The following is a 144,179-nucleotide window of genomic DNA, read 5'->3' on the forward strand; positions in this document are numbered from 1 at the left end:
CACATTAATATGTTTTGTATTTAGTTTTTTCACTTGAAGTATGTGTATGTCGGGGATGGCTTTGTGGGGTACCGCATTAAGCTGTGGCCTGCAATGTTTGCATCCCCTATGGGTACTGATTCATGTTTTGGCTACTCTACCTCCAATCCAGCTCCCTGCTAATGGACCTGGCAAAGCAGCAGCAGATGGCTCAAGCACTTAGGTCCCTGCATCCTGGAAGGAGCTCTGGATGAAGCTCTTTGCTCTTGATTTTGGCCTGACCCAGTCCTGCCATTGTGATCATTTGGGGTGTGAACCAGTGGATGGAAGATCTCTCTCTTTACTTCTCTCTGTGTGTGTGTGTGTGTGTGTGTCCTCTTTCTCTCTTTCTCTAACTGTGCCTTTCATATAACTAAATAAATCTTTTCTAAAAGGTATGTGTATGAGATTCTTTTTTTTAAATGTACCAATTAGAAACTTGGATTTAAAATTTATTTATTTGAAAGGAAGAGTTACAGAGAGAGAAAGAGGGAGAGACAGAGAGAGGTCTTCCATCTGTTGGTTTATTCCCCAAATGTCTGCAACAGACAGAACTGGGTTGATCTGACCAGGAGCCTGGAGTTCCTTCCAGGTCTCCCATGTGGATTGGGGAAATAAAGGAAGGTGTGAAGAGCTTAAAAAAAAGATTTAATGCATATGTAATTTGGTTTTAATATGCACTTTTAATTTTAATCCACTTCCATATGTTTTTCATTGAAAAACAGTATACATTTTTACACAGAGTACAATAGGTTGTGATATATGTATTCCCTGTAGAATAATTAAAATAGGTTAATTAACATGGTCATTATCTCACATACTTATTCTTTGTATGTGATGAGAACATTGAAACCTGTTACATTAGTTTTGATATATACAATGAATTATTAATAGCAATAGTTATCACAGTGTCAAATAGATCATTAGAAATTTTTCCTTCTACCAGACTAACTGAACTTTTGTGCGTTTTAGCTAACTTCTCACCTTTACTCATCCAATCCAATCCCTATCCCAGCTTCGAGTGAACTTCTCTCTACTTCTATGACTTCAAACTTCAGATTTTTTGATGTAAATTACATTATGCAGTTTCTGTTTTTTATTTATGTTTTATTTCACATAACAATATCTTCCAAGTTTTGGTCTGTTTTCATTGAAACCTCAGTAATCACTCATATAAGTATTAAATTAGAGAGCATATAGGTATGGGGAGTATGAAGAATGGTAGTCATATATTTTATTTGTGAAAATTCAGGAAACTTTCCTTAAAGGAAGTTGGATGGTAAGTGGATCTTGAAGGAATAAGAATATGAGAGGAGAGGTCTGAGAAAGCATCTCCTATAAAGAGAAGGAGCTGACCAGAGGAAGAGGAGTTGTGGATGAAGGCGGAGATGGGCCCAGGCAATCTGTCTTCTTCAGACAGGAATGAGGCAGAGCTGGTATGGAGGAGGCACAGAAGCAAATCCATTGACAACTGGGGTGATGTTGATGTCCTTTGGATCAACCAGAGGTTTTAGCCTAAAGTTCTGTAAAATGGTGGTGAGGAATAGAAACAGCTCCATGCGGGCCAGGCCCTCTCCCACACAAATACGTTTTCCTGAAAGTAACAGAGGACAGATACTCCTTGAATAATAGGTTCCTTTTGGTACAAAAAGAATTATGTCATTACTATGTGATGGATAATTGAATGGATAGATGACTGGTAAATATGGAATATAGTTATGAAATATGAAATATGGTTAATTTTATAGATGGACAAAATGATGGAAATGCTTTATATCCATCTAGTATCTTCATTTACGAAGGCCTCTTAATTCACCTAAAATTATAGAACATTAGATCTGTGCTGAGCATTTCATTAACCGTTCACATATTATAACTTGTTTTTTCAATCTTTTTTCTAGAAATCCACCTTGAATGCTTAGGTTCCTTGGTCCCTGCCTGGTGTTCCATGCCATCATCTTTCCTTCTATTCATATCATCCATTTAGTCTGTTGCCTAGCCACACCCACTCTTCATCAGTCTCCAACACACCATGCTGTTTCAACTTTTATCTCATGCTATACCTTCTGTCTAGAAGTAATATAATTTCTGACCTGTCTTCACATGAATACTTGAGAACATCCACTTCTAGTTTTTCTGAGCCAGACATTTCCCATTGCACTCCATGACTCCCGCAAACAGTAGATTCTAACTCTTTCTGGTTTTAGTCACAAAATTAAGCATAGATCACATGCATCATTTTTCTCTCTTTTTCTAGCCTGAAACAATGTGAGTTATTGAATGAGGAATTATGTGTAGTTGAGGATGTTTCAAGAGGCAGAATTCAACCTTTCCTCTACCTCTCTTAATTTTGAAAACTCAAAGTTGTATCCAAAATGAGGATGTACCATGGTCAGGGAACATGCATGAGCCCTGAGGGTGGTATTTGTGGTCATGCACACAAAGCAGTTCTACCCAGCCCCTGAATTAGGCATCATCAACGTTTACTGACCCCATGAAGATAATTTGTCTTCTGTATTAGTGAATTAATTTCTATACCTGTTGAGAAAGGCATGAAATAGTCACTCTTCTTAAAGTTGCCACTCTTGTCCAGGAAGTGGCCAGGATCAAAGCTCTCTGGGTTGGGGAATTCTTTGTCATCGTGTAGCACTGATGTCAGTGATGTTAATATGGTCGTGCCCTGGAATTAATGGGCACAGATAAATTAAGATATAATGAAGTCACGGAGCTGGAAGAAATATTGGAGGTTATTTCGTGTAATTTCTCTGATCCTTGGTTGAGGAAATTCTCACCAAATAAAAGCAATGACATTTCCAGCTAGACATACAAAGTAATAAAATGCATGAGTTTAAGGGAGGTGGCAATGATTTTGCTAAGGTGACCTACAATTAAATGTGAAGTTCTCAGTACTGCAATACTTGGATCTCAACACTCTGTTCTCCTTGTCACCACATGGGCAACGAACACTGATGTCTATCCCCACCTGCTGCTCTTTGTAATCCCTTCAGTTTCCCACATCTTTAAGGAATTCTGGTTTAAAAAAAGACTCCGTTGGCTCCTGAATTGTCCAGAGTGTCTTTTCAAAAAGGTTTTTAGACCAGCAGTCTGATTTCATTAGAAGTTTCCATTTCTAGATGATAAAATACACAGCTAAGAAATGAAATAAAATTGAGCAGTTATTACTGATATGAGTTTTTCCTCTTAACTAATAATGACAGAGCTCTTTCTTTTTTACAGATGGAAATAGCCAAAAATATTCAGAAGAAATGATTAAGAGTAAGGGACAAGGTAATCAGTTGTATCCTTGTTCCTTGTTTGGACAACATATTGCAAGAAAAAGGAATATAAAGTAAGTAGTAGAAATGGAAAATTTAAGTATAGGGTATTTTTGCAACAATATTATTATTTCAATAATAATTTTTTTTGACAGGCAGAGTTAGTGAGAGAGAGAGAGACAGAGAAAGGTCTTTCTTCTGTTGGTTCACCCCCCCCCCCCCAAATGGCTGCTACGGCCAGCACGCTGCGCCCATCCGAAACCAGGAGCCAGGTGCCTCCTCCTGGTCTCCCATGTGGGTGCAGGGCCCAAGCACTTGGGCCATCCTGCACTGGCAGCCCCGGGCCACAGCAGAGAGCTGGACTGGAAGAGGAGCAACCAGGACAGAACCGGTGCCCCAACCGGGACTAGAACCTGGGGTACCAGCGCCGTAGGCGGAGGATTAGCCTAGTTAGCCGTGGCACTGGCCTCAATGATAATTCTTTGAATATGAAGAGATACGAGTTTTTATTACTATATAAAAGAAAGTTCTTATTTTTAGGATATATATATATTTGAGTATTGAAGTGCTAAATGTGAAAAGTAGAAAGATATCTAGGTATAAAAGTAAGCATGTACATACTTATATATATTGGTATTGAAAATGCTATTTAGTTTAAAAATTTTAAAGATATGATGCTGAGTGACTGTTTCATTCCTTGAGTTTATCATATATATGGGCTATATTTTCTTTTAGATTATTTCCATGGATTATTTAAAAATTTAATATGTGAAAATTTATCTGAAGATACAAAGACATATTTTCAACAGATCATCTTGGAATATTTGATACTGACAAGAAAAGAAATTCTGCAAGATCAATACTTCACACATAAATAAAAATTAACTTGAAGTTGATCAGTGATCTAAATACATGAGTTAAAGGTATAAAATTTCTAAAACAAAATGCAGGGGTAAACCTTTGGCTCCCTGTGGTGTAAAATAGTTTTAGATAGGACACAAAAGCACAAATTATTCTTCCCTAATTTATTTTATTAGGCATCTCAAAATATCCTTGGAGTTGTAGTTTTAATTTCTTCTAATTTCTCCACTTTAGGTAAAAAATATGAACATTTACCTTCTTAGAGTTATAAATACTTGACCCCGTAAGTGAAAATTCAGGAACCTAATATTTCCATTTTCAGAATTTTTTTTACATTTTCAAAAGATATTTTAAGGTAATTGCTAGAATTTATGATACACTCATCATATTGTAGGGTAATATTATCTAAACAAACACATTGATATTTTTAGAGAAATTATGAATATTTACTAAAATTTGGATAAATAAGAACATAAATGGTTCACTTCATTCAAAGTCAAGTTTTAGCTGGCCAAAGAGATCTTGCTAACTTATATTTTATTCTTTGGAAGATTTTTGGTGAAAAGGGTTTTCTAACCCTGTTAAGAAAAAGACTGTATATTTGTGCTGCACAATAGAGTAGCCATGCTCCATATATTGTTATTTATACTTAATATTAGTTTATTAAATTAATGAAAATAAATAAAATTTAAAAAGCATTCATTCAATTGTCCCGATAATATAAGAGATACTTCACATGCACCCGTGGCTCATAATTTCTTTATAGGACAACACAGATGTACAACATTTGCATTGCTGTAGAAATTTCTATTGGAAGAATCTCAGGTATGTCAGCTGATGGTTACATTTAATAGTGCAGTGTGATCATGTCTAATCCTGACAGAAAGTAGGAAATAAAGCATTACTGTTACGAGCTTGGAAGGGTATAAGAACTCTTTTTTGAAGATGATAAAAATCATCAGAAACCACATTTTTTCAATCATAATTTATTCTTAACCAAAGTTTATTAGCCATTACAAAGACACAACCAAGTGTTCACCAAAGAAGAGTGGAAATATAGGAAGGTAATAAAAATAGACTAAAAATGAAGAGTGTATCTCACTTCATTTATGAGGCCAGCATTACCTTGATATCAGATATCTGAGATGGAAATTTCAAGGAAGAAAAATTGGAGAATGACCTTTCACAAATATAAATACAAATGTCCTTTACAAACAATAAGAGGATAAGATAAAGCTGATGGTATATATTACTTATTATGAACATATTTAGTGGAGAAAGGGAGGCCAAATATACCACTGAAAAAGAAGCGTAGAATCCATTTAATGAAATTGGTCACAAAATATCATGCAAAGATGGGAGAAAGGAATCTCCATTCATTTGAGAAGAAATACAACATCTAGATCTGGTGCTGTGACACAGCAGGTAAAGCCACTGCCTACAGTGTGAGCATCTATATCGGCATCAGTTTGAGTCCTTGCTGCTCCACTTCCAATCCAACTCCTTGCTAATGCACCTGGGAAAGCAGTGAGAGATGGCCCAAATCTTTGGGTCCCTGCAGCCACCTAGGGGACCCACAGGAAACTCCTGTTCTTGGCTTTGGTCTGGTCCAACCCCGGGAGTTGTGGACATTTAGGGAAGTGAAGCAGTGGATGGAAGGTCTATTCTCTCTCTCTCTCTCTCTCACTCTCTCTCTCCCTCTGTAACTCTGCCTTTCAAATAAATAAAATATTAAAAAAACACATCTACCAAAATGGAGATCTTCCATCATGCTCACTAGACTGTTATTAAACCACCAGTACTAGAGATCAAAAACAGAACATGGATGCCCACCACTACCGCTTTGCTCAATGCTCTCATGAAATTCCCTCCAGGGCACAAATAAAGTAAACATAAATTAATGTCATGAGAATTAGAAAATAAAAAATAAAGCAAGTAGGATAAGGTACATTAGAAATTCCAAATGAATCTACACATAAAATTTTAGCAACAACTAGTAAATTTAGCAAACTTGCAAGACAAAAGGCAATAAAATTATAATAATATTTTCATAGAACAAAAACAGAAATGGAAAAAACTTTATTATTTATGTTACAATCAAGATATTAGGTATCAGGAGAAACCTTTTGAAATGTGTGTGTACCATTGCACTGGAAACAAATTATTACCAGAATAATAAAGAAAGTTCAAATTGTTGGAAAAATATATAATATCCACATGTTGAAATACTGAACATGTTAGGATCTCTCTTTTTTTTCTAAATTTACCTATAGATTTAATGTTACTCCCCTAGAACTCTAGGAGAGTGCTTGGAAATTAACAATTGACATTAGGATGTATTTGAAAATGTACAGAACTAACAGTAGTCAGAGTAATCATGAAAAGTCGAACAAATTTGGAAGACTCACATTGCAATATATGAAGATCTATTATGTAGCACTATAGTTTGAAGCTATGTAGTTTAGAAATAGTATTAAGTCCATCAATCTGCCAAACATATGAGAATAGGTATTCAAACAGTACTGAGAACTTCAGAATTTCAAAAGCCCAGAGGTACGGTGTGGGAGAAACGTTCTTACCTTGGGGATGAGGTAGTTCCTGAATTTAACATCACGTGTCACAGCACGGGGCAAACTGGTGGGGACCAGGTCAATGAATCTCTGGATCTCATGTATCACAGCATCCGTGTAGGGCATGCGGCTCCTGTCCTGCATGCAGGGGCTCCGGTGTCTGCCAATCACATGCTCAATCTCCTCCTGGACCCTAGCTGATAAGACATAAGAAAGAACTCATGGGAAAGAGAAAACTGACACAGTTGTCACAGAACTTCAGGGTTACAAGAGGTATAGGGTTATACCATGGGCCTTTTACATGCTCTGAGTATAACTAGACAAATGTAAAAATTCCATGAAATGGAGTTATGCAAGTGCATTTGTATATAATGATATTTTAGCAAATATATCAACTTATTTAGTAAAAATTATGATACATTTTAAAACATGAACATAACATTTATCTCATTATTAACTCAAGAAATTACTGTCATTACAGAAAAATTAGGAATGAATATTGATTTTTAAAATATTTATTTATTTGAAAGGCAGAGTTACTGAGGAGGATATATATATATATATATATATAGAGAGAGAGAGAGAGAGAGAGAGAGAGATTCCAGCCACTGGTTTACTCCCCAAATGGCTGCAACAGCTGGAGTTGGGATGATCCAAAGCTAGGAGCCAGGAGCTTCTTCTGGGTCTTCTACATCGGTGCAGGGGTTTAAGGAATTTGGCCATCTTCCACTGCTTTCTCAAGTGTACCAGCTGGGAGCTGGACTGGAAGTGGAGGGAGCAGCCAGAACTCGAACAAGTACCCATATGGGATGCTGGCCCCACAGGTAGCACCTTTACTTGCTACACCACTCGCTACCCAGAAATGAATATTAACTTGTTATCAAATAATATGGAATGTTTTTAAAGTTAAATTTTATGGTAAATTTCTATAGATGCCCATCAATTTACAATGGGGTTATGCCATAATCAACCTATCATAAATTGAAAATATCATTAAGGTGCCAATGCATTAAATACTCCTAACTTCTAAAATATTATAGCTTATCCTGGGCTCCAGAACACTTACAAAGCATAACATTGATCAAAATCATCTAATGCAAACCAAGTTTATAGTAGAGAGTTGGATAGCCCATGCCATTTATTGAATATGGTACATTAGGGAATCAGTTGTTATCTCTCATGAATGTGGGACTGACTGGAAACTCTAGCTTACTGCCATTATCCAGTTTCACAAAACAATATCACGCTGCATATTTTTGATTCCAGAAGAGATCAAAAATCAAAATTTGAAATATGATTCCTATTTTAGTGGATATCAGTTCCATACCACATTAAAGTAAAAAAAAAGTACAAGTCAAATGATCACTGGTTGAGGACTCTGTGTGTGTGTGTGTGTTTGCACCTGGGTGTAAGTGCAAGACACTCTCTTCAAAGTTCTTCTCCCTAAATGCAACATCTTTGATTCATTGTCACAGAGTTTTCTGAAATGTATTTCATATTTCTAAATAATGATTCTACTTTTGTTTGTACTTTTTGATCTATTCAAGTTCAGGTCACATCCCATGACCTTTAAACATGAGAGAAGAGGATTGATATCTCCACTTTCACCTAAAATCAAATACACACAGAAGTGGATACACACACAAGTGCTTCCCCTGACTACAGCATCACCTATGTATTTTAATCACAATTTTAACTGTATGCATTTATATTTTAAAGCTATTATAAATAACAATGCTACTCAATGAGAAAATAACTATGATTGTGTTAAAATTTTGGTATGTATTTTAACCTACTTTGAGCAATTTATGTCAATATACTAGTTACATACTTAAATTCTTGCCAAATGCTCAGCAGGATGTTTCAATCTCCTTGTAATACAGGAGAATTTGAGCCCACACTGAGGGCAGAACAGATTCTCTGTGTGGTCCTGGGAAAGAGCAGGTGAATGTTATACCCACAGGAGCCAGAGATCGGAAGCTGACTACCTTCAATTCCACTCAGCTGTGCGGAATTACTAACCAATCATGAAGCAAGACCCCTACCTTACACCTTACACAAAAATCCACTCAACATGGATTAAAGACCTAAATCTACGACCTGACACCATCAAGTTACTAGAGAACATTGGAGAAACCCTTCAAGATATTGGCACAGGCAAAGAATTTCTGGAAAAGACCCGGGAGGCACAGGCAGTCAAAGCCAAAATCAACTATTGGGATTGCATCAAATTGAGAAGTTTCTGTACTGCAAAAGAAACAGTCAGGAGAGTGAAGAGACAACCGACAGAATGGGAAAAAATATTTGCAAACTATGCAACAGATAAAGGGTTAATAACCAGAATCTACAAAGAGATCAAGAAACTCCACAACAACAAAACCAACAACCCAATTAAGAGATGGGCCAAGGACCTCAATAGACATTTTTCAAAAGAGGAAGTCCAAATGGCCAACAGGCACATGAAAAAATGTTCAAGGTCATTAGCAATCAGGGAAATGCAAATCAAAACCACATGAGGTTTCACCTCACCCCGGTTAGAATGGCTCACATGCAGACATCTACCAACAACAGATGCTGGCGAGGATGTGGGGAAAAAGGGACACTAACCCACTGTTGGTGGGAATGCAAACTGGTCAAGCCACTATGGAAGTCAGTCTGGAGATTCCTCAGAAACCTAAATATAACCCTACCGTTCGACCCAGCCATCCCACTCCTTGGAATTTACCCAAAGGAATTTAAATTGGCAAACAAAAAAGAGGTCTGCACCTTAATGTTTATTGCAGCTCAATTCACAATAGCTAAGACCTGGAACCAACCTAAATGCCCGTCAACGATAGACTGGATAAAGAAATTATGGGATATGTACTCTTTAGAATACTATACCGCAGTAAGAAACAATGAAATCCAGTCATTTGCAACAAAATGGAGGAATCTGGAACACATCATGCTGAGTGAAATAAGCCAGTCCCAAAGGGACAAATACCATATGTTCGCCCTGATTGGTGACGACTGACTGAACACCAAGAGGGAGACCTGTTGGAGTGAGGTGGACACTATGGGAAACGGTGGCTTGATCAGCATAGCCCTGACTGTTAATGAACAACTTAATACATTATCCCTCTTAGTAGTTTTTTTATCTGTTCTACTTAATATGACTGGTTTAGTTCTGTAATTGATGCACAGTTATTCTTAAGTGTTGAATATTAACTGAAATGTGATCCCTGTTGAACATGGGAGTGGGAATGGGAGAGGGAAGAGATGTATAATTTGGGACATGCTCAGGCTGACTTGCCCCAAGTGGTGGAGTTGGAAGCATACCAGGGGATTCCAATTCAATCCCATCGAGGTGGCATGTACCAATGCCATCTCACTGTTCCAGGTGATCAATTTCAGTTCACAGTTGGTCATGCTGGAGGGACTGGGAGTCAAAGGGAGCACATAGACAAGTCTAGTACCTGCTAATACTAACCGATAGAATAAATAAAGGGGAGAGTGATCCAACATGGGAAGCGAGATACTCAGCAGACTCATAGAATGGCAGATGTCCTAAATAGCACTCTGGCCTCAGAATCAGCCCTAAAGGCATTCAGAGCTGGCTGAAAAGCTCATGAGAGTATTTCAGGCATGGAAAGCCAAGACACTCTGGCAAAAGATCTCTGTGAGTGAGATCCCAGTGGAAAGAACAGGTCTTCAAAGAAGGAGGTACCTTTCTCTGAAGGGAGGAGAGAACCTCCACTTTGACTATGACCTTGTCTAAACAAGATAAGAGTCGCAGAACTCAGAGGGCTTCCATAGCCTTGGAAACTCATGACTGGAGCATAGGGAGATTACTGATGCCATAAACAGGAGTGTCAATTGGTAAAGTCAACAACAGGAGTCACTGTGCACTTACTCCTCATGTAGGATCTCTATCCTTAATGTGCTGTACATTGAGATTTAATGCTATAACGAGTACTCAAACAATATATTTCACTTTGTGTTTCTATGGGGGTGCAAACTGTTGAAATCCTTACTTAATGCATACTAAACTGATCCTCTGTAAAAAAAAAAAAAAGAAATTATCAATTCCCAACTTGACTCTCACTGGGATTAAACATGACAATAGGTCTGCTCTGATTTCATCATCATTAAAAAAAATCATCTATTATTTTTCACTTTATGTTTCTGTGTGGGAGCAAACTGTTGAAATCCATACTTAATGTATACTAAGCTGATCTTCTGTATATTAAGATAATCGAAAATGAATCTTGATGTGAATGGAAGGGGAGAGGGAGTGGGAAAGGGGAGGGTTGTGGGTGGGAAGGACGGTATGGGGGGGAAGCCATTGTAATCCATAAGTTGTACTTTGGAAATTTATATTCATTAAATAAAAGTTTAAAAAAAATCTTTGGGAAATGGCAGGGCAAAGTTACTACTTATCAATAGTCACATTGAATGTTAATGGCCTCAAGTGTCCAGTTAAAGGACACAGACTGACTGAATGGATTAAGGAATAATACCCACCTATTTGCTGCCTACAAGAAACACATCTTTCCAATAAAGATCCATACAGAATGAAACTGAAAAGCTGGAAAAAGATATACCATGCCAACAGAAATGAAAAAAGAGCGGGTGTAGCCATCTTAATATCAGACCACATAAACTTTAACACAAAAACTGTTAAGAGAGACAAAGAGGGGCACTATATAATGATTAAGGGATCAATTCAACAGGAAGATATAACGATTATCAATGTATATGCACCTAATTACAGGGCACCGGTTTATTTAAAAGATTTGTTAAGGGACTTAAAGGGAGACTTAGACCCCAATACAATAGTACTGGGGGACTTCAATACTCCACTCTCAGAAAGAGACAGATCAACAGGACAGAAATCAACAAGGAGACCATAGATTTAAATGACACTATAGACCAAATGGATCTAACAGATATCTACAGAACTTTTCATCCTACATCTAAAGACTTTACATTCCTCTCAGCAGTACATGGAACCTTCTCCAGGATTGACCACGTACTAGGTCATAAAGCAAGTCTCAACAAATTCAAAAGAATCAGAATCATACGATGCAGCTTCTCAGAGCATAGGGGAATGAAGTTGGAAATTAGCAACTCAGGAATCCCTAGAGCATATGCAAACACAAGGAAATTGAACAACATGCTACTGAATGAACATTGGTTCATAGAAGAAATCAAAAGAGAAGTAAAAAACTTTCTGGAAGTAAATGAGGATAACAGCATAACATACCAAAACTTATGGGATGCAGCAAAAGCAGTAAGAGGAAAGTTTTTCACAATAGGTGCCTACATCAAGAAATTGGAAAGGCACCAAATAAATGAGCTTTCAATTCATCTCAAGGATTAGAAAAACTGTAGAAAACCAGACCCAAATCTAGTAGGAGAAGAGAAATAATTAAAATCAGAGAAGAAATCAACAGGATTGAATAAAAAAAAACATTACAAAAAATCAGCCAAATGAGGAGCTGGTTTTTTGAAAAAATAAACAAAATTGACACTCCATTGTCCCAACTAACTAAAAAAAGAAGAAAAAGATCCAAATCAATAAAATCAGAGATGAAAAAGGAAACGTAACAACAGACGCCACAGAAATAAAAAGAATCATCAGAAATTACTACAAGGACTTGTATGCCAGCAAACAGGAAATCTATCAGAAATGGATAGATTCCTGGACACATGCAACCTACCTAAATTGAACCAGGAAGACATAGAACACCTAAACAGACCCATAACTGAGACAAAATTGATACAGTAATAAAGGCCCTCCCACCAAAGAAAAGCCCAGGACCAGATGGATTCACTGCTGAATTCTACCAGACATTTAAAGAAGAACTAACTCCAATTCTTCTCAAACTATTCAGAACAATCAAAGAAGAGGGAATCCTCCCAAATTCTTTCTATGAAGCCAGCATCACCTTAATTCCTAAGCCTGAGAAAGACGCAGTATTGAAAGAAAATTACAGACCAATATCCCTGATGAACATAGACGCAAAAATCCTCAATAAAATTCTGGCCAATAGAATGCAACAACACATCAGAAAGATAATCCACCCAGACCAAGCGGGATTTATCCCTGGTATGCAGGGATGGTTCAATGTTTGCAAAACAATCAATGTGATACACCACATTAACAGACTGCAGAAGAAAAACCATATAATTATCTCAATAGATGCAGAGAAAGTATTTCATAAAATACAACACCCGTTCATGATGAAAACTCTAAGCAAACTGGGTATGGAAGGAACATTCCTCAATACAATCAAAGCAATTTAATATAAGAGTGGGAATAACAGAGGGAAGAGATGTGCAATTCGGGACATGCTCAAGCTGACTGACCTCAAATGGTAGAGTTAGAAAAATACCAGGGGATTCCAATTCATTCCCATCAAGGTGGCATGTACCAATGCCATCTCATGAGTACAAGTGATCAATTTCTGTTCACAATTGATCATAATGAAAGGACTAAGAGTCAAAGGGATCACACAAACAAGACTAGTGTCTGCAAATACTAGCTGATAGAATCAAAAAGGGAGAGAACGATCCAACAGGGGAAGTGAGATACACAGCAGACCCATGGAATGGCAGATATCCTAAACAGCACTCTGGCCTCAGAATCAGCCCTTAAGGTATGCGGATCCGGCTGAAAAGCCCATGAGAGTATTTCAGGCATGGAAAGCCAAGACACTCTGGGGGAAAAAAAAACAAACCTAAATGAAAGATCTCTGCGAGTGAGATCCCAGTGGAAACAACAGGTCTTCAAAGAAGGAGGTACCTTATTCTGAAGGGAGGAGTGAACTTCCACTTTGCCTATGACCTTGTCTAAATATGATTAGAGTCGGTGAACTCAGGGGGCTTCCATAGCCTTGGCAGCTCATGACAAGAGCCTAGGGTGATTACTGATGCCATAAACAAGTGTGTCAATTTGTTAAGTCAACAACAGGAGTCACTGTGCACTTACTCCTCATGTAGGATCTTTGTCCTTAGTGTGCTATACATTGAGATTAAATGCTATAACTAGTACTCAAACAGTATTTTTCAGTTTGTGTTTCTGTGTGGGAGCAAAGTGTTGGAATCTTTACTAAATGTATGCTAAACTGATCTTCTGTATATAAAGAGAATCGAAAACGAATCTTGATGTGAATGGAAGGGAAGAGGGAGTGGTAAAGGGGAGGGTTGCGGGTTGGAGGGACGTTATGGGGGGGAAGCCATTGTAATCCATATTCTGTACTTTGGAAATTTATATTCATTAAATAAAAGTAAAAAAAAAAAGAAAAACCCAAAGCCAGCATCCTATTGATTGGGGGTAAAGTTGGAATCATTTCCACTGAGATCTGGTACCAGACAGGGAGGCCCACTCTCACCACTGCTATTCAATATAGTACTGGAAGTTTTACCCAGAGCCACTAGACAAAAAATTAAGGGATACAAATTGGAAAGGAAGAAATCAAACTATCTCTCTTTGCAGATGATATGATTCTTTATTTAGGGTATCCAAAGAAATCTATGAAGAAACTATTGGAACTCACAGAAAAGTTTTTGCAAAGTAGTAGGCTATAAAATCAATGCACAAAAATCAACAGCCTTTGTATACACAGGCAATGCCACGGCTGAGAAAGAACTGCTAAGATCAATCCCATTCACAATAGCTACAAAAACAATCAAATACCTTGGAATAAACTTAACCAAGGATGTCAAAGATCTCTACGATGAAAATTACAAAACCTTAAAGAAAGAAATAGAAGAGGATACCAAAAATTGGAAAAATCTTCCATGCTCATGGATTGGAAGAATCAACATCATCAAAATGTCCATTCTCCCAAAAGCAATTTATAGATTCAATGCAATACCAATCAAAATACCAAAGACATTCCTCTCAGATCTGGAAAAAATGATGCTGAAATTCATGTGGAGACACAGGAGACCTTGAATAGCTTAATCAATCTTGTACAACAAAAACAAAGCAGGAAGCATCAAATACCAGATTTCAGGACATACTACAGGGCAGTTGTAATCAAAACAGCATGGTACTGGTACAGAAACAGATGGATAGACCAATGGAACAGAATTGAAACACCAGAAATCAATCCAAACATCTACAGCTGACTAATATTTCATCAAGGATCAAAACCAATCCCAGGAGTAAGGACAGTCTATTCAATAAATGGTGCTCGGAAAATTGGATTTCTATGTGTAGAAGCATGAAGCAAGACCCCTACCTTACACCTTACACAAAAATCCACTCAACAGGGACTAAAGACTTAAATCTATAACCCAACAACATCAAATTATTAGAGAACATTGGAGAAACCCTTCAAGATATAGGTACTGAAAAGACTTCTTGGAAAAGACCCCAGAAGCACGGGCAGTCAAACCCAAAATTAACATTTGGGATTGCATCAAATTGAGAAGTTTCTGTACTGCAAAAGAAACAGTCAGGAAAGTGAAGAGTCAACTGACAGAATGGGAAAAATATTTGCAAACTATGGAACAGATAAAACAGTATCTACAAAGAGATCAAGAAATTCCACAACATCAAAACAAACAACCCACTTAAGAGATGGGCCAAGGACCTCAATAGACATTTTTCAAAAGAGGAAGTCCAAATGGCCAACAGACACATGAAAAAATGTTCAAGATCACTAGCAATCAGGGAAATGCAAATGAAAACCACAATGAGGTTTCATCTCACCCAGTTAGAATGGCTTCCATACAGAAATCTACCAACAACAGATGCTGGAGAGGATGTGGGAAAAAAGGGACACTAACTCACTGTTTATGGGAATGCAAACTGGTCAAGCCACTATGGAAGTCAGTCTGGAGATTCCTCAGAAACCTGAATATAACCCTACCTTACAACACAGCCATCCCACTCCTTGGAATTTACCCAAACGAAATGAAATTGGCAAGCAAAAAAGCTGTCTGCACCTTAATGTTTATTGCAGCTCAATTCGTAATAGCTAAGATCTGGAATCTACCCAAATGCCCATCAACAGTAGACTGGATAAAGAAATTATGGGACACGTACTCTATAGAATACTATACAGCAGTTAAAAACAAGGAAATCTGGTCATTTGCAACAAAAAGGAGGAATCTGGAAAACATCATGCTGAGTGAATTAAGCCAGTCCCAAAGGGACAATATCATATGTTCTCCCTGATCGGTGACAACTAACCAAGCACAAAAAAGGAAACCTGTTGAAGTGAAAGGGACACTATGTGAAACAGTGACTTGATCAGCCGTTGTCCTGACTGTTGATTTATAATTTAATACTTTATCCCTTTTAGTATTTTTTTTTGGTGTTCTACTTAATACCATTGGTTGAACTCTGTAATTAAGACACAATTATTCGTAGGTGTTTAAAATTAACTGAAAAATGATCCCTGTTAAATATAAGAGTGTGAATAAGAGAGGGAGAAGATGTACAATTTGGGACATGCTCAGTCGGACTTGCCTCAAATGGTGGAGTTAGAAATGTGCCAGGGTATTCTAATACAATCCCATCAAGGTTGCATGTATCAATGCCGTCTCTCTAGTCCAGGTGATCAATTTCTGTTCACAATTGATCACACTGATAGGTCTAAGAGTCAAAGGGATCACACAAACAAGACTAGTGTCTGCTAATACTAACTGATAGAATCAAAAAGGGAGAGATCCATTCAACATGGGAAGCGGGATACACAGCAGACTCATAGAATGGCAGATGTCCTAAACAGCACTCTGGCCTCAGAATCAGCCCTTAAGGCATTCGGATCTGGCCGAAAAGCCTATGAGAGTATTTTAGGCATTGAAAGCCAAGACACTCTGGAAAAAAAAAAAAAAAAAGAAGACCTAAGTGAAAGATCTCTGCGAGTGAGATCCCAGCGGAAAGAACGGGTCATCAAAGAAGGAGGTACCTTTCTCTGAAGGGAGGAGAGAACTTCCACTTTGACTATGACCCTGTTGGGATAAGATCGAAGTTTGCGAACTCAAGAGGCTTCCATAGCCTTGGCAACTCATGACTAGAGTCAGGGATATTACTGACGCCATAAACAAGAGTGTCAAATTGTTAAGTCAACAATAGGTGTCACTGTGTACTTACTCCTCATGTGGGATCTCTGTCCTTAATGTGTTGTCCAATGTGAATGAATGCTACAACTAGTACTGAAACAGTATTCTACACTTTGTGTTTCTGTGTGGGTGCAAACTGATGAAATCTTTACTTAATATATACTAAATCGATCTTCTGTATAAACAGATAATTGAAAATGAATCATGATGCGAATGGAAGGGGAGAGGGAGCGGGAGATGGAGGGGTGTGGGTGAGAAGGAAGTCATGAGGGGGAGAAAGCCATTGTAATCCATAAAATTTACTTTGGACATTTATATAAATAAAAGTTTAAAAAAAGTAAAAAAACAAAGAAAAATTGCTATTTTTGAAAATACTCATTCAATTATAATAGACTATAGAAATAATGATGTAGTTTTAAGCACATCTTCTGCCCAGATAGAAACATGTTTTTGATGATTCTACCTTTTAGAAGACTTCTCAGATTGTAGAAAATTTTCCTGGCCATTTCACTAAATTTCTAGAGTTTATACTTATACTTCGTTATGGAAAGAATCTTTTTATAATCATCCAGGAGGAGGAGACTTCAATATCACAATCAGGAATGAATTCTGCAAGAATATACCTATTATTTCAAGTGGTTTCTTCCCAAGTAAATGAACATGTAACTGTAAACCAGTTCATGCTGGCTATTTCTGCCATCAGTCTTCTCCCGATGCAACACAGAAACCTAAGCATTACCATTTTACTGCTTCTCACATTGCTCTTCATCTCTTACTGTTATCAACCCCTGTTGTGCAATGATGTCCCATTTTATTACTTTATTCAATTTGGGCCCAGGCAGCTATTGGCACTTGTTTTAGTTACTAAAGTTTCTCTAACAGAAATAAGATGGAGAATGCTAGAAGTGTCTTGACAAATCTGTATTCTGAAATTCACCCTGCTTATCATCTGTGGTCCTACCTGTGACCTCTGGGTACTTCAGCAGGAGCAGGAGTCCATATCTGAGAGTGGTGCTTGTGGTCTCTGTCCCAGCAGCAAATAGATCACCTACAGTGTATTTCAGGTTTTCAAGGGTAAATTCAGACTGCTGGTTGTGCTTTTCCTAGGGATGATTTGATGAAATTATTTCAAAAATTAGTTTCTAAAATATTGATTCCAATACATTTAAAATAATTCAGAGCATGAAATCATGAGGACAATTCCATTAACAAGAGCATACAAAAGAACCAAGTATCTAACAATGAATTTGACTACAGAGTGTTGCCTGGCAGTTAAGATGCTTGTTATGAATCCAACTTCCCAAATTTGAGTCCTGGATACTGTTCCTCATTCCAGCTTTCCAGTAATGCAAACCCTGGGAGGAAGTAGCAATAACTCAAGTAATTATTTTCCTACTACCCATATGGGAGTTTTGGGTAGCATAGCCAAATTGCAGCTTCAGCCTCTATCTGGACTCACTAGTCACAGGAATATGAAGAGTACTAACCAGGAGATGGGTTCTATCTGTGTCAATCCACTTGGATCTATCTATGTGTCTATCTATGTATCTGTCTATGTCTAACATCTATCTGTCATCTACATCTCTCTCTTTTGCAAATAAATAAAATCGTTTAAAATATTTTATTACAAAATTAATAGACTTTTACAATGAACTACAAAATATTGTTGGAAGAAAATAGAAAAAAATCTAAGTAAATGAAAACATATCTCACATTCTTGGATCTGAAGGCTTAATATCATTAAGATAGTGATATTCCCCACAAAGATATATTCAGTGACTAATTGTACTCCCTCTAAATTTCAATGATATTTTTGAAGAAATGGAAAGAGCAATCCTTACATTCATTTGGAACCATGAGAATCAAATTCATGATCTACAATTTCAAAACTTAATACAAAATTATGACAATCAAACAGTGATGACCAATTGCTTTTCTTTTAAAAAGATTTATTAATTTATATCTTTGAGTGGTAGAACTACAGACCTAGGGAAAGACAAAAACACACACACATGTACATACACACACACACAGAGCACACACGTGTAAATACACACGCACAGGGTTTTTCATCTACTGGTTAAACCCCTCCCCCCACCAAATGGCTGCAACAGTCATCTCTGAGCTAGGCACAACCAGGAGCCAGGAACTCAGTTCACGTCTCCCACATAGTAGAAGGGGCCCAAGTACTTTGGCCATCATCTGCAGCCTACCTAGAAATGTTAGCAAGGTGGAATGGGAACAGGGTAGCCAGAACTCAATCCAGCACTCTCATATGGGATGCTGGCCGAGAAAGTCATAGCTTAACCTACCTTGCCGAAACACATTTCCTGTACCCTTTCCTCCTCATTCTCCCACACATCAAGTACAAATAATCATTTCCAAATTAATTTCACGGCTCAATATTTTGTACTTTGCAATTTGCTTAAAGTTGTTTCCTTTCAGTGACGTGTGCCTTCTGTCTCCCTCAGGTAGTTTGTTAATAACTAAAGATCAGGACTGAAGTCTTCTAGTCCTTTAACAACTGAATTTTGATTCTAGGATATTTGGTACAGATGCATACCCAGAAGAAGTACTTACAGTACTTGTTAAGCATTTCTTGCCTTAACATATACACCTGCCAAGTAAATTAACAAATGAACCACAAAATACACACACTGCCACATAATTGAGATGTTGACATTTCACCTGTTCCATTTTGATCAGGAAACAGTCAATAAAGTTTCGAGGATTGTTCATATCCAGGGATTGTTGGTGTTCTTTTACTTTCTCTGAAATAAAATTTTGGATACAGGTCATATCTTCCATAAATGTTTTATGACTCCCTGGGAAATAATCAATGAGAACTGGAAAATTATTGCAGACCTAAAAAACAAAACAAAACAAAACAAAAAAATCCTTTACCAAAGAAAATCATTTAATAAAGACATGCAGATCACATTCTAGTCCAGGATGGAAATGTTAGCTTTAAAAGTAAAAATAACAGGATGTCCACCTTGAGATGGAAACTTTTACTGTACACTTACAGTCAGTTTTTACTCTTAGAGAAAATTTGTGGGAGAAAACTTTGACCAAAGGTTTAAATTTGTTGCCTATGTCCTATGCTTATATGTCAATTTTAGTAATAAAATAGATTTATATTAAGTCTCTTTTTTGTGAATCAATTCTTCCCCACAATCTGGAAATACAGGGTGGCATGAATGACCACGATTCATACTTTGTAGATAATGCTGAGGAAGTTTGTGTGCCTGGTCTTGAGCACAATGTTCATCTGTGCTATTTCTTACCTGCGGCCTCAGATGCAGAATCACTGCTTTAGAATAGGGAAAATTTTGAAAATGCCATGAATTCCATTCAGTTGAACATTTTATGGATAAAGTGACTGCGCACAAGAGGAGTTCAGCCACTTCCCCAAGATACTATGAGGATCTTTTAGAAAGAATGCAGGACAGACCAATCAGCATAGGAAAAATTGCATTTCTTTGTGATCCATATTCTATAAAGTCCAATCATTTTGTCTTTTCTCTCTCTCTCTCTTTTTTTGACAGCCAGAGTTAATGAGAGAGAGAGAGAGAGAGAGAGAGACAGAGAGAAAGGTTTTCCTTTTTCCATTGGTTCACTCCCAAAGTGGCTGCTACAGCCAGCATGCTGTGGTGCTGCGCTGATCCGAAGCCAGGAGCCAGGTGCTTCCTCCTGGTCTCCCATGCGGGTGCAGGGTCCAAGGACCTGGGCCATCCTCCACTGCACTCCTGGGCCACAGCAGAGAGCTGGACTGGAGGAGGAGCAACCAGGAAAGGATCTGGCACCCCGACCGGGACTAGAATCTGGGGTGCTGGCGCCACAGGCGGAGGATTAGCCTATTGAGCCGTGGCGCCGGCCAATCATTTTGTCTTTTAACACAGTGACCTTGTCAGCTGGTATCAAACATCCCAGACATGTTCATAGTCTCCTGGCAGCCTCTGTGACTCTAAGTATTCCCATTCCTTGATATTCTAACTTAGGGTATTTTTGCTAAGTACGCTGAAGAGGTCTTAGGAGGCAACGGAGGGAGCATTCCTGGTGACTGATGGCATCCCCCACAAGTGCCTGGACATCCTTGAGTGCTATGCCTGTGCTTTTGTCCAGTCAGCAAATCACTTCATGCAAATAGCGCTTTGGAGCTTAGTGGGAACCCCACTGTTCAGGGAGCCAGTGGGCTTGATTGTCAGCTCCATATTTGTCCATTGGTTTCCTGGTGTAAAATAATGGGTTCAGTCATATTCCCCAGATGCCCACTGATGTCATTGAGCTGTGCACAGGACTGTGGAATCCAGAGAGTCCCTTCACAGCATGGTCTATTAGCATGACCATAAATAAATAAATAAATAAATAGCATAAATGTTTTACAGTGAAGAAAGGGATTTGTATCTCACCTGTATCCATGGGGAGCTCAGAATATTGATGCCTTCATTCAACAGTTTCAAAAAAGTAAGGAAATCCTGATCTGTGTATTCAAAACGGTTCTGGAAAATAATGGAGCAGATCACGTTGCAGGGGGCAGCACCCAGGATAAAGGTGGGATCACAGGGTGAGGCTAAAAATTAGGAAAATTAAAAAAATACTGTTTAAAATATGCATAAGAACTCTTGTTTTTGAGATAGCTGATACATTTTCAATTAATCTTCTCCTAGGCATTGCCTTAAGCAGTGAAAGTCAGCATTTATAAAATTAACATATCACTTTTAGCTTGAAACTGAAATGACCAACACATTTCATGTAGGCCTTTATTTTCATATTATCAAGTCTAATAGTGGTTTTCCTTATATCCATACAATCACACAACCTGTATTAAATTCACTTAGGCCAAGATGTACCATATTTTGGTGGTAAATGGAAAACATTTAAGAAGACAATTTTTAGGGGCTGGTATTTTGGTGCAGTGGATTAAGCCACTGCTTGTAGTGCCGGCTTCCCTTATTGGAGTGTCAGTTCAAGTCAACTTTGAGTCCAGCTGGGAAGACAGCCCATGTGCTTTAGTCCCTGCCACCAATGTAGGATACCAGGATGGAGTTCCTGACTCTAGCAGATCGAAAATCTGTCTCTCCCTTTTACTCTGTCACTGGCATTCTTTCTTTCTTTGAAAGGCAAAGTGACACAGAGAGTGAGTCAGATGAAAAGAAATCTCCCATCCCCTGGATCACTCTTCACATGGCTGCAGCAGTCAGGACTGGGCATGTTGAAGCTGGGAGCCAGGAAATGCATCTGGCCTTCCCATATCGGTGGCAATGGCTCAAGTAATTGGACCATAATTTGCTATTTTCCCAGGTACTTTAGCAGGGAGTTGGATTGGAAGCAGAGCAGCCAGGACTCAAGCTGTCACACCAATGTGGAAAGTCAGCATTGCAAGCAGTGGATTAAGTTGAAATCATGGTAAATTTTACAACTTAATATTTTTGTAATTGGAAGTTTTTGCTGTAGCAAATATATCCTCAAAATTATGACTGAAGACATTAAACAGTGGGCAATATAAAATAATTCTAATGATAGATCTTATATGTTGTGATTCCAGTGAAATTATAATGAATGGGAATTCATGAAGCAATTAAAGCACACGTTAGCATCATTACTGGTGCGAGCTATAGGCACCAGTTTTAGAAGAAACCCTCAGGCAGGTGAGTGAGGCTGACTGTACAAGTGTAGCCATGGGAACTGAAAGTGAAAGCGTATGTCACTTGGTTCAGCTTCACAAGAATATAAGGGGTTATTTCACTGTGAACATTGGCAAGGTTTCCATAGTGAAATGATGTTGATTAGTTAGCCATAATTATATTATGGGATATATGCTGCTTTTTAACTCTTTAAGGAAATGAAGACAGTATGCAGATTCCTCAGAAATCTGAAAACAGATCTACCATATGACTCAGCCACCCTACTCCTAGTAATTTATCCAAAGGAAATGAAATTAACAAATAAAAGAATTACTTTTACACCAATGTTCATTGTAACACAATTCAAAATAGCTAAGATATAGAATCAACACAGATGTTCATCAGCAGATGACCAGATAAAGAAAATGTGGTATATATGCATAATGGAATGCTACTCTGCCATAAAAGGAATGAAATCCTGCTTTTTGCAACAAAATGGCTGCATCTTGAAACCATTGTGCTTAGTGAAATAAGCCAGTCCCCAAAAGACAAATCTCATCATTTTTCTGACATGGTAGTTAATAGAGAATAAAAAAAGAATGAAATTGACATCTAATGATTTGATTATTGCTTTTGGCCCTTGTCTGTACTCCTGTGGAACAGTGGTCTTTCTTCATTTTACTTATTGAACATTATGGTTAGTGGTGCATTAAGCTTGTGATTATAATCAGTTGAAATTATGTTACTGCAAAAATTAAAGGAAAAGAAAAGAAAGGAAGGACGGGATTGAGAAAGGGAGGGAAGCGACTATGGTTATCTTCTTAGAATTGTGCCTATGAAATACATGAAATCTGTACTCTTTATATTAATAAAAATTTTTAAAAAGAAAAAAGAAAATGAAACAAAATCTTCTATCTATTTGCTGTAATGAATTTAAGGCAAAGAAAAAACCTGAACAGAATAGGACATAAAGGGCTTTACCACCTACACAATGGGTCCAATCATGCTATACACACACACACACACACACACACACACAGACACATGCTTCAAACTGTCCCATCTCCATATGGGGGCTGACAGCCAAGACCTAGAATGAGAGGTCTGGATACCCCTGAAAATTTCCAAGGGCAGCATAGAGAAGGAGCAGTGAGAGTCAGCGATGTGGGGTAAGGGTCACCCACCGTTGGTTTTTCTCAGCTCCTCCACCAGGCAGCGGGCCTCCTCTTGAACTCGGTCCTCAATGCTCCTCTTCCCCATCCCAAAATTACGCAGGGTCATGAGTGAGAAGCGCCGCATTTCTTTCCATCTGTTTCCACTGCTTAAAAAGATCCCTCCTAGTAGGAGAGCAGAGATTAAGAGAAGGATACCAGGCAAGGAGGAGGGAGATTACACTCAGCAAACACATGCATGGGCTAAGCTCTTCTGAGGAGGTCTTCAAGTCTGCTTTCCATCCTCTGCTCCACATTACCACTGCATAACACACACACACAAACATGCACACACAGAAAGGTACACTTACCAAGATCTTTATTCATTCTTTCAGCCACTGGGAAGCTGCCTCTTCCAGCAAACTCCTCTCCAAGATCAATTAACGCCTCCTTCACTGCTTCATACCCGTGCAACACCACAGTGGGTTTTGTACCAATATACAGAGTGAACACAGGACCATAGACTTTTGAGAACTGGAAAGAGATGCAAAATTTACTCAAATAAGTCTTTTTGTCAGTCTACATATTACGTGTTTGTCACACTTGCATTTTAAATATAGTTATTCTGTCAGGCAACTTTTCAAATATTTCTGTATTTTAATCATAAATGTGATGGCGAATATTATAGCTGCTACTGGTGGATGACCTATAATGTGCCATAAAATAGTGCTGACATTTTGTAAAAACATTATATTTAATCCACTCCACTGCACATTCAGCAGATTCATAAACTCTGTTTTATAAATAATAAAACTTGATTTCAAAGATTGCAAACTCAAGTGCACTGTATTCAAGTTTGTGTTGCAGATTCAAATTTAAACCTCTGTTTTGTCACCTTCTGATGGCCGAGTAGTTTACCCATCCCCAAGGCTACCACATACTGAGCAACATCCAAGATTGCCTCAGCATCACCAGCACAGCTTGACCTAAGTGCTTTCTGATCTAGTAGCCGGGTGAAAAATACCAGCAAGATGTACATTCTATAAGTGACCCCAGATGATTACAACTTTCACCCAACTTTGAGACCACAGAGATTATCAACACAGAGAGCTAGAACAACAGAGGCAGTGCCAAGACTTGCAACATCTCATGGAAGAACAATGTCTCCCACCCTGTGCATTTGTAGGGGGCAGACAGCAACTGTGTGCAAAATCCAAAAGGATTCTGTAACCATCAGGGAGCTCTGAATGGTTAATTATTTTATGCACTTATACTGTCCGCTGGTCCTAAGACCTCAGCTTTTTTTTTTTTAAACAGCTTTATTGAGCTATGATTGACAAATATATATATATATATATATTACAAAATTTGGTGTTTTGATATATGTTTACATTTAAGAATACATTGCACCAGCAAGCTAATTAGCATATACATCCCCTCACACAGCTAAATATTTTGAGGAGCCAGTGCTGTGGCATAGTAGGCTAAACCTTCACTTGAGACACCAGCATCCCAGATGCGCACAGTTCCTGTTCCACCTACTGCTCTTCTGATCCAGCTCTTTGCTAATGGTTGGGAAAGCAGTGGAAGATGGCCCAAATCTTGAGCCCTTGCACCCACGTGGGAGACCTGGAAGAAGCTCCTGGCTCCTGGCTTTTGATTGGTCCAGCTCTGACCATTGCAACCATTTGTGGGGTGAACCAGTGGATGGAAGACCTCTCTTTCTATCTCTCCCTTTCTGTGTTTGTAACTCTGCCTCTCAAATAAATAAATACATCTTAAAAAAAGAAGAGTTGAGATGTAGTCTCTTAGTGAATTTCAGGTACACAGTACACTATCATATACTGCAGTCAAGATGATGCACATTTGATCTGCAATATGTTTTCACCTTATAACTGAGGGTCTATAGTCTTCTTTGCCCATGTCACAACCCGAGGCAACCTCTTTCTACACTCTGTTACTGTCAGTGTGTGTGTGTGTGTTTTAAGATTTCACTTATAAATGAGAGCCTGCAGTGTCTTTTTTGTCATCTAGGATTATCAATGTTGTTGCAAAAAGGAAACAGAGAGAGAGAGAGAGAGAGAGAGAGAGAGAGAATGCGCCCATGATCTGGTCTACTTCCCAGGTGCCTGCAACAGTTGGGGGACCAAAACAAAGAACCTGGAGACTGGAACTTAATCTAGGTCCTCCATATGGATAGCACAAACCCAGTCACTTTAGCCATCAGCACTTCTTCCCAAGTTCTGTGTTAGTAGGGATCTGGAATTAAGAGCTGGAGCCAGTAAACAAACCCAGGTACTCCAATGTGGGATTCAGGGATTCTACAGAATTGAAACTAACCACCAGCTCCCTCTTCCTTTTTAAAAGCTAAAAGACATTTCATTTTATATACATATACAATCACATTTGTTTTTACTCATTAATCCATGATGAATCCTTAATTTGCTTTTATATCTTGATTGCTTATATTTTAAATGATACAACAATAGACATGGGAATGTAGATACTTCTCTGAGATTTCTGTCCTTTGGATATAAGGTTAGCACAAAACCATCACCATGACCACTTCCTTTCTGTGTTAGTACACTCACTCAGTGCCTTGCTATGCAGTCTAGCTCATATCTGGAAGGGCTTGGATCCAAATCTACCTACTTAATTGACATTCATTGGACTTTCTTCAGGACTTTGATATTTACTTTACACCATTACAGCTCTTTAAGTACTATTTTAATACTTTTAATTATTAAATATTTTTATTAATAGTAAATGTACATATTTTATGGGCTACAATATGGTATTTAAATATATATGTACACAATGTGTGTTGAGCAAATCAAGCTTGTCAATATTTTCTTTTTTTTTGATAATACTTTTATTTAATGAATATAAATTTCCAAAGTACAGCTTATGGATTACAATGGCCCCCCAGTAACTTCCCTCCCACCCACAACCTTCCCCTTTCCCGCTCCCTCTCCCCTTCCATTGACATCAAGATTCATTTTCAATTCTCTTTATATACAGAAGATGAGTTTAGCATATATTAAGTAAAGATTTCAACAGTTTGCACCCACATAGCAACACAAAGTGAAAAACACTGTTTGAGTACTAGTTATAGCATTAAATCACAATGTACAGCCCATTGACAGAGATCCTACATGAGGAGTAAGTGCACAGTGACTCCTGTTGTTGACTTAACAAATTGACACTCTTGTTTATGGCAACACTAATCACCCTAAGATCTTGTCATGAGTTGCCAGGGCTATGGAAGCCTTTTGAGTTCACCAACTCTGATCATATTTAGACAAAGCCATAGTCAAAGTGGAAGTTCTCTCCTCCCTTCCAAGAAAGGTACCTCCTTCTTTCTGCTGGGATCTCACTCACAGAGATCTTTCATTTAGGTCATTTTCTCTTTTTTTGATAATACTTTATGGTTGGAAGCTTGGAGTTTCTATCTTCTATGTGCTCATAAAAATGAAAGCTATTTGTGAACTACAGTTACCTCACTTGCAGAAAATTGCATGGCATTTGAGGACATCATGTTAGGTGAAATAGAGTAGACATAGAAAAGCAATACAGCAAGTTCTCTCTCATGTATGAAAAAAACAGAATTTTAACTCAAATATTTTTAAAATGTTAAAATTTTTAACTTCATTTAATCTCTTCTTCAAATATTCAGAGAATTCATTTACTCTAGATTTTAAAAATGAAGTATTTTGGCCGGCGCCGCGGCTCATTAGGCTAATCCTCCACCTAGCGGCGCCGGCACACCGGGTTCTAGTCCCGGTCGGGGCGCCGGATTCTGTCCTGGTTGCCCCTCTTCCAGGCCAGCCCTCTGCTGTGGCCAGGGAGTGCAGTGGAGGATGGCCCAGGTGCTTGGGCCCTGCACCCCATGGGAGACCAGGAAAAGCACCTGGCTCCTGGCTCCTGCCATCGGAACAGTGTGGTGCGCCGGCCGCAGCGCGCCGGCCGCGGCGGCCATTGGAGGGTGAACCAACGGCAAAGGAAGACCTTTCTCTCTGTCTCTCTCTCTCACTGTCCACTCTGCCTGTCAAAAAAAAAAAAATGAAGTATTTTAATTTATTTTAAAATTTTTGAAATGGAAATCATTTACACACATGGTTGTTGTTTAAGTCTACCTCAAAAAGCACCTAAGGGTTATCACTGTATTTTACTCAAATTCTAAGAAAGTTTTGACACTTAATGGTGTTGCGCTTGTACTTTGCAAGCCCCAAATTGTGTGGATTGATTTTCCCAAGGGCAGAACTTGAAGACGCCCTTACAACTGAGTTCCAGAGCTGGAGGCAGGAGAACACGCTTTCAGGAAGGTGGGACACCCTTGCTGCTCAGGTTTCCTGAGGAAGATGGGGAACTTGCTGATCATCAGTCATTCAAGCTTCTCTGGATATGTTTACAACCCAGTAACAACAGCTGTCCTTTGGACTTGGAGACGCTGGGTTCTAGAAAGCTAGCCACCCTCAGACCCTTCTCAGACACAGCCGTTGAAACCGGCAAGTGGTGATTCTGAGGCATCTCCTGGGAGGCCTTTGAGTGGCTGCTCCAGAGGTGAACATCCTGGAAAAGTTTTACTCATTTTCCATTGAAATGAGAAAATAAAGTCAGCCTCACATTCGTTCAGTGCTGTACCTGGAAAAATCTGTATGCAGAGGTGTGATGTTGTGGTCCTAGGTAGCATAGTTGCAGTCTCCAGTACTGGCCAGTTTGAGCCGATGGGCAGTCTGGGTCAACTGGACAGCAGTGTCAGGGTCAGGGTGGGCTGTGTCAGGTAGTAGCATGCACTCCTTTCCAGGGAGTTAGCTATCCCTTTGAGCAGGTCCTGGAAACCAAGGGCCAGGACAGCCTTTCACACATGGTTCAGCTCCTTGTTTCCTTGCATTTCGTAAAATCTGTACATCTGTCTGTAGGCTGCTGGATTTGATACAGACGGTCATGTTTTGGGCTGCAGGGAGAAGGGGTTATTATTGTCATCCTCACCATAGAGTTTTCTTTAGTATCTGAATGAGAAACCAACTGTGCTACTTTCTTTAGCTATGGGAGAGGTTCTGGGCCAGGCTCAAAGAGAGACATCATGAGATTCGATTCCTTCTTGCTATCGGCTTGGGAGTAGAGCATTCCATGTCAGTCAGGACCTAATTGAGCAATCACCATGATTCCTTCCACTTTTAGGATGCCATGGAGCAGGACACAAATGTTGGATATTTAGTCTGTTCGGCTGAATTTTCATCTTTATTGTCATCAGTGATGCAAGGACCCACCTCATCACCTTCTTTGTACTATAGGTAATACCAAATGTCTAGACAGAACAGGGGAACTTGAAATATCAGCTAATTCAGTAGGGATAAGATAAATTTCTTTATATACACAAAAACGTTCTGGCCTGAAGAAGACCTGCAATCAACTGTTAGGTGACCACACTTGAGAACAGCCTGAAAAGGTGTACATACCAGATCTGCAAGTTTTCCAAACATAGACTGTGTGTATTTTCAGCACAGGGGGCCATCAGCAATAAAAATATGCCTTCACCATTTTGTTTTAAAGATTTATTCGTTTATTTGAAAGGCAGACAGTTACAGAGAGGCAGAGGCAGAGAGAGAGGTCTTCCATATGTTGCTTTATTCCCAAAAAGGCCGCAATGGCTGGAGCTGAGCCAGACAAAAGCCAGGAGCCAGGAGCTTCTTCCAGGTCTCCCATGCTGGTGCAGGGAACCAAGCACTTGGGCCATCTTCTATTGCTTTCTCAGGCCATAACAAAGAGCTGGATCGGAAGTGGAGCAGCTGGGACTCAAATTGGTGCCCATATGGGATGCTGGCACTGTAGATGGTGGCTTCACCTGCTCCGCCACAGCATTGGCCCTCACAATTGTTTAAATCTATGAGATGTCCAAGGTATTCCAAGGAATCCATGCTCTGAATCTCCTCCAAATTTGTCATGCAAATGATATTCGACTTAGATGGGAAAGGAAAAGGTAGTGGAAACATGGCATTCTTATTTCTTTGATTGGGTGCAGCTAGGGAATGCCACAATGGCATGGCAAGGAACTGAATACCCCTACTTTTGATGAATAATATTGCACACATGAACTGATGCATAATCCAAGTCAGTTTTGTCATAATAATCTATATTGCTTAGTGCTTCCTGCAGGGTGCTTTTTTTTAACTTTTATTTAATAAATATAAATTTCCAAAGTACAACATTTGGATTATAGTAGCTTTCCCCCCATCCCCCCAATAAGCTCCCTCAAACCTGCAACTATCCCATCTCCCACTCCCTCTCCCATCCAATTCTTCATCAAGATTCATTTTCGGGGCCGGCACAGTGGCTCACTTGGTTAATCCTCTGCCAGTGGCGCCGGCATCCCATATGGGCTCCAGGTTCTAGTCCCGGTTGCTCCTCTTCCAGTCCAGCTCTCTGCTGTGGCCCGGGAAGGCAGTGGAGGATGGCCCAAGTGCTTGGGCACCTGCACCCGTGTTGGAGACCAGGAAGATGTACCTGGAACCTGGCTTCGGATCTGCGTAGCTCCAGCTGTGGTGGCCATTTGCGGGGTGAACCAATGGAAGGAAGACCTTTCTGTCTCTCTATCTCTCACTAACTCTGTCAAATAAATTAAAAAAAGATTCATTTTCAATTTTCTTTATATACTTAAAATTTACTTAGTATTTACTAAGTTAAGATTTCAAAAGTTTGCACCCACACAGACACATAAAGTATAGAGTACTGTTTTAGTAGTAGTTCTACTGTTAATTCACATAGTACAACACATTAAGGACAGAGATCCTACATGGGGAGTAAGTGCAAAGTGACTCCTGTTGTTGATTTAACAATTGATACACTTATTTATGAGTAATCATTTATGAGTAATAATTTATGAGTCTGTAATCACCCGAGGCTCTTGTTATGAGCTGCCAAGGCTTTGGAAGCCTTTTGAGTTCACCAATTCTGATCTTTATTTAGACAAAGCCATAGTCAAAGTGGAAGTTCGCTCCTCCCTTCAGAGAAAGGTACCTCCTTCTTTGATGGCCCATTCTTTCTGCTGGGATCTCACTCACAGAGATCTTTCATTTAGGTCATTTTTTTTTTTTTTGCCAGAGTGTCTTGGCTTTCCATGCCTGAAATACTCTCATGGGCTTTTTAGCCGGATCTGAATGACTTAAGGGCTGATTCTGAGGCCAGAGTGCTATTTAGGACATTTGCCATTCTATGAGTCTGCTGTGTATCCCACTTCCCATGTAGGATCGTTCTCTCCCTTTTTTATTCTATCAGTTAGTATTTGCAGACATTAGTCTTGTTTATGTGATCCCTTTGACACTTAATCCTATCATTATGATCAACTATGAACTGAAACTGATCACTTTGCCTAGTGAGATGGCATTGGTACATGCCACCTAGATGGGATTGAATTGGAATCCCCTTGCAGGTTTCTAACTCTACCATTAGGGGTAAGTTTGAATGACCATGTCCTGAACTGTACATCTTCTCCCTCTCTTATTCCCACTTTATATTTAACACGGATTACTTTTCAGTTAACTTTAAATGCCTAAGAATAATTGTGTGTTAATTAAAGGGTTCAACCAATAGTATTAAGTAGAACAAAAAAAATACTAAAAGGAATAAAATAGTAAGTTGTTCCTCGACAGTCAGGACAAGGGCTGATCAAGTCATTGTTTCTCACAGTGTCCATTTCACTTCAACAGTTTTCCTTTTTTTTTTCTTTTTAAAGATTTATTTATTTATTTGAAAGAGTTACACAGAGAGTGGAGAGGCAGAGAGAGAGAGAGAGAGAGAGAGAGAGAGAGAGAGTTCTTCCATCTGTTGGTTCACTTCCCAGAGGGCTGCAATGGCCGGAATTGTACTGATAAGAAGCCAGGAGTCAGGAGCTTCCTCCGGGTCTCCCACTTGGGTGCATGAGTCAAGGACTTGGGCCATCGTCTACTGCTTTTCCAGGCCATAGCAGAGAGCTGGATCAGAAGTGGAGCAGCTGGGACTTGAACCAGCGCCCATATGGGATGCCGACACTTCAGGCCACGGCATTAACCTGCTATGCCACAGCGCCGGCAAGAGGTTTCCTTTTAGGTGCTCAGTTACTTGTCACCCATCAGGGAGAAGATATGATATTTGTCCCTGCCATTTGCCAAAGATATTTCTAATATATGCTTGGATCGTTCTGTGATCTTTTGCTGAGAGATTTTCTTCCTTTACCTTGTTTCATATTGATTGCCGTGTTTCTGTGTGTAACACATCTTTAAGCATCTGTTGCAGGGCTGGACGAGTGGTGACAAATTCTTTCAGTTTCTGTTTGCTATGAAAGGTCTTTATTTCACCTTCATGCACAAATGGGAGCTTTGCAGGATATAATATTCTGGGCTGGCAGTTTTTCTCTCTTAGTACCTGGGCTATGTCTTGCCATTCCCTCCTAGCCTGTAGGATTTCTGATGAGAAGTCTGCTGTGAGTCTAATTGGAGATCCTCTGAGAGTAATCTGACATTTCTCTCTTGCACATTTTAGAATCTTTTCTTTATGTTTCACTGTGGTGAGTTTGATTACAATGTGTCGTGATGAGGATCTCTTTTGGTCATGTCTACTGGGGGTTCTATGTGTTTCTTGTTTGGATGTCTCTTTCCTTTTCCAAACCTGGGAAATTTTCCGCTAGTATCTCACTAAAAAGGCCTTTTTTTTTAAACTTGGACAGGTAGAGTTACAGACAGTGAGAGACAAAGAGAGAGAGAAAGGTCTTCCTTCCGTTTGTTCACTCTCCAAATTCTTGTCCCGGCTGCACTGTGCCATTGTGAAGCCAGGAGTTAGGTGCTTCTTCCTGGTCTTCCATGTGAGTGCAGGGGCCCAAGTACTTGGGCCATCCTCCACTGCCCTCCCAGACCACAGCAGAGAGCTGGACTGGAAGAGGAGCAACTGGTACTACCCGGTGCCCATATGGGATGCCAGTGCTGCTGGCGGAGGATTAACCAAGTGAGCCCTGGCGCCGACCCCTAAAAAGGCCTTCTAATCCTTTCTCTCTCCATGCCTACAGGAACCCCTAGAACCCGAATGTTGGGTTTTTAATAGTATCTTGTAACTTCCAACAATATTTTTTAGATTTCTAATTTCCTCTTCTTTTCTTTGGTTTGACTTTATACTTTCCTGTTTCTGTCTTCTAAGTCTGATATTCTCTCTTCTGCCTCATTGATTCTTTTTTTAAGGCTCTCATTTTTTTTTCATTTGTTCTATTGAGTTCTTCATTTCATATTGGTTTCTCTTCAATTTCTCAATTTCATGTTCTACTAAATTCTTCATTTCATTTTGATTCCTTTTTAAGATTTCATTTTCACAAGACAGATTTTCTGTCCTGTCCTGTATGGATTTCTGTAGTTCATACATTTGTTTTTGATAACTTCTAAATGTTCTTATCATAAATTTTTTGAAATCCATATCTTGCATTTCTTCAATCTCTCATCACCTTCATATCTTTTATTGGAGTGTCATGTTTGTTTGGGAGAGTCATGATGTCTTGTTTCCTTGGTTTCTGCATTTGTTTTTTGGCATTGTGAAGATATTCTTTGGTTTCTTTTTCTTCTTTCTTTTTTTTTCTCACTGTGGTGGTGGCTTTTCTCAGTATACTATGACTCTAGATTAAGTGGACTGTCTGCTTTTGATGACTCTCTGGAGGCTTGTTGTGGGTGTGGCCAGAAAGCTCTATTCAGTTCTTCATGGTTAAGGGTGTGCCAAAGGTGACACACCCAGGTTTGGCGTGATAAATCTGCTCTCTCTCTCTCTTCTCTCTCTCTCTCTTTTTAAAAGGGAAGTAATTCCACTTAACTGAGCTCTTATCCTCAATGGCAATCAGTGCCTGAGTGCTAGCCCCAGTGGGTATACTATTTGTCTGCTCTGTCCCAAGGACCATACAAAGGATCTGTGCAGTCCTCAGTGTAAACTCAGATTCCCCTGCAATGTCTTTCACCAGGTAACCAAGGCTGCCCAAGCTTGTGGTGTCTCCCACCAAGACTACTCACGTCTCACCCACACCATGAGTTCTCCCACACACACTCAGTTTTTTTTTTTTTTTTCACAGTCTCGGTTCATAAGCTCCACACATTCACTAGGTCTTAGTTTCCTGTTATTACTCCCAACCAGTCAGGTTTTTCTGCTTGGGTGAGGGTGGGCGCAGCCCCAAGCTGGCACAGTTGTTACGTATGTCCAAAATGGCTCCTGCTCTGTTGTCTTGCATGCCTTTGTATGGTGTGTGGAAAGAGAGAATCGTGTCTATACCATCCCTTTTATTTTTTCTCTTCTCTAGTTAGGCTGATGTACTTTCCCCCATGGGCTTCAAGCCTTGTTCCCTCTAGGCTCTTCCTGCCACTTTTCCCCCAGTGTCTCGGGCTATGCGGTTTCACCTCACCTCTCTTTCCAGCACTGGTGCAGAGGAGAAGACTCTTGGCATCTGGGCTCCCAAGCTGTGGGCGCCTGAGTCCTCCACATAGATCCACCGTGTCCCTCTAATTCCTGAAGAGTTTCTTCTGCAGTTTTTTTCCCTAACTCTTCCCTGAGACTACACTATCTCCACTTTTATTAAACTATCTTTTCCTGGACTATCAATAAGTTCCCTCCCTATTCTGCTATTGGAGCCCGCCTCAGGGTGTTATAGTATCATGTGAAAGGGACCTTCAACTCCAAGAGTGATAAAAAAAAAAAAAACCACCAAGCATGTAAACTCAAGCTTGTAATTTGGAACCATCTGCTCAAACAACATTGGCAAACAATGTTACTTAGGTTCTAGGTGCTTACTTTTCAGAGCCCTAGACAGACACATGAAGAGGGGTAATGTCCTTGCCATTACTGTAGGCATGATATAAATGATCCCAGTCCTCTCAATCAGAATGCAGAGTGCGGGAGCCCATCACACGTTAAAGTCTATCTTGTCATACATCTTGAAGGTCATCTTAAAAAATGCATGATATCTATCTTGTGAGCATTTAACTCAGTGGTTAAGATGCCCACGACCCTTATAGAAATATCTAAGTTTGAAATCAAGCTCTGGCTCCCAACTCCACCTTTCTGTTAGGATGTACCCTGAAAAGTATCTATGATAGCCAGCATAATGGATTCCTGTCACCCACCTGGGATCCCTGGATTGTGTTCCTTGTTTTTAACTTTGACCCTGGCTTAGCTCCAGGAATTAAAGGCATTTGGAGAGTGAACAAACAGATAAGTTCGTTCTCTCTTTCTTTTTCTCTATTTTGCTCTCTCTAACCCTTGTTACTCTGCCTTAAAATAAATAAAAACTTAAAAAACTTAAATGTGCAATATCAAGAAAGCTCCACAAATAAAAAGCCAAACACAATTGTCTATGCAGCTCCCAGAGATACCAGCAGATAGAAGCTAAGGGCAAAGTTGAATACTAAGTAATTACTCAAGATCAACCAGAATCATTCTGTTTTAAGAGTAGAGTGTGCTGAGATTAAGTTCATCCAGTAGAAAGAAAACTACATTTGTTACATTTGTTTTAAATATGCAAAAAATTTCCCAAATTTCTTAAAATACCGTACATTGTCAGACCAAACTGTATTGTTAGTTGCACTAGCACTTTTTTCTGAATCTAACAGAGAATGGCACAGTTTGTCTTTGAGTTCACCAGAATGACATTGTTTACTGGAGATGAGATGAAGGTCTCTCTCTCAGCATTACCCTTGGAGTCATCTAAGGCCAATGACTCAGGCAGCAATCACTGGTCACAGCAACAGCAGGGTACCACCTTGAGGAGCATGTCCTGGGCCTCCTCTATTCTTCCCCTCAAGCAAAGTAAAAATTTGTATTTTGTAATACAATTGGGTGAAACCAAATAGTGAAGAATCTAGCCAAAAATTGTACTCAGTAGCCACAGAGACCATATCCCATTGTACTTTACAGAAGGAAACTAAGTTTTCCATGAATTATTACATTATGCTTCAAACTTTGCAAGAGACTGACTGTTGCATCCCCCCAGAATTCACATGCTGAAATCCAGATACCAATGTGGTAGCATTTGAAAGTGGGGCCTGTGGGAGGTGATTAGGTCACAAGAATGGAACCCTCGTGAACAGAAGCACCAGACAGTTAGCTGACTCGCTTTTCATCCTGACAATGAGAGGACACAACAAGACGATGGCACTGGCAGCTCAAAAGAGGGCCCTCACCAGAACCTGACAGTGCTGGCACTTTGCTTTCTACTTTCTAGCCTCTAGAACTATAGAAATAGATTTCTTTTCTTTTTTTTTTTAAGATTCATTTATTTATTTGAAAGGCAGAGTTACAGAAAGAGAGGAGAGGCAGAGAGAGAGAGAGAGAGAAAGAGAGAGAGAGAGAGAGAGAGAGAGAGAGAGAGGTCTTCCATCCACTGGTTCACACCCCAGATGGCCACAACAGCTGGAGCAGTGCTAATCCAGAGCCAGGAGACATGATGAGCTTGTTCTTGGTCTCCCACATGGGTGCAGGGGCCCAAGGACTTAGGCCATCTTCTACTGCTATCCCAGGCCATAGCAGAGAGCTGGATCAGAAGTGGAGCACCAGTGCCCATATGGGATGCCAGCACTGCGGGCAGCCGGCCCTACTCACTTTGCAACAGCGCTGGCCCCAAGAAACAGATTTCTGTAGTTCTATAATCTCCTGCTTCCCAAGTCTTTAATCCAGTTTGAATTTATTTTAGTGTATAGTTTAAGAGAAGGGTCCAATATTATTTTGTGCATATGGATTTTCAGTTTTTTCAACATCATTAATTGAAGAAACTCCACCTGCTGCACTGTATATTTCTGGTACTGGTGTTGAAAAGAATGAACTGCATGCGTTTATTTTTGGCTACTCTGTTCTGCTCCACAGATCTATAAGTCTCTGTGTGTTTCCATCCTTAGGATATCCTCCTGCTTATTTTCATCTACTATAATTAATTTCTTTTTTTAAAAGATTTATTTATTTATTTGAAAGTCAAAGTTACACAGAGAGAGGAGGAGAGGCAGAGGCAGAGAGAGAGGTCTTCCATCTGCTTGGTTCAATCCCCAATTGGCCGCAACAGCTGAGCTGCGCCAATCCAAAGCCAGGAGCCAGGAGCTTCCTCTGGGTCTTCCCATATGGGTGCAGAGGCCCAAGGATGGGGTCATCTTCTACTGCGTTCCCAGGCTGTAGCAGAGAGCTGGGTCAGAAGTGGAGCAGCCGGGACTCAAACCGGTGCCCATATGGGATACTGGCACCGCAGGTGGCAGCTTTACCTGCTGAGCCACAACGCCAGCCCCCTACTATAATTTCTTTAATCAATATTTTATAGTTTTCATTGTACTGATTTTTCTTTTCCTTGATTACATTTATTTCTAAGTACTTCCTTTTCAGGCTGTTGGAAATGGAATTGATCTCTTGATTTCTTTATCAGATATACTGTTGTTAGAGTGTAGAAAGGCAACTGAATTTTGAGTTGATATTGTATCCTGCAACTTTGTAGAATTCATTTACTAATTCAGAGTTTTGTAGTGTGGTCATCAGGGATTTCCATATATAAGATAATATCTTTTTAAAACAAAGACCATTTACTTCATTCTTCCTAATTTGGATGTTTTTGGGTCTTTTTACTGCCTGAGTTCATTGGCTTCCTCCGTAGTACTAATTTGAATAGAACTGGTAAGAATGGACATTATTATCCTTGGTCTTAGGGGAAAGTCTTTCAAGTTTTCACCACTGAATATGATGTTAGGCTTGTCATATGTGATACATTATTTCTGTACCTAATTTATTTAGATATCATGAAAGAATGTTGAATTTTAATAACTTCCTTTTCTGTACTGATTGATATAATCATATGATTTTTGTCCTTCAGCAAGTTAATGGAATGTGTTGCCTTTATGAATTAATCTATATTGAGTAATTTTTCACCCCTGGGATGAATACCACTCAATCATTGTGTATGACATTTCAGAAACTAGAATGTAGGATAATGCAGGCAAAATAAAACTGTGCTTCCTATAACTTTGAGCAGTTATTCTAGAATTTTTTTTCATCTACTATGTAGTTTCCTAAGTGAGATCCTCAACTCTCCTGCAGCTACTTTCATTCATGGAGAGCTGTCTATATATTTATCTCCATACCTCTGCCACTTTACTATGTTGATTCCACCCTATGACAACCTATGTGTTTCTCATCTCCCAATCCACTGAAAATAATCTTCCTCCAATCTCACTGACTGACAAGAGTGAGAAACTCTAAAAAAATGGGAACATCAAAATTGATAGGAGTATTTGCTATACAAAAATCTCTTAATTGTTTGACTGCAGGAATATATTTATTTCATAGTAAATTGGTATTTACTTACCCTTTGCAAGCCACTGGAGGAGCATAATGAGTACTTACATTAGAGAAGGATTTGCTGATGTCCTTTAAATCCATCTGCAGGATATTTCCAATAATCGGGAGAGGAGTGGGGCCAGGCGGGAGCTTCCCTCTCGCTGAGTGCTGTCTCCAGAGTGAAAGGAGAAGCAAACAGGAGAGACTGAGCACCAGGAACACAGCTGGATCCATTGAAGCTTTCTCTTCCTGACACAGTCAGGAGCCGGCAATCCCAGACTTTTGTTACACTCCCTGCTAATTCAGTGTGTGTGTCATTTAAACATTAAGTCATTATCCAATCAGATACGTAAGCTCTAATCTTTCGTGAGTGGACTTTTGCCCCATGATAAAGATAAGATTGTTTTTAGTCTAGCTCTCGTGTCAAATCTCCTACACTTGTCATTTTTCAATTATTTTAGGATAGGTTATAGGAACTATGAATAAAAAGTCAGGTGGTGTTCAGCCAGGATTAAGAAACAATGAATTGAATTGCTTTACCCAAATGTTCTCACCATTCAGAATTCTCAGATTGATAAATATTTGGAGACCTTTGAGTCGTGGAACATGAATGTTCTCTATGACTTATACATAGAAAATAAGGCTTCATAAACACTAAGAATTGAAGGTAGCATTTGGTGCTGTGGTCATTATGCAGCTTGGGACATTCACTCCAACTTTGTTGTGCCTGGTTTGAACCTTGGTTCCTCTGCTTCCCATTCAGCTTCATATGAATGCACACTCTGGGAGGACGCAGGTGGTGGATCAATTATTTTAATCCATGAAACCCATGTAGGTGACTCACATCCCCTGGCTTTGGTCTGGCCCAGCTCTGGCTGCTGTAGATATTTGGGAATGAACCAGCAGGTGGAAGATTCTCTCTCTCTGATTTTCAAATAAAATAAAAAAAATAAAATTTAAACACCACTTGGATATTTTGTACCTCAAAATGGAAACCTTTATTATATTTTAATGTATAGTGCTACATCACAGCTGCATGTAAATAAAAGCGCTAATAAAAGAGCTAGCATAACATGCATTTTAAATTTTTTAAGATTTATCTTATTTATTTGAAAGACAGAGTTACAACCAGAAGCCTAGAATTCCATCCATATCTCCCACTTGGGTGGCAGTTACACAAATGTTTGGGTCATCTTCTCTACTTTTCAAGGTGTGTCAACAGGGAGCTAGATCAGAATTGGAGTAGCCAAGAATTGAATCTAGTACTCATATGGGATGCCTGCACCAAAGGCAATGATTTACCCTGCTATGCCACTACACTGGCCCCTAAATTTACTTTTTATATGAACAGATAACTTTGTATTTTTAAATCATGTATAATGTAATGATTTTTATATGTATTCATTTTAGAGTTTAAATCCAGCTAATTTATCATTACATCACATAGCTATAATTTATACTTATATAATATATAATTTATATAATATATATGGTGAAAATATAATGTTCAATCTCTTATAATTTTTCTTTAAAGTTTTTTTACTTATTGATTTTCAGTTTATCTGAAGTGAGAGAGAGAGGGAGAGAGAGAGATATCTTCCATCTGCTCTTCACTCCCCAAATTCCCTCAACAGTAATGGCAGGTATAGGCTGAACTCTGGATCCTGGAAATGCAATGATCTCTCATGTGAATGGCAGGGACTCCTACCTGAGCCATATCTTGCATATTCCAAGGTATGCATTATCAGGAAGCTCAATTCAGAGATGCTGTTCCATTCCTTGGCTCTCCAGGCACTGGTGCTCAACTCTGCCATGTGGTCTTCAGCTGGTGGGTATGAGAGGTGGATAACTGGTAACTGTTTATGTGTCACCTTCCAGCAGTGTGATCCTGAGTGCCAAAATCCTGCTCCTTCATGGATGTGGATCAGTCTGTGCCTGTGTAAGAGGATCTGATGCTTCACCATGGGGGAGTTGAACCTGGACCTGGGAAGGTGCTGGAGGAGCTCCAATCAGTGGGACATTCTTCAGTTCCAGTCATGGTGTCTGGTTCTGAGCTTCTGACAAGGTCTGTGTACCCTCCAGTGGGCAGGCTCTCAGTGAAAGAGATGAGTGACAAGAGAAAGAATGTAAAAGATGAGACGTTAAAACTGTAGATTCTAAAGTATGGAAATGGAGCGAAGGAGGACACACAGAGGTCAAAGTAGAGTTGACAGAGACTGCAAGAGGGTTGCTGAGTGGAGATGGGAATGAGGTCAGGGATAGGATGGTGTCAGGGGTTCCTCTGCCCTCTGTCCAGGCTGAGGGTTTCGAGGACACAGGCATGCTGTCCTACATGGTTCAGAGGATCCCAGCACAGCTCTCAGGTCATGGGACTTCTCAATGGGGGTCAAGGTCACTGGACAGTTCAGGCCCTACAGAGTAACAAGAACTGACTTAGCCTCCTGGACGAAAACCCACGTCAATGTGTTTGGAGCAGGAGAGACTTTAGACTGCCACCAGACAGGTGAATGCATGGCTCATGCAATGTTGCTTCTCCTGACCTTGGACTCAGGTGTCACAACTTGGGCCAGCCAAGCTGCCATTGACACTTCCTCCACACTGATGCTAGGGCTGACTCTCCATCCACTGGCCTTTGAAATGTGAGTTACTTTCAGGCAAGCATTGGGGCCAGGATTGGGAGGTGGGCCCAAGAAATTATCAATAGTGCAGGAGAGTAAGGGACAGCAGAAGGAGAACTATACAGTCCGATGCTGTGGACACCTGAAGCATCAGATGAAACTATTTTTAAGCTAGAGGTAAAAATTCTAAAATTGTATAAATAGATTTCAAAAGTACTTCCAAACAAAAATGAGCTACCTGGTGATTTAGGGTGCATTTTTTTTTCAGGATGCCACAATTAAGTCACGTAGAGCTGTGAGCCCAGGAGATGACTACTGTCATTTTCAGGATGGGGATGGAGGTATCCAGGGGAAATTCCACTATATGATGGACGTAAAAGAGGACAAAGAGGACTTAGTGGAAGCAGGTTCAGATGATTGCAGCCACGCCTCTTGAGAACTGGAGAAGTCCAAGGGGCCCTCTTACAGGATCTTTGCTCCAAGATCCATTAGAAACCTAGCAGCAAATGGAAGAGGTGGAGAATGATAGCCACCAAGGTGAGGAATAAAAACAGCTCCATGTGGACCAGGATCTCTCTCATACAAATTTGTTTTCCTGAAAGTAACAATACAGAGGACAGATACTCCTTGAATAATATGTTCCTTTTGGTACAAAAAAAAAACCAGGCCGGTGCCGTGGCTTACTAGGCTAATCTTCCGCCTTGTGGCGCCGGCACACTGGGTTCTAGTCCCGGTTGGGGCACCAGATTCTGCCCCGGTTGCCCCTCTTCCAGGCCAGCTCTCTGCTGTGGCCAGGGAGTGCAGTGGAGGATGACCCAAGTGCTTGGGCCCTGCATCCCATGGGAGACCAGGATAAGTACCTGTCTCCTGCCATCGGATCAGCACGGTGTGCCGGCCGCAGCGCGCCGGCCACGGCGGCCATTGGAGGGTGAACCAACGGCAAGGGAAGACCTTTCTCTCTGTCTCTCTCTCTCACTGTCTACTCTGCCTGTCAAAAAATTAAAAAAAATACCATTACTATTTGATGGATAATTAAATGGATGGATGTTTGGAAAATATGAAGGAGAGTTGGAAGGATGGTTGACTTTACAGTTGGACAAATGGATGGAAATGTTTTCTATACACCTAATCTCTTCAGTATCAGGCACTCTTTAGTCAGCTAAAAGTTACGTAATGTCAGCTCTTTGCCAACTGTCATTCAATACTTTTCTAGAAACACACACTGGTTGCTTATGTTCCCTGTTCCCAGTCTGATGTTCGTTCTATGATTTTTGCTTCCATTCATTCCATCCCTTTAGTCTCATGTGTAGCCATATCCACTCTTCATTAGTTTCCAATACACCAAGCAGTTTCAAGCTTTAGCTTATGCTGTTTCTTTTGATTAAGAAGCTCTTAATCCTTATTTCAGGACGCTAGATTGGATGGTGTTTTGTTTTTATTTTTTATGAGGAATCTCCTTGTTCTTTTGCATAAGGGCTCTATCAACTTCCATACCCACAAATAGTTTACAAGAGTTCCCTTTCCAGGGACAGGAACTGTGGTTAGTGGGTAAAGCTACCACCTACAACCCTGACATCCCATATGTGCACCGATTCAAATGCCAGATGCTCCACTTCAGATCCAGCTCTCTGCCATTGCACTTGGGAAAGCAGCAGAAGATGGCCCAAGGGCTTGGGTCCCTGAACCTGCCTGGGAGACCCAGAAGAAGCTCTGGCTCCTGATTCAGCCTGGCCCAGATCTGGGCATTGTATCCATTTGGGGAGTGAATCAGTGGGTGGAAGATCTCTCTCATGTCTCTCCCTCTCTGTGTAACTCTGTCTTTCAAATAAATGAATCAATCTTTTAAGAGTTCCATTTCCTGTGATCCCTGTTAAACATAAAAGTGGGAATAAGAGAGGGAAGAGATGTATAATTTGGGGCATGCTCGGGCTGACTTGCCCCAATTGGTAGAGTTGGAAACATACCAGGGGATTCCAATTCAATCCCATCAAGGTGGCATGTGCCAATGCCATCTCACTATTCCAAGTGATCAATTTCAGTTCACAATTGATCATAATGAAAGGACTAAGAGTCAAAGGGAGCACATAAACAAGTCTAGTATCTGCTAACACTAACCGATAGAATAAATAAAGGGGAGAGTGATCCAACATGGGAAGTGAGATACTCAGCAGACTCATAGAATGGCAGATGTCCTAAATAGCACTCTGGCCTCAGAATCAGCCCTAAAGGCACTCGGATCTGGCTGAAAAGCCCATGAGAGTATTTCAGGCATGGAAAGCCAAGGCACTCTGGCAAAAAGATCTCTGTGAGTGAGATCCCAGTGGAAAGAACAGGTCTTCAAAGAGGGAGGTGCCTTTCTCTGAAGGGAGGAGAGAACCTCCACTTTGACTATGACCTTGTCTAAACAAGATAAGAGTCGGAGAACTCAGAGGGCTTCCATAGCCTTGGAAACTCATGACTGGTGCATAGGGAGATTATTGATGCCATAAACAGGAGTGTCAGTTTGTAAAGTCAACAACAGGAGTCACTGTGCACTTACTCCTCATGTAGGATCTCTGTCCTTAGTGTGCTGTGCACTGGGGCTTAATGCTATAACGAGTACTCAAACAGTTTATTTCACTTTGTGTTTCTATGGGGGTGCAAACGATTGAAATCTTTACTTAATGTACACTAAACTGATCTTCTGTAAAAAAAAAAAAAAAAAAAAAGAAATTATCAATTCCCAACTTGACTCTCACTGGGATTAAACATGACAATAGGTCTGATCTGATTTCATCATGATTTAAAAAAAAATCATCTATTATTTTTCACTTTATGTTTCTGTGTGGGAACAAACTGTTGAAATCCTTACTTAAGGTATACTAAGCTGATCTTCTGTATATTAAGATAATCGAAAATGAATCTTGATGTGAATGGAAGGGGAGAGGGAGTGGGAAAGGGGAGGGTTGTGGGTGGGAGGGACGGTATGGGGGGGAAAGCCATTGTAACCCATGAGTCGTACTTTGGAAATTTATATTCATTAAATAAAAGATAAAAAAAAAAAAAAAAAAAAAGAGTTCCATTTCCTCCATATCCTGCTGACAGTTATTTTTTGACTTTGGGGTGATAGTGATCCTAACACGTATGAGGTGTTATGCTTTTGGTATTCATTTACTTGATGCTTGGTGATGCTGTGCATATTTTCTTATACTGATTGTCCATTTGTATGTCTCCTTTGAGAAAATGCCTATTCAAGTCCTTTGCCCATTTTAAGTGGGTCATTTGGTTTTTACTGTAGAGTTGAGTTCTTTATATATTTCAAATATGAATCCTGTTTGACATTTGGTTTTCTTCCATTCCCTGGAATGCCTTTTCACTTTGTAAATTGTTCCCTTTCTTGTGCAGAAATTTTTCTGTTTGAGGTAGTTCTAAATGCTCATATTTGTTTTGGTTTCTTGTGTTTTTGGTACCTTGCTGATACAAAGTCAAAGAGCTTGTCTTCTATGTTTTCTTCTGAGTAACTTATTTTAGATTCCATGAATCTCATAGAAGTAGAGAGGAGAATGCTAGCTACAAGATGCCTGGATAGTAAGGTGGGGGTGGGATATGGAAGATAGTGATGAAAGGATGTAAAATTAAAATTACATGACAAGATATATTTAAATTCCAAAATAGGCAAATATGGAGAGACCAAAAGAAGATAGTTGATTGCTTGGGGCTGGGGATAGCAGGAAGAAGATGGATGGGAGTGGGAAAATGGGAAATGACTACTAATGGTTATGGAATTTTTTACTCAGGTGATGAAATGTTCTAAAACTGAAGTAATTGTTGCACAACTTTGTACATGTTAAGAACCATTGGTTTGCTAATCCTCTGCCTGCAGCGCCGGCATGCAGGGTTCTAGTCCCGGTCGGGGTGCCGGATTCTGTTCCAGTTGCCCCTCTTCCAGGCCAGCTCTCTGCTATGGCCCGGGAGTGCAGTGAAGGATGGCCCAAGTCTTTGGGCCCTGCACCCCATGGGAGACCAGGAGATCAGCGCGGTGTACCGGCCGCAGTGGCCATTGGAGGGTGAACCAACGGCAAAAGGAAGGCCTTTCTCTCTGTTCTCTCTGTCTCCCTCTCTCTCACTGTCCACTCTGCCTGTCAAAAAAAAGAAAAAAAAAGAACCATTGGTTTGTCCATTTTAAATAGCTGAATTGTGAGATATGCGATTTTGTCTCAAGAAAGCTGTTTATAAAAAATCTAAATACTTTTAGATAGGTGTAAATACACACACAGAATTAATGCAGAAAAAAAGTGACAGGAGTACTTTATAATGACTAAAATGATAGATATATATAAAGGGGAGTAGGTACCAACATGAGTTAGAACCAAACAGTGACATCATTATCAATATCACGGGACAAAATGTTTCTTAGAGGACTGTGTTTGGGGTCATGTAGTTGATCGTCTTAGTCAATGCGGAAATCTCTAGAACAACAGCATCATTGTGATCACTTTGTCCCTGTGTTAGGGTACTCACTCCCTTGCTACACAGCCTGGGTAGTCTTGGGACATCTGTTATTATTGGGCTGGTTTTCCTCAGACTGAGTCAAATTCAACATCTAATTTACATGCACTGACCTTTGCTCAGGACTTTAAAATTTACTTTTTATCATGGCAGTTCTTTAAAAATTACTTTAAAATATTTTTTAGAAATTTTCATTAAACGTTTTTATTAACAAGAGCTGTACATACTTATGGGCTACAATGTGGCACTTCAGTACATATACATATACATATACATATATAATATATGTAAAATGTGTTGATCAAATCAACATTTTGTTTCTTCTTTGATAGTACTTTATTATTGGAGCCTTGGATTCCCTTTCTTCTATTTGCTCATAAAATTTTCAGTAGTTCTTTGTGAACTATAGTCACTGTCATTCCACTTCCAAAAAAGAAAAAAATGGAATGGAGGCTATCATGTTTAGTGAAGTAAGGTAGACATAGAAAAACAAATACAGCAAGTTCTCCATCATATATGAAAGCTAAAAACACTCAGTCTGAACTAAAATATTATTTTTTGATGTTAAGTTTTAAACTTCATTTACTCCCTTCATCATTCATTTGGAGGATTTATTCACTCTACATTTTATTCCAGAAACTACCATACATCTCAATACATACCCAAATCCATCTTGAAATGCATACAATCAATCAAGTGGGCATTTAGCTTAGCGTTTATGATCCCACATTTCACATAGAAGTACCTAAGTTCAAAACCAGGCTCTGGCTCCTGGCTCCAGCTTCTTGTTAATGTGAACCCTGGAAAGAATCTGTGGTGGCTCATCTAAAGGAGATTCCTGTCACTCACCTGGGAGACCTTGGTTATGTTCCTGGCATCGAGCTTTGACACTTGGCCTAGTGTCAGGGATTGAGGATATCCAGGGAGTGAAACAACAGATAAAGTCTCTCTCTCCTCCCCCAGCTTCCTTTCTCTGCCTCTCAAATAAAAACCAAAAAAAACCAAAACAAAACAAAACAAAAACAAAAACAAAAAAAACAAAACCAAAAGCCAAAAATGCAAGGCATCTGGAGTTCAAAGACAAACAGATTGTCTATGCAGCTTCTAGAGGTACCAGCAGATACAGGCTAACGGTGAAAGGAGTATTAATTACCTGAACTCAAACATAATCCATTCTGTTTCAAGTGCAGAGTGTGTTAAGACAAAGCTTGTGTGAGCACTGACAAACAGGAAAGGCTGAACACCAGGGCCACAGCTAGATCCCTAGTTTTCCCTTTTTCCTGACACATCTAGGAGCCGGGAATCCAGGCTTTTAAAACACTCCCTGCTAATTCAGTGTGTGTGTTTTCCACTGACATGTTAAATGTTAACCAGTCAGCTCTAATCTTTCTTGAGTGGACTTTTGCTCAGTGATAAAATAACAAAAGTGCTTTATAGTCTAACTCTCCTTGTTGAATTGAACTCTTCTTGTTCAATTATTCTGAGAAAGGATATAGGAATTACTAATAAAAAGTGAAAGTCAGATGCTTTCAATGTACAGCTAGGATTAAGAAAAATGAAGTAAAATATTCTTGTTATAAATGTAAAGTGGATAAACAGAGATCTTCGTTGGAATTCAGCATATTCTATGATTTGCAAGTGTTTAGATTGTAAGTCTTTATTAAATGCTAGGAGATGAAGTGAGTATTTGATGCAGTGGTTAAGGTGTAGCTTAGGATGCTCACATCCCATATTGGAGTGCCTGGTCTGAATCATGGTTCCTCTACTTCTGATCCAGTTTCTTCCATATGTCTACCCTGGGAGGCATTAGGTGATCCCTGCCAGCCACATGGGAGATTCTGATTAAGTTGTATGATACTGGCTTTGGTCTAGCTCTGGGTATTGCAGGCATCTGGGGAAGTGAACCAGAGGATGGAATATCTCTTTCTGTCTTTGCCTCCTTTTCAAATAAAACAAGAAATAATTTTAAAAACCATCTGACTACTTTGTCCTTCAAAATGGAAATCTTTGAAACATTTTCATGTGAATTACTAATATCACAGCTGTCTGGAAATAAAATATCTAGCCTGATTCATAAATTTTTAAATTTACTTTTAAATGAACATGTAACATTGTCTATTTTTGTCATATACCATTTGTAAACTTTCAAGTATACATTCATTTTGTTAAATCTATTAACAAATGATAAAGAGAGAGAGAGAGAGAGAGAAAGAGAGAGAGAATCCATTTGTTGGTTCACTCTACAAATGCCTGCAAATTTAGACCAGGCCAGGTGAAAGCCAGGAGCCAGAAACTCCATCTGGGTCTCCAAAATGGGTGGTGGGAACTTCAGCCCTTGAACCATCCATGTTGCCTCCCAGGAGCATTAGCAGGGAGCTGGAACAGAAGCACAGAGTAGCCAGGACTTAGATCTGCACTCCGGTGTGGGATATAGGGATCACAATGGTGGCTTAGCCTGCTGTATCAGAATGTCCACCCAAAACAAACATTTTAATTTTATTTATTTTTTAATATTTTAAAATTATTTATTTAAAATTTTCTGTGAATTATTTTGTATTTACACAGATGCAAACTTGTTATCTGAAAGTAATGACATTATCTTTTACAACTTTATACTTGTTATTGAAGTGGTTAGATTGTTTAGTACAATTTTGAATAGAAGTGGGGACAGTAAGCATTCTGTCAAATTTCTAATTTCAGAGAGAAAAGTTCAAATCTTTTGTTATTAAAGTTTAGTAACAGCTGTTTTTTTTTTTTTCAGGGAACTCCTTGTCATATTAAAGATAACCTCTTCTATTTCTTTTTTTTTTTTTTTTTTTTTTAAGGGAAAGAGTTTATTAGGGGAAACTCAACAGATTGGATGGAAGGGGAGAAGAAGGAGAGCATAAGAGAGACAGAGACAGAGACAGAGATCAGGAGAGAGAGAGAGAGAGAGAGAGAGAGAGAGAGAGAGAACCAAGTGTTCAGGAACAGTTCCTTTTGTAACTTGCCCGTGGGCAGGCAGAGAAGTAGGAGCAGCGAATCCTATTAAGATGGGGTTGGGGCTGACACCAGTGGTTGGGCCATGTGGCCACCTGGTGGCAGGGGCTAGAGCCCAGGATGGTGTCAGGGAGTAGACTGCGCCATAGATAAGACTGCACCATTTTACTAACATTCCCCCCTTTTGTTTTTTATAAAGCAGGAATTGTATGGGATTACATTAGTTCCAAAAGTCCAGGAGGGGTAGAGGGGCAATAATCTGTCTTTAGAGCTACTTCCTGCTGACATGGGGCAATGAGGTACTCTTTGCTGGCATAGGGCGATGTCTCAAGCCGCTGTCTACTGGGTGGGGAGCCGAGTATATCTCTGTAGCAGAATTTGGTTGACCGCCTGGTTGCTGAAGGCCTTGGTTCGTTCCATTATCACCTCTGTAAACACTTGAACAGACACTGTAGTATAAAAGACAGGGTGAGAATAGCAACCAATGATCCTAAGAGTGGCATTAACCAGGTAAATGCCTTCTAGTTCTAAACTGCTAAGTGCTTTTATCATTAATCATAAATCACTATTGAAATTTATGAAGTGTATTTTCTGCATGCATTGAGATTTTTGACTTTATGATCTTAATTGACGTGATTTGGTGAATTTTCTTAATTGATATTCATTGATATCCAAGTATCTAACAAACTAATTTATTATTATTTTTTCATATTACTGTATTAAATTTTCTAATATATTAGATTTTTGTATTGATGTTCTTGAATGGTTGCCTTATAATTTTTCTTTCTTATTTCATACATCAGGTTTCTTATTAAGAGTAATCTATCTAGACAATGCATAAACAATTTTGAAATATCTCTTTTTAATCTCTGGTAATATTTGTTGGTTTCTGCTTGCTTAAAGCTTTTCTAGAATTTGTTGCTGAAGCATCTGGTTCTCAGTTTACCTGTCTTAAGTTTTTGAATTATGCATCCAAATATTTAATGCTATCCAACTACTAAGATTTGCTCTTTCTTCTTATACTGCTTTTAAATTTTGTCTGCATAGCATTATAGGATTATGCATAAACTTTGAATACATTAGCTTTATTTTACCTACTATGTTGTCTGTACCTATCTGTTTAAATATCAGTAGGAATTACATTGATGATCTCTTTGTCATTCCTGCTATTGGCTATTCTCTCATAGCCATTGATCAGTCTTGTCTAGGCTTTATCCACTTTGTTAGTCTATATAAAGAACAAACTTTTGTCTTAAAGAGTATCTGCTTTATTTAAAAAGCTATTAATACAGAACAGATTTCATGTACTTCAAATATACACTTTTAAGAAATAAGGATACTTTCCTCTCTTCCTTTTCTGTCTCCTCCTTCCTTCTTTTCTTTTAGTTTTTGTAATAACATATTTTCAATTTAACTTATAATCACAAGTTTAATAATACAGTAAATATAGCATTAACAAGTAAATAGTAGAAAGACCACTGTTCCACAAGAATGACTCTTGCTTATTCTGTGATTATAAAGTAAATTGAAAGAATGTTATTGCAAAAATTAAAACAAAAAAGAGACAAGATGGAAGGAGGAGAGAGGGAGAGGGGAGGAAGGAGGTAAGTATTTTTATAAATAATAATCAGATCACAAGATGTCAACTCAGTCATATACCATTTCTTTTTGTATTCTACATATCATCTACCTTACCCCAGTTAGAATGGCTATCATCTAAAATTTAAAAAATAAAAAAGGCAGGCAAAGGTATGGAGAAAAATGTACTCTAATACACTGTTGATGGGAATGTAAACTAGCACAACCATTATGGAAGACAGTATGGAAATTTCTCAGAAATCTGAAAATAGATTTATCATATTGGTGTTGGTAGGCAGGTAGGATAAAATTGATTAGATTCGTGAGCTGGAAGACTATGCCCCCTGTGTGCTTTCACGCTCCTACCTGAGCCCACCTGGATACCCACCTGCCAGTCAGACTATGTAACCACCCCCCTTTGAGAGTGGGTAAAAGACCTGGAGCACGGTGGGCCCTCGCCCTGTTGCCCTTGTTGACGGGCAGGCACATGGCCTTGGGGTTGCCCACTCCCTGCTTTCCTGCCTGCATGCTTGCTCCATGTGGCTCACTCCTGTCCTGCTCTCTGCTTGGAATGGACCCAGCTTAGCTTCTAGACTTCTCTTTCTTCCCTAAGTAAAGCCCTCACTCTCCTGCACATTTCTCTCACTGAATAAAACTCTTAAAAACTTACCATGTTATCTGGTCTATTTGAGCCAGTATTCAGAATTCTTCTCTGAATATGTGGCAAGATCCCACAAGATTACTAATATTGAAAATTATTAATAAGCTGTCCAAGATCAATATGACCCAGCTAGCTCATTCTGGAAATTCACTCAAGAAGATGAAATCAGCATATGAAAGAGTTATCTGTACTCCCATGTTATAGCAGCTCAGCTCCAGTCACAATAGCTAAGATATGGAATCAACCCAGAGATCCATCAACTGACAACTGGGTAAAGAAAATGTGGTATATATACATGGTGGATTATTACTCAGCTGTAACAAAAAGAATGAAATTCTGTCTTTTATCACAAAATGGATGCAACTGGAGGACCATTATACTTTGTGAAATAAGCCAGACCAAAATAAGTAAATATCATATGTTTTCTCTGGGCCACTGTATTTTTACTTTTTATTTCATTGATCTTTTTTATCTTATTATTTTATTTTATTTTTTTAAAGATTTATTTATTTGAAAGTCAGAGTTACACAGAGAGAGGAGAGGCAGAGAGAGAGAGAGAGATCGATCTTCCATCCGATGGCTCAGAGATGAAAATACCTTATTACTCTGGATTGCTTTATGAAAATAATTTTATTGAAGATGAAACAAATTTTTTTCCTTGTGGGGCAATTGAACTGGAGCTTGATGAATTGGGAAATTAGAAGAGACAGTGTTCAGGAATGGCATATTGCTGGTAAGCAATGGATGGGTAACAGGTGACACACAGGCCTGCAATAATCTGTCTGGTTCAGAGGAAGGTGCAGGGTCTCGCCCAGGAGTCTGGTGCCATCTTCAGACTGGAATGAAGCATACCTCACAGAAAGGTGGAATAGGACAAACCCATTATCCACTGGCGTGGGATCAATATCCTTTGGATCAACCAGAGGCTTCAGGGTAAAATGCTGCAAGATGGTGGTCAGGAGTAAGAACAGCTCCATGCGGGCCAGGCCCTCTCCAGCACAAGCTCTTTTTCCTAAAAATGACGTAAACATTAATTTTTCACACAGGAGAAATAAGTAACTATGAAATGAATAAAAGTGTTAAAGAGTGGCTCATTAACCTATACCTCCTTCTGCTTATATCCCAAGCTGGTTCTTTTCATTCCCCCTGAACATGTGAATGTGTGTGTGTGTGTCCTGGGAAAAGTACTTTCTGCACATTTGTGTTAGCACTGCTGTGCTGAGACTTGCCAGTGATCTTTTCACGGACACACACAGGCTCACGCACCTATCCCAGCCAGTGTGCTACACAAAATTATGCTTTTCTATCTGCCTTTGGCCCAGTACTCAGCAACAAATTTATTTCTGCTCAGTTGCATTATCTAAAGGATAATCTCAACCTTTTCATTATTTGATTAAAAATATTTCAAGAGCTTACCATTGCCAGGTATAAAAACAAATGCTGCAAACACGCCACAGACTCTTCTCTGTTTTTCAAATATTTAGTTTTGTTTTCATATGCCTTAAGTTTTACATTTAGAAGATATTCTTATTTTTAAACATAATTTTGTCCTTCAAAAATATGCTAGACATGTCATTGTGTTTAATCAATTAGTGTTTGAATGATACTATAACACTATACAAAAGAAAATCTACAAGTAAAAGAGAGCCTCATTTCCTTCCCTCCTTCCACTCAGTGTCCTGCACCAAGCAGTTGCCAACTCTTTACCACTCCCTGAACAGACTGACAACGTCAAGTTTATCTGACTCCAGTCTTTCCTTTTGCCCTGTGCTCTATTACATATTCTTTAAATGCTTCTGGATTTATCTCAGTGATCATTGATTTTATACTAACCTCTTTGATGTGCCCATTTTATACAATTCACTTCCTTATCAATTTTCTACAACACTCACTAATGTTTTAGCCAGTGCATTTCACTTGAGATTTAAATTTTTTAGCTGACTCACAAAGGAATGTAAGTTCTTAAGAGAAATCTTTAGATTTTTAATGATATCCAAAGTGTCAGGACAAAAGTAGGCCTGGCTCCAAATACAAAAATATGATAAGGATTACGGTAGCAGTGGCTTACTTTTAGATCATCCCTGTGCATTGCACATAATCCTGGAACTACAACATCAAGGATACCTCAAAACCTATTTGTTCATTTGCTTAATCAGGAGCAAATCTCACATTTTCTGTCCCCGTTTTTCTGTTAGTTAGTAAGTCTTATCTGTGGTGTGATCTACCTCCCAGACATCGTCATAGCCTCTAGTCTCCACTGCCATTGCTGGAAGCCAGGTGACCAGATGGCCCAACCACAGGTGTCAGCTCCACCCCCCACTCTGATGGGATTTGCTGCTCCTACTTCCCTTGCCCACCCACCCCCACAAAGGCACAACAGGACCTAGTTCCTGCACACGTGCTCTCTCTCTGGACCCCTCTTTCTCTCTTCTTCGCCCCCTCCCTCTGGCCTGTCAGATTTCCTAGTCAATAGACCCTTTCCCTTAACTCCCGTGTTTGGAGTGTTTTGTGGCAGCCTTACACTGCTACCTCTGTAGAGAAGCTTCTTCTCTGTGTCCTGCTTCTTTTTTGGTGTGTAGAGAAAACTCTCCATTTCTCCTACACTCCTACATTCCAGAGTCATCCTGTACTGGTTCGTCTTTTTTTTTTTTTTTCCCCTAATTGTTCTGAAAAACAGACTCCTCTATACTGCATTAACACAGAAGTTATTTCTGAATAAATTCAGAGGCTTAGATGTTGAAAAGATCCAGTATTTATCCCTTCAATCCAGTTCTGCCAGGCCACAGCTGAGGCAGCGTCTGTATTCCTTTGCCTATAGAGACATCTCCTGGTGATTGGCGAAGACCAATTCAGGTTCCTTGTCTCTTCCGAACTAGGATGGGATCATCCTTTTGATGGAGATAGTTTTAAAGCACCCATTTCCTTCTCCTTGCACACCTCTGAAAACCGTCTTGGCCGGCGCTGTGGCTCACTTGGCTAATCTGCCTGTAGCGCCGGCACCCTGGGTTCTAGTCCCTGTTGGGGCACTGGATTCTGTCCCGGTTGCTCCTCTTCCGGTCCAGCTCTCTGCTGTGGTCTGGGAAAGCAGTGGAGGATGGCCCAAGTGCTTGGGCCCTGCACCCGCATGGAGACCAGGAGGAAGCACCTGGCCCCTGGCTTCAGATTGGCGCAGCGTGCAGGCTGTAGCAGCCATTTGGGGGTGAACCAACGGAAGGAAGACCTTTCTCTCTGTCTCTCTCTCTCTTACTGTCTAACTCTGCCTGTCAAAAAAAAAAAAGTCTCATCATTAAACCAATTATTTAAATTTTTATGTGTGCCACCTATTTTTTTTTACAAGGCTCTTACAAATTGAGTGATGTGGCTCAAATGTTATTTCCTACAAGACAATTTCTCTTACAAACATTTCTGTCCTTACCCTTAAACTGTACTACTCTTGTCCCTAAAATGAACATTGAGTTCTTCTCTCTGGTTCTGCATAGCAGCCTCTAGGAAAGCATTCCTCACAGTTGTATTTCATAGTCTGTTAAGTTGTCTTTCTCACCATTTCTGGGAACATCTGTTTTTCAGTTTCTTTTCTGTCCCTGAATATGATGGGCATGGAATAGTTGCATGTGAGATGCCCTATGAAATTCATTGAGTGAAATGGCTGCTCAGGGCTGATGAGAACACTGGTGAAACTGGACTACTAGGTGCTCTTAAGAATCTCAGTGGTGGATCCGGAAGCAGCCTCCAGTCCAAGGACAAACAGCCTGGACCTTGGGCGTGGTATTTCTAGCCTCATGGAAGAGGCACTTCCTCCAGCCAGAGAGGCTCCATGCAGAGCACATCCTCATCTCACTTGACCCCAGATGAGCAGGTGAAAAGGAAGCTTGCTTGCCTGTGGAGAAAGGCATGAAGTAGTCTGTTTTCTTAAAGTTTCCACTTTCATCCAGGAAGTGGCCAGGGTCAAACTTCTCTGGGTTGGGAAACGCTTTGTCATCATACAGGACAGAACTCAGAGATGGTAATATACTCGTGCCCTGATAAAAAGAGAAACACATAAATAGGATTGTGAAGAAAGAACTTGAAACAAAACAATAAATTTGTTATCTAATCCTTTTGTTTTATAGATAAGGAGAAGGAAGCACAAAAAAGAGAGTTAATTTGCTCCATGGCACAGAATAAACTAATGAGCAAGCTATCAGGTCTAAACTGACATGATGTCCTGGGCAGGGCATTGGTCCTTGACTTAAAAGTCATTTCCTTAGTTTGTAATCTGACACCAGCACTTACTTTGTAGAACATCAGCAAAGCTCCCTGGATTCCTTTGCTCCTTACAAATAAATAGCAGTAACAGTGCTGATATCAGTGAAAATTTACCTCATTCTTTTAGAAATATACCAGGCCTTCTTCAGACCTCAGAAAATGACTAGTCACGGCGTCTATTGAGATAATCATATGGTTTTTCTTCTGCAGTCTGTTAATGTGGTGTATCACATTGATTGTCTTGCGCACATTAAACCATCCCTGCATACCAGGGATAAATCCCACTTGGTCTGGGTGGATGATCTTTCTGATGTGTTGTTGCATTCTATTGGTGAGAATTTTATTGAGGATTTTTGCATCTATGTTCATCAGGGAATTTGGTCTGTAATTCTCTTTCAATGCTGCATCTTTTTCCAGCTTAGGAATTAAGTTGATGCTGGCTTCATAGAAAGAATTTGGGAGGACTCCCTCTTTTTTGATTGTTCTGAATAGTTTGAGAAGAATTGGAGTCAGTTCTTTAAATGTCTGGTAGAATTCAGCAGTGAATCCATCTATCAGAGTCAGTGAACTCAGGGGGCTTCCATAGCCTTGGCAACTCATGACTAGAGCCTAGGGACATTACTGATGCCATAAACAAGAGTGTCAATTTGTTAAGTCAACAACAGGAGTCACTGTGCACTTACTCCTCATGTAGGATCTTTGGCCTTAGTGTGCTGTACAGTGTGATTTAATGCTATAACTAGTACTCAAACAGTATTTTTCACTTTATGTTTCTGTGTGGGAGCAAACTGTTGAAATCTTTACTTAATGAATGCTAAACTGACCTTCTGTATATAAAGAGAATCGAAAATGAATCTTGATGTGAATGGAAGGGGAGAGGGAGTGGTAAAGGGGAGGGTTGCGGGTGGGAGGGACGTTATAGGGGGGAAGCGATTGTAATCCATAAGCTGTACTTTGGAAATTTATATTCATTAAATAAAAGTAAAAAAAAATGACTAGTTACCTACTAGTAAAGCCTTCAGTTCCACTTACAGATGATAGCTGGTAAAACAGATGCTCCTTTACTATGATGGATTATGCCCTGATGAACCCAGGGTAATTGGGAACTTGTTACATCATAGATGCATATAATGAACTGAACCCACTGAACATCAAATCTTTGCAACACAATACACTACAGCTACAGTGTGGGATGTGCACCTTTGTGAACCTGCGGCTGAATGCAAAATCTGGATTTTTCTGCTCCTCCTCAGCATCACATGAAAATATTCTATGAAATATTGTTAGCCTAGGGAAAATTGAAATTCAAGGTACACTTTCTACTGAATATATTTAAATTTCCCACCATTGTAAAGTCAAACCACAGGGAGTCTAACTATTAGTCATCAGGGTTCTCCTGTATCTCCTCTGTCTCCAGTTATTTCCATTTAATTGTCACATATTCTTTCTAAAAGGTAAGCATTGTTTTTTGTTTCTGCAAAGTTTTTCCTAAACTCATTGACATAGTAAAACATAAGGAGCTAAGATTAGTTTTCAGAACAGGTCAGAATCAGTGGAATATTTCTGTCAAGTTAACCATTTGAGCTCTAGATATGTTTAACATTTAAATACTTCAATGTATTAAATGTAACATATTTGCATTAGTTATCACAAATAACCAAAGACACAATGAATGATAAATACTCCTTATGCAAAGTTTACTCATGTTAAAATGCTCAGTACAGTGAAACTTCATTGCTGTTATAATAATGATTACATTCAGAGTAGAGCATTTTCTTCCCACAGTGCAGAACAGTGAAGATCAAATTATGTTGTGCTGCTCTCCAGATAAGTAGATGGAGATCAAATCAGGTACCCAGAATTTGTGAGAACAGGTCCAGGAGAGAAGGAATCTATAAGCAGGGAGGGTCTCAAAAGTGCAGAAGATCAGTCTCGTAAGTCCATGGCTGTGGGTCGTGTGTCACATAACAAGAGGAAGTGCCACAAAGCTCTTTGGCACATAAACAGTGGGGTGTTGAGAACTGCAGGTGGATCCCAGATGATAGAAGGTGCTAAAGCCCAATCACAGCCAGGACACAAAGAACATTCTTGGTAACCCAGATATTCTATGATGACCCCTAAAATGCCAGTTGGTCCTAGAAATCAGTCTAGATTTAAGGGTCCTTCCTAAAGACTAATTTCATGTTTGAAATTAATCCACATAACAAAGAGTTATACCAAGCCTTAAAAAAGTTGGAAACAGGGGGCGGCTCTGTGGTATAGTGGGTAAAGTCGCCCCTTGCTGTGCTGACATCCCATATGGGCGTTGGTTCAAGTCCCGGCTCTTTACTTCCAATCCAGCTCTCTGCTATGGCCTGAGAAAGCAGTAGAAGATGGCCCAAGTCCTTGGGGCCCTGCACCCACGTGGGAGACCAGAAGAAGCTCCAGGCTCCTGGCTTTGGATTGGCACAGCTCCAGCTGTTGTGGCCAACTGGGGAATGAACTAGTGGATAGAAGACCTCTCTCTCTCTCTCTCTCTCTCTCTCTCTCTCTCTGCCTCTACTTCTCTCTCTATGTAACTCTGACTTTCAAATAAAATAAATAATAATTCTTTTAAAAAAGTGGGAAACATTTTTCAGTAATTTATCAAATATTAAAATAAAAATCCCAGAAACAGATCCAGAGATGAGGAGCCATGAATTCTCTAGATGAACTCTTCTCAACCTCTGGGTAACTTTTCAGTTAGACATACATGGACCCTTGGCTGGTGCCACAGCTCACTAGGCTAATCCTCCACTTAGTGGCGCTGGCACACCGGGTTCTAGTCCCGGTCGGGGTGCTGGATTCTTTCCTGGTTGCCCCTCTTCCAGGCCAGCTCTCTGCTGTGGCCCGGGAAGGCAGTGGAGGATGACCCAAGTGCTTGGGCCCTGCACCCCATGGGAGACCAGGAGGGGCACCTGGCTCCTGCCTTTGGATCAGTGCGATGTGCCGGCCATAGCACACCAGCCGTGGCGGCCATTGGAGGGTGAACCAATGGCAAAAGGAAGATCTTTCTCTCTGTCTCTCTCTCTCACTATCCACTTTGCCTGTCAAAAAAAAAAAAAAAAAAAAAAAAAAAAAAAAAAAAAAGACATACATGGACCCAACTCCAAATCATTCATTTAATGTTTAAAAAGTAAAAATGGAGGGCTGGCCCTGTGGCATAGTCTGTAAAGTTATCACCTGCAGTGCCAGCATTCCATATGGGCACTGGTTCTAGTCCCGGCTGCTCCTCTTCCGATCCAGCTCTCTGCTATGGCCTGGGAAAGCAGTAGAAGATGGCCCAAGTCCTCAGCCCCTGCACCCACATGGGAGACCAGAAGAAGCTCCTGGCTCCTGGTTTCAGATTGACCAAGCTCTGGCCGTTGTGGTCATTTGGAGAATGAACCAGTGGATGGAAGATCTCTGTCTGTCTCTCTGTCTGTCTCTATCTCTCTCTCTGTCTCTCTCTTCCTCCCTCCCTCCTTCTTTGTACCTCTGATTTTCAAGTAAAATGAATACATCTTTAAAAAAAGTAAAATGAGTTTTAACTTAGACACTTTCAGGAAATACTGAGGAGGAAAGCAATTCTTGAAACATTTTATAAATCCAGCATAATTCTAAGAGCAAAGTGGTGGAAAGAATGTCATCAGAAGAGGGACGAGGAGAAATGGGAGAAGGGGAAATCACAGACCATGAAGGTAATACACAGACATTTTCAGACTAATCTAAAACACTCCATCACCAGTCAACCGAGAATTCACAAAATGGAAACTAAAGTTCTATAAGCTAAAGAAGAGAGAGAATAAATATCCAGAATCATAGGAGGAAAACTAAGAGATTATCATGTCATTGATGTGGGAGCAAGCATATTCTAACTGAAGACCTCTCAAAGGGTATTAATCACTACCAGTAGGCCATGTGAAACGAAGTCTGGAAAGCATCCATTAATGTAATCATATTGGCATCCATGAACTTGATGAAAACAGTGTCACTGGAATGGAAGATATTTCTTAATTGGTTTTTGATAAAAAATCTGATTAGGAAATGATTTATATATATTTATATATATAACTAACTTCTTCTGTGAATTGATTAGATCATTGATTGTATAAGTGTGAGAGAGTGTGGTTAGAGTTTAGGAATAAGAGTATTTTAAGATACAAGAGAATTTAGGCCGGCACTGGGCTCAATAGGCTAATCCTCTGCCTAGCAGTGCTGGCACACCGGGTTCTAGTCCTGGTCGGGGCACTGGATTCTGTCCCGGTTGCCCCTCTTCCAGGCCAGCTCTCTGCTGCGGCCTGGGAGTGCAGTGGAGGATGGCCCAAGTGCTTGGGCCCTGTACCCCATGGGAGACCAAGAGAAGCACCTGGCTCCTGGCTCCTGCCTTCGGATAGACGCGGTGCGCCGGCTGCAGCGCGCCGGCCACGGCGGCGGCCATTGGAGGGTGAACCAATGGCAAAAGGAAGACCTTTCTTTCTCTCTCTCTTTCTCTCTCTCTCTCACTGTCCACTCTGCCTGTAAAAAAAAAAAGATACAAGAGAATTTAGCATGTTGAATGTTGAGAGAAAGGAGCCAGGGAGGAGTGGGATGATGAAGATTAAAAGAAAATGAAATATTTGAGTAGTGCCCTTGTAAAAGTGAGAAGAAAGGGATCCACGTTGCAGAGAGAAAAGTCCACTTCAGATCAAAGAAGAGTCATTCTTTCACCAAAAAGATGAAGGTATTTCAAAGGAGATGGATGTAGTTAAGCATGCAAATCTAGGGGAAGAGGATCCAGAGAGCTCCCTTCCAAGGGCTCTAGTTGTCTTTGGTGGAAGGGCAGAATACCGAGAAAAAGAAGATAATGGAGCATTGAAGTTTGAGGAGAGTTCAGGGTTGAAGGGGTCCTTGTGGAGCATGGTGAAGTGAGTTGAGCTAGGTTGTAAAACAGGATTGTTGGGTACAGCTGCGGATACATTTGGGGTTGGTAATAATAATATCATCCTGGTGGGCACATGGTCTTTTTACTACAATGATCAGTTGCCAAAATTCTTGTTGGGAGGCAAGAGGATACTGAACTGGAGATTCTTCAATTCAGTGGAAATGATCAATATATGATATTGGTCAATTAATAAGAGTAATAAAATATACCCTGGAAAAATGGGAAGAGGACAACTGATTGACTAACAGAGAAGCAGAGTTTGGAGCTATCTAGGTACTGAAAATCCTCTGGGAATCCAAGCACTGCCATGTTTAGAAAATTGTGTCAACAAACAGTAGGGAGATGAGGATGTGGTCACAGAGTGAGCTGCCTGAGTTATGACAGTGCCATAACTTGTAGAAGGCTCAGTAATCTACAATTATTCTATGGTGATAACTGATGGCCTAAGATTCCTGGGGTGGAGAGTAGATGACATGTGTCTCACCTTTGGAATGAGGTATCCTCGGAACTGGATGTCTCAAGTCACTGCACGGGGCACGTTATTGGGGACCAGGTCAACGTATCTCTGGATCTCATGCATCACAGCATCCGTGTAGGGCATGCGGCTCCTGTCCTGCATGCAGGGGCTCTGGTGTCTGCCAATCACATGCTCGATCTCTTCCCGGACTTTAGCTGTCATGGACAGAATCATATGTACAGTCAGTTTCTTTTAATACTTTAATCATTGTCACATAGTGGTAGGAGATGGGTAGATGGGGAAATAATGTGCCATTACCTCAGTAAAGGGAAACACAAAAACAATTTCAGCTATCTGGGAAGACTGAATGTTCATGGGAGATATAAATACACGCACATATAAAACACAACTAAAAGGTGAAATTTATTCCTCAACTCAAATTCTCTGGCTTTTACTTGAGAGACATAGGTTTCTGGGATCTTGAAGGCACACTACAGACCATGTATTCCTGCTTTTATTTTAGATGTATGATCGCTTCTAGGCCTTTTGGCTAAAATCAAGTGTAGTATTTTAGATTTATAATTTCCAAAAGGATGAGAACTACCCTCTATAGACTAGAATAAGATGCTTAGTTGACTCAGGAACAAGAAGAAAGTTAACATTCATTCAGAATATAATGTATAATGCATATGCCACATCATTTATTATGTTACTTTATAATTCATCAAAGCAGTTTTATGAGTTAGGTATTTTATTGTGTTTCCTAATAACACTCAGGTAATATGTAGTATTTGCCATATAGTTTCCCTTATACAGAGAAGGGATTGGAGACATGAGGAAAAGCCATGAATCTCAGGTCACGTGAAGGCCTTGCTATTGGATTCTACAATCTGTGTTCCAAAGTAGTAACACCATGTTGCTGCTTTGGTCAGATAGCATTTATCTGCTACTGAGAAGTATATCTTTGTAATGGAGTATTTGAAAATCTGTGATTTATAAGTATAAGAAGAAAAAAAAGGAATTTCAGACAAAAAATGAATTTCCTCTTTTCAGTTTGAGAGGTTGGAGTTTTGTCTAGTATAGCATGGTGAAACAAAGTGGTCAAGGACTACTGATAAGGGTTCATACTGTGGTGCCAATTAGTGTCATGCCTGCTCCTCTTCCAATACAGCTCTCTACTTATGGCCTGGCAAAGCAGTAGAAGATGGCCAAACACTTGGGCCCCTGCACCCATGTGGGAGACCTGGAAGAAGCTCCTGGCTCCTAGCCTCTGATTGGCCCAGCTCCAGCAGTTGCAGTTATTAGGGAGTGAACCAGTGGATGGAAGACCTCTCTTTGTCTCTCCTTCTCTCTGTCTGTAACTCTCCCTTTCAAATAAATAAATAAATAAACCTTGAAAAAAACAACACTGATAGGTGCCGGCGCAGTGGGTTAATGCCCTGGCCTGAAGTGCTGGCATCCCATATGGGCACTGGTTCTAGTCCGGCTGCTCCTCTTCTGATCCAGCTCTCCTTTATGGCCTGGGATAGCAATAGCAGATGGCCCAAGTCCTTGGGCCCCTGCACCCACATGGGAGACCCAGAAGAAGCTCCTGGCTTCAGATTGGCACAGCTCCAGCCATTGCGGCCATTTGGATGTGAACCAGTGGATGGAAGACCTCTCTCTCTGTTTCTACCTCTCTCTGTAACTCTGTCTTTCAAATAAATAATGTAAATCTTTAAAAAACCCACCATTGGGTTGGAGCTGTGGCTCACTAGGCTAATCCTCCATCTGTGTTGCCAGCACCGTAGCGGACATTTGGGGAGTGAACCAACGGAAGGAAGACCTTTCTTTCTGTCTCTCTCTCTCTCACTGTCTAACTCTGGCTGTCAAAAAACAAAACAAAACAAAACAAAACAAAACAAAACAAAACAAAACACCAAAAAACCAAAACCAAAAACCCACCACTGGTAAAGGTAGAATGTTCACTAGATTGACACCATAAGGGAAGAAGATAGGAAGAGAGAATATATAAGAGCATGGCTAAGAAAAATGAAAATAGAAAATAAAAATGGAAATGATGGGGAAATATGACAAAAGAAATGATTTTGAAATGGCCAAAATATTTACTGTTTTGGAGAAAATGTCATAACCTATTTTTAACTTCAATAAACATAGGTCTTATAGGATTTAGTGAAATTATTTTACAGAGTCTGTCATGTGAAGGAAAAAAGGGCTACTATATCTTACACTATGTCCTAACAAAGTAATTTTATGATTGTGTTTCTAAATTACTGTAATCAGGCTGGCGCTGTGGCTCACTAGGCTAATCCTCCACCTACGGCGCCAGTGCCCCGGGTTCTTGTCCCGGTTGGGGCACCGGTTCTGTTCAGTTGCTCTTCTTCCAGTCCAGCTCTCTGGTACAGTATGGATTACAATGGCCCCCCACCCATAATTTCCCCCCCACCCACACCCCTCCCATCTCCCACTCCCTCTCCCATTCCATTCACATCAAGATTCATTTTCAATTATCTTTATATACAGAAGATCGATTTAGTATATATTAAGTAAAGATTTCATCAGTTTGCACCCACACAGAAACACAAAGTGTAGAATACTGTTTCAGTACTAGTTATAGCATTACTTCACATTGGACAACACATTAAGGACAGAGATCCCACATGAGAAGTAAGTACACAGTGACTCCTGTTGTTGACTTAACAATTTGACACTCTTGTTTATGGCGTTAGAAATCTCCCTAGGCTCTAGTCATGAGTTGCCAAGGCTATGGAAGCCTTTTGAGTTCGCCGACTTCGATCTTATTCAGACAGGGTCATAGTCAAAGTGGAAGTTCTATCCTCCCCTCAGAGAAAGGTACCTCCTTCTTTGATGGCCCCGTTCTTTCCACTGGGATCTCACTCGCAGAGATCTTTCATTTAGGTCCTCTTTTTTTTTTTCCCCAGAGTGTCTTGGTTTTCCATGCCTAAATTACTCTCATGGGATTTTCAGCCAGATAGGAATGCCTTAAGGGCTGATTCTGAGGCCAGAGTGCTGTTTAGGACATCTGCCATTCTATGAGTCTGCTGTGTATCCCACTTCCCATGTTGGACCGTTCTCTCCCTTTTTGATTCTATCAGTTAGTATTAGCAGACACTAGTCTTGTTTGTGTGATCCCTTTGACTCTTAGACCTATCAGTGTGATAAATTGTGAACTGAAATTGATCACTTGGACTAGTGAGATGGCATTGGTACATGCCACCTTGATGGGATTGAATTGGAATCCCCTGGCACGATTCTAACTCTTCCAGTTGTTTTTCCTGCCCATTGTTGTGGTGATACCTGCAATCTCAGGATGCTTGAGCAGGAGCAGGAGTCCAAATGTCAGTGTGGTGCTCGTTGTTTCTGTCCCCGCACTGAACACATCCAATATGGTAATGATCAAGTGGTCCATGGTAAATTCAGACTCTTTTTCGAGAGTTCCCTAGCAAAGATGCGTTAGAATTACATGATAAGACAAAATCATTAGAAATAATACAAAATAACTCGCTATAACAGAAGAATTTAGCAAATTAACCCAGGGAGTAGAGACTGCTATAGCTGAATCACTAGGACTGATTCAAAATGCTAAAATATAATTAGATTTACAAAGTTCAAAAATCCTTCTGACTATTCATTGTTTGATTCAGAGTCAATCAATTCCCCTTAGTATCTTCCAAACATGTATTTCTATGATGTCGCTCACTGTTACTCACCGTCTATGTGGCCTGCTCTTTGCTATTCTATCCTGTGCACATTTCTCTTCCTGGCCTCCAGACCCTCTCACCTCCAACTACATCACTGTTCCCAACTTCACACATCATTACACCCACCACTGATCTTCAGCTAAATCCAGATAACCTCTGAAAATTCTATGCACTTCACCATGGTGCTTATTATCCCCTGGACTCATTTTATTGTCCTTGATGACTTCATCCAGAAATTCCTCAACACTTACCTCTCTGTGGAGGTTTCCTATAATTTTTTTAAAGTAAGCCTTCCTGGATCCCTATTCATGCCTATGTTCACTCATTTGTTACATGTTCAATATTGGGAAGTATTTTTATGTAATGATATGCTATCATCATTCTACAAAGTATGTAAGTGTGTATATATGTGTTATAATTTGTCCCCAAATAAACAGCCAGCTTTAACATGGTTGATACAATATCTTCAAAGTCTTTTTTTTGAATGAGACACCTGACATGGCTGGCTTATGCATTGAATATACCTTCATTAAGGAGCATTTGTTAATATCCCAGTTTCACCAGGAAAAATAAAGCTATTCTATGAGTCATGTCACCCACAAATGTGAAGTAGCATATTGGAGTCACATTATACCTTTTTCATTTTAATCAGGAAATAGTCAATAAAGTCGTGAGGGTTATTCACATCCAGAGATTCCTGATGTTCTTGTACTTTCTCTAAAACAAACTTCTTTTGAAAAGCAATATTTTTAAATAACTGATGATGAATTCCTGGGAGATAATGTAAAATAGGGAAAATATTGTAGAGCTGAAAGAGGAAGAAATTCATTGTTAGTTCACTCCACAAACATTCGAAAGTCCTTATAACTTGTGAGACTCTGCTATGTGCTGAGCAGGTAAAGATGACTAGGACTTGCTTCCTATACTACAACAGACACCACAGAAATAAAAATGAATCATCAGAAACTACTACAAAGATCTATATGCCGACAAACTGGGAAACTTAGAAGAAATGTATAGATTCCTGCAACCTACCTAAATTGAGCCAAAAAGACATAGAAAACCTAAACAGACCCATTACCAAGATGGAAATTCAATCAGTAATAAAGAATGGGAGAGGGAGGAGGAGGTGGGCTGGGAGTGGTGACGGGAAGGTGAGTATGGTGGGAAGCGTCTCTATATTCCTAAGGTTGTACTTATGGACTTTATACTCATTAAATAAAAGGTTTCTAAAAAAAAAGAAAGCTGCAGGTCTGGTTGGGGGAGGGTACGTAGATGGGCAGAGGGGTGCCCGACCTCTCTTTTTGTTCCTCTATACTTTCTCTTTTTTCCTGCATGGAACTTCAAATGCAGTTCACCATGCTCCCCCTACTGCTGCTGTCTGCAGCTCCATGGATCTACGATTTCCCATCTAACCTGGTCCACTGGGGGCTGGCACCAGCCTCCCTATTCCGCATCTTGGCTGCACCTCCACAACTTCCATTCTTATTTGTTCCGTCAGCATTTACTTGCCCAGTCTCTGTTGATCTCCTAGAATTCCTGCTGTGAATTTCCTGCGGCTCTATCTCCAGCATGTATCCTCTCTCCTTTTTAACTATTTAATTTTCCTCGTGTGACTCGGATCATCCTGTTGCTATACCACCATCTTGGAACCCATTCTGGGTTATTCACATATCCTTCTTGTCAACTCTTTCCACATAAGAATATTGAAGTTGAAAGGTCAGATAACAACTCAAAGGCAACAACTTAGTGAGATCAGAGTTTGAACTCAGTGTTCGTTCCAACTTACACTACACGTATTTCTCCAGGGAGTCACCAAAAAAGTTAGGACTCATACTCTTTTATTATAATGAAGAAACAGTACAACAGGAAGATTAAGAAGGTACCCAGATCACTTAGCTTATTGTATTTGGGCATTTTCCACACTCAGGAATATGCACATTTACCTGACTCAAAGTTCCTTCTTGGTCCTAGAACTCACAGCCTCTGCTTCAGACAATACCTTAGTGATGAATTAAACTTTTAAACAACTTACTCAGAATTGTAGCTTGAATAAAACAATAAATAGAGACTTAGAAAATCTAGATCTGGGTGCCAATGCTCTGGCATAGTAGGCTAAGTCTCTGCCGGTGGCACCTGTGTTCCACATGGGCAATGGTTCGTGTCCCAGTGCTCCAGTTATAATCCAGCTTTCTTCTTATTGCCTGGGAAAGCAGTGGAAGATGGCTCAAGTAATCCACATGGGATGATACCTGGCAGAAGCTCTTGGCTCCTGGCTTCAGATCGGCCCAACTCTGGCCATTGTAGCTATTTTGGGAGTGAACCAGTGGATGAAAGACCTTTCTCTGTCTCTCCATTCTGTCTGTAACTCTGCCTATCAAATAAATAAAATCTTTTTTAAAGGAAAAGGAAATCTAGACTCTAGATCTAGTTCTCAGGTTGTCTTGCTAAATAACTTTGGAAAATATAAAGAATAGTTCTGAGTTCAAATTTGCTGTTCCTAATTTAGAGAGAGTAGATTTTATTCTAGTGTCCTTGCCAGAGTGAACACATCCTGATGTATGATTTACGTAGAATTTTAATTGCTAATGATTATAAAACACAACTTCTTTGCTTTTTCTAAAAATGAACCATGATAAGGAATACATTTCCCATTACCACACTCTACATAAAAATTGAGGAAAAAAATTTCCCCCAAATTACCTTACTTGGGGCAGGTATTCTATGTAGTACTTGGATATTGCTTGCTTGTCTTGCTTGCATCCCATACCAGTGTGCCTAGATTTGAGAGCCTGCTGAGGTCTCATTCCAACTTCCTGCTAAATCACATCCAGGGAGGCAGTACAGGATGTATAAATTACTTAGGTGAGTGCTGCCCACATGGGATACTCCTATTGACTCCCAGGCTGCTGGCTTCAGTTACAAGTAGTAACTTGAAAAACATTACTTTGGATGCTTTTAAATGGTTCAGAGGAATGAGCAAAAGATATCTTATAAAAATATTTCACATTTAAAGGGAACTCTGACCTTACTTGTACCCAGGGAGTACTCAAAAGTCTAGTGTTTTCATGAAAATACTTATTCAAGGTTTGAAATGTCTGATCACTGTAGTCAAAACGATTCTGGAAGATGATGGAGCAGATCACATTGCAGGGAACACAGAACAGAAGTGGAGAAGGATCGCAGGGAGGTGCTAAGAAAAGAAGCAGAAGTAAGTACATCAGATCTTACATTGAGTTTAAAATAATTGGGAAGGATTGAATACTTGCACATGTCATCATCATTATAAGCCTTACTTGCTAAAATGAAATTACAGTTACTCAAACAAAGCTGTCTCCTTCACTCCAGTTTATTTGCTACTGTCCTCACAAGTATTCTACTACTCATATCATAAACCAAACTTTTCTAATGAGCAGGATGAAAAATAATTCAAAAGAAATAATTCAAAAATATCTTTTCATGTGTGGAATTTAGATCTTAATGTGGATATTCTTTCATCATATACACAGAGAGCTGAGTAACCTAACAAGTAAATCTACAAGGCAAGTTAAATTTCATTTCACAAAACATAGGGTGCTTTTCTTACAGAAGAGAAAAATAATGAAAGTGCTTGAAGTTATATTGATATGTTAAAAAATCGATTGTAGTTTTAAGCAGATTTCTATGTGTAATAAACAGTACAAATCCATATTATAAGGTTTGGCTGCTAGCAGCTTTTAATCTTCACCTTTATCTTACCCATAACCTATGTATGGATGACCTGGAAAAATGAAGAAAGCTCAAGTGCTCTCTTCTTTGGAACAAACAGAACTATGTATTTCCCCTGATTTGTGGTAATTAAGAGCACTAAAAATGTAATGTATAGGAGTGAAATTGACATTTTGAGCTTTCATGATTGTTTATGAACAGTGTTTTGTTTTTCTTCTTAGTATTTGTTGAACTCTTAGTGTAGGGTTAATCTTGTGAATATAAGAAGTTATGAATATAAGAATATGTGAATATAAGAAGTTCATTGTAAAAATTAAGAGAGGGATTAGGAGAGGAAGGAGGAGGAAGGGTGAGAGCATGGGTGGGAGGGAAGGTAGGATGGGAAGTACCACTATGTTCCTAAATTACATACATGTAATTTGTGTACCTTAAATAAAAAGACAGTCTATTGTAGCAAAATATATTTTATTTAAGCCCCACGATGGACATAAATAAAAAATTACAGCACATTTGCATATGAGAAAGAGAAAGGAATCAAAGTACACCACCAAACCCCAAAGTTAAATAAGAGAGGAATATGTGAGCAAATCTAGAAAACAACAATTTTTTAAAATTGTATGAAGAATTCTTTACTTATTGATAATCACTTAATTAAATTTCCAAATGGAAAAAATAACAGAGTAGCTGAATGTATAAACAACAAGTCCCACTGCATACTGCCTACAAGAACTTTCTTGACCTAAAAAAACACACACAGACTGAAAACAAAGGGATGAAAATGGCATTTCATGCAATGAAAATCAGAAGAGAAGAGGTTTTCCTGTTCTTTTATCAGACAACAGAATCTTTAAGTTAAATATTTTACAAAGACAATTTTTCTCAAGAGGGTTGTATAGAAGTACCCAGAGTTTGCTTCCTCCTTCCCAGAAGAGGCAAACATTAAATAGATAGCTGTGTTAGTTAATTGTCTAAGGACAAGTTGCAAAACCCAGTAAGGGATAATGAGAACCTGGTAGGACACAGAAAAAAATTGAAACTATAACTACCATATGATCCAGTGATCCTTTCTTTGGTATAAATTTAAACAAGGGGAAATCAATATATTGAAGCTATGCCCACATTCTCATGTTTTTTGAAGCATTAATCACAATACCAAGAAAGGAATCAACTTAGGTGTCTATCAATGGATAAATGGAAGAAATAAATGTGATATATATGCACTATGCAATAGCATTCAGATATTAAAAAGAATGAAATCCCATCATTGGCAGCAGAAATAAACCTGGAAAATGTTACGTTAAGTAAAGCAGACGAGGTAGGGAAACAAAAAAACTCCATTATTTGTCTCATATCTCACAGGATAGGGTAGTGTGGTACTTATCAGAAACTTGAGTAGTCAGGAAGAAAGGTAGAAGGGGATATGTGGATCAAACAACACATAATCACATTTAGATGGAAGGATGGGGGAAGTCTAGTATAAGCACATGTATAGAGAAAGAATGTAGATAAGTAATTGCCTGAGATTAAGGATGAGGGAAAAAGAGGTGAATTGTATGGGTAAGATAAATTGGATTGGCACTAATGGTTAAAAGAGTTTCTTTCTTGAGCCATGAAAATGTTTTAAGATTCACTTTCATGAAGATTGCACAACTCTTGAGAACATACTGCTGTATTGTCCACTTGAAAAAAAGTGAACTATATGATTTGTGAATTTTATATCAAAAAACCATCTTTTAAAATAATAAATTACATTAATGCATAAGTACTTAAAGTAAGCTTATAGATCAATAGAGGTAGTATATGCCTCATATTTTTATCCCTTTTCAGAAATATCACCCATCCACTCCTAGGTAATATGTTTCAAAAACCCTCCTTCCCCAAATGTTCAGTGACACTCAATCTCAAGAAACTTATGCAATGGTAGAAATTAGATCATGCAAAGATTTCTAAGAATTCTATTATTTTTACATTAATAGCAAAATAAAAGAGAAACAAAACTATAGAGACAATAGTATAAATATGGTTAAAAATACAGTGGGAATTCAGTATTTTCTTTATAGAATTACCAATCATCTTAAAAATATTGGAATACTGATACTCCAAAACCATACTTATCTTATGGTTCTGGTCTTCCCCCTTCTCTGCTTAGTCTACTGTCCACTTCTTTCTTCTTCCACCTCCTTCCTAGGCTGGTGTGTGCATATACACATCTATGCCCCATAGAGAACTGTGACATAGCAGCCCCCACTTCACACCCACACTCCTCCATATGAGCCAAAATTTAGCTTTCACATTTGGAAAAATTTTCATCCTTGCAATGTTACTCAAGACACTACTAGAGAGCTTACTCAGTTTTTCATGCTAATATGGCCACATCTTCTAGCTCATTACAAACCCCATGTTCTTTTCACCTTCTTGTGCACACAGCTGACCATATTGTCCAACCCCTCTTGCAGGGGTGACCCTGTTACAAAGTTATAGCTCATGGATGTGAGAGAAATTTTGTGTGCCACTTCCATACATGACTGAAACACCATTTTCTCTTTTCCTTGTTTTGGTATTCCTTCCCTTCTACAACCACACAAAGACACATGCCCTGCATGATGTTAGAAGCTAAAGGATGAAGATACAAAATCCCCATCATCTGGGTGCCTGAAAGAGCTTTTATGCCAACAGTTTCAATGCTTACCGCTCTTACATGAGAAGAAATATTTTTATCTTGTACTTGAGACATCATTATTATTTACACTATTTATAATAGTATTTAGTCTATCCAATTACTGCTCTTAATTATACAAAGAAATATATACCATTGTTTTTTTTTTTTTAACTCTTCTACCAGACACAAAGCTTCTTCCTGAATTCGATCTTCAATAGTTTTCTTTCCCATCCCCACGTTCCACAAAACTGTGAGTGAGAAACGCCGGGTTTGCTTCCATATTTCTCCATTGCTGAAAGCAAGTCCTATCAAGCGAAAGAAAAAAAAAGTAGAATTTAATTCATTTTCATGAATTCTAGGTGAGAGTACTCATTTCTGGAAATCATCTATATACTTAAGAAGGATGGAAATACAGCCAATTTAGTAAGCTTCAGGAATTCCCATTGAGCCCTAAAAATCCTTTCCCTTCTAAAATAAGTTGATCTAGTGATCAGTATTGTGACATAATGCATTAAAACACTGCCTGCAATGCTGACATCCTGTATGGGTGCCTATTTGAGTCCCAGCTGTCCACTTCCAATTCAGCTACTGCTAATGTGTGTGGGAAAACATTGGAAGGTGGCCCAAGTGCTTGTTGGGCCTCTGTACCCACCTGGGATACATAGATGGAGTTCCAGGCTCATGGCTTTATCCTGGCCGAGCCTTAGCTGTTGCTGCCATTTGAGGAGTGAAATAGCAGATGGAAGATCTCTGTCTCTGTCTCCCTGTTTCTCTATAACTCTTGACTTTCAAATAAATAAATCTTTTAAAAAGAGTTTCATAGTTTTTAGCACAAATTCATTAGACATAGGTGGCAAATTTAATGTTTGCTGGGGGCACTGTTGCATCCATAGATTAAAAAATGCATTAATAATGATTTAAAGAAAAATTATTCACAGTTTTTTTTAAATGAAAAGTATATTCGTAAATTTCCTGAAAGCCTTACAATTAGTCAAAACTTTAGCCTATTTGGAATCTTTGCAACTCACAAACCTTTGCATTCCACAGAAAGAAGCATACCTGATCCTTGTGTGATTTTGTCAATCAATGAAAGACTTCCTCTGTCAGAAAACTCTTCTCCCTTATCAACCAGGGCCTCCTTCACTGCTTCATATCCATGCAGCACCACAGTGGGCTTCATGCCTAGATACACAGTGAACACAGGGCCATAGACTTTTTTTTTTGACAGGCAGAGTGGACAGTGAGAGAGCGAGACAGAGAGAAAGGTCTTCCTTTGCCATTGGTTCACCCTCCAATGGCCACCGTGGCCAGCGCGCTGTGGCCGGCGCACCATGCTGATCCGATGGCAGGAGCCAGGTGCTTCTCCTGGTCTCCCATGGGGTGCAGGGCCCAAGCACCTGGGCCATCCTCCACTGCACTCCCTGGCCACAGCAGAGAGCTGGCCTGGAAGAGGGGCACCCGGGACAGAATCTGGCACCCTGACCGGGACTAGAACCCGGTGTGCTGGTGTCGCAAGGTGGAGGATTAGCCTAGTGAGCCGCAGTGCTGGCATCCAAGGAGCCATAGACTTTTGCTAGCTGAAACAGGAACAGAATATACAGGAAAAGTTAAAATGTTAAAAATAAAATGTAGATAAGTGAGGGAAATATTTAAATCTATAAGACACACATTTTAATGTTCATTCAGCATTATAAAATATTTCATCTTCAAAATTAGAAGCTAAGAGGAAAAAACATTATTTAAATGGCAACAACTATTATATTACTAATAACTTTAGCATTGTGGTATCACCATAAATAATTATTCTTTGTGAAACTCTTAATGTGCGACAGGGGCAATATTATGTATTTTTTTCATTTTTTTAAAACATTTTTTCTGTCAAATCTGTTTTGCTCCAAATTTCTCCTTGATTGTGATAAATATAATAAATTACTTGTTATCTCTTTGTCTCTTCCTGTTTAAGAGAAATCCCTCCAAAATACCTGATATATTGACTATAATTGTCCTACATTTTCCATTCTCCACATATTCTTTCTAATGCCAGAAACCCCTAATTTAATTAACGATGGAGAATATGGCATGCTGGTCAGTTTCATTGTCCAGGTTTACTTGAAATTTGATGTGATCCTTTGGCTATTTCCTTAACTGACATTAGCAGAAGTGATATGTGCAAATTCTGTGGTGTTGCATGAAGAGCTATTTCTTCCATTACTAGTGGTTAAAATGATAACATGGAGATTTTTATCTATAACAATGAAATGTGAACAGCATTCTAGGAACATGGGTTAGTAGCATTAACAGAATAAAGAAAACTGGTTCTCAAAATGACCCTATGGAGGAGAGACAGCCCACCAACACTCACCCATAGATCATTAGAGGAGATATACATTTCTTTTTTGTAATATTTATTTGATAAATATAAATTTCCAAAGTACAGCTTTTGGGTTACAGTGGCTTTTTCTGCCCATAACCTCCGTTCCACCTGCAACCATCATATCTCCCTATCCCTCTCCCATCCCATTCACATCAAGATTCATTTCCAATTATCTTTATATACAGAAGATCAATTTAGTATATATTAAGCAAAGATTTCAACAGTTTGCACCCACACAGACACACAAAGTATAAAGTATTGTTTGAGTACTAGCTATACCGTTAATTCACAAAGTATACCACATTAAGGACAGAGATCCTACATGGGGAGTAAGTGCACAGTGACTCCTGTTGTTGATTTAACAATTGACACTCTTGTTTATGATGTCAATAATCACCCTAGGCTCTTGTCATGAATTGCCAAGGCTATGGAAGCCTTTAGAGTTCGCCAACTCCGATCAAATTTAGACAAGTTCATAGTCAAAGTGGAAGTTTTATCCCGGTGCTGCAGGTGGAGGGTTAGCCTAGTGAGCCACAGCATCGGCTGCCTTTCCAATTTCTTGATGTAGGCACCTATTTCTTTAAACTTTCCTCTTAACACTGCTTTTGCTGTATCACATAAATTCTGATATGTTGTGTTGTTATCCTCATTTACTTCCAGAAAGTTTTTGATTTCTCTTTTCATTTCTTCTATGAAAAACTGTTCATTCAGGAGCATGTTGTTCAGTCTCCATGTGTTTGCATATGCTCTAGGGATTCCTGAGTTGCTAATTTGCAGCTTCATTCCTTGTTGGTCTGTGAAGGTGCATGGTATGATTTTGATTCTTTTGAATTTTCTGAGACTTGCTTGATGGCCTAGTATGTGGTCAATCCTAGTGTAGGTTCCATGTACTGCTGAGAAGAATGTGTATTCTTTAATTGTAGGATGAAAAGTTCTGTAGATATCTGTTAGATCCATTTGGGCTATGGTGTCGATTAAATCTGCTGTTTCCTTATTGAACTTCTGTCTAGTTGATCTATTTCTGAAAGTGGAGTATTGAAGTCCCCCAGTACTACTGTATTGGAGTCTACGTCTCCTTTTATGTTCCTTAACATATCTTTTAAATAACCTGGTGCCCTGTAATTAGGTGCATATACATGTATAATCATTACATCTTCCTGTTGAATTGAACCCTTAATCATTATATAGTTCCCCTCTTTGTCTCTCTTAACAGTTTTTGTGTTAAAGCTTATTTTATCTGATATTAATATGACTACACCAGGTCTTTTTTTGTTTCTGTTGGCATGGTTATTTTTTTCCAACCTTTCACTTTCAGTCGGCATGCATCTTTGTTGGAAAGATGTGTTTTTTATAAGCAGCAAATAGATGGGTTTTGTTCCTTAATCCATTCGGCCCATCTGTGTCTTTTAATTGGAGAGTTGAGGCCATTAACATTCAATGTGATAAGTAGTGACTTTGCCCTGCAATTTTCCAAAAGATATTTCTAATATATGCTTTGAACTTTCTGTGATCTTTTACTGGGAGGTTTTCTTCCTTTACCTTCTTTCATATTGATGGCCATATTTCTGTGTTTCTGTGTATAACACATCTTTAAGCATCTTTTGCTGGGCTGGATGAGTGGTGACAAATTTTTTTAATTTCTCTTTGCTATAAAAGATCTTTATTTCACCTTCATTCACAAATGAGAGCTTTGCAGGATATAAGATTCTGGGCTGGCAGTTTTTTTCTCTTAGTACTTGGGCTATATCTCACCACTCCCTCCTAGCCTGTAGGGTTTCTGATGAGAAGTCTGCTGTGAGTCTAGTTGGAGATCCTCTGAGAGTAATCTGACGTTTCTCTCTTTCACATTTTAGATCTTTATGTTTCACTGTGGTGAGTTTGATTACAACGTGTCGTGGTGAGGATTTCTTTTGGTCATGTTTATTGGGGGTTCTATGTGCTTCCTGTACTTGGATGTCTCTGTCCTTCTCCAAACCCGGAAGTTCTCTGCTAGTATCTTACTAAAAAGGCCTTCTAATCCTTTCTCTCTCTTCATGCCTTCAGGACCTCCTATACCCCGAATGTTGGTTTTTTTAAAAGTATCCTGTAGATTCCCCATAATATTTTTAGATTCTAATTTCCTCTTTTTTCCTTTGGATTGACTGTATACTTTCCTGTGCTCTGTCTTCTAAGTCTGATATTCTCTCTTCTGCTTCACCCATTCTGTTTTTAAGGCTCTCTAATGCGTTTGTCATTTGTTCTATTGAATTCTTCATTTCATTTTGATTTCTCTTCCATATCACAATTTCATGTTTTATAAAATTACTCATTTCATTTTGATTCCTCCTTAAGAGTTCATTTTCATGACAGAGATTTTCTGTCCTGTCCCATATGGATTTCTATAGATCATGAATTTGTTTTTCATAACTTCTAAATGTTCTTATCATAAATTTTTGAAATGCATAACTTGCATTTCTTCTATCTCATCATCTTCATGATCTTGTATTGGAGTGTTATGTTCATTTGTGAGCATCATAATGTCTTCCTTGTTGTTGTTTCCTCAGTTTATGTGTTTGTTGGTTGGAATTGTGGAGATATTTGATTTCTTCTTTTTTTTTCCCATTGTGGCGGCTTTTCTCATTATACTATGTCTGTAGATTAAGTGGACTGTCTGGTTTTGGTGAATCCCTAGAGGTTTGTGGTGGGTGTTGCCAGAGAACTCTGTTCAGTTTTTCACGGTTAAGTCTGTGCCATAGGTGACACACCCAGGCTTGGAATGGTAAATCTTCTCTCTCTCTCTCTCTCTCTCTCTCTCTCTCTCTCTTTATTTAGAAGGGAAGTAATTCTGCTTAGCTGAGCTCTTCTCCTTGATGGCAATCAGTGCCTGAGTGCTAGCCCCAGTGGGTATAATATTCATCTGCTCTGTCCCAAGGACCACACAAAGGATCTGTGCAATCCTCAGTGTAAGCTCAGATTCCCCTGCAATCTCCCGCCGAGTTGCCAAGGTTACCGAGTTTGTGGTATCCCCCACCTCGACTACTCATGTCTCAGCCACACCATGAGTTTTCCCACACACCCTCAGTTTTTTTTTTTTCACAGTCCCAGTTTATAAGCTCCACACACTCACTAGGTCTTGACCTCCTGTTATTTCTCCCCACCAGAGTCAGGTTTTTCTGCTTGGCTGAGGGTGTGCACAGCCCTGAGCTGGCCCTGCTGTTACGTTTGTCCAAAATGGTGCCTGCTGTATTGTTTTCCCCGCCTTTGTAAGGTGAGTGGAGAGAGAGAATCGTGTTTGTACTGGTCCCTTTTATTTATTTTCTCTCCTCTAGTTAGGCTGGTGAATTTTCCCCCACGGGGCTTCAAGCTTCGTTCCCTCTAGGCTCTTCGTGTTGCTTTTCCACCAGTGTCTCAGGATACTGCTGTTTTGCCTCATCTCCCTTTCCAGTGCTGGTGCATAGACTCGGCAGCTGGGGTCCCGAGCCATGGGCACCCATGCCCTCCACGTAGGTCCCCCATTTTGCACTAGTTTCTGAGAGTTTCCTTTGCAGTTTTTTTCCCTAACTCTTCCCTGAGACTGCAGTATCTGCACTTTCATTAAAATATCTTTTCTTGGACTATCAGTGAGCGCCCTCCCTATTCTGCCATCTTGGAGCTCTGCCAAGATATACATTTCTATGTTCTTGTAATCTTTGTGTTATTGGGGTCTTGTCATGTCAGCTTATGTGGTATCCTAAATGCTATAGGGCCAAATTTTTCTTTTTTATTTTTGAGGAATTATTAATACATTAAATTCTTAGGGTCACAGAAAATGCATGATAAATACCATTACATAATTTTTTATCAATTCCCCTATTAATGTGATATTAATACAAAGAGAGCACATTCATTGTAGTTCCTAGATACAATTTTAAGAATATAATGACACTTTGGGAGGGAGGTAGGAAGAAGGAAGTAAGATTACCCTCTTTCAACTTGTCTCATGATGAACTCCTTTTGGTGCCCAATAATATATTCTGCATAAAGCAAACATTTGGTTGATTTTAACAAGGTGAATGTTAATATGAAACTCCATGTCAATGGCTTCATTTACTTTTTCTTCTTTTTCTAACTTTTATTTAATAAATATAAATTTCCAAAGTACAGCTTATGGATTACAATGGATTTTTCCCCCCATAAATTCCCTCTCACCTGCAACCCTCCCATCACCTGCTCCCTCTCCCATTCCATTCACATGAAGATTCATTTTCAATTCTCTTTATATACAGAAGATCAATTTAGCATATATTAAGTAAAAATTTCAACAGTTCGAACCCACACAGAACCATAAAGTGTAAAATACTGTTTGAGTACTAGTTATAGCATCAATTCACATTGAACAACACATTAAGGACAGAGATCCTACATGAAGAGTAAGTACACAGTGACTCCTGTTGTTGACTTAACAAATTGACACTTTTGTTTATGGTGTCAGTAATCTCCCTAGGCTCTTATTGAGTGGCCAAGGCTATGGAAGCCTTTTGAGTTCGCCAACTCCAATCTTAGTTAGACAAGGTCAAAGTAGAAGTCTCTCCTCCCTTCAGAGAAAGGTACCTCCTTCTTTGATGGCCCGTTCTTTCCACTGGGATCTCACTCACAGAGATCTTTCATTTAGGTCTTTTTTTCCCAGAGTGTCTTGGCTTTCTATGCCTGAAATACTCTCATGGGCTCTTCAGCCAGATCCAAATGCCTTTAGGGCTGATTCTGAGGCCAGAGTGCTGTTTAGGACATCTGCCATTCTATGAGTCTGCTGTGTATCTTGCTTCCCATGTTGGATTGTTCTCTCCCTTTTTTTATTCTATTGGTTAGTATTAGCAGACACTAGTCTTGTTTATGTGATCCCTTTGACTCTTAGTCCTTTCATTATGATCAATTGTGAACAGAAATTGATCACTTGGACTAGTGAGATGGCATTGGTACATGCCACCTTGATGGGATTGAATTGGAATCCCCTGGCACGTTTCTAACTACCATTTGGGGCAAGTCAGCTTGAGCTTGTCCCAAATTATACATCTTCTCCCTCTCTTATTCCCACTCTTATATTTAACAGAGATCACTTTTCACTTAAATTTAAACACCTACGAATAATTGTGTTTTATGACAAATACCAATATTATTAAAATCCTAGCAACACCTGCGTGCTCTAACCTCTGCTTTCCTCCATTGTTACCTTGCCCTATGAACATGTTTTTAATTTGTTCTCTGGGCTACAACTGCATTGGTTCACAGTCAAGGTCTCCAACAAACTATTCTCCCTCAGACTGTAAACATGTACAACTGGCTGTTATCTCTATTTCATCACATTAAAGCTTATTCATACCTTAGAGCTCATTTCCAACTTCAGTTTCTCAGAGAACCCATTGATGACTCTTTACACACCTGATCCTCAACACTACATGGCCTCTTTATATCTCCTCCCTGTTATGTGAATTACAGCCATAAACTTTTCTGCATTTTTAATAAATATCAGCTTACTTTCAAGACAAAATTTTCCATGACTCTTAGGTCTTAATTATCTTTACCTATTGTCAGTGAACTCAAGGGGCTTCCATAGCCTTGGCAGCTCATGACAAGAGCCTAGGGTGATTACTGAGGCCATAAACAAGAGTGTCAATTTGTTAAGTCAACAACAGGAGTCACTGTGCACTTACTCCTCATGTAGGATCTTTGGCCTTAGTGTGCTGTACAGTGTGATTTAATGCTATAACTAGTACTCAAACAGTATTTTTCACTTTATGTTTCTGTGTGGGAGCAAACTGTTGAAATCTTTACTTAATGTATGCTAAACTGATCTTCTGTATATAAAGAGAATCGAAAATGTATCATGATGTGAATGGAAGGGGAGAGGGAGTGGGAAAGGAGAGGGTTGCAGGTGGGAGGGACGTTATGGGGGGGAAGCGATTGTAATCCATAAGCTGTACTTTGGAAATTTATATTCATTAAATAAAAGTAAAAAAAAAGAAAATGGTTTGTATACACCTAACATCCTATGTAATGCAAGGTAGAATTTAATTACTTATTGATTATACAATATATTCAAGCAACTTTTGCAAAGAAGTTACTATACATGCTTAAAAATGATAACTTAAATTCAGAGAAATTGAGAAACTTGCCCAAGATCATGAATTAACAAGTGAATGAGTTGCAGTGCTGACACATTCTCTTCAAATCCAGAGTACAATGTATAGGAAGAAGGGGCTTCCAGGGATAGAGCTCTGATCACGCCGTTATCTTGCAGAAAAGACAAATTTCAGATATTTCATTCACAGTTCAGAGAGATGCTCTTTTGTGAATAACTTGGACTACAGACATGATTGACTCATTTACTGAGAAAATATAGTCAGACAGTGAAAATTCCTGAATTATTACTTATTTCCTTTATCTCAAATTAATATGTGTGCTTTAGGAAAATTTACTGCTGTGACTATAAATCATCAGTTGTTTGTTTTTAAGATTTATTTATTATTTATTTATTTATTTATTTGAAAGGCAGAGTTACAAACAGAGAGAAAAAGACAGAGAGAAATTGAAATCTTCAGTGCACTGGTAGACTCCCTAAATGGCTGTAACTGTCTAGGCTGGGGCAGGGCAGGCAAAAGCCATGAGCCCAGAACTTTCCTGTAATCTGTGCTCATGTGAGATGCTGGCAGCCCAGGCAGTGGCTTAACCTGCTACACCACAGTGCTGGCTAAAGCAAATTTGTAATAACTTAAGGTAGTTTCATATCCATTAGATTTCATCAAAGAATGATTTCAATAGAGGTGATCTGGATCACAATATGAACAAAGAATTCCTACTTTTGGAAATTTTAATAATTATCTCATTGTTCTCTTTCCCTTTTAACTGTTTACATCCTAAAATCACAGTTAGGTGTCCAATGGACACTTTTCTTGTTTAAAAAAACTTTCCCTTGAAAACCAAACATTGTTTAAGACTATGTTTTGTATAGTTGTAGGACCACCTTCTTAACTCATTGAAGCAATTCAGAGAAAACTGATCATACTTACAATGCTCATGGATTTACTGATGTTCTTGGTATTTAACTGTAGGATATTTCCTACAATTGGAAGAGGAGTGGGGCCAGGTGGGAGCTTCTCTTTGTCATAGCTTCGCTTCCACAGAGAAATAAAAACCAAACAAGAAAGACAAATCACCAGGACAATGAAGAAATCCATGGATGTGATTTGTCCAAATGCAATCATAAGTTTAGGATCTGCAGACGTTATAAACATAGTGCATGCTGCATGCTTATCACTAAACATGTGCTAATCTTGAACTTCAGTTAAATATTATCTTGAGTGTCCTTTGGCCTGGTGGTTGCAATGAAAACAAAATGAGTCAATTAAGCGTTGATAAATTAATAAGTTTTCACTGGACATTTCTACCAGAAATAACTTTTACTTCTCCAGGGACAGTGACATTTTTGACCATATTTTAATTATGCAATTGAAAACTATCAGATTTTCAAAGATCAAGCTGGCTGGTAACGGAGATACCAGTTGAATGAAATGCTTCAGCAACAACCTCCCCACAGAGACACCAATTTCTTTTTCTTCTCAATCTTTTTATTTATATAAATGGAAAACTTTCACATATATAATTTTTTAAACTTTTATTTAATGAATATAAATTTCCTAAGTACAGCTTATGGATTACAATGGCTTTCCCCCCACAATGACTTCCCTCCCATCTGCAACCCTCCCCTTTCCCACTCTCTCTCCCCTTCCATTCACATCAAGATTCATTTTCAATTCTCTATATACAGAAGATCAGTTTAGTATATATTAAGTAAAGATTTCAACAGTTTGCACCCACATAGAAACACAAAGTGAAAAATACTGTTTGAGTACTCGTTATAGCATTAAATCACAATGTACAGCACATTAAGGACAGAGATCTTACATGAGGAGTAAGTGCACAGCGACTCTTGTTGTTGACTTTACAAACTGACACTCCTGTTTATGGCATAAGTAATCTCCCTATGCTCCAGTCATGAGTTTCCAAGGCTATGGAAGCCTTTTGAGTTCACTGACTCTTATTTAGACAAGGTCATAGTCAAAGTGGAAGTTCTCTCCTCCCTTCAGAGAAAGGTACCTCCTTCTTTGAAGACCTGTTCTTTCCACTGAGATCTCACTCACAGAGATCTTTCATTTAGGTCATTTTTTTTGCCAGAGTGTCTTGGCTTTCCATGCCTGAAATACTCTCATGGGATTTTCAGCCAGATAGGAATGCCTTTAGGGCTGATTCTGAGGCCAGAGTGCTGTTTAGGACATCTGCCATTCTATGAGTCTGCTGTGTATCTTGCTTCCCATGTTGGATTGTTCTCTCCCTTTTTTTATTCTATTGGTTAGTATTAGCAGACACTAGTCTTGTTTATGTGATCCCTTTGACTCTTAGTCCTTTCATTATGATCAATTGTGAACAGAAATTGATCACTTGGACTAGTGAGATGGCATTGGTACATGCCACCTTGATGGGATTAAATTGGAGTCCCCTGGTATGTTTCTAACTCTACCATTTGGGGGAAGTCAGCTTGAGCATGTCCCAAATTGTACATCTCTTCCCTCTCTTATTCCCACTGTTATATTTAACAGGGATTATTTTTCAGTGAAATTTCAACACTTAAGAATAACTGTGTATTAATTACAGAATTAAACCAATAGAATTAAGTAGAACAGACAAAGAAAAAATATTAAGAGGGATAAAGTATTAAGTTGTTCATAGCAGTCCGGGCTATGGCTGATCAAGTCACTGTTTCTCATAGTGTCGATTTCACTTCAAAAGGTTTCCTTTTTGGTGTTCAGTCAGTTGTCACCGATCAGGGCGAACATATGGTATTTGTCCCTTTGGGACTGGCTTATTTCACTCAGCATGATGTGTTCCAGATTCCTCCATTTTGTTGCAAATGACTGGATTTCATTGTTTCTTACTGCGGTATAGTATTCTAAAGAGTACATATCCCATAAATTCTTTATCCAGTCTACTGTTGATGGGCATTTAGGTTGGTTCCAGGTCTTGGCTATTGTGAATTGTGCTGCAATAAACATTAGGGTGCAGACTGCTTTTTTGTTTGCCAATTTAAATTCCTTTGGGTAAATTCCAAGGAGTGGGATGGCTGGGTCGAACGGTAGGGTTATATTTAGGTTTCTGAGGAATCTTCAGACTGACTTCCATAGTGGCTTGACCAGTTTGCATTCCAACCAACAGTGGGTTAGTGTCCCTTTTCCCCCACATCCTCGCCAGCATCTGTTGTTGGTAGATTTCTGTATGTGAGCCAATCTAACCGGGGTGAGGTGAAACCTCATTGTGGTTTTGATTTGCATTTCCCTGATTGCTAGTGACCTTGAACATTTTTTCATGTGCCTGTTGGCCATTTGGATTTCCTCTTTTGAAAAATGTCTATTGAGGTCCTTGGCCCATCTCTTAAGTGGTATGTTTGTTTTGTTTTTGAGGAGTTTCTTGATCTCTTTGTAGATTCTGGTTATTAACCCTTTACCTGTTGCATAGTTTGCAAATATTTTTTCCCATTCTGTCGGTTGTCTCTTCACTCTCCTGTTTCTTTTGCAGTACAGAAACTTCTCAATTTGATGCAATCCCAATAGTTGATTTTGGCTTTGACTGCCTGTGCCTCCCGGGTCTTTTCCAGAAACTCTTTGCCTGTGCCAATATCTTGAAGGGTTTCTCCAATGTTCTCTAATAACTTGATGGTGTCAGGTCGTAGATTTAGGTCTTTAATCCATGTTGAGTGGATTTTTGTGTAAGGTGTAAGGTAGGGGTCTTGCTTCATGCTTCTGCACGTGGAAATCCAGTTTTCCCAGCACCATTTATTGAATAGACTGTCCTTGCTCCAGGAATTGGTTTTAGAGCCTTAAACAAATGTAGATTGGCTGTAGATGTGTGGATTGATTTCTGGTGTTTCTAGTCTGTTCCATTGGTCTATCCATCTGTTTCTGTACCAGTACCATGCAGTTTTGATAGCAACTGCCCTGTAGTATGTCCTGAAATCTGGTATTGTGATATCTCCAGCTGTTTTTGTTGTACAAGATTGCTTTAGTTATTTGAGGTCTCCTCTGTCTCCATATGAATTTCAGCATCATTTTTCCAGATCTGAGAGGAATGTCTTTGGTATCTTGATTGGTATTGCATTGAATCTATAAATTGCTATTGGGAGAATGGACATTTTGATGATGTTGATTCTTCCAATCCATGAGCATGGAAGATTTTTCCATTTCTTGGTATCCTCTTTTATTTCTTTCTTTAAGGTTTTGTAATTTTCATCGTAGAGATCTTTAACGTCCTTGGTTAAGTTTATTCCAAGGTATTTGATTGTTTTTGTAGCTATTGTGAATGGGATTGATCTTAGCAGTTCTTTCTCAGCCATGACATTGCTTGTGTATACAAAGGCTGTTGAATTATGTGCATTGATTTTATATCCTGCCACTTTGCCAAACTCCTCTATGAGTTCCAATAGTCTCTTAGTAGAGTTCTTTGGATCCCCTAAATAAATAATCATATCGTCTGCAAAGAGGGATAGTTTGATTTCTTCCTTCTCAATTTGTATTCCTTTAATTTCTTTTTCTTGCCTGATGGCTCTGGCTAAAACTTCCAGAACTTGTTAAATAGCAGTGGTGAGAGTGGGCATCCCTGTCTGGTACCAGATCTCAGTGGAAATGCTTCCAACTTTTCCCCATTCAATAGGATGCTGGCCGTGGGTTTATCATAAATTGCTTTGATTGTATTGAGGAATGTTCCTTCCAAACCCAGTTTGCAGAGTTTTCATCATGAAAGTGTGTTGAATTTTATCGAATGCTTTCTCTGTATCTATTGAGATAATAATATGGTTTTTCTTCTGCAGTCTTTTAATGTGTATCACATTGATTGATTTGCGAATGTTGAACCATCCCTGCATACTCGGGATAAATCCCACTTGTTCTGGATGGATGATTTTTCCGATGTGTTGTTGTATTCTATTAGCCAGAATTTTATTGAGGATTTTTGCATCTATGTTCATCAGGGATATTGGTCTGTAATTTTTTTCAGTGTTGCATCTTTCTCTGGCTTAGGGATTAAGGTAATGCTGGCTTTATAGAAAGAATTTGGGTGGTTTCCATCTTTTTCAATTCTTCTGAATAGTTTGAGAAGAAATGGAATTATTTCTTTAAACGTCTGGTAGAATTCAGCAGTGAATCCATCTGGTCCTGGTCTTTTCTTTGTTGTAGTGCCTTTATTACTGTTTCAATTTCTATCTCAGTTATGGGTCTATATAGGTTTTCTATGTCTTTATGATTCAATTTAGGTAGGTTGCATGTGTCCAGGAATCTATCCGTTTCTGATAGATTTCCCTGTTTGCTGGCACACAACTCTTTGTAGTAGTTTCTGATGATTCTTTTATTTCTGTGTTGTCTGTTGTTATGTTTCCTTTTTCATCTCTGATTTTATTGATTTGGGTCTTTTCTCTTCTTTTTTTAGTTAGTTGGGTCAATGGGGTGTCAATTTTGTTTATTTTTTCAAAAAACCAGCTCTTTGCTGGCTGATTTTTTGTAATTGTTTTTGATTCAATCCTATTGATTTCTTCTCTTATTTTAATTATTTCTCTTCTCCTACTAGATTTGTGTTTGGTTTGCTGCAGTTTTTCTAGGTCCTTGACATGTGCTGAAAGCTCATTTATTTGGTGCCTTCCCGATTTCTTGATATAGGCACTTATTGCTATAAACTTGCTTCTCAATACTGCTTTTGCCGTATCCCATAAGTTTTGATATGTTGTGTTGTTATCCTCATTTGCTTCCAGAAAGTTTTTGATTTCTCTTTTGATTTCTTGTATGGCCCAGTGTTCATTCAGGAGCATGTTGTTCAGTCTCCATGTGTTTTCATACTCTCTAGGGTTTTCTGAGTTGCTAATTTCCAACTTCATTCTGCTGTGGTCTGAGAAGCTGCATGGTATGATTCTAATTCTTTTAAATTTGCTGAGACTTGCTTTATGGCCTAGTATGTCATCAATCCTAGAGAAGGTTCCATGTACTGCTGAGAAGAATGTGAAGTCTTTAGCTGTAGGATTGAAAGTTCTGTAGATATCTGTTAGATCCATTTGGGCAATAGTGTCGATTAAATCTGCTGTTTCCTTGTTGATCTTCTGTCTGGTTGATCTGTCTATTTCTTTTTTTTTTTTTTTTTATTCCAAAAGAAAATTTTAATACAAGAGGTTTTAGAAAATTAAACACATTTGTTTAAAAATTCTGTCCTGTAAACCTTAACGCAAAAGGGTGGTTAGGATAATCCTACAGTGCCCACTGCCATCTGCTTGTCTGCCCTCCCTGGGGGTGCCAGGGACTGGCGGGGTGATGACGATGCCCACGGGCAGTGAGTGTAGGAGGGCACAGCTGGGGACTGGCGGGGTGATGACGCCCACGGGCACGGAGTGTGGCAGGGCAGGGCTGGGAGTTCAGAGGCTGCTTGAATTCTCAGCTCCCCCACTGTGCCCACGACAGACTGTCACTATCCCCAAGCCTACGCTGCAGGTGTGCCGTCTGCCCTCCTGTGTCCTCCATCCCAGGCCATACAAGGGCGCCCCTGGCGGTCCCACTCTGATAGCCAGAGCGCCTGTACTGGTGAGGGGAAGCCTCCCCCCGGCACTTCACAGAGGCACAGCTGCAGCGGAAGACGTTGATGCACCAGTGGGAGCCGGGCGTGGCCCTCAGCAGCAGGGCTACCTTTTAGTGAACAGATCTGTGGTTTGCCGTCTCCGAAAACTCGGATGGAAGGGAGCCCTTCCTACCCGCTCGTTAGGATTCAGGGGGGAGAGGGGACCTGTGACAGCGTGCTCGCTACCTAGACCAGGCCCAGGACACGGCGATGGCTCACAGCTAAAACAAGGAGTGTGAGATGAACGGGTCAGCTGCATTCCAGTGGCCCGTGGCCTGCCCAAGGCTCCGAGACCCCGGTGCTGAGCCCGGCCCTGGTGATCCAGCAGCTCGGGTTTTCTTGGAGAAACATTACCAAGTTTGGGTGTGACCGAAACATGGAAGGGAATGTCTTGGCACAGAGACTTCAGATGCAACACATGGCATACTACCTGTGCAAAATGAGCACAGAAGCCAGTGTAGACAGCATGGTGTAGACAGCACGGTATAACATGGGCTGTAGGGAAACAGCGCAGAGTCTTCTACAAACGTCCGTGACCGCAGACCTCGCTGGTGCACAGGCACGGGCCTCCAGGCGGGGGTGAAAGGGCCAGAGCTGCGCTGGCCGGAGCAGAACCCTGGGAAGAAGTCCGACGATGAGTGCCTGGGCCTCCGGGCCAGTGTGATGGGCAGGTCCCAAGGGCTGGCAGTGCAGCCCTCGCTTTGTCGTCGGTTAGGTGGGGCTGGGCCAGTGCAGGGAAGCCAGGCCTGGCCTGGAGGAAGCTGTGCAGTGGGCGCCAGAGAGGGGGGCCTGCTGGGACCCCCAAGGCCAGCCTTGTGTCTGGGGCTGCCCCTCAGCCCCGGCGCTCTCCTCACCTGGGCAGCGACGAGGGGACCTCCAGTGCCCAGGGCCGGGCAGCCCGCGCTGCAGCTGTGTCAGCCAGGGATGCACAAGTGGCCTGCGGTTGCCTCTGCTGGTTAAAGGCCCAACACACGGCGTGCGCTGTCCTGAGGAACTTGTGCTAGGAGGCGCCAGGCGCTGTATCTGAACCAGGTTCCCTGGGCAGCCGGGAGGCCCCGGGCGAAGCCAGCGCTCACCTGCACTCAGCCAGCCTCCTGCAGGGCGCTGCCTCCTCTCCCCCAGGCTGGCAGCCTGCACCCACGGCCAGCAGCGTGGGCCTGTGACGAGACGGGGCTGAGCTGGAAGTGGCTGTGCAGGTGGGGTCCATATTTGGAAACTTGATCATCTCTTTCTTTTTTTTTTTATCTTTTATTTAATGAATATAAATTTCCAAAGTACGTCTCATGGGTTACAATGGCTTTCCCCCCCCATACCGTCCCTCCCACCCACCACCCTCCCCTTTCCCACTCCCTCTCCCCTTCCATTCACATCAAGATTCATTTTCGATTATCTTAGTATACAGAAGATCAGCTTAGTATACCTTAAGTAAGGATTTCAACAGTTTGTTCCCACACAGAAACATAAAGTGAAAAATAATAGATGATTTTTTTTTTAAATGATGATGAAATCATGATCTGTCTATTTCTGAGAGTGGAGTATTGAAGTCCCCCAGTGCTATTGTATTGGAGTCTAAGTCTCCCTTTAAGTCCCTTAACATATCTTTTAAATAGACCTGTGCCCTGTAATTAGGTGCATATACATTCATAATAGTTACATTTTCCTGTTGAATTGAACCCTTCATCATTATATAGTTCCCCTCTTTGTCTCTCAACAGTTTTTGTATTAAAGTTTATTTTGTCTGATGTTGATATGGCTACACCTGCTTCTTTTTGGTTTCTTTTGGCATGGAATATTTTTTTCCAACCTTTCACTTTCAGTCTGCATGCCTCTTTGTTAGAGAGATGTGTTTCTTGTAGGCAACAAATAGTTGGGTTTTGTTCCTTAATCCATTCAGCCAGTCTGTACCTTTTAACTGGAGAGTTAAGTCCATTAACGTTTAATGTGACTATTGATACATAGTGACTTTGCCCTGCCATTTTCCCAAAGATATTTTCTAGTACATGCTTTGAGCTTCCTATGCTCTTTTACTGTTTGGTTTTCTTCCTTTACCTTCTTTCATATTGATGGCCGTGTTTCTGTGTTTCTGAGTGTAGCACATCTTTAAGCATCTTTTGCAGGGCTGGACAAGTGGCGACAAATTCTTTCAATTTCTGTTTGCTATGAAAGGTCTTTATTTCACCTTCATTCACAAATGAGAGTTTTGCAGGGTATAATATTCTGGGCTGGCAATTTTTCTCTCTTAGCACCTGTGCTATGTCTTGCCATTCCCTCCTAGCCTGTAGTGTTTCTGATGAGAAGTCTGCTGTGAGTCTGATTGGAGATCCTCTGAGAGTAATCTGACGTTTCTCTCTTGCACATTTTAGGATCTTTTCTTTATGCTTCACTGTGCTGAGTTTAATTACAACGTGTCGTGGTGAGGATTTCTTTTGGTCATGTTTACTAGGGGTTCTATGAGCTTCCTGAACTAGGATGTCCCTGTGCTCTCCAAACCCAGAAAGTTCTCTGCTAGTATCTCACTAAAAAGGCCTTCTAATCCTTTCTCTCTCTCCATGCCTTCAGGATCTCCTAGAACCCAAATGTTGGTTTTTTTTTAATAGTATCCTGTAGATTCCCAACAATATTTTTTAGATTTCTAATTTCCTCTTCTTTTCTTTCGTCTGACTGTATGTTTTCCTTTGCTCTGTCTTCTAAGTCTGATATTCTCTCTTCTGTTTCACTGACTCGGTTTTTTAGACTCTAATGAGTTTGTCATTTGATCTATTGAGTTCTTCATTTCATTTTGATTTCTCTTCACTATCGCACTTTCCTGTTCTACTAGTTTCTGCGTTTCATTTTGATTCTTCCTTAAAATTTCATTTTCACGAGAGAGATTTTCTATCCTGTCCAATAAGGATTTCTGTAGTTCAAGAATTTGCTTTTGAAAACTTCTAAATGTTCTTATCATAAATTTTTTGAAATCCATATCTTGCATTTCTTCTATCTCATCATCTTCATAATCTTGGCTTGGTGTGTTTTGTTTATTTGGAGGCATCATAGTGTCTTAGTTGATCTTGTTCCCTCGATTTTTGTGTTTGTTTCTTGGCATAGTTAATTCTTCTTCCCTCACTGTGAGTTTTTTTATACTATATGTGTTAAGTGGACTGCGCTGTTGGAGGAGCCTTGGAGGCTTGATATGGGTGTTGCCAGAGAGCTCTGGCCTGTGGGTCTCCCACCGGGTTGCCTAGGTTACTGAATTGTAGGGTCTCTTGAGAGTACTCAGGTGGCCTCTAACTCACTGTATCTTTTTTCCCCTGCCTCAGTTCATTAGCTCTACCCTTTTGTTATGTATATCCATAATGGTGCCTGCTCTTTGTCCCTTGCTTGCTTTAGCAAGGTCAGCGGAGAGAGAAACTCGCAAGTACCAGTACCCCCCCCCCCACTTTTTTTTTCCTTCTCTCAGGTAGTCAGTCTGGTGAACTTTCCCACCTCAAGCCTGCTTCCCTCTTGGCTCTGTCTGCCGTTTCCCTGCCAATGTCTCGGGTTACTGAGCTCACCTCCCCTTCCAGCGCCAATGTGTGGACTCAGAGCCGTGGGTGTCCCTGCTCTCCCCTCTGGTCATCTGTGTCACATCCACTAGATCCAAAAGGGTTTCCGCTGCATTTTTCCCCTGAGCCTTTCCCTGTGATTACTGTAGTTCCTCTTTTATCAACCTATCTTTTCCCGGACTATCAGTGTGTGTCCTCATTATTCTGCCATCTTGGCTCCACGCCACATATACAATTTTAAGAGCATAATGATACTTCCCACCCTACTCTTCCTTCTTCCCTTACTCTTATCCTCTTCTTATCTTATTTTTCTTTTAATATTAAGACATACTTTTAATTTACTTTATAGTCACAGTTTAAACTTCCACTAAATAAAGAATAAAGAAACAAATAGTAAGTAGAAAAACCACTGTTCCTTAAGAGTACAGAAAAGGGCTATAAACAATAATCATTAACTTCAACAGCTCTTTATGTACCAAGTCACTTACACAAGAGCTACAGAAGCCACGTCGCGTGAGAGACCACAGTGCTTTTTCTCATATAATAACAAGCAAAGTTGCATTCAAAAAAGCAAGAAGGAAAGAGCTGCCTATGTCACCTCTCCCCAGCTCTAAGGAGGTTGCCTTGGACAGAGAAGCCTCCTGCTTGAGACAGGAAGAGGGAACTGAAACCAAATGAAAAACCTATCTCAGAAAATTTCAGTCAGACTGAAGCAGTGTAACTGAAGTCTGAGTATTGGGACCCTCCAGAGCCAGGTGACCTCCAACAACCCCCCCCCCCCCCATGAAACATCTTCAGAAAACCTAGCAAAACTCCAGCTGCTTCCCAGTAGGACAGCAGAGGGCACTTGAGGCCTTGTCTTGGAGCTCAGTGTCCTGTTGACTACCCTGAGACCCATATCTGATGAAGCCCCAGCCTTAATTCTGACCTCTAATAACAGACTGAGTTTACAGAATTGTCTGATATCAGATGGAGACATGAATATTGGTGGGATGGACATGTTTGGGCATGCATCACCACTGGTCTTGGGTGGACTTGGCGGGAAGCCCCAGGGGTCTAGTGACTAGGCACACAGGTGGGACCCAGCCTATTACTGGTCTTGGCAGATGGGGGGCTGTCTTCATTACCATCCTCCAACACTGGACATAAAGAAAAGCTCATTGTGTTTGAGATAAATATGTTTACCCTGAGTGGACATCACAGAATTTATACATGTACCCCATATCACAATGTACCCCATAAAGATGTATAATTTTATGTCTTTGAATTTAATGTAGATTAAGGATAGCTGACAAATCACATCAGCCAGTGAATTTAAGAGAAGCAGTAACAGTCTGTAATTAGCAAAAAAAGGAAGAAGTCCCTAACTAAGAGGCCATGTACACAGGAGTCAAACACAGGACTCTAATACTGCTCAGGCTTCTATACTACAGGGATAGGTTTAACTAAAGTCAGAAACCAGAACTCAACACAAGTTTCCCACATAGGTGGTAGGAACCCAATCACCTGAGCTGTCACTACTGCCTCCAGGAATGCCCACTAGCAGGGAAATATAATCAAAAGCAGATTTGAGGGGCCGATGCTGTGGTATAGTGGGTAAAGCTGCTGCCTTCAGTACCAGCATTGCATATGGGCTCCGGTTCAAGTCCTGGCTGCTCCACTTCCAATCCAGCTCTCCGCTATGGACTGGGAAAGCAGTGGAAGATGGCCCAAGTGCTTGGATCCCTGTACCAGAATTGGGGAGCTGGATGGAGCTCCTGACTTAGGATCTGTGCAGTTCCAGCCTTTGTGGCCATTTCGGGAGTGAACCAGCAGATATAAGACCTTTCTCTGTCTGCTGCTCTATAATTTTGCCTTTCAAATAAATCAATCAATCTTTTCTTTAAGAAAAAGCAGATCTGAGACTTGAAACCAGATACTAGGATGGGAAGAGGGCATCCATATTTCCACTGCCAAGGCAAAGGCTCCAATTCTGGAGTGAATTCTGCACTGGAAAGAATTTAAATCAAAATACATTCCACAAATACTAGCTGAGTAATTCCTAGATATCCTGCAGTCTCACTTTGATCTTAAAAAATTGTTGAAAATTGAACAGTTGCTGAGTCAATAATTCTCCCATGAATAAGTGAAAAGTTCAGAGAAGTTTTCCCTTTTGTACTCTTTTGAACTTTGGGGAATAGAATTCAAAAACTTTTCTCTAAATAAACGCTATCATTAGATTTCTCATCACACACATAGGCCAGCATATTTCTCAAAGAATATCAAGTATTTTTTATGACTGGGATGGTAATTTATTACTGAAGTTTTAAAAAAAATACATGTCCCAGATATACTTTTTTCTTTGCTTTATTATTTTTGGCATCTGATACTTTAATTTTTTTCATATTATCATGATATTTGTTGTGATTGATTTCTTCTGATAGAAATGCTGATGGCATTCTTCAGGGGTTCCTTACGTTAGATGAACAGACAGTGGTGTATCAGATCTTAAGTATGTCCTGTGGTTAGTGGGGGAACTTCCTTGATTCGTTAGGTCAAGGCCGTATGCCCACATGGTGTCTCCGGAGCATCACCTCTCCCGATTGAGGGAAGATGACTTGGTTCCGAATTCTGGGATGATCAGTCCCTTATGTGAATTTGCTGGGCAAACTGAAAGTAAAAAGAGGAGCCAAGAAACAGCATATGCTTCTGGGTGGTATGTGCCTAACCTCGGGTCACTTAGACCCAGGACAAGGACAAGGACAAGGAAAGGGGTTCACCGTCACAGAACTGAACAGCACACAAAACACCGAGGGGCCTACTTGCCAAAATCAAGGGGGGACCTCATCGAGTCTGACACGCTATCTCTCTCTCTCAGTCACGTTGGTGCGCCAGATGTTGAGGTTGATCTCTTCTGAGAGGATTTGTCCTGAGAGGAGGAGCGTGGTGGGGGCAAGAGGCACGTAGTCACCACACAGACCCCAGGAGTGGGGTGAAAGTGGGCCAGAGGTGAGCAGCCTGCAGACTCATTTATTTCAGTTGTTACAGCTGCTTATATAGCCAAGGCAGCCAATCCAGTCAAGGGGCAGTCTATGCCCTAACCAATCACAGCCTGTTGCCAGGCAGTTTCCAAAGCCATCTAATCACAACCTGTTATCAGTCAGGCTCTGTTGTCATGTCGTTTCCAAAGCCATCCAATCACGGCCTGTTGCCAGGCAGTTTCTGTTGTCAGCAGCCATCTTGGCATGACCTTCTCACCTCAGTGGCCATCTTGGCATGACCTTTTTACCTTCTCATTCCAAGACAGATATTAATACAAAGATAACAGATTAAATGTAGTTCATATATATAATTCTGAGAATGTATTATTTCCTGCCTTCTTCTTTCCCATCCTCCTTCCCTCCATCTTCTATTTTTTTGTTACTGGTTCTCAAAAAAGATCAGATTCTTTTTTTTTTTTTTTGACAGGCAGAGTGGACAGTGAGAGAGGGAGACAGAGACAAAGGTCTTCCTTTGCCATTGGTTCACCCTCCAATGGCCGCCGCGGCCATAGCGCTGTGGCCGGTGCACTGCGCTGATCCGATGGCAGGAGCCAGGTGCTCATCCTGGTCTCCCATGGGGTGCAGGGCCCAAGGACTTGGACCAACCTCCACTGCACTCCCTGGCCACAGCAGAGAGCTGGCCTGGAAGAGGGGCAACCAGGACAGAATCTGGTGCCCCGACCAGGACTAGAACCTGGTGTGCCGGCGCCGCAAGGCAGAGGATTAGCCTAGTGAACTGTGGCATCGGTGGAAAAGGTGAGATTCTAAAACAATTATATGTTATTTTTCTTCCTCCTCTCCTTCCTCCTCCTCTCTTATCCTCTCCTCCTCCTCCTCCTTCTTCCTCTTCTTCTTCTTCTTCATCTCTCCCCCCTGCCTTTCTGTGTCTCTCTCCTTCTCTTCTGAGTAAGAAGATAAACTTGGGTTTTAGCTTCAGACATAGCCTCTTGTCCTTTCTTTTTGGTTACTGTAGGAATCCATAATGAATATGGGCTGTTACAGTGCAAAATCCAATTTGTAGCTTCCTTGCTACAAACTACTAATGGTAGTTGTATCAGTCATGGGTAAATACCTAAGTGGATGTTCATTATAGGAGTTTGCTTAGATGATTATGGAGGTCTAGAAGGCCCGAAATATGGCATCATCAAGAGAAGCAACCAGAAAATCCAGTCTTTTTTCAAACTACTGAGAACAAGCATGGCCTAAAGTGAGAGACAAACACCTGACAAGGGAAAAGGGGGTCTTCTGGTGCAAATCCTGGAGTCCAAATGCCTCATTTGGACTCATTTCACAATTTGCAATGTCCAAAGGCAGAGGGAGAAGGATTTCCCAGCTCAGGAACTCAATGAATTTTTGAGAACCTTCCATACTCTTAGCTCTACCAATTACATTCTCATTAACAAGCATGCAATGGTTCCCTTTCCTGTACATACTCACCAGCACTCATCTTTTACTTTCTGGTAACAGTAATCCCAACAGCTGTCAGATGATTTATCATTATGGTTTTAATTTGCATTGTTTTGATGATTAGGGACAATGTGGATCTTTTCATGAAATGGTTAGTCATGTGCATCTACTTTGAAAAATGTTCAGGTTTTTTACCCATCTTCTATATTTAAATTTAAAATTTTATTCAATCAAAAGGCAGAAGGACACAGAAACAAGCTGTTTCCAACCACTAAGCAGTTCACTGCCCCAATTCTTATAACAGCTGGTGCTGGAACAAGCCAGGTATGGGAACTGAGAACTCAACCTGGGCCCCCATGTGGATGGCAGGGACCCAACAACTTCAGACACTTCCTCCTGGCTTCCAAAATGCGCATTAGCAGGAAGCTGGAATGAGGAGCAGAGCCAGAACCTGAACTTTCTAGCATCATATCAGCCATGGTGATCACTGCCATCCAGTATCAGAGACCTCATTCCCTTTTTAGTTAGCCCAGGTAATATTTTTTTTAAAGATTTTATTCATTTTTTTGAGAGGTAAAGCCATAGAAATAGAGAGGGAGAGACAGAGAGAGAAAGGTCTTCCATTCACTGGTTCACTCCCCAGATGGCCGCAATGGTGAGAACTGGGCCAATCTGAAGCCAGGAGACAGGAGCCAGGAGCCAGGAGCCAGAAGCTTCTTCCAGATCTCTCACATGGGTGCAGGCCCCAAAGCACTTGTGCCATTTTCTACAGCTTTCCCAGGCCATAGGCAGAGAGCTGGATCAGAAGAGGAGCAGCCAGAACAAGAACCAGTGCCTATATGGGATGCTGGTGCCACAGGTGGAGGCCTAGCCTACCATGCCACAGTGCTGGCCCCCCAGGTAAGATTTGACAGCACTACTTATTAGAAACATTTTGCTTAGAGTGAGCCAACTCCATTAACGTAGATGCATTGGTCTTTATTAAGGACTCTGAAATTTAATTTGCTATTATTATTAATATTTTTTCAAATGGGAATAGGAAGACTAAGAGGGCTGGAGACTTGCCCAGAGTCACGCTGCTCACGGGTTGTAGAACTGGGATTTAATTGTGATCATATTACACCATTGTGGTACTCTAATGTTCACTCTCTTATACCTTGGAGAAAATTTTAACAAAAGTAAATGAAACTACCAAAACAGTAGTCTGCATGTTTATTCCACTGTTTACACATCTGTATCTCATTCTAAGAATAAATGGGCCACAGATTTTATACAAAAGGTGGAGAAACAGATAGGGTTCTCCATTTTTTGTCACTATAGCAATGAAACCTCCCAGATAAACTATAGAACCAATCAATGAACTTTAGTGGGAAGGGTTCAGGAACCTGTAGCTTCCCATTTCCCAGTCGACCCTAGATAAGTGTACTTCCACTGCTGTTTTAGTAAGTCATTGTCAAAAATAATGTAATGAAACATTATATAGCATGGAAGTGAGATGGGATCCAGAACAACAGGCATATGCTTTGGTAGTGGGGGAACTTTGTTAAACAGACTCACAGCACAGAAGGGTGACAAGATGCTAACCTGAATGGGAGATGACATGATGAGTCCACATATTATTGCATGAATATACAATCTAAGATCACTAATGGCAGGGCAAGTACAAAGATGTGCCCTGTTAATATCATCATATTTGTTTTAAATTGGGCAGTTATTTCTAAACTCCTTAATAATAAGAAATGAAACTTCCAGTAACAGACTGTTTCACTCAACTTTGTAAGGAATCTCATAGCTTACAAAGAATTTTAAACCCATCATGTTACACAGATGCCTTACTATTAACTTTGTCTTATGAAAAATTGTTCCTATTTTAGGGTTGAAGGACACTGGCCTTAAAGATTGTACATTAGTCAGGGGCATAAGGTTGACCTGTGGCTAGAAACCGTATTTGCTGAGTCATACCGGGTTCTAATTTGAACAAAACATTCAGTTCAACAAAGGTCAGGTTTATTGAGTGTGTGCTGATTTCATGTTCCTTGAATCACCCTAAATCAGTGATATCTTAAACAAATATTAACTTAATAACTTCAGCACCAGTTTAGTAAAATGAGGATCAGAATAGTTTGATATTATATCCTTTAGAATTTGCACAATCTCAGGTCTCGATGAACTCTGTCAAGTCACCAGCTTTGTATCCTGAAACTACACAAAATTTTTATATTTAGTTCTCAGTCTTTTTGCAGGAGTCTCCCTTTATTTGTTTGTTTTTGTTTTATTTTATATAAAATCACATTGCCTGGGAATAGTAGCAATTTGACTTTGCTGCTTATTTGATGCTGTCTGTTTCTTTCTCACTGGTAGTTGCTCTAGCTTTATCTTGCAGGACTACGTGAGCAAAAAAAAGAAGTGTAACTGAGTATCTATCTTATTCCAGATGAGATCTTGCTTAGGAAAGCAGATTGCCACCTCCCAGTTCTATAACTGTCCTATAAAAAGGATTTCCCACCACTGCCCAATTTTTAGATACACAAGAGGGCCTCAGGGTGAAGCCCTCCACAGGCACAAAGTCATAAACAGTGACATAACCGTCATAAAATGCTGGAGCTATCTGTTCTTTATTTTAATAACTATTTCCAATAAATAACAATATACATAGAGAATGTCTCCATGAATTCTCCTCATGTCCTCAAAGTAAGAATTTTTGTGTAACTACACAGGTAAGAAAAGAATGTTTCATTATCTTTGTGCCCCACTGTAGCTTTTCTGACCAATTAACCCTTCCCCATGCATAATGAATCAGTGTCATGCCCTAGGTAGTTTTGCCTGTTTGTGAACTTCATGTAAGTTAAATCAAACATTTATATAAATTTAAACCTAAATTTTTAAAAAAGGTCTGAGTTACGGAAAGAGAGGGAGATGAAGAGAGAGAGAGAGATCTTCCATCCACTGATTCACTCCTCAAATGGCTGCAACAGCGGGAGCTGGGCTGTTCTGAATCTTCTAACCAGGAGTTCCCTCTGGGTCTCCCAGGCGGGTACAGGGACCCAAGCAGGTAAACCATACTCTGCTACTTTCTGTGGCCCGTTAGCAGTGAGCTAGAACAGAAGTCTAGCAACCAGGACTTGAACTGGTGCCCATATGGAGTGCCAGGGCCATGAGTGGCTGCTTTACCTACTATGCCACAGTGCCAGCCTCTACACTTAATTTTAACCAAAATATTATGAGTTGCATTCAGATTATTACAAATAGCAATAGATAACATGATTTCTGTATAAGGTCTAATAACTATCGCATAATTTAATTTTCCTCATTGTATTTTTATGAAAATTGGCATCTTTTCCACTGGAGGCTGTTATGAATAGTGTTTCTAGTCATATCACTGTACATAACCTCTGCTATCCTCATATACATTGCTTCAATAAATACCTAAAAACATAATTTTTGAATGTGCATAAGTACAGTTTTATAAATACTGACAAAAATTTGTCAATGGACATGTCAATTTACACTTTTACCATAAGAATGTCATTTAATTTACTTCCTGGCCAACACATGCTGTCACCATTCATTAATTGTAAAGCTTCAGGTGGGTATGATTTTCAGGAGTCACTGAAAGTCATTTATTATTCTTTTGTAAATGGATGTATATAGTTGGATATTAGCCCATTATAGACTAGGGGCATGACAGAGCATTGAGGAGAAGGTGGATGAAAGATGATAAATATAAGATTGACAGCTGATATATAAATTAAACAAATATGAGTATTTTTAAAAAGTTTGAGAGAGAGAGAGAGAGAGAAAGAGAGAGAGAGATCCAAATCACTGGTTTGATCTTCAAATGCATAAAATGGCAGATTGAGCGAGGAACAGGGACAAAACCTGGGGATATAATCCATACTAACTATAAAAGGGGCAATGGCTCAGTTGCTTGAATCTTCACCACATCTTCCAAGCATCTGCATTAGGAAAAACTGGAGTCAGGAGCCAGAAAAGGGAATCAATCCCATGCACTGAAATATGGGAAGGAGGCATCTCAAATGGTAGGTTTAGCACCAGCTCACATAATTACATTTCACAAACAGTAGCAAAACACTATATTTACACATGCCAAAGTGTTTCAAGAACAGGAAACTAGAGAGTTAGATGGGATGAGAAATGATTCTATTAGGGTTCACATGAAGGTTTCTTAAATTCACAGGATAATTTTTATTTCAATTTTACATTTTAATTCACTGGTTTTAAATGTTAATTTATTTTGACAGGACTAGAAAGAGAGACAGACCGAGCTTTCCCATTTACTGCTTTACTCCCCATGTGCCTGAAACAACTAGGGCTCAGAGAAGGCTGAAACAGGAGCCAGGAACTCATTTGGCTTCTCTTGTGTGGGTGTCAGGGACTGAAACCACTGGGCTTTTACCTACGCCCTCATAGGGCACAAATCAGTCAGAATCTGGGATCAGGAGCACATCATAGACTCAAACCCAGGTACATCAATATCGGATGTGGGTGTCCACGAGACATCTTAACCATTGTGCTAAAAACTTCTTCATTCTTAATTTTAATAAAATAGAGTTGGCATTTATAATGTGTTTCCATTAGGTACATACCACTGATGAAATGCACTATGAATTCTGGGTTGTTTTACAGAAATAATTTTATTGGTGATGAAACAATGAGGTTCCTTCTATTAGAGAAATTAAAAATGGAGCTTGAAGGACAGAAAACATGAGAAGACACAAGGCTCAGAGATCGGATTCTTGTTAGCAAGGACTGGGAAGGCAACAGGCGACACAAATGCCTGAAACCATCTGTGTTGCCCAGAGAGATTCCAGTGCTTTTTTCAGACTGGAACAAAACACAGCTGATAGGAGGGTGGAACAGAGAAAAACCCATTATCCACTGGGGTGGGATCAATATCCTTTGGGTCAATCAGAGGCTTCAGGGTAAAATGCTGCAAGATGGTGGTCAGGAGTAAGAACAGCTCCATGCGGGCCAGGCCTTCTCCAACACAAGCTCTTTTTCCTAAAAATGACACACACATTAATTATGCATAGAGTGGCATAAATAAATAACTCTGGAGTGACTAAAAGTTAAGAATCAGCAAATGAACCTGATGGCTCTTTCAATTTACACCAAACCTACTTTCTTTCATTTCCTCAGCACATGTTAATGTATGTATGTTCTGGAAAAAGGTATTTCTGTGCATTCACATTAGAACTCTGTGCTGAGGCTTGCCAATGATGTTTTCTACACAGACACTCACATACAATCATAAGTGTGCACACACACGTCACATATTCTAATTGGCATTATGCCAACACTGTGCTTTCCACTTACTTTAAATCCAGGATTCAACAACAGACTTACTTTCCCTCAATGATGTTCCAAAGATAATCCCAGAACTTTCACATACTTGAATAAACTATTTTCAAAAGCATCCCATTGCCATGTGTATCAGGTATAAAATTATTTAAAAAGATCACACACAGATTTCCTTTTTTCCCCTAATACTCTATTTCATTTTTATCTGGCTATCTTTTACAGTTTAGATAACACATGTATTTTAGTTCTCAATTTTGTCTTTCATTGATATATTATTGGTTTTCATTCATTGCATTCATTTTTAATTTTTGAATGGTGAACATAAAACTGCGTTAATTTCCTCCAATTCTTATAACAAAGGTCATCTTTAACTCCTCTCTTTTAGTTCTCAATACCAAGCAGTTTCCCACTACTCACTTCTCCTCCAAAAAGTCTGGCTAATTTATGTTTCTCTCAGACTTCCTTTTTTCCTCTGATAGGAAAACTGTTCTCTCTGCTGTGCCTGTTGAGTCGCCAAATTAATCTGGATTCAGCTCCAAGACATGGATTCCATTAGAACCTCTTTGAATCATCCACGATATATAATTCACTGTGTTGTTAATTTTCTTTTTTTTTGACTGGCAGAATGGACAGTGAGAGAGAGAGACAGAGAGAAAGGTCTTCCTTTTGCCGTTGGTTCATCCTCCAATGGCCGCAATGGCTGGCGCGCTGCAGCCAGCGCACCTGCTGATCCGAAGGCAGGAGCCAGGTGCTTCTCCTGGTCTCTCATGGGGTGCAGGGCCCAAGCACTTGGGTCATCCTCCGCTGCACTCCCAGGCCACAGCAGTGAGCTGGCCTGGAAGAGGGGCAACCAGGACAGAATCCGGTGCCCCGACCGGGAGCAGAACCCCGTGTGCCGGCGCCGCTAGGCGGAGGATTAGCCTAGTGAGCCGCGTCGCTGGCTTGTGTTGTCAATTTTCAACAGATTCATTAATGTCTATAATATGATGCACTTTGCATGCTATTAAAGTAACTAATCTGGCTCCAACACATGAATACAAGTTCTTAAGTAAAGCTTCAGATCTTGTGATGATAGCAAGGTATCAGGAGAAAAGCAGGTCTGGCTGCAGTTACTGGAAATCAGATAAGTCATGGAACAGCAATGGCTTGTTTGAGATCATACATGAGCATAGTACAATCCTGGGACCACAATATGAGGGAGCTCAATAGCAATTTGTATTTGCCCAGTCAAGAGAAATGTCTTAATTCTGTTCCTGTTTCAGTAACTTATTTAGGAAACGTTCTTCACCCTTTATTATGCCTACTACTTCTCCTTTAGATTGTACTGAAAATTCTCCATTCAGTCTCTCTCCAGAGTCTCCCCTGTTTGTCGGTTTAGCTTTTCTGTTCACAGTAGACACACTTCTCTAGATCGTCTTATGAGGATAGATCTTCCCTTTGGGACTATGAATAAATTAGGAAACTCAAATCCTGATATGGTCATAGTATTTACCCCATAAATCCCATTTTGCCATCTCACAGTTTAGCAGTGTCTGTATTCCTGCCCTTAGGAGGCTTACACCTCTCTTGGCTAATGGTTCATCTGGTTCCTGGACAACCCTCCTTTGCTTGTCCCTAGAGAACCAGGATGGGAACATCTTCCTTACGGAGTTGGTCCTCACTGCCTTTCCACATTTGCTTACTTCAGTTCTGCTCACATCTGTGGAAACAATGAATTCAATAAACTGCCTAGATTTAACTGTGCCTTCTGTTTCTTCCCAGATCTCCTACAAATTTAGAGAAGAGGTTCAAAACTTATTTCCTGGAAGACAATTCTTCTACTCCACAAATATCTCTTCTACCTATTGCAACATTAGTCATAGTCTGGAACTGGGTTATCTGAGCCCCCATAGCAGTCTCCAGCAAATTCCTCACACCTGAGTCTCATAATCTGTGAACTTGCCATTGTCTTTCTTACACTGATCAATTGCTTCCCAGTCACATTCCTATAACTGAATGTGGGCATGGGATTGCAACATGGAGATGCTCAGTTAAGTTTATTGAGTGTGTTGGCTACTCAGAGCTGAGGAGAAGAGCCTTACTGAAATTGGAATTCTACCATCTATCCCTCCAGAAGCAGAAGCTGTGAGTGCTGCCTGTATTCCAAAATGAAATAATTTGGACCTTGGGAGTGATGTCTCCACCTTCACTCAAAAGGCAATGCCTCAGTCCAGAGGAATCCACACCCACAGCCCATCCTCATCTCGCTTGGCCATGGTGGTGCAGATGTAAAAAAGGAAGCTTGCTTACCTATAGAGAAAGGCAGGAAGTAATCACTCTTCCTGAAGTTGCCACTTGCATCCAAGAAGTGTCCAGGATCAAATTTCTCAGGGTTAGGAAATTCTTTCTCATCATAGAGGACAGAAGTCAGAGATGGTAATATGTGTGTGCCCTGTTAGAAGGAGACACAAATAACAAGGATTACAAATAAAGAACATGGAATAACATGAGCAAAATTTCATGTAATCCATTTGTTTTATAAATGAGGAGAAAGAAACACAGTAAGGAGAGATTCTTTGCCTCATGACAGACAGAATATAGTAGTGTCCAAACTAACAGGTCTTAAATCATATAGTATCCTGTGAAGGATACTGTTCATTGTTTTAGAATCCATCTCTATAAATTTGTAATGTGACACCAGCACATACTTAGAGAACAGCAACAAAGATCAGGTGATACTTTCGCTCATGAAAAATAAGTAGAAGTAACATTACTGATGTCTCTGAAAATCAAGGCATTATTTTTACAAGTAAGGATGAGGCCCTCTTCATAACTCAGAATATTACTGGCCATATTTTTGAAATACCTGCACATCCCTACTATCCTGGGAAACTAACAAGCACAGATTCTCATTATGTTTTTGAGAACCTGTGTCCCAATGAACTTATGAGAAGTGGAAAATGTTACTTAATCATTGATGCTCTTAGTATACTGCACCTAGTGGACATAATCTCACAGCACAGTACAATGTGGAGTGTGGGGTGTTTGCCCTCAGGATTGCCTGGATGAACGGTAGCACTAGCTTGTGCTGCTCCTGATCATCAAAAGACAGTAATATCCTACATATTACAGACTTTGGAAAGGTTCAGATTCACTATACAGCTTGTACTAAAGCAGATATATTTCATAGTATTAAAAAGTCAAACAGTAGAAAATCTAATTGGCAAGAACATTCCGTATCCTCTGTCTACTGTGTCCTTTCAATGGAATTGTCACGTATTCTTCTGAAAGGTTACAACATTTTTATGATCCCTAAAAGCCAAAATTCAAATCAAGGAACCCAGCTGAACTGAGGTCATGTTCAAAGACTAAATGCAAAGTTACAGTTAACTCAAAATGCCACAGTATTGTTTTAAGCTTAATAGAATAAAAAATAAAAGAATATAATGGTAGAATTAATAGATAAAAATCTATCAGTCATTTAAATTCCAGCTCAAATAAAAATCAATGACATTTAAAAGAAGACAGGATAATCCAGACTCTCCACAAGATCAAACAATTTCAGCATATACAAGGATTATCCTGAATGTGAAACAGGAGTAATGTGACTCCCCCTTATTTACAAAACCCATATATTGTAATAGGCCCAAAGCACACTAGGTGTGGAAATTCAAAGATCTGAATATAAACTAGTATTCTAAATGAAAATCAAAGAAGGAGATAAGAAATAGCAGAAAAAATTAAAGCTATAAAGCAGTAAATCTAGAATTGGTAGGAACAGATTAAAATTAAAATTTCCTGGGTGGGATTAGTTCAGCAGAGACTGCTAGAGAAAATGTGGCCAATGTAGAGACATGCAGAGGGCAACTGATGAAAGCTCCTGTTCGAAAACCCCTGGTGGGCAGCCAGAGACATCAAATTTGTGGAGCACAAAAGTCATCTGGAAAAAGGAGATGGTTCAGGCTGAGTTGTCAATTTTCCTAGTTTTATCTTTAGCACAGACTGGAGGAATGAAAATATCAATTAACACAAACATGGCTATAAACCATCAATCTCAATGGATTATAGATCCATGAAATATACTCAAGTACACAATCCCCTCAGAGTTGAAAAGAGAGGAAATCAATCCCCAAAAGAAATTCATGAATGCAGCCATAAACTCTCCACATGAACTCCTCCCAATCTCTGGAGATCCCTTCAATTGGGCATGCTGGAGTAAACTCCAACATTCACTGAAAGGAAAAAAACCAAAATGAGATTTCACATTGACACTTTCAGAAAACACTGAGGAGGGAAACAGTCTATAACGCCAGCAAAACTCTAAGACCAAAATCTGAAAAAATGTTGTCACTTGCCAAAAAAATGGTTTTGCACCAGAGCTCTAAAGTAATATGAAGGCATTTTTAGGGGATAGAAGTCTCCAGCCGTTGTAGAATATACAGAATGGTAATTGAAGTTCTGAAGGATGAAGAGTAGAGAGAATGAATTCTAGCATGTTAGAAGGAAAACTAAATGATTGCTGTTTTACTAATGTGGGACATGAGTGTATGCCAGAGGAAATCAGTCCTAGGATTATTAAGTGGTAGGAAGAAAAATCAGGCATGGAAAGCATTCACTGATTCAATCACATGGATAGCAACTGTGTCCTTCAGGAAAACAATGTCACTATAACACAAGATGTTTTCAATGGGTTGGTGTCAAAGATATTAATTAAAGATCTTTAAATATGTATAAATAATTTCTAGTTTATAATATTTGAGAATAGGGATGAGATAACTTTAAGCTGATGACAGATGAGTATTGATCATGTTCAAATGCTGATGGAATGTTGCCAGGAAAGAGGGAGAGCTTGAAGACAAAGAAGCAAGAAGAAATTGCTCTTGGAGGAAGGCACTGGAGCAACCAAGTGCCAGGGGAAAAGGTTTACTTTAGGTCAAAGGAGAATCAGTCTTTCACTAGACACATGAAAGAAAATTTAAGGATGTGGTTGTTGCTAAGAGTGGAGACCCCACTGAAGGACATCACAGGAGTTCCCTTGCAGTGGTTCTGATTTTCTCTGTCGATAGGTAGACATATTACTGAAGAAAAGATGATGGAGAGGTGGAAGATTGAGGGCAGTTTATTGTTGAAAAGATTATGTTGGAGCATGGTGAAGCAAGTTGTTTTAGTTTGTACTGTATGGTTATCAGCTACAACCTGAAATACATTTTGTGGATAATAATATAGACTTGCTGGGTTGCATGGTTTTTTACTGTATTGATTAGTAGTCCACATGTAAGCAGGAAAGTAGGAGAGTACTGAACTGGACATTTCTCAATTAAGGGAAACTCAGCATATATAGGGAGATGGGACTATATATACATGTTGCTGATTGATGGGTAGAAGTAATAAACCATGTACAATAGCCTGGTCAATGAATAAGCAGAAATGCAGCCATGCCATGTGTGTACGGAAAACCCTCTGGAATTCTAAGCACTGTTTATTTAGAAAATTGTGTCAACACATTGTAAGGAACATAGCATGTGGTCACAGGGTGAGATGCCCGAGTTATCTTTGTGACATAATCATGGAAGGCTTTATTTTATATAATTTCATAATGTAGGATCGCCTAAGATTTCTAGTGTGCAGAATAGACGACATGTCTCTCACCTTTGGAATGAAGTATCCTCGGAACTGAATGTCTCGGGTCACTGCATGGGGTGCATTATTTGGGATCAGGTCAACGTATCTCTGGATCTCATGTATCACAGCATCTGTGTAGGGCATGTGGCTCCTGTCCTGCATGCAGGGGCTCCGGTCTCTGCCAATCACACGTTCGATCTCTTCCCGGACTTTAGCTGTCATGGCCAAAATCATATGTAAAGACAGCTTCATTTAATACTTTAATCACTGTCAGAATTTGGCTTGAGATATATACATGAAGAAATTATAAATAACCAACTCCCTAAGGGACATAATGACAGACTTTTAGTTTCCTGGAGAGATTAGAAGTTCATGAGAGATTTTGATCTGCACATATACAACAAAATTTATTTTGAAATTTACTTTTCAACTCAAATGCTGTGTCTGGATTAATTTACCTTAACAATCAGGAATCTGTCATATTGTTGACTCTAAAAACCGATAAATAAAATCACTTTGTGTATGCCATTTTTTATTTTAAATCAATGTATTCCAACATAATGAGAATTGCTATCTAGTCTATTAAAGATTTTAATTAGCAATCGAAAGAAGGTGGGATATTTTATATAAAAAGTAATATATGAAGGGCAGCATTGTGAAATTGCACGTAATGCTGGTGTCAATGGTGCAGGCATACAGAGGGGCCTGGTTCAGGGCCCAGCTAGTGCACTTCTCATCCAGTTCCCTGCTAATGTACCTGAGAAAACAGTCAAAGATGGTCCAAATATTTAGGTCCCTGCCAGTAACTTGAGAGACCCAGATGAAATTCAAGTTCCTGGCTTTTTTTTTTAAGCTTGAAGACTTTTGGGGAGATAACCAGTGGGTAGAATCTCTCTCCTTCCCTTGGCTGGTGCTTTCTCTCTCTCTCTCTCTCGCTCTCACTCTCTCTCTCTGTAACCCTCTCTCTTCTCTGACTCTACTTTCAAATAAAATAAATAAATTTTTAAAAAAATTTAAAATGTAATATACAATGTAGATGCTGCACTATTCATTATATTACTTTTTAGATCCTCAAGATAGTCTACATGGTAGGTATTATTTTGTGTTTCCTAACACATGTAGGAAGAAAGTGATCTTTCCTTTATTAAATGCCTAAACAGAGAAGACAAATAACCAAGAGTCTAATGTCTCAGAGCTAACTCCTGATTGAGTCAGAATCTGAGGCCACTTCTATTAGAGTCTATAACCCATGTTCCAAAGAACCAATGCCAATTGGCTACTTTTGTTAAAGATTATTTGTCTGCTAACTGAGAATGTGCCTTTGCATTGGAACATGTGATAATTCCAAGGTTTGGTCAATATTTAAAAAAGGAAGAATTGGGAAATTCTGACCAATGTTTAATTTCATCTTCTCATTTGAGAAGTTATAGTTTTACCTACAAGTAAAGTGGTCAGGAAGCACTGGTAAAATCAGAGTGCTCAGTAGAATAGACACAGTAGGGCTTAAGACAGAAAAGGAGGAGGCAAACTATATGTGAGCATGGAGCATGAAAATGGAAGTGAAGGGGAAATATGACAATAGCAGATTTTGCAATATGAAGATGATACAATATTTTGAAAACAATGTAATACCCTATTTCTAGTTTTCACCCATAGACCTTTTTTTTTGACAGGCAGTTAGACAGTGAGAGAGAGAGAGAGAGAGAGAGAGACAGAGAGAAAGGTCTTCCTTCCGTTGGTTCACCCCCCAAATGGCCGCTACAGCTGGTGCTGCACTGATCTGAAGCCAGGAGCCAGGCGCTTCCTCCTGGTCTCCCATGCGGGTGCAGGGGCCCAAGCACCTGGGCTGTCCTCCACTGCCTTCCTGGTCCACAGCAGAGAGCTGGACTGGAAGAGGAGCCACCGGGACTAGAACCCAGCACCCATATGGGATGCTGGCGCTGCAAGTGGAGGATTAACCAAGTGAACCACAGCACCAGCCCAACCCACCCACCCACAGACCTTTTAAAATGTAGTTTATATTATTTCTTTGATTCTTTATTATTATTAATATAAGAAAATTTTTAATGTAGTTATTAAATACAATTCTAAGAATTCATTCTCCTTTAATCCTATTGCCTAATTTGATTGTATTCATCCAATCATAGGAAGATGTAGCAGTAATGGAATAATTTCTGTTCCAGGTCATGACAGATAAATGGCAGAATGGTTATGAGTGTTGTCTTCATAATCATTTGTTACCTAGAATCTCATCACCTAGAATCTCATCTGCCCTTCCCCATGATCCTACAAACCTGTAATCTCAGGATGCTTCATAAGGAGCAGGAGTCCAAATTTCATTGTGGTACTTGTTGTCTGTGTTCCTGCATCAAACACATCCCATATGGTGACGACCAAATGGTGCATGGTAAATTGAGACTGTTCGTTGTGTTTTTCCTGAGAAAGATGTGTTAAAAATGCATGATGAGTTGAGGTAACATAAAATAATTCAACATCACATAGGAATTCTGCAAAGTAAGCTAAACAGTACAGAATGATGTAGATGATTGTTGGAATTATTCAAACTGCTAAAATATAATCAAATATAATCAAAGCTCCAATTCCTTTCTGTGACTCATTTATCACATATTAGAGGAAATCATTCAGCTCTTCAGTTCTTTCAAGCGCTTGTTGTATTTAGTTGTTCACAGCTACTCAGTGTCCACGTGACTGCTCTTATCTGTTTTGTCATCTGTACTTTTCTCTTTTGGTCTCTAGATTCACTGACTATTTACTACAACACTATTCCTAACCTCATCCATCATTATCCATAGCACTGTTTATCAATGAAGGCCTGTGAAAGTTCTACACATTTCCTCAATGTGCTTATTCCCTGGACCAATTTCATCTTCCTTGATGACTAAACCATAGATTATTCAAGAACTACACTTGTGAAGATCTCCTGTAGTGTTTACAGAGGGAAGACTTACTAGATTCTTGTACCTTCTGCATTCCTTCCTTTGTTACCTGTACAAATAATGTAATCTATTTCATAGGCAAGAATAATTATCACCAGTCAGTAAATTATATATATATTTATACACACACACAGACACACACACACACATATGCATCTAGGTCTGTTTGTGTGTTTAAATTTGTCCCCAAATAACAGTCAATATAACACTTTCTTTTTTTAAAAAGATTTATTTTATTTATTTGAAAGACAGAGATACAGACAGAAGGGGGGAGAGAGAGAGAGAGAGAGAGAGAGAGAGATAGAGTCAGAGAGAGGTCTTCCATCCACTGGTTCACTCCCCAAATGGCTGCAAGAGCTGGAGCTGCACCAATCCGAATCCAGGAACCAGGTGCTTCTTCCAGGTCTCCCACATTGGTGCAGGGGCCCAAGGATTTGGGTCATCTCCTACTGTTTTCCCAGGCTATTGCAGAGAGCTGGGTTGGAAGAGCACAGCCGGGACTAGAACCAGCGTGCCTATGGGATGTCGGTGTTTCAGGCCAGGGCTTTAACCAGCTGCACCACAGCGCCAGCCTCCACTATAACACTTTCTAAGTTTTTTTTTTCCATGAGAATTTAAAAATACCTCAAGACTGGAGCCTGAGCTATGTCATAGCAGGTAAAGCCGCTGTCAGCAGTGCCAACATCCCATATGGGTGCCAGTTCAAGTCCCAGATGCTACACTTCTGATCCAGTGCTCTACCACGGCCTGGAAAAGTAGTAAAGATGGCCCAAGTCCTTGGGCCCCTGCACCTGAGTGGGAGACCCTGAAGAAGCTCCTGGTTCCTGACCTCGGATCAGCACAGCTCTGGCCATTGCACCCAACTTGGGATTAAACTAGGGTATGGAAGTCTTCTCTCTCTCTCTTCCTCTCCTTCTCTCTCCGTGTAACTCTGACTTTCAAATAAATATATAAATCTTTAAGACATTCAGAATGCCTTGCACAAGCAATGACACACCTTAACGAAGGAGCATTTGCTTGAATACCTCAGTTTCACCGGGAAAAAAACAAAGCTAATCCCTGTGTTATGTCATATACATCAGTGAAGTAGCAATTTATAGTCACATTATACCTTTTCCATTTTAACTAGTAAATAGTCAATAAAGTCTCGAGGGTTATTGTGGTCCAGAGATTCTTGATGTTCTTGTATTTTCTCCAAAAAAAACTTAATTTGGTCATTAAAGACTTTAAATAGCTCATGATGACTTCCTGGGAGATAATGTAAAATTGGAAAAGTATTGTAGAGCTGAAAGAGGAAAAGAATACTTCATTAACTCACTCAACAAACAGAATTGGAAGACTCTTAGTAGGTGTCCCATACGCTTTCTTAAATTCTGAGATGATAAGGAAGACTAGGACTTGCTTCCCTTCTGAATTAGTGGGTGGAAGATCTCTCTGTCTCTGTTGAACTTTTTACATCTCTCTTTCTGTATCTGCCTTTTAACCAAATTAATAATAAAATATGAGCTTTTTATAAAATATTATAAATGAAATTTGATAATATAGTTTTCTTCTGCTCAAATTGTTTAATTTTTCTATATCTTACTTCTATACATTATATTAACTTTATAACCTCCTGATAGATTATAAGTAGTAATTTTAAAAATATTCCATTGAGTACTTTAAATGGGATAGGAGAATGGATAAAAGATTTGCTAGAAAACTATTTTTCAATTAAAGCGAACCTTGAGCTTACCTGTATCCAAGGAGTATTAGAAAGTCTGATGCTGTCAAGAAAATGCTTCACCAATGTTTGAAATGTCTGATCATTGTAGTCAAAACGATTCTGGAAGATGATGGAGCAGATCACGTTGCAGGGAACACAGAACAGAATTGAAGAAGGATCGCAGGGAGATGCTAAGGGAAACAGTAGAAGTGAGAACACGGTTTTTATGCAGTTCTTAAACGGACTGTATAAAGTAACTGAAAGCCTGATTGCTTGAACATGTTATAAACATAAACTCCACTTTCATAAAACAAAATTAAAATTTCTTAATGAAAACAATCTAGTTCATTCCATTTTATTTGTTAATTTTCCCCAAATGTTAGTTTGTTTTGTATCGTTTTCCATATTTTCTAATAAACAACAAGGAAAAAACTGAGAAAAAATAATTTAAAAATTCCTTTAACATTTTGAATGTAGGTCTCAGCCTGGATTTTCGTTCATTATATGCACATAGAAAACTGAACAACAATTCAATGAACAAATATTTGCATTTGTGGAATCTGTGAGGAATAAAAGAAAAGAGTAGGAACAGAAAATTGATCCAAGGGGTAACATAGAAAACTTCCCACTGCTGGGAAAAATACAGACTCCAAATACAAGAGGCCTATAGCATCCCAATATATATGACCAGCATTACGCCTGATAATCAAACTCTCAGAAGTCAAACACAGTGAGATAACTCTAAAATCTTATTTGAAAAAAAAAAATCATGTCACCTTTTTGGAAGCTCCATTACTTTATCACAAGTTTTCTAACAGAAATGTTACATGCTAGCAGGAAAAGCAATACTATGCCTTAATGAAAAAAAATAGCGGCCATTGAGGGGTGAACCAATGGAAAAGGAAGACCTTTCTCTCTGTCTCTCTCTCTCTCTCACTGTCCACTCTGCCTGTCCAAAAAAAAAAAAAAAAAAAAAAGAAAAAAAGAAAGAAAGAAAGAGAGCATTGAATATAGCAAAAGATGCCCTAATCAAAGAATTACAGAGTTCTACAGAAGTTTTACAATGCTTAGGTATAAATATAATCAAAGAAGTGCATGCCCTTTACTGTGAAAATGATAAACTTTGATGAAAGAAAATAAAGGAGACAGAAAAATGAAAAGTTCTCCCATGTTCACAGGTTGGAAGAATTAACATAGTTGAAATACCCCTGTTACTCAAAGTTATTTACAGATTCAGCATAATTAGACCAAAATGACAATACCATTTTTCCTGAACTAAGAAAAACAATTCTAAAATTTAAATAGATGTAAAATTCTCCAAATAGTCAAAACAGTCTTGAGTAAAAACAACAAATTACCGGAATCCCAATACCCAATTTCAAGAAATACCTCAAATCTATGATAACCAATCACTCTCATAGTGCAGACACACGAACAGGCAAAAAGAAGACAACAAAAATTCTAGAAAAGAATCCAATCTTTAAAGACACCTAATTATACCTAAATGTTCCCCCAAAATACATGCCAGCAGATATCCTCTTGAATAAGCAGTCTGGGACAACTGATATCCATATGCAGAAGTTGAAACTAAGAACAACCACACTTATTGCTCTACACAAATCAACACACAGTGAATCCAAATTCTAAATATAACATAGGAAACAATGAAGTTTCTAGAAGAAAACATATTGGGAACTTCAAGAATTCAGCATAGCCAACAACTTTCTGGTAACACCCACAAAGCACAGGCAACAAAAGCATAAATAGACATATTGGACCATATCAAACTAAGAAAGAAACTAAGGCCAGCTAAGGAAGCAATCAACGCAATGAAGACACAACCAACAGAATTGAAGAAAATATTTGGAAATTACTCATTTGAAGAATGATTAATAGGCAGAACACATAAAGAACTCCAAATCCTCAGCAATAACCAGACTTAAACAACAAGGAACAAATAGTCCCCTTAACAAAAGGACAGAGGATCTCAACAGATATTACACAGGAGAATTATAAAAAGGATATAAATACATGAAAAAGTGTTGAGTATCTCTACTTATTAGAGAATGCGTATTAAAACTACAATCAGATATCATGTCATTTCAGTCAGGTGACTAATATCAAAAAGACAAAAATAGCAACTGCTGCAAAGGATGTGAAGAATGGGAACACTTACCCACTACTGGTGAACCAGATATTGTAAGACTGTCATTGGGAGGGTTCCTCAAAACGCTAAAAATGTATCTACCATATGATACAGCTATTCTCTTCTCAGTATATATCTAGTTAATGAATAAGCATATGTAACAGGTCTCCAAACTTCCATGTCCTTTTTACACTGTCCACAACAGACAAGATATGAACTCAATGTAGGTATACATTGGCAGATGAATGGACAGAGAAAATGTGGTATATATACAAAATGAAATATTTGTCTTTAAAAAATGTATCTGGACTTTTGAAGCAAAATGAATGGAACTGAAGATGGCAATGTTAGATAAAATAAACCAAATAAATAGAGAGTATCACACATCATCTCTAATAGGTATAACTTAAAAACTGGGTTTCTGGGATGCTGCTCTGGCTTAGTAGGCTAAGCCTCTGCCTGTGGTACCAGCAATCCTTATGGGCATTGGTTTGTGTCCTGGCTCGTCTGATCCAGCTCTCCACCATGGCCTGGGAAATCACCCAGCAGAAGCTCATGGCTTCTGAGTTCATATTGCCTGAGATCTGGCCACTGCAGCTGTTAGGGGAGTGAACCAGCAAATGGTAGATTTTCTCTCTGTTTCTCCTCTGTCTGTAACTTTACCACTCAAATAAATAAAATAAAATCTTTTTAAAAAAAAGTGGGTTTGAAAACAAAACCATTTTGAAAAGACATAAATAGACCATCATTAGATGATATAGTAGTCAATCTAGCAAAAGGCACAACAGTTTATACATAAATATGAATCCAATGCTGGAAAACCCAGAGACATAAAACAAGTATTACTGAATCTGATGGGAGATACAGATGACAATATAATAACATGATTTGTCATGGACCTCAACAGCGAATCTTCAGCATCCTCTTTTACTTCAAGCCAGAATTGTCATTATAGACAACAGTATAGTGGTTCTCAACAATTAAACATAGAACCACCATTAGAAGCCCTTGTTAGTGAAATACTAGCAGAAAACTTCCCAGGTTTGGAGAAAGAAAGAGACATCCAAGTACAGGAAGCACATGGAACTCCCAATAAACATGACCAGAAGAGATCGTCACCATAACACATTGCAATCAAACTCACCACAGTGAAACATAAAGAGTCTAAAATGTGCAAGAGAGAAATGTCAGATTACTCTCATTGGATCTCCAACTAGACTCACAGCAGACTTCTCATCAGAAACCCTACAGGCTAGGAGGGAATGATGAAATATAGCCCAGGTAGTAAGAGGGAAAAACTGCCAACCTGGAATATTATATCCTGCAAAGCTCTCATTTGTGAATGAAGATGAAATAAAGAACTTTCATATCAAACAGAAATTGAAAGAATTTGTCACCACTCTTCCAGGCCTGCAAAAGATGCTTCAAGATGTGTTACACACAGAAACACAGAAACACGGCCAAAATTACAAAGGAAGGTAAAGGAAGAAAATCTCTCAGTAAAGATCACAGGAAGTTCAAAGTATATATTAGAAATATTTTTGGAAAAATGGCAAGGTAAAGTCACTACTTATTAATAGTCACATTGAATGTAAATGGCCTCAACTCTCCATTTAAAAGTAGATTGGCTGAATGGATTCAAAAACAAAACCCACCTATTTGCTGCTTACAAGAAACACATCTTTCCAACAAAGGTGCATGCAGACTGAAGGAAAAGGTTGGAAAAAATATTCTGTGCCAAAAGAAACCAAAAAAAGAGCTGGCGTAGTCATATTAATATCAGAGAGAAGAAACTTTAACACAAAACTATTAAGAGAGACAAAGAGGGACACTAGATAATGAGCAAGGGATCAATTCAACAGGAAGATGTAACTATTATAAACCTATATGCACCTAACTACAGGGCACCAGGCTATTTAAAGGATATGTTAAGGAACTTAAAGGGAGACATAGACCCCAGTACTATTATATCCTCCACTTACAGCAATAGATCAACCAGACAGAAGATCAACAAGAATACAGCAGATTTAATTGACACTATAGCCCAAATGGATCTAACAGATATCTACAGAACTTTTCATCTTACACTTAAAGAATATACATTCTTCTCAGCAGTACATGGGACCTACTCTAGGATTGAACACATGTAAGGCCATAAAGCAAGTTTCAGCAAATTCAAAAGAATCAAAATCATACCATGCATCTTTTCAGACCACAATGGAATTAAGCTGGAAATTAGCAACTCAGGAAACCCTACAGAGTATGCAAACACATGGAAACTGAACAACATGCTCCTGAATGAACAGTTTTTCATAGAAGAAATGAAAAGAGAAATCAAAAACTTTCTGGAAGTAAATGAGGATAACAGAACAACATATCAAAACTTATGGGAGCCGGCGCCGCGGCTCACTAGGCAAATCCTCCGCCTAGCGGCGCCGGCACACCAGGTTCTAGTCCCGGTCGGGGCGCCGGATTCTGTCCCGGTTGCCCCTCTTCCAGGCCAGCCCTCTGATGTGGCCAGGGAGTGCAGTGGAGGATGGCCCAGGTGCTTGGGCCCTGCACCCCATGGGAGACCAGGAAAAGCACCTGGCTCCTGGCTCCTGCCATCGGATCAGCGCGGTGCGCCGGCCGCAGCGCGCAGGCCGCGGCGGCCATTGGAGGGTGAACCAACGGCAAAGGAAGACCTTTCTCTCTGTCTCTCTCTCTCACTGTCCACTCTGCCTGTCAAAAAAAAAAAAAAACTTATGGGATACAGCAAAAGCAGTGTTAAGAGGAAAGATTATAACAATAGGTGCCTACATCAAGAAATTGGAATGGCACCAAATAAATGAGCTTTCAATGAATCTCAAGGACCAGAAAAACTGCAGCAAACCAGATCGAAAACTAGTAGGAGAAGAGAAATAATTAAAATTAGAGAAGAAATCAACAGAATTGAATAAAAAAACATTACAAAGGATCAGCAAAAGAAGGAGCTATTTTTTTTTTGAAGAAAAAAAATTGACACACTATTGGCCCAACTAACTAAAAAAAGGAGAGAAAAGACCCAAATCAATAAAATCATAGATGGAAAAGGAATGTAACAACAGACATCACAGAAATAAAAACAGTCATCAGAAATACTACAAAGAGTTGTATGCCAGCAAACAGGGAAATGTATCATAAATGGATAGATTTCTGGACACATACAACCTACCTAAACTGAAGCATGAAGACACAGAAAATGTAAACAGACCCATAACTGAATCAGAAATTGAATCAGTAATAAAGGCCCTCCCAACAAAGAAAAGCCCAGGACCAGATGGATTCACTGCTGAATTCTACCAGACATTTAAAGAAGAACTAACTCCAATTCTTCTCAAATTATTCAGAACAATCGAAAAAGAGGGAGTCCTCCCAAATTCTTTCTATGAAGCCAGCATCACCTTAATTCCTAAGCTGGAAAAAGATGCAGCAAAGAAAGAGAATTACAGACCAATATGCCTGATGAACATAGATGCAAAAATCCTCAATAAAATTCTGGCCAATAGAATTCAATAACGCATCAGAAAGATCATCCACCCAGCCCAAGTGTGATTTATCCCTGGTATGCAGGGGTGGTTCAACATTTGCGAATCAATCAATGTGTTACACCTCATTAACAAACTGCAGTAGAAAAACCATATGATTTTTTTTGACAGGCAAAGTAGACAGTGAGAAAGTGAGAGACAGAGAAAGGTCTTCCTTTTGCCGTTGGTTCACCCTCTAATGGCTGCCGCGGCTGGCTCAATGTGTTGATCCGAAGCCAGGAGCCAGGTGCTTTTCCTGGTCTCCCCTGCGGGTGTAGTGCCCATGGACTTGGGCCATCCTCCGCTGCACACCCGGGCCATAGCAGAGAGCTGGCCTGGAAGAGGGGCAACCGGGACAGATTCTGGTGCCCTGACCAGGACTAGAACCCGGTGTGCCGGTGCCGCAAGGCGGAGGATTAGCCTATTGAGCCAGGGCGCCAGCTAACATGATTATCTTAATCCATGCAGAGAAAGCATTTGATAAAATACAACACCCTAAGCAAATTGGGTATAGAAGGAACATTAGTCAATAAAATCAAAGCAATTTATGAAAAATCCACGGCCAGCATCCTATTGAATGGGGAAAAGTTAGAAGCACTTCCACTGAGATCTGGTACCAGACAGGGATGCCCACTCTCACCATTGCTATTCAATATAGTACTGAAAGTCTTGGCCACAGCCATTAGGCAAGAAAAAGAAATTAAAGGGATACAAATTGGGAAGGAAAAAGTCAAACTATCCCTCTGTGCAGATGATATGATTCTTTATTTAGTGGACCCAAAGAACTCTACTAAGAGACTATTAGAGCTCATAGAAAAGTTTGGCAAAGTAGCAGGATATAAAATCAATGCACAAAAATCAACAGCCTTTGTATACACATGCAATGCCACAGCTGAGGAAGAACTTCTAAGATCAATCCCATTCACAATAGCTACAAAAGCAAATACCTTGTAATAAACTTTACTAAGGATGTTAAAGATCTCTACGATGAGAATTACAAAACCTTAAAGAAAGAAATAAAAGAGGATACCAAGAAATGGAAAAATCTTCCATGCTCATGGATTGGAAGAATCAACATCATCAAAATGTCCATTTTCCCAATAGCAATTTATAGATTCAATGCAATACCAATCAAGATACCAAAGACATTCCTCTCAGATCTGGAAAAATGATGCTGAAATTCATATGGAGACAGAGGAGACCTCGAATAGCTAAAGCAATCTTGTACAACAAAAACAGCTGGAGATATCACAATACCAGATTTCAGGACATACTACAGGGCAGTTGCTATCAAAACTGCATGGTACAGGTACAGAAACAGATGGATAGACCAATGGAACAGACTAGAAACACCAGAAATCAATCCACACATCTACAGCCAATCTACATTTGTTTAAGGCTCTAAAACCAATTCCTGGAGCAAGGACAGTCTATTCAATAAATGGTGCTGGGCAAACTGGATTTCCACGTGCAGAAGCATGAAGCAAGACCCCTACCTTACACCTTACACAAAAATCCACTCAACATGGATTAAAGATCTAAATCTGTGACCTGACACCATCAAATTATTAGAGAACATTGGTGAAACCCTGAAAGATATAGGCAGAGGCAAATACTTCTTGGAAAAGACCCTGGAAGCACAGGCAGTCAAAGCCAAAATCAACTATTGGGATTGCATCAAATTGAGAAGTTTCTGTACTGCAAAAGAAACACTCAGGAAAGTGAAGAGGCAAGCAAGAGAATGGGAAAAACATTTGCAAATTATGCAACCTGTAAAGGTTTAATAACCAGAATCTACAAAGAGATCAAGAAACTCCACAACAACAAAACAAACAATCCATTTAAGAGATGGGGCCAAGGACCTAAATAGACATTTATCAAATGAGGAAATCCAAAGGGAAACAGACACATGAAAAAATGTTCAGGATCACTAGCAATCAGGGAAATGCAAATCAAACCACAATGAGGTTTCCCTCTCCCCCGTTAAATGGCTTACATACAGAAATCTACCAACAATAGATGCTGGCAAGGATGTGGGGAAAAAGAGATACTAACCCACTGTTGGTGGGAGTGTAAACTGGTAAAGCCACTGTGGAAGTCAGTCTGGAGATTCCTCAGAAACCTGAATATAACCCTACCGTTTGACCCAGCCATCCCACTCCTTGGAATTTACTCAAAGGAAATTAAATTGGCAAAGAAAAGAGCTGTGTGCACCTCAATGTTTATTGCAGCTCAATTTACAATAGCTAAGACATGGTATCAACCCAAATGCCCATCAACAGAAGACTGGATAAATAAATTATGGGACATGTACTCTATAGAATACAATACAGAAGTAAAAAAAAGAAATCCAGTTATTTGCAAAAAAATGGAGGAATCTGGAAAATATCATGCTGTGTGAAATGTCAGTCCCAATGGAACAAATATCATATGTTCTCCCTGAATTATGACAACTATCTGAGCACCAAAAAGGAAACCTGTTGAAGTGAAATGGACACTATGAGAAATAATGTCTTGATTAGCCCTTGTACCGACTGTCGGTGAACAAGTTACTATTTTATTCCTTTTAGTAATTTTTTGTTCTACTTAATACTATTGGTTGAACTCTTTAATTAACACACAATTATTCTTAAGAGTTTAAAATTAACTGAAAAGTGATCCCTGTTAAATATAAGAGTGGGAATAAGAGAGGGAGGAGATGCACAGTTCGGCACATGCCCACTCGGACTTACCCCTAATGACAGAGCTAGAAATGTGCCAGGGAATTCTAATTCAATCCCATCAAGGTGGCATGTACTAATGCCATCTTACTCCTTAAAGTGATTAGTTTAAGTTCATAATTGATCATAATGATAGGATTATCTTTCAAATGGATTACATAATAAGACCTGTGTCTGCAAATAATCATTGATAGAATTAAAAAGGAGAGAATGTTCCTACATGGGAAGGGGGATACACAGCAGACTCATAGAATGGCAGATGTCCTAAACAGCACTCTGGACTCAGAATCATCCCTTAAGGCATTCAGATCCAGCTAAAAAGCCCATGAGAGTATTTCAGTCATGGAAAGCCAAGACACTGTGGCAAAAAATGACCTAAATGAAAGATCTCTGTGAATGAAATCGCAGCAGAAAGGTCGGGCCATCAATGAATGAGGTACCTTTCTGAACATTCACTTTGACTATGGCCTTGTTTAAATAAGATCGAAATTGGTGAACTCAAGAGGCTTCCATAGCCTTGGCAGCTCGTAACAAGAGCCTCGGGTGATCATTGATGTCATAAATAAGAGTGTCAATTGTTAAATCAACAATGGGAGTCACTATACATTTGCTCACCATGTAGGATCTCTGTTTAATGTGTTGTACTATGTAAATTAACAGTAAAACTTCTATTCAAACAGTACTCTATACTTTGCATGTCTGTGTGGGTGCCAATTGTTGAAATATTTACTTAGTATATACTAAGTTGACCTTCTGTATACAAAGATAATTGAAAATAAATCTTAATGTGAATGGGATGGGAGAGGGAGTGGGAGATAGGATGGTTGCAGGTAGAAGGGAGGTTATGGTGGTAAAAGCCCTATAATTAAAAAGTTTTACTTTGGAAATTTATATTTAATAAATAAAAGTTGAGAAAGAAAAAAATGAAATGCAAAAAAAATTGAACCACTATTTGATAGATATGGCCTAGCAATCCCTTCTTTGCTTTTTGTTTAAACAAAAGGAAATCAATATTTTGAAGAAATAGCCACATTCACATGTTTATTATAGCAGTAAAAAGAATAACCAAATATATTGAATCAATATTAGTGGATTAATGGGAAAAGAAAATACAATGTAACAGGAAATAATTCAACATTTAATGGAGTTAAATACTGTCATCTAGAAATCAATGAACCTGAGAACATTATGTTAAATATACAGAAAGACAAATTCCACACTGTCTCTCTTTCATGAGCAAACTTTAAAAGCTAATCTCATAGAGTGAGAGAATAGAACAGAGTTTAACTGAATTGTGGGTGGTCAAGAGAAAAACAGAAAGGATATATATGGATGATTAAAGGAGATATAAATACATTTATATAGGACAGGAAGTGGAAAATCCAAATATGTAAAGATATACAGACAGAATATGGTAAGTGATGCCTGGGGCTGCACATGGATGCGAAGGAGGTGGGTGTGTGATTGGACAAAACTGGGATAGACGTTAATGGCAATATCATTTCTTTCTTGAGTCATGAAATATTCTAAAATTGATTTCAGTGATGATCATATAACCTGATAAAATATTAGTAGAATGAAATTGATAAATAAACAAATTTTTTAGCTTGTGAGTTATATCTCAATAAATAGTTATTTTTAAAATAAATTATAGCAAATACTTAAAAATAACATTATGTACTAATAGTTACAGTATATGTCTCATATTGTTATCTATACAGATACAGCTTCCCTCCAATCATAGATAAAATTCCAAAATTAAAAAAAGATATTTTGACACACTAACTCAATCTCCAGAAATTTATTCTAAGGAACTACATGTTGGAGTTTTCTATGAATTGTATTTTATACTGATGGAGCAGAAAAAAAATCAGAAAGAAATAACCTGTATGGACAGTAGTATAAATTTACCCAAGAAATACAGTAAATATTCAGTGTATAGATCATAGCATTTATAAGGTAATGATCATCTTAAAAAATTCAAATCCTGATGCTCTGAAATCACACATGCCTCTGATCCTTAATATTTCTCTGCCTGCTCTCCTGTCCATACATTTCTTCCTCTATCTACATCCCAACCCTGTATATTTGTACATATGTGTATATATCTAAGCCTTTTGTGAAACATAATGGAGGTGTCACCTTCATTCACACCCACACTCCAACCCTACTCATTAGAAAACTTTAGCATTACTACAATATTATACAAACAGTACTGGAGAGTTTACTTATGTTTTTAACTAATGTGGCGAATCTGCTAGCTTATTATGAAAATCTATGTTTTCTTCTTCCTGTGCACGCAACTGACCAAATTTTCCTACCACTCCTACTGGTGTTATGACAGTGCACAATTCTAGCTCTAAGATCCGAGAGTAATTTTGTGTGCAGCTTCCATATCTGGTTTAAACACCATTTGCTCTTTACCTTGTTCTTTTCTCCTTTGACAATTGCACAAAAAGATGAAATTGTGTGACAGCACACACCAAAGGATGATAATACACAAGTCTCTACCATTAGTCCCTGAAAATGTTTAATTGCCAACTCCTTTACACCTTAACTACACATATGTAAGTAAAAAAGGAATTTTCTGTTGTACTTATTTACCATATGTTTACTTTACACTACTGTAATAGCATTTCCTCTACCCAACTACCACTTTTAATGATATAAAGAAATATACACCATTGGTTTTTTTCAATGCTTCTACCAGACACAAGGCTTCTTCTTGAATTCGGTTCTCAATAGTTTTCTTCCCCATGCCCATGTCCCGCAAGACTGTGAGAGTGAAACGCCGAGTTTCCTTCCATAATTCTCCATGGCTCAAAACAAGCCCTATCAGGACAAAAACCAAACAAACAGATAACAGCAAATATGTTACCTTATGATCCACATTCATGAATTCTGTGTGAGAGTATGTATTTCTGAAATAATACAGACAATCCATTACACACATTCACACACATCTCTCTCTATATATATAAATATATATATGTAGTTATATATAAATATATATATATATTATATACACCTATTGGTGTTGGCTGCAGGAATTCCAATGAAGTCCTAACTATCCTGAAGTCTACCTAGAATTCTACTGTCAGGATTCTTGAATTGGAATATTACTGAAATCTTTTTCATTTGTTAGCTCTTCAAAGCTCAAAATAACACTGTGAACCAAGTTTTTTCCCCTTCTTTACTGGAAAGGGTACAGAAGAGCATGGAGGGGAAAGCATGATGCACAATACCACAAGATAGTAAGTCACATGGATACAACTCAGAGGCTTAAATTATCAGGGAATAATTTTCTGATTTTTTGGGAAAACTTAAAAAAGAAGCGCATTCTCAAGTGTTGAGACAACTCTTCTGCAAGAGAAGGAATCACTTGACAATCATTTCCCCAAATAAAGAAAAAACTGGCTGGCGATAGCACTGTGGTGCCATGGGTAAGGATGGCCTCTCATATGGGTGCCAGTTTGTGTCCTGATTACTCCACTTCTGATCCAGCTCCCTGCTCATGGCCTTGGAAAAGCAGTGGAGATAGCACACATGCTTGGGTCCTACCACCCATGTGGAAGACTCAAGTAAAGCTCCTGGATTTTGCTTGGCTCAGATCTGGCCGTTGCAACCACTTGCAGAGTGAATCAGCACATGGAAAAACTCAATCTCCCCCCCCCCCGCCTCTCTCTCTCCACTTGTGATTTTCAAATAATTAAATAAAGGAAAAAAAGGAATACACTTCTATACAGATAATTCTTCTCATTTAAGAACTCCCCATCTACTTGTTCAATTTCTTCCGTGAAATGTGGTCTTACTGCCAAAAAATTTCAACGTCAGATTTCTAGAATCAATAACGATATGGAAACAATAAATTTATATTTCACTGTCCAGGAAACATTGCTTATAATTTTGTGGAGGACAGGAACACGTTCACTAATTTCTCTTTCTGCAGACCTTAGTGATCCTCTAGAATTGGGCAACTTAAGGATAACTGAAAACTAATGGAAGATATAGCCCAGGTACTTATTAACTGAAGAAACCTTTTCTAATGTGAGTTCAAAACCATACTCAACCTGTGCTTCTCTACAATCCTCTTTGCATAACATACCTGGGCTTTAAATTTTGGATTCCATTGGAGTCAAATAAATCTTACGCCTTTTTACAAAGGGTAGAAAATAAGGCTTGAAGTATACCAATTTTATCTTGGCTCCTTGCATACAACACAAGTTTCCTAGACTATTATCTTGACATTGATGAGTCAGGAAACTAGATATTTGGTGAATGGATAATTCAGTCATTTATCTCTAATGTCTTTTATCTCAATCTCTTTATATCATTAGTAATCATTTAAAAATGTGTGATAAATTCATAGAACCCTCATATCTTAGTAACTTCCTTTTACTGAATTCTATGCCTCCTAGGGACATAGAATTCCTATGTCCCTATGTCTCCTATGGAATTCATTATTATTATTATTATGGAATAATTATTCACACATTTGTCCTAAACGCCAAAAGTATATTTCATAAATTTCTCTGAATGCTTATAACTTCGAATTCCCAAGTCCATTTGGAATCTTTGCAACTCAAAACCTCAAGCACAGTCCACAGACTAAAATATACCTGATCCTTTGGAATATCTATCAATACCAACTTTATGTTGGCTCCTTGCATATAACACAAACTTCCTAGAATATTTTTTTTTTTTTATTTTTTTGACAGGCAGAGTGGACAGTGAGAGAGAGAGACAGAGAGAAAGGTCTTCCTTTGCCGTTGGTTCACCCTCCAATGGCCGCCGCGGCCGGCGCGCTGCGGCCGGCGCACCGCGCTGATCCGATGGCAGGAGCCAGGAGCCAGGTGCTTTTCCTGGTCTCCCATGGGGTGCAGGGCCCAAGCACCTGGGCCATCCTCCACTGCACTCCCTGGCCACAGCAGAGGGCTGGCCTGGAAGAGGGGCAACCGGGACAGAATCCGGCACCCCGACCGGGACTAGAACCCGGTGTGCCGGCGCCGCTAGGCGGAGGATTAGCCTAGTGAGCCGCGGCGCCGGCCAAACTTCCTAGAATATTACCTTGAGCTTCTTAGTCTGATTACGATTTTATATATTTGGTGTATAGATAATTTAGCCATTTCTCTCTAATCTCTTTTATCTCAATTTCTCTATGTCATTAACATAAGCAGCAATCATTTAAAACAATATGTCTTTGCCAAAAATTCACAGAAAATTCATTTTTAGTGACTTGCTTTTACTGAAGTTTATGCCTCCTGGGGACACTGTGTCACATTCATGGAATCAAAAATAATGATTCTTATAGAATAATTATTCACACACTTATCATAAAAAGCAAAAGTGTATTTCATAAATTTCTCTGAATGCTTATGATTTCTCAATTCCTAGGTCTATTTGGAAACTTTGTAACTCAAAACTTCAAGCACATTTCACAGACTTAAATATACCTGCTCCTTGGACGTATCTATCAAACACTGGGACAGTCACTCTGCCAGAAAACTCCTCTCCACGATCATGCAGGGCCTCCTTCACTGCTTCATATCCGTGCAACACCACAGTGGGCTTTGTACCAAAATACACTGTGAACACAGGGCCATACTCTTTTGCTAGCTGGAAAAGGAACAGGAGAGGCAAAAAATAAATATTTATGAATTGAAATGTAGATAATTGATGGCAACAATTTTAATCTTATTGAAGACACATGTGAAAATGCATCCTGTGATATGAAAGATACCAGCTTTTCAGCTTCTAAAACCATTAATTCAATAAAAAGCATACTTAAATGGTAGTTATTATTATATACTACCACACTGCTGTTATTTCCATCATCAACATTTATTCTACACCTAGCTCTTACTATGTGACAGGGCTATATTATGCATTTGTTCATTGTATTACATTAACTTTGGCAAACTACAACTTGAACCAAATTTCTCCTTCCCTCCTACAAAGACAATAAATTTTGTGTCTCTACTCATATGTATGATGAATCTCCCCAATGTTCTATTGTGTAGACAAGTAATCATCCTGCTTTATCTATTTTCCACATTTCTTTTTTAACACAAAAGACCTCTAAGTTTTATTAACAATGGAAAACATGGCAATGCAGTTGCATACATTGCATATTTTCACTTGAAACTGGTGTTGTTTAACTATTATTATTATTTTTTTTATTTTTTTTGACAGGCAGAGTGGACAGTGAGAGAGAGAGACAGAGAGAAAGGTCTTCCTTTGCCGTTGGTTCACCCTCCAATGGCCGCCGTGGCCGGCGCGCTGCGGCCGGCGCACCGCGCTGATCCGATGGCAGGAGCCAGGAGCCAGGTGCTTTTCCTGGTCTCCCATGGGGTGCAGGGCCCAAGCACCTGGGCCATCCTCCACTGCACTCCCTGGCCACAGCAGAGGGCTGGCCTGGAAGAGGGGCAACCGGGACAGAATCCGGCGCCCCGACCGGGACTAGAACCTGGTGTGCCGGCGCCGCTAGGCGGAGGATTTGCCTAGTGAGCCGCGGCGCCGGCCTGGTGTTGTTTAACTAATCTCTAGTCTCTGATGTTAGTAGAATTTATATGTGCAAATGCTATGTTGTTGCATCAAGATGTCATAGCTTGCCCTCTATTTCTTCCCACTATTCATGTGTTGAATTGACAGTGTGGAGATCTGTCACCATGAAAATGCCATTGGGAACAATAGTCTAGGAATATGGGACAGTAGAACTGAAAACTGAAAAAAAATTTCTCAGAAGGATCTCATGGATGAGTGGCAGCCCAGCAACACTCACCTGTAATCATTAGGTGAGATATAAATAAACATTTGTTCCTTTAGTGATTGCATTACTGAGCTTTTTCTGTCATTTCAGGTTAGATATGCTAAATATGCAGAACAATTCAATATTCACTGGTCTCATAAAAACTCAACTGCTTTTGCTGCTCTGTAATTCACTCTCCATTAAAATAAAACAGGGTAACACTAAACTGATCTTCTGTAAAAAAAAAAAAAAAAAAAGAAATTATCAATTCCCAACTTGACTCTCACTGGGATTAAACATGACAATAGGTCTGATCTGATTTCATCATCATTTAAAAAATCATCTATTATTTTTCACTTTATGTTTCTGTGTGGGAGCAAACTGTTGAAATCCTTACTTAAGGTATACTAAGCTGATCTTCTGTATATTAAGATAATCGAAAATGAATCTTGATGTGAATGGAAGGGGAGAGGGAGTGGAAAAGGGGAGGGTTGTTGGTGGGAGGGACGGTATGGGGGGGGGAAGCCATTGTAACCCATGAGTCGTACTTTGGAAATTTATATTCATTAAATAAAAGATAAAAAAAAAAAGAAATTCAAGAGAAAAAAAAATAAAACAGGGTAATGTTTTCACTTCATAAGGCAAATGTTAGCATGACAATCCTTTAAATACATTATCAGAGACAATTATTGTTATGATAAATAACAACAGTATTCAAATCCAGGCAAGACCTACATCTGCTGGCTCTGCTAACCTCTAAAAACTCAAAGTGCCCTATCTGTATATTTTTATTCACTCTCTGGGATACAACCACATTGGTCTTCCATCAAGGTCTACCACAAGAAATTCTCCCCCAGTTTGAAACCAGATGAAAATGGCTTTTATCTGAATTTTGTCTGATTAATTCTCATTCATTCCTCAAGTCTCATGCACAGCTTCCGTTCCTCAGAGTATACTTTGCTAACTATACGTGTGTCCCTGATCGCCCAAGTTACATGGCCTCCTAATATGATGACTGTGTTAACACATTGAATCCTATGTCATATTGCTCATTTTATTTCTAAATACATGATTACCCTGTAGATTGTAATTTCCATAATTCAAGGATCTCTTAATTTTCACTCATCATTGCATATTCCTTGTATGTACCTTAACATAGCACTTAGTGAATAATAGAATTTTTAATTACTTGGTGAATTTATGATTTACTCTTTTAACCTTTCACCAAAATGATCATCACATGCATTTTAACAAAGAAAAATTCAAGCTCTGAAAGATTGAAAAGTTGCCCCAGACAATTAACTAACATGGAGATGGGGTGCATGACACAGTCCCTCCAATCCAGAGATCAAGGCACAGGAAGCAGGAGCTTCCAGGACTGAGTCTGGTAATCTACTGTCATAGGAAATTCTTAGATTAATCCTGTGAGCTTCAGAAGGGAGCTGCCCTGTGAATAACTTGGTCCATATAAGTAACTGATTCATTTATTGAACAAATATAAAAGGGCCTGAAAATCCCTGACTCAGTTGTTTAATTCATTAAATTCAAATCAATGTATGCTTTAGAAAATTTACTCATAAAGTTTAATTTACTCATAAAGTTTATTAAAATTATTAATATTCATTATGTTTAATCAAAGAATAACAACAACAATGAAATGGATGTAGGTCAAAATACGAACAAAACATTCCTACCTTTGTCAGTTTTAATTATTGTCTAATTAATCTCATTGTCTTCTAGCTGTATAAATTCTCAAATCACTGCTAGAGTCCAGTTAACACTATCCTTTAAGATCTTCTTTCATAATTCATATAAAAAATTTTCCTTCACAGTAAAATATTGGGTTTCTCCACATTATATTAGTTATAGAACTAACTTATTCACTCATTGCGAGCAACCATGAGAAAACTACTCATACTCACCATGCTTATTGATTTGCTGATGTTCTTCCTGTCCAGCTGCAGGATATTTCCAACAAGTGGGAAAGGCGTGGGGCCAGGCGGGAGCTTCCTTTTGGCATAGCTTTGCTTCAACAGAGAAACAAGAAGCAAACAAGAAAGACAGATCACCAGGACAATGAAGAGATCCATGGATGTGATGTGGGCAAATGCAGTGGAAGCCTTGGGGTTCCAGGAATTTATAAGTGCACTGAGAGCTTATTATGAAACATGTAGCGCTTTTTGAACTTTGGACAAATATTATTAACTTTAGTGCCATTTGGCCAAAGGTTAAAAATTAAAGAAAAAAAAGTCATTTCAAACCTTGATAATTCCTGAATTTTCACTGGAAATTCCTGCTGAAGAAATAGCTCACTTTTCCAGAGGTTGTGGTGTGAGTGGCCTTATATTAATGGTAACATTGAGATGATGAGATTTTCAAAGAGCCAATAGGAGCTCATATTCTTGGAAAATAAGTAGAAAGAAGGTCACATGTATCAGAATTTGTCACCATATGATCAGAAGCTTCCAGGGAAAAGACCAGAATCAGAGGTATTAGACAAAAAGTTGTCACTTAACCTGGCTCATGTCAGAGATGTCCCAACATTCTGGGCAATGCTCCATGCTATACAGGAATAATGAAAAGAATTCTGAAGTTCTGTGCACTTACTCCTCATGTAGGATCTCGGTCCTTAACGTGCTGTACACTGAGGCTTAATGCTATAACGAGTACTCAAACAGTATATTTCACTTTGTGTTTCTATGGGGGTGCAAACGACTGAAATCTTTACTTAATGTACACTAAACTGATCTTCTGTAAAAAAAAAAAAAAAAAAAAAAAAAAAAAAAAAAAAAGAAAGAAATTTTCAATTCCCAACTTGACTCTCACTGGGATTAAACATGACAATAGGTCTGATCTGATTTCATCATCATTTAAAAAAATCATCTATTATTTTTCACTTTATGTTTCTGTGTGGGAGCAAACTGTTGAAATACTTACTTAAGGTATACTAAGCTGATCTTCTGTATATTAAGATAATCGAAAATGAATCTTGATGTGAATGGAAGGGGAGAGGGAGTGGGAAAGGGGAGGGTTGTTGGTGGGAGGGACGGTATGGGAGGGGAAGCCATTGTAACCCATGAGTCGTACTTTGGAAATTTATATTCATTAAATAAAAGATTAAAAAAAATAAAAAATAAATAAATAAAAAAAAAAAAAGAAAAGAATTCTGAAAGGGGGGCACAGGGTCAACAAATAATATAGGGAATATAGTAGAACAGAAAAGAGATTGCTCAGGCACAACAGATATGCTTCTTAGCATCACATCCCCTTTCCTCTAAGTCACATCCCCATCACCAGCTGGGTTCCCACTGCCACAGCCTGCATTGCCCCTGTCACTTGAGGAAGGAGATCTAGTCCTGCCTTCAGCACTACAAACATTTGAAAGTGTCTACAAACACATAGATATAAACAAATTATCGGGACTTAAAAGATGTTTCAGGAAATACAAAACCAAAGTAATCTTGTAGTTTATGTCCCAAATATATAATTGTAATGATATTTTAAACATATATGAGTAATGAAATGAATTTAACTACATTTTAGTTTATTTTTCAGGAGGATCAAGAGTTTTCCCCTAGACCAGAAAACAAAAAAAGAATGATGAGCACTATAAACAAAGTTAAATGTTATGAACCATAGTTCTAGTGAATTTCTAGTAGGAATCTCAAGGAAAGAGAAAAAAAGTAATTGAACACAAACATTGAACATAAAATACAGCTTTCTTTTTTTTTTCATTTTCAATTCTCTTTATATACAGAAGATCAGTTTAGCATACATTAAGTAAAGATTTCAACAGTTTGCTCCCACACAAACGTAAAGTGAAAAATAATAGATGATTTTTTAAATGATGATGAAATCAGATCAGACCTATTGTCATGTTTAATCCCAGTGAGAGTCAAGTTGGGAATTGATAACTTCTTCTTCTTCTTCTTCTTTTTTTTTTTTTTTTTACAGAAGATCAGTTTAGTATACATTAAGTAAAGATTTCAACAGTTTGCACCCCCATAGAAACACAAAGCGAAATATACTGTTTGAGTACTCATTATAGCATTAAGTCTCAATGTACAGCACATTAAGGACAGAGATCCTACATGAGGAGTAAGTGCACAGTGACTCCTGTTGTTGACTTTACAAATCAACACTCCTGTTTATGGCATTAGTAATCTCCCTAAAAAAAAAAATACAACTTTCTTAAATTGCCTGCAGGAAACTCATGAAGCTCTAAGGATTATAGTAAAATAATCCTCTATTTACTTTCTTGTGAAACCTGGGCAGGGTGGAAATCTTTGTGAGCATTGCTTTGGATCTGTTAATCAACTTGGATAGTATGCACATTTTAGTGATACTGAATCTTCATGAGCATGGGATACTTCTCCATTTCTTTGTGTCCTCTTCACTTTCCTTCTTCAATGGTTTATAGCTTTCATTTTAGAGCCTCAGCCTCTTTGGTGAAATTTATTCCTAGATGTGTTTGTAAGTATTAGAAAAAGGATTGTTTTCTTGATTTCTTTTTAAGTTGCTTTTGATATAAGCCATACTACTGATTTTAGTGCACCGATTTTGTATCCTACAAATTTTCAAAGTTTTTTTAGTTCTAGTGGTTTTTGGATGGAGTTCTTGAGGTTTTCTTTAAATAAGATAATGTGATCTGTGAACAGTAGCAGTTTCATATCCTCCTTTCCAATTCAGATGCCTTTTGTTTCATTCTCTTTTCTAATTATTCAGGCTAGAACTTTCAGAACAACATGGGGTAAAATAACTGAAGGTGAGTATCTGTATCTTGTTCCAGGTAAGATCTTGTTTCATAATCCAAATTGTCAGCTCCCAGTTCAATACCTGTTACATACAGGGGATGTGCCACCACTACACAACAGAATACACTGGACGGCTCCAGTGTGAAGGTACAAAGTCAATAACTGTGCCTGGCTGCAGCTATCTGTTCTTTATTTTAATAACTGATTTCATTTGATATTTCACATAGGGAATGTCTCACATGCCCTCAATGAGTTTTTCATTTATCCTCAACGTGTCTATACTTGTGTAACCAATACAGACCATAATATATGATCTAGGTGTGTCCTTTTCTGCTTTTCCTACTCATTAATTCTACTCCTCCCTTAATGTACCCAGCATCATGGCATAGGTAGTTTTATCTAATTCTGAACTTCATGTAAGTGAAACCATGCATTTCTATATACATACATCTATCTTTTTACACAAAATGTTATGAAACATTCATATTGGAAATAGCAAGAAATAACATGATTTCTCTATAGTGTCTTATATACTTATTTTGCAATTTGATCTTCTTCATCATATTTTTATGAAAATTTGAGTTTCTGCCAAGTGGGGCTTTAATGAATATTAATTTTTTAAACATCAATGTACATAACTTGTGGTATCCTACTAGACATTCCTTCAAAAATACCTAAGAGCATAATTTTGCATGTATCTATGATGAATTTAGTAAATACTGACAAAAATATGCAAGTTTCATGCCAAGTTACATTTCTGCTGTGAGAATACAATTTAATTTACTTCCTTGCCAGGATTTAGTGTCACCCATCGTCATTATAAACTTTCCTAGGTACATGAGTTCCATGATCATTGTAGTTATATTAAAAATGCTGAGAAAATTTTCAGGAGTCATTGGCAATTACCTAGTATTCTTTTAAAAACTGATGTATATATTTGGAATGTGTGCCCATTGTTGAGTAGGTATATGAGACAGGGACAGATATAAAATGGAGGAGGATGAGGAAGATATAAAGATGATAGATACAGATGATAGATAATGGGTGGATGATAAATAGATGTACACAGAGGATGATAGATGGATAAAGTTAGATAGATGAAATTAAATAATATAAGATGTGCAAAACACAGAGGTACAGAAAGTTGGATATTAAGAAATAATTTCTCTTTTTAAAAGTATTTTTAATAATGTTAGTTTTTTGTGAATCTTGAAATATGTGAGTGTGTATTTTCTAAAAACAAGGCTATTTTCTGATGTAAATATGATACAACTCTCAAAATTCGGAAATTTACATTGATGTGTTCAAGCCATCTAGTCCTCAGACCCCATTCCTCTTTTCTCAATAAGGTTTAATAATAACAATATTTCCTATGTCCTCTTTAGAATTTTTTCTGACTCTTCAAATGGCAGTCTCTGCCCTTTGCCTGCCATGAGTGATCTCCTCACCTCCTGGACTGTGACGTCCCCTGCTAGAACTACCCTCCACAGGATTTCTCTTTCTCCCTGTCTGGTTCTGACAGTCCCATTTCTGCATCCCTGTGTTTCTCACTTACTCAGCCACAGATATTCTGTTTCTGGATACCACCGTAGATGTTCTCTTCCTTGTTTGGTTCATGTTTTGAAACCCCAAGTTAGGTGACCACAGGCAAAGAGGACATGAGATTTTATCTGGAGTCCAAAGTGCCATATTGGATGACCCTTTCTCATACTCTTTACTCCGTATTCCTGGTTCCTGTATCACCCCAGGCTGCTATCCAGAGAAATGTCCTTGAAACTTTGATAGGGCCCTGATGAGTAATGTGGAGGACATAGCTCTCTCACAGGCTCCACAAATTGCTACGTTTCTTTGACCCACTGTGCACTTGATATTCAATATTTTAAGAGTTAAGTACAAAGGACAGACAAAAAAAAAACACTGGATTGTATATTTTGCCTGTATCCTCCTACTTGTATATGTTTTCAATCTTTTTACTGAATACTTAATTAAGGAGAACCCTAGCAGAAACAGAAATGGGAGATGACATTTAGTACGCATAGACCGGCATACCACTAATGGCAGTACAAAGATGTGTTCTATTAATAAGTCATTTTGTTTGAAATTGGATGATCCAGTTATTTCTCATCTCTTTAGAGTAAGGAGAAATTAAGATTTTTGTCAAGATTCCAGTAATACAATGCTTAACTCTCACGTTTATAGGGATTCTGATAATTTACAAGGAATATTCAAAACTATCATTTGAGTATTTCCAATTGCTGACTTACCTCAAACGGTAGAGTTAGAAACATACCAGGGGATTCCAATTCAATCCCATCAAGGTGGCATGTACAATGCCATCTCACTAGTCCCAGTGATCAATTTCTGTTCACAATTGATCATAATGAAAGGACTAAGAGTCAAAGGGATCACATAAACAAGACTAGTGTCTGCAAATACTAGCTGATAGAATCAAAAAGGGAGAGAACGATCCAACATGAGAAGTGAGATACACAGCAGACCCATAGAATGGCAGATGTCCTAAACAGCACTCTGGCCTCAGAATCAGCCCTTAAGCACGCGGTACTGGCTGAAAAGCCCATGAGAGTATTTCAGGCATGGAAAGCCAAGACACTCTGGCAAAAAACAAACAAACAAACAAACAAACAAAAAACCCACACAAACACTAAATGAAAGATCTCTGTGAGTGAGATCCCAGTGAAAAGAACAGGTCATCAAAGAAGGAGGTAGAAGAAGGTACCTTTCTCTGAACGGAGGAGAGAACTTCCACTTTGACTATGACCTTCTCTAAATATGATCAGAGTTGGTGAACTCAAAAGGCTTCCATAGCCTTGGCAACTCATGACAAGAGCCTAGGGTGATTACTGATGCCATAAACAAGAGTGTCAATTTGTTAAGTCAACAACAGGAGTCACTGTGTACTTACTCCTCATGTAGGATCTCTGTCCTTAATGTGCTGTACATTGTGATTTAATGCTATAACTAGTACTGAAACAGTATTTTACACTTTGCGATTCTGTGTGGGAGGAAACTGTTGAAATCTTTACTTAATGAATGCTAAACTGATCTTCTGTATATAAAGAGAATTGAAAATGAATCTTGATGTGAATGGAAGGGGGGAGGGAGAGGGAAAGGGAAGGGTTGCAGGTGAGAGGGAAGTTATTGGGGGGGAAGCCATTGTAATCCATAAGCTGCACTTTGGAAATTTATATTCATTAAAAAAAAAGTTAAAAATAAATAAAAAGAAGCAATGACTTGAGGAAAAAAAATTTTGCCTAAGGAAAAACTATTCCCATTTTATCAGTGAAGAAAGTGGGCCATGGAGATTTAGTACTTAGGCCAAAGGCAGGGCAGCAGCAGGTGATAGAGCTGTGCTGAGAGGTCAAAAGCCCTGAGATTCTGGTTTCTTTCCAAACAAAATATTCAGTCAATCAATTTGTTAGGTCAACAACAGGAGTCACTGTGCACTTACTCCTCATGTAGGATCTCTGTCCTTAATGTGCTGTACATTGTGATTTAATGCTATAACTAGTACTCAAACAGTATTTTTTGCTTTGTGTTTGTATGTGGGTGCGAACTGTTGAAATCTTTACTTAATATATGCTAAACTGATCTTCTGTATATAAAGAGAATTGAAAATGAATCTTGATGTGAATGGAAGGGGGGAGGGAGAGGGAAAGGGAAGGGTTGCAGGTGAGAGGGAAGTTATTGGGGGGGAAGCCATTGTAATCCATAAGCTGCACTTTGGAAATTTATATTCATTAAATTTAAGTTAAAAAAGAAAAAAAAGAAAAAAAAAGGAAAAAAAGAATAAAGACTTTCATTTTGTATTGTACTTTAATGAGCAGATAATTAAGATATTCCTAATGATTAAATGTTCATTTTATTATTAAAAAAAGTTCATTGAGTACTATGATGCAGTATTCCTTCAATCACCATAATCAGTGATATTCAAAATAAACACTAGGTTAATAATTGCAGCACCAGTAGATTGAAGTGGAGGTCAGAAATGTTTGATTTTATAACCTTTAGATCCTTCATGACACCAGGATTCATGAAGTCTCTATCAGGTCAAAGAAAAAGAGTAATCTGCTTCCTGACTCATATAGCTCCAAATTCTATTAGGACCACATTCCACAGAAAAAAATGAACTCAAAAAGCCCTCCTTCAATTTTGTTCTCAACCATATCAGAGTTTTCTTTTCCTTTCTCTCATGAGCCTCCAACTAGGGCATGCCAGTCATTGGATGAAAAAATCATAAGTAATGAGAGACTGAAGGGATCTCAGAAATGTTTGAACACTTACTTATATTACTAGGATGTGGGATTTATGCTTTAGTAAATTGTCTTCATTGTGTCAGTAGGAGATTTTCTTTCATTTATTAAACTTATTAAAGAAATAAAAATTATTTATAGTGATAGGGCAGCATCTGAGGTTTACATACAAGTATACATTATACCAAATTCAATAGGATAATTATTCATCTCCTCCAAAATTTAACATGTGTTTCTGGTGAAAGCATCAAAAATCTTTTCTCCTAGGATTTTTTAAAGAAATATAAAATATATAAGAATAAAACTCAGAATAATAATTATCTAAGGTTACCTACATATGGAATAGAACACCAGGTATTACTCGTTTCTACCTATGAGTTTGTGTGCATTCACCAACACACTTCCATCCCTTCATGGCCCATATTCTCCCAAGTCTTGGGAAACCTCATTCTAGTTTTAACTCCTAAGAGTAGAAGCAAGAAGAAGAGCAATTTGAGATCCATTTATGAGTGAGACCATGCTGTACTTGCCTTTCTGTGGTTTGCTTATTTCACTTAGCACAATGACCTCCAGTTACATCTATGTTGTTGTGAATTTCACAATTTTATTCTTTATGGCTGAGTAGTATTACATTGTATACATGTATCACATTTCCGTTATCCTTTCAGGACTTGGCATAACACTTAGATTGTTTTCATTTATTGGCTATGTTCAGTAATGGTATAACAAATGTGGCAGTAGAGATGTCTTTGCCACAAATGAATTTCATTCCCTTTGGGTACATACCAAATAGGGGCAGTGTTAGATGGTATGTTAGTTCTACTTTTAGTTTGTTGGGAACCCTTCATACTCTTTTTCACAATGGGTGGGCTCATGAACATTCCCATCAGCAGTGTGTAGTTTCCTTTTTTTTGTGCATACTTAACAGTACTAATCTATTGTCTCTTTGATAATAGCTAATCAATGGGTGTGAAGTGATATCCCATGGTCATATTGATTTGAAAATCTCTGAGGATTAGAAATAAGGAGCATTTTGTATGTAGCTGTCGTCCACATGTATGTCTTGTTTTCAGCAATGTCTACTTAGACATTCTAGCCATTTAAAAGTTGGATTTTTTTTCTACTGAGTTGTATATACGTTAGTAATTAACTCCTTGTCAAATGTGTAACTTGAAAATATTTTCTTCTAGTTCTTCTAGTTGCCTATTCACTCTGTGATTGTTCCTGTTGCTGTAAGGAAGCTCTTTAGTTTAAGGAAATCCCATTTGTTTATATTTGATTTTATTTTCTGTGCTTTGAAGGTCTGAGCCAAAAATTCCTTACCCATGCCAATGTCTGAAGCATCCTCCTATGTTTTCTAGCAGTAGTTTCAAAGATTCATGTCTCATAGTTAGGTCTTTTTTCCATTTTGAGTTGGGTTTTGCACATAGTGAGAGATGGGGTCTAGAGTCATTCTTCTGTGTGTGGATATTCAGTTTTCCCCAATTCACTGAAAAGACTTTCCATTACCCAACATATGTACTTAGGATCTTGTTATAGATAAGTTGCCAAAGCTATGTACATTTATTTTTAGGCTCTCCATTGTGTTCTGTTGGTGTATGTGTTTTTATAGTATTAATATGTTGTTTTAGTTAGTGTAGCAATGCAATTTTTTTATTTGTTCATTTATCGGAGACCCTGAAAGATGGAAAGAGACAGAGAGAGAAAAATGTCCAACCGGCTAGTTCACCCCTCAAATGCTAGCAATAGCCAGAGATGACACAGCTGAAATTGGTTGAGCACCCAATCTGAGTCTGCACATGGGCGGCATGACGATCCCAACACCTGAAGCCTCAACAGCTGCCTCCCAGCAGGTGAATTCACAGGAAGCTAAAATGGAGAGTGGAGGGAGCCAGGCCTCAGCTGAGGTAGCTGCTAGAGGAAGATGCTGACATCCTAACACCAGATTAATTGCTCTGTCAAACCCAGGCACCCTGTAATATGTGTTAAAGTAGGCAGTGTAAGGTCTGCTGTTTTTCTTTGTACTAAGATTACCTAGGTATTCAGAGCCTTTTGTAATTCCACAAATACATTTCCACAAAAGCTTGTTTTTCATCTGTTAAACACTTTGGTTAGAATGCACATTTTATTGATTTGAATATTCCTGAACAATGGTGGTTTATCTATTTCTTTGTGTTTACTTTTGTCTCCTTCATCTGTGTTTATTCTTTTCATTTAGAGCTCGCCCAAATTTTTGGTGAAATTTATTCCTAGATAAATATGTACCTATTAGAAATTTTTGCATACCATGTTTCTATCCTGAAACTTCACAAAATTTGTTTATTAGTTCTCAGTCTTTTGGGTGGAGTCTCTCTTTTTTGTTTGTTCTCGTTGTATTTTATATAAAATCATGTTGCCTGGGAACAGTAGCAATTTGGCTTTGCTGCTTATTTGATGCTGTCTGTTTCTTTCTCTTGGGTAGTTGTTCTGGCTTTATCTTGCAGGACTAATGGGCAAAAAAGAAGTGTAACTGAGTATCTATCTTATTCCAGATGAGATCTTGCTTAGGAAAGCAGATCGCCACCTCCCAGTTCTATAACTGACCTATAAAAGGGATTTCCTACCACTGCTCAATTTTTAGATACACAAGAGGGCTTCAGGGTGAAGCCCTCCACAGGCACAAAGTCATAAACAGTGACATAACTGTCATAAACTGCTGGAGCTATCTGCTCTTTATTTTAATAACTATTTTCCAATAAATAACAATATACATAGAGAATGTCTCCATGAATTCTTCTCATGTCCTCAAAGTAAGAATTTTTGTGTAACCAACAGAGGTAAGAAAAGAATATTCCATTATCCTTGTGTCCCACTGTAGCTTTTCTGACTAATAAACCCTTCTCCATGCATAATGAATCATTGTCATGCCCTAGGTAGTTTTGCCCGTTTCTTAACTTAAATTATACATTTATCTATATTTAAACCTAGATTTTTAAAAAAGGTCTGAGCTATGGAAAGAGAGGGAGATGAAGAGAGAGAGAGAGAGAGAGAGAGAGAGAGATATCTTCCACCCACTGATTGATTCACTCCTCAAATGGCTGCAACAGCGGGATCTGGGCTGTTCTGAAACTTGGAACAAGGAGATCCCTTTGGGTCTCCCATGTGGGTGCAGGGTTCCAGGTACTTTGGCCATACTCTGCCACTTTCCTTGGCCAATTAGCAGGGAGCTAGAACAAAAGTCTAGCAGCCAGGACTTGAACTGGTGCCCATACGGAGTGCCAGGGCCATGGGTGACTGCTTTACCTACTATGCCACAGTGCCAGCCTCTACACTTAATTTTATCCAAAATATTATGAGTTGCATTTGGATTATTACAAGTAGCAATAGAGGGGCTGGCGCCATGAGTCACTTGGTTAATCCTCCGCGTGAGGCGCCGGGTTCTAGTCCCAGTTGCTCCTTTTCCAGTCCAGCTCTCTGCTGTGGCCCGGGAAGGCAGTGGAGGTTGGCCCACATGCTTGGGCCCCTGCAACCGCATGGGAGACCAGGAGGAAGCATCTGGCTCCTGGCTTCGGATCATTGCAGCGCACTGGCCATAGTGGCTATTTTGGGGTTGAACCAACAGAGGGAAGACCTTTCTCTCTGTCTCTCTCTCATTGTCTAACTCTGCCTGTCAAAGAAAAAAAAATGAAGTAGCAATAGATCACATTATTTCTGTATAAGGTCTTATAACTATTGCATAATTTAATTTTCTTCATTGTATTTTTATGAAAATCTGCATGTTTTCCATAGGAAGCCATTATGAATAGTGTTTCTATTGACATCACTGTACATAACCTCTGCTATCCTTGTATACATTGCTTTAATAAATACCTAAAAACATAATTTTTGAAGGTGCATAAGTACAGTTTTATAGATAGTGACAAAAATTTGTCAGTGGACATGCCAATTTACACTTTTACTATAGGAATGTCATTTAATTTACTTCCTGGCCAACACATACTGTCACCAATTATTCACTGTAAAACTTCAGGTGGGTATGATTTCTGTAGTTATACTCACAATGCTGAGAAATTTTCAGGAGTCACTGAATATCATCTATTATTCTTTGTAAATGGATGTATGGTAGTTTGGATATGAGGCAATTGTTGACTAGGTAACAGAAAATGGACGAGAATGTGGAAGAAATGATAAATAGAATATTGGCAGCTGATTAATTAACAAACTTGAATATTTTAAAAAATTTATGAGAGTGAAAGAGAGATCCCAATCACTGGTTTGATCTTCAAATATATACAACGGCAGATTGAGCGAGGAACAGGGACAAAAGCTGGGGATATAATCCATATTAAATATAAAAGGGGCAAGGGTCAATTGCTTGAATCTTCACCACGTATTCCAAGAGTCTGCATTAGGAAAAACTGGAGTCAGGAGCCAGAAAAGGGAATCAATCTCAGGCACTGAAATATGGGAAGGAGGCATCTCAAATGGTAGGTTTAGCACCAGCTCACATAATTACATTTCACAAACAGTAGCAAAACACTATATTTACACATGCCAAATTGTTACAAGAACAAGAACATAGAGAGTTAGATGGGATGAGAAATGATTCTATCATATTTTACATGAATATTTCTTAATATTCACAGTGTAATTTTTATTTTTATTTTATGTTTTAATTCAATGGTTTAAATGTTAATTTATTTTGACAGGAATAGAAAGAGAGAGACCGAGCTTTCCCATTTACTGCTTTACTCCCCATGTGCCTGAAACAACTAGGGCTCAGAGAAGGCTGAAACAGGAGCCAGGAACTCATTTGGCTTCTCTTGTGTGGGTGTCAGGGAATGAAACCACTGGGTTTTTACCTTTTCCCTCACAGGGCACAAATCAGAATCTGGGATCAGGAGCACATCATAGACTCAAACCCAGGTACATCAATATCGGATGTGGGTGTCCACGAGACATCTTAACCATTGTGCTAAAAACTTCTTCATTCTTAATTTTAATAAAATAGAGTTGGCATTTATAATGTGTTTCCATTAGGTACATACCACTGATGAAATGCACTATGAATTCTGGGTTGTTTTACAGAAATAATTTTATTGGTGATGAAACAATGATCTTTCTTCCATTAGAGAAATTAAAAATGGAGTTTGAAGGACAGAAAACATGAGAAGACACAGAGCTCAGAGATTGGATTTTCGTTAGCAAGGACTGGGAAGGCAACAGGCGACACAAATGCCTGAAACCATCTGTGTTGCCCAGAGGGATTCCAGTGCTTTCTTCAGACTGGAACAAAACACAGCTCATAGGAGGGAGGAACAGAGAGAAACCCATTATCCACTGGGGTGGGATCAATATCCTTTGGGTCAACCAGAGGCTTCAGGGTAAAATGCTGCAAGATGGTGGTCAGGAGTAAGAACAGCTCCATGCGGGCCAGGCCCTCTCCAGCACAAGCTCTTTTTCCTAAAAATGACACACACATTAATTATGCATAGAGTGGCATAAATAACTCTGGAGTGACTAAAAGTTCAGAAACAGCAGATGAACCTGATGGCCCTTTCAAGTTACACCTGAACCAACTTTCCTTCATTTCTCTGCATGGATTAAACTATCTGTGTTCTGGAAAAAGGTATTGTGCATTCACATTAGAACTCTGTGCTGAGGCTTGCCAATGATATTTTCTACACAGACACTCACATACAATCATAACTGTGCACACACACTTCACATATCCAAATTGGCATGGTGCCAACACTGTGCTTCCCATTTACTTAAAATTCCAGGATTCAACAACGGACTTACTTTCCCTCAATGATGTTCCAAAGATAATCCCAGCACTTTCACATACTTGAATAAACTATTTTCAAAAGCATCCCATTGCCATGTATATCAGGTATAAAATTATTGAAAAAGGTCACACACAGATGTTTTTTTTCCCCAAATACTCTATTTCATTTTTATCTGGCTATCTTTTACAGTTTAGAAAAACACATATTTTTTTTAGTTTTGTCCTTCATTTTTTTGAATAGAGAATATAAACTGCCCTAATTTATCCCATTCTGAAACCTTAGCTCCTCCCCTTCAACTCCTTCCTTGTAGTTCTCAATACCAAGCAGTTTCCAACTACTTACTTCTCACCCAAAATTCTGGCTAATTTATATTTCTCTCAGACTCCCTTTTTTCCTCTGACAGGAAAACTCTTCCCCTGTGCTCTGCCTGCTGAGAGTCTCCAGATTCACCTGGATTCAGCTCCAAGAACATGGATTCCATTAGAACCCATCTGATGCACCCACGATATACAATTCACTGTATTATCCATTTTCAACAGATTCATTAATGTCTATAATATGGTGCACTTTGCATGCTATTAAAGTAACTAATCTGGCTCAAACATGTGAATACAAGTTCTTAAGTAAAGCTTCAGATCTTGTGATGATAGCAAGGTATCAGGAGAAAAGCAGGTCTGGCTGCAATTACTGGAAATCAGATAAGTCATGGAACAGCAATGGCTTGTGTGAGGTCATACATGAGCATAGTACAATCCTGGGACCACAATATGAGGGAGCTCAATAGCAATTTGCATTTGCCCAGTCAAGAGAAATGTCTTAATTCTGTCCCTGTTTCAGTAACTTATTTAGGAAACGTTCTTCACCCTTTATTATGCCTACTACTTCTCCTTTAGATTGTACTGAAAATTCTCCGTTCAGCCTCTCTCCAGAGTCTCCCCTGTCTGTCATTTAGCTTTTCTGTTCACAGTAGATACACTTCTCTAGATAGTCTTAGCCGGATGTTACTTTCCTTCTGGACTAGGAATAAATTAGGAAACTCAAATTCTGATTTGGTCATAGTATTTACCCTAGTAATCCCATTCTGCCAAGGCACAGTTTGGGCAGTGTCTGTATTCCTGTACCCAAAGAAGCATCTCCTGGGGAGGCTTACACCCCTCTTGGCTAATGTTCATCTGGTTCCTGGACAACCCTCCTTTGCTTGTCCCTAGGGAACCAGGATGGGAACATCTTCCTCATGGAGTTGGTCCTCACTGCCTTTCCACATTTGCTTACTTTAGTTCTGCTCACATCTGTGGAAAGAATGTCTTCATTCAACTGCCTAGATTTAACTGTGCCCTCTGTTTCTTCCCAGATCTCACAAATTTAGAGAAGAGGCTCAAAGCTTATTCCCTGGAAGACAATTTCTCCAACCCACAAATATCTCTGCTACCTCCTACATTAGTCATAGTCTGGAACTGGGTTCTCTGAGCCCCCATAGCAGTCTCCAGCAAATTCTTCGCACCTGAGTCTCATAATCTGTGAATTTGCCATTGTCTTTCTTCCACTGAGCAGTTGCTTCCCATTCACATTCCTATAACTGATTGTGGACATGGGATTGCAACATGGTGATGCTCAGTTTAGTTTACTGAATATATTGGCTGCTCAGAGATGAGGAGAAGAGCCTTACTGGAACTGGAATTCTACCATCTATCCCTCCAGAAGCAGAAGCTGTGAGTGCTGCTTGCATTCCAAAATGAAATAATTTGGACCTTGCGAGTGACGCCTCCACCCTCACTCAAAAGGCAATTCCTCAGTCCAGAGGAATCCACACCCACAGCCCATCCTCATCTCGCTTGGCCATGGTGGTGCAGATGTAAAGGAAGCTTGCTTGCCTATAGAGAAAGGCAGGAAGTAATCACTCTTCTTGAAGTTGCCACTTGCATCCAAGAAGTGTCCAGGGTCAAATTTCTCAGGGTTAGGGAATTCTTTCTCATCATAGAGGACAGAAGTCAGAGATGGTAGTATGTGTGTGCCCTGTTAGAAGGAGACACAAACAACAAGGGTTATAAAGAAAGAACATGGAATAACATGAGCGGTATTTCATGTAATCCTTTTGTTTAATAAATGAGGAGAAAGAAACAAAATAAGGAGAGATTCTTTGCTCCATGACAGACAGAATATAATAGTGTCCAAACTAACAGGTCTTAAATCATGTAGGATCCTGTGTTGGACACTGTTCATTATTTGGAATCCATCTCTATAATTTGTAATGTGACACCAGCTCATACTTAGAGAACAGCAACAAAGATCAGTTGATACCTTTGCTCTCTACAAATAAGTAAAAATAACAGTATTGATGTCTCTGATCATCAGGTAATTATCTTTACAAGTATGTATGAGGCCCTCTTCATAACTCATATTATTACTGGACATATTCTTGAAATACCTGCACATCCCTAATATCCTGAGAAACTAATTAGCACAGATGCTCATTAAGTTTTTGAGTGCCTGTGTCACATTGAACTCAAGATAAGTGGAAAATGTTACTGAATCATTGATGCCTTTAATATACTACACCTACTGGACATAAACTCACAGCGCAGTACACTGTAATGTGTGGGATGTTTTCCCTTTGGATTGCATGGATGAACGGTAGCACTAGCTTGTGCTGCTCCTCAGTGTCAAAGACAGTAATCTCCTACATATTACAGACTTCGGAAAGGTTCAAATTCACTATACAGTTTGTATTAAAACAGATATAATTGAAAATATTGAAAAGCCAAACAATATGAAATCTAATTGGCAAAGACCTTCCATATCCTCTGTCTACTGTGTTTTCAATGGAATTGTCACATATTCTACTGGAAAAGTGACAACATTTTTATGACTCGTAAAACCAAAATTCAAACCAAGGAACCCAGCTGCACTGAGGTCATGTCCAAAGACTAAATGCAAAGTTAAAATTAACTCAAAATGTACAGTATTGCATTAAGCTTAATAGAATAAAAAATAATGGAATATAACAGTAGAATTAAGAGACAAAAATATGACAGTCAATTAAATTCCAGCTCAAATAAAAATCAATGACATTTAAAAGAAGACAGGATAATCCAGACTCCCCATACGATCAAACAATATTCAGCATACACCAAAAATATCCTGAATGTTAATAATGTGACTCCCCCTTATTCACAGCAAACCCATATATTGTAATAGGCCCAAGGCACATGAGGTGTTAAGATTATTATTTTGGAAATTTTAAGAAAATCTGAATTTAACCAAGTATTCTAAATGAAAATCATCGAAGGAAATAAGAAAAAGCAGAACAAAAATTAAAGCTATAAATTGGTAAATCCATATTTGATAAGAATAGATTAAAATTAAAATTTCCTGGGTGGGATTAGTTTGGGTATAAACCATCATCAATCTCAATGGACTGTAGATCCAGTAAAAATACTCAGGTACACAATCCACTCAGAGTTGAAAAGAAGGAATCAATTCCAAAAAGAGATTCATGCATTTAGCCATAAATTTTCCACATGAACTCCTCCCAATCTCTGGAGAGCCCTTCAATTTGGCATGCTGGAGTGAACTCCAACATTCACCGAAAGGAAAAAACCCAAAATGAGATTTCGCATTGAAATTTTCAGAAAACACTGAGGAGGGAAACAGTCTATAAAGCCAGCAAAACACTAAGACCAAAATCTTAAAATGCTGTCATTTGCAAAAAAAATGGTTATGCACCAGGGCATTAATGTAATATGAAGGCATTTTCAGGAGATGAAAGTCTGCAGCCTTTTTTTTTTTTTTTAATTTATTTGACAGGTAGAGTTAGACAGTGAGAGAGAAAGAAAGGTCTTCCTTCCGTTGGTTCATCCCCAAATGGCCGCCACAGCCAGAGCTACGCCGATCTGAAGCCAGGAGTCAAGTGCTTCCTCCTGGTCTCCCACGCGGGTGCAGGGGTTCAAGCACTTGGACCACCCTCCATTGTCTTCCCGGGCCACAGCAGAGAGCTGGACTGGAAGATGAGCAATCGGGACTAGAACCCAGAGTCCATATAATGCCTCCACGCCTCACAAGGAGGATTAACCAAGTGAGCCACGGCACCGGCCCCATCCAGACTTTGTAGAATATACAGAATGTTAAATGAAATTTTGAAGGATGAAGAGTAGAGAGAATGAGTTCTAGCATGTTAGGAGGAAAACTAAATGATTGCTGTTTTACTAATGTGGGACATGAGTGTATCCCATGGGAAGTCATTCCTGGGAATATTAAGTGGTAGGAAGGAAAATCAGGCATGGGAAAGCTTTCACTGATTTAATCACATGGATAGCAACTGTGTCCTCCAGGAAAACAATGTCACTATAACACAAGATGTTTTCAATGGGTTGGTATCAAGATATTAATTAAAGATCTTTAAATATGTATAAACAATTTCTAGTTTATGGTATTTGAGAATAGAGATGAGATAACTTTAAGCTGATGACAGATGAGAATTGACCGTGTTCAAATGCTGATGGAATGTTGCCAGGAAAGAGGGAGAGCTTGAAGACTAAGAAGCAAGAAGAAATTGCTCTTGGAGGAAGGCACTGGAGCAACCAAGTGCCAGGGGAAAAGGTTCACTTTAGGTCAAAGGAGAATCAGTCTTTCACTAGACACATGAAAGAAAATTTAAAGGATGCGGTTGTTGCTAAGAGTGGAGATCCCATTGAAGGACATCACAGGAGTTCCCTTGCAGTGGTTCTGATTTTCTCTGTCGACAGGTAGACATATTACTGAGGAAAAGATGATGGAGAGATGGAAGATTGAGGGCAGTTTAGGGTTGAAAAGTTCATGTAGGAGCATGGTGAAGCATGTTGTTATAGTTTGTACTGTATGGTTATCAGCTACAACCTGAAATACATTTTGTGGATAATTATAAACTTGCTGGGTTGCAAGCTTTTTTACTGTAGTGATTAGTAGTCCACATGTAAGCAGGAAAGCAGGAGACTACTGAACTGGACATTTCTCAATTAAGGGAAACTCAGCGTATATAGGGAGGTGGGACTATATATATTTATAGGTTACTGATTGATGGGTAGAAGTAATAAACCATGTACAATAGCCTGGTCAATGGATAAGCAGTAAGTGCAGCCATGTATGTACTGAAAACCCTCTGGAATTCTAAGCACTGTTTATTTAGAAAATTGTGTCAACTCATTGAAAGGAACATAGCATGTGGTCACAGGGTGAGATGCCCGAGTTACGTTTGTGACATAATCATGGAAGGCTTTATATTTTATAATTTTACTATATAGGATCACCTAAGATTCCTAGGGTGGAGAGTAGATGACATGTGTCTCACCTTTGGAATGAGGTATCCTCGGAACTGGATGTCCCGAATCACTTCATGGGGCACATTATTGGGGACCAGGTCAACGTATCTCTGGATCTCATGTATTACAGCATCCGTGTAGGGCATGCGGCTCCTGTCCTGCATGCAGGGGCTCCGGTCTCTGCCAATCACACGCTCGATCTCTTCCCGGACTTTAGCTGTCGTGGATGGAATCATATGTACAGTCAGTTTCTTTGAATAGTTTAAATACTTTAATCACTGCCAGAATTTGGCTTGAGATATATACTTGAAGAAATTATGAATAACCACCGAAATAAGGGACAAAATAAAAGACTTTTATTTTCTGTACAGATTAGAAGTTCATGAGAGATTTTGATATTCACATGTACAGCAAAATTTATTATCAACTCAAGTGCTGTGTCTGGATTAATTTACCTTATCA

At 39.2% G+C, this 144,179-nt stretch overlaps 4 protein-coding genes and 1 pseudogene across 4 annotated transcripts in view; all 5 read right to left on the reverse strand.

The window, feature by feature from the left end:
* Nucleotides 1-459: 459 nt before the first annotated feature.
* Nucleotides 460-38,127, reverse strand: LOC100351599 (cytochrome P450 2C18). Its single transcript, XM_008270236.5, has 9 exons — nt 37,938-38,127; nt 23,936-24,098; nt 23,598-23,750; nt 21,199-21,359; nt 19,475-19,651; nt 17,748-17,889; nt 6,734-6,921; nt 2,557-2,698; nt 460-1,612 (listed from the first exon to the last, which is right to left on the reverse strand). Exons 1-9 carry the CDS (start codon nt 38,103-38,105, stop codon nt 1,431-1,433), a joined length of 1,476 nt encoding a protein of 491 aa, XP_008268458.2. The 5' UTR covers nt 38,106-38,127; the 3' UTR covers nt 460-1,430.
* LOC103351382 (integrator complex subunit 14 pseudogene) lies at nt 28,119-31,819 on the reverse strand (annotated as a pseudogene).
* A 12,679-nt stretch (nt 38,128-50,806) lies between the features above and the next one.
* Nucleotides 50,807-79,533, reverse strand: LOC100352031 (cytochrome P450 2C3). The gene is given in 11 exon segments (XM_089314706.1): nt 50,807-51,070; nt 51,073-51,207; nt 54,073-54,214; nt 59,846-60,033; nt 63,137-63,278; nt 64,175-64,348; nt 66,573-66,733; nt 70,045-70,212; nt 70,967-71,119; nt 79,180-79,185; nt 79,300-79,533. Coding segments are annotated over 11 exon segments (1,542 nt in total). The 5' UTR covers nt 79,529-79,533; the 3' UTR covers nt 50,807-51,026.
* Nucleotides 79,534-97,522: 17,989 nt separating this feature from the next.
* On the reverse strand, nt 97,523-125,741 carry LOC138843065 (cytochrome P450 2C30). Its single transcript, XM_070057550.2, has 9 exons — nt 125,553-125,741; nt 122,336-122,498; nt 119,565-119,714; nt 108,502-108,662; nt 107,878-108,051; nt 106,104-106,245; nt 103,837-104,024; nt 100,498-100,639; nt 97,523-97,908 (listed from the first exon to the last, which is right to left on the reverse strand). The coding sequence occupies exons 1-9, from the start codon at nt 125,718-125,720 to the stop codon at nt 97,727-97,729; spliced, it is 1,470 nt and encodes a 489-aa protein (XP_069913651.1). The 5' UTR covers nt 125,721-125,741; the 3' UTR covers nt 97,523-97,726.
* An 11,970-nt stretch (nt 125,742-137,711) lies between these two features.
* LOC138845334 (cytochrome P450 2C30) overlaps nt 137,712-144,179 on the reverse strand; it is a 17,841-nt gene continuing 11,373 nt past the window's right edge. The window contains exons 7-9 of the mRNA XM_070057554.2: nt 143,747-143,934; nt 140,295-140,436; nt 137,712-138,097 (exon numbers count right to left, since the gene is read on the reverse strand). Of these exons, the coding sequence (XP_069913655.1) occupies nt 137,916-138,097; nt 140,295-140,436; nt 143,747-143,934 (512 nt within the window). The 3' untranslated portion in view covers nt 137,712-137,915. The remainder of the gene's footprint in view (nt 138,098-140,294; nt 140,437-143,746; nt 143,935-144,179) is intronic.

The sequence above is a fragment of the Oryctolagus cuniculus genome, chromosome 15 (genome assembly GCF_051225735.1).
Source record: "Oryctolagus cuniculus isolate XC-2025 breed Fujian yellow rabbit chromosome 15, ASM5122573v1, whole genome shotgun sequence".
Taxonomy (NCBI): Eukaryota; Metazoa; Chordata; class Mammalia; order Lagomorpha; family Leporidae; genus Oryctolagus; species Oryctolagus cuniculus.

Bases quoted from the DNA above. Each gene is read 5' to 3' on its own strand.
- LOC100351599 (XM_008270236.5), bottom strand. From the start codon at position 38,105: ATGGATCCAGCTGTGTTCCTGGTGCTCAGTCTCTCCTGTTTGCTTCTC. The intron at 24,099-37,937 runs GTAAGTACTCAT...ATCTCTTTCCAG, and splicing joins TCAGCAAATCCTTCTCTAAT to TTCTCAAAAGTCTATGGTCC. The intron at 21,360-23,597 runs GTGGGTGACCCT...CCTAATTTTTAG, and splicing joins GGAGCTGAGAAAAACCAACG to CCTCACCCTGTGATCCCACC.
- LOC138843065 (XM_070057550.2), bottom strand. From the start codon at position 125,720: ATGGATCTCTTCATTGTCCTGGTGATCTGTCTTTCTTGTTTGCTTCTT. The intron at 119,715-122,335 runs GTATATTTAAGT...TTGTCCTGATAG, and splicing joins TAGATACGTCCAAGGAGCAG to GGCTTGTTTTGAGCCATGGA. The intron at 100,640-103,836 runs GTGAGAGACATG...TCCTTCTAACAG, and splicing joins GAGGATACTTCATTCCAAAG to GGCACACACATATTACCATC.